The sequence below is a fragment of the Acipenser ruthenus genome, chromosome 36, assembly GCF_902713425.1.
Source record: "Acipenser ruthenus chromosome 36, fAciRut3.2 maternal haplotype, whole genome shotgun sequence".
Classification (NCBI taxonomy): Eukaryota; Metazoa; Chordata; class Actinopteri; order Acipenseriformes; family Acipenseridae; genus Acipenser; species Acipenser ruthenus.
The window spans coordinates 2,150,900-2,295,078 of NC_081224.1; the positions used below are offsets into that span (position 1 = coordinate 2,150,900).

At 40.6% G+C, this 144,179-nt stretch overlaps 5 protein-coding genes across 11 annotated transcripts in view; 3 read left to right on the forward strand and 2 right to left on the reverse strand.

Annotated features, from left to right (window-relative positions):
* Positions 1 to 34,358: 34,358 nt before the first annotated feature.
* On the reverse strand, positions 34,359 to 43,795 carry LOC117965631 (peptidyl-prolyl cis-trans isomerase NIMA-interacting 1-like). Its single transcript, XM_034910495.2, has 4 exons — positions 43,637 to 43,795; positions 40,887 to 41,084; positions 38,427 to 38,537; positions 34,359 to 36,246 (listed from the first exon to the last, which is right to left on the reverse strand). Exons 1-4 carry the CDS (start codon positions 43,707 to 43,709, stop codon positions 36,137 to 36,139), a joined length of 492 nt encoding a protein of 163 aa, XP_034766386.1. The 5' UTR covers positions 43,710 to 43,795; the 3' UTR covers positions 34,359 to 36,136.
* Positions 43,796 to 44,996: 1,201 nt separating this feature from the next.
* LOC117401999 (ubiquitin-like protein 5) lies at positions 44,997 to 50,735 on the forward strand. Its single transcript, XM_034002788.3, has 5 exons — positions 44,997 to 45,136; positions 45,630 to 45,696; positions 47,989 to 48,072; positions 48,944 to 48,981; positions 50,481 to 50,735. Exons 2-5 carry the CDS (start codon positions 45,641 to 45,643, stop codon positions 50,522 to 50,524), a joined length of 222 nt encoding a protein of 73 aa, XP_033858679.1. The 5' UTR covers positions 44,997 to 45,136; positions 45,630 to 45,640; the 3' UTR covers positions 50,525 to 50,735.
* A 3,642-nt stretch (positions 50,736 to 54,377) lies between these two features.
* Positions 54,378 to 102,658, forward strand: LOC117402079 (cdc42-interacting protein 4 homolog). 5 transcript variants are annotated; one of them, XM_034910503.2, is made up of 15 exons: positions 54,379 to 54,700; positions 82,698 to 82,813; positions 84,173 to 84,229; positions 87,208 to 87,355; positions 87,453 to 87,515; positions 89,095 to 89,199; positions 89,395 to 89,523; positions 90,085 to 90,231; positions 90,869 to 91,060; positions 94,164 to 94,322; positions 97,218 to 97,327; positions 97,720 to 97,852; positions 97,979 to 98,097; positions 99,258 to 99,394; positions 100,980 to 102,658. In XM_034910503.2, exons 1-15 carry the CDS (start codon positions 54,677 to 54,679, stop codon positions 101,132 to 101,134), a joined length of 1,794 nt encoding a protein of 597 aa, XP_034766394.1. In that variant the 5' UTR covers positions 54,379 to 54,676; the 3' UTR covers positions 101,135 to 102,658. The 5 variants fall into 5 exon arrangements, with proteins under 5 accessions (XP_058864215.1, XP_034766394.1, XP_034766395.1 ...); XM_059008233.1 differs by lacking the exon at positions 54,379 to 54,700 and adding an exon at positions 66,757 to 66,806; XM_059008232.1 differs by lacking the exon at positions 84,173 to 84,229 and having other exon boundaries at positions 54,378 to 54,700.
* A 2,211-nt stretch (positions 102,659 to 104,869) lies between these two features.
* Positions 104,870 to 119,401, reverse strand: LOC117402078 (breast cancer anti-estrogen resistance protein 3 homolog). 3 transcript variants are annotated; one of them, XM_034002931.3, is made up of 11 exons: positions 119,296 to 119,401; positions 116,237 to 116,276; positions 116,003 to 116,131; positions 112,505 to 112,932; positions 111,357 to 111,454; positions 110,030 to 110,658; positions 109,249 to 109,364; positions 108,441 to 108,612; positions 107,670 to 107,781; positions 106,842 to 107,027; positions 104,870 to 106,070 (listed from the first exon to the last, which is right to left on the reverse strand). In XM_034002931.3, exons 3-11 carry the CDS (start codon positions 116,108 to 116,110, stop codon positions 105,898 to 105,900), a joined length of 2,022 nt encoding a protein of 673 aa, XP_033858822.3. In that variant the 5' UTR covers positions 116,111 to 116,131; positions 116,237 to 116,276; positions 119,296 to 119,401; the 3' UTR covers positions 104,870 to 105,897. The 3 variants fall into 3 exon arrangements, with proteins under 3 accessions (XP_033858822.3, XP_058864212.1, XP_058864213.1); XM_059008229.1 differs by lacking the exon at positions 119,296 to 119,401 and adding an exon at positions 118,922 to 118,995; XM_059008230.1 differs by lacking the exon at positions 119,296 to 119,401 and adding an exon at positions 118,860 to 118,904.
* A 13,576-nt stretch (positions 119,402 to 132,977) lies between these two features.
* Positions 132,978 to 144,179, forward strand: part of LOC117965657 (proto-oncogene vav-like) — a 47,846-nt gene continuing 36,644 nt past the window's right edge. The window contains exon 1 of the mRNA XM_059008086.1: positions 132,978 to 133,345. Within this exon, the coding sequence (XP_058864069.1) occupies positions 133,142 to 133,345 (204 nt within the window). The 5' untranslated portion in view covers positions 132,978 to 133,141. The remainder of the gene's footprint in view (positions 133,346 to 144,179) is intronic.

Sequence of the window (144,179 nt, forward strand, 5' to 3'; positions counted from 1 at the left end):
GAGAGAGAAATGAAATCACAGGCCCTGGCAAACGCTAGCCCCACATTGTTCACGAGGGCGCACAAGCCCTCCAGATCATTCTGCTGTTGTGTTCCTACATCGTCGGTAGGCTGTTTGATGTCACAGCTGATACAGTGACCACCTATTGTTGGGGCAGATAGCACGGACCTTTCGTATGTCCTTCCTGTAGGACTTTGGATGGGGCACAGCAAGACTGATAGCCCAGACTCCTGTTTGGACGCAGCAAGTGTGGCAATAGCCAAAACGAGGCAATAGCCAAAACGCTCGACTTAGTTTTGTCTTTTCCAGCACGACTTAAAAATGATTGTCCAATATGCTGTCTTGTTAGTACTGGCACGTTTTATTAAGGGATCAAGGGTACTGTATTTCTCTTTTTATTCTGTGCTGTATTTAAATTGCAGTCTAAGAACCAAATCTGCTTATATGTGTCTTGTATGTGAAAGTCATCCATTCACAAATCTAATGTAATTCTTTCAGAAAAAAAAACCCACTGAGCTTTTAATTTATTTCTGGAGATTCAAGTTAAGGGGATCATTAAAAAAAAACATTCAGTAACACTTTACATTAGTATCACTAATGACAGTGTATTTATATAGTAGTTACTTAGTAAATACATGTGTACTTACACTGCTCATAACTAGAATGTTATTATGCATAGTTACATTTTCTTTCTACACAGCTGAAGAAGGGATTTTGTCAGAAACATCCTGAAATAAATGATATTTTTCATCATTTAAACCTTTTGTGTACATCCAAATAAAACTTTGTATTTTTCTTTCTTTTTTATACACTGAAGTTAAACCTCCTTTCAAATACATCACTACACACTGGGGTGCTGTGTGCCTGTCACTCCATGATTAATGCTAGAGACGGCCGTTTTGACAAAAAAAAAAAAAAACAGACTTAATGTGATGTGAGAGGTACCTTATAACGGTGTTCAGTGTGCCTCAAGCACTTCATTAGCACCCACTCGCCCACAAGTTTCACAGCAGTGTATCCCCACTTTTCAAGCTCTTTATGCAGGTAGCTTTTCAAGCCTTTCAGTGCCACCCCAGCCTGTTTCAGGTGGCATCTCAGCACTACACAGTAGATTCATAAACTGAACACTAACACTTTCCATTAAGTGTATTTACATAGTAGTTACTTAGTAAATACATGTGTACTGTGTGCATGATATAACACTAATCTTAACCTTAACCTTAACCCTAACCCTATCTCTAACTCTAAACCTAACCCTAACCCCCTAACCCTAAAGCTAACCCTCCCCTTATCTGATACAATTGTGTACTTACACATGTATTGTGTAACAAGATTTACACGTTAAGCACATTGTATCTATGCATAATAACATTGTAATTTCCAACTGATCCAGATCCAGGTCTCTGTGCTGTGTTTAAAGTATTAAAGGGGTTAACCTCCTCAACTCCTTTCAAAAACCTTGGAGCCTCCCTAATCCTTCTGTAGATTCAGCTCCCTCAACCTTCCTTCATAGCTCATTCCTTTAAGTCCTGGGATTAGTCTGGTTTGACTCTCTCCAAAGCTGCAAAGTCCTTATAGTTGTGTTTAAAGTCTATAATAATCTAGACATAACAGTTGGACATTCCTCATTGTAGGAGAACCAGGCCACAGGGAACAAGGCAGGGCCAGATCGTGAGCACCATTGGTTTTATTACGAAGAAATACATCAAGATGAGGGGTAGTATCAATGCAGTGGAGCCACATCTTTCTTACCCTTGACATTCAGGAATGCGCTCTCGAGAGCCGGAGCTGCCGCTGAGTGCTCCCTTGTGCTTCTCTATCATTTTTAGTACACCCCCACCCCCTTTCCCAGGGCTCCGGAAATATGATCTGTCAGGAATAAAACACTTTCTTTTTTTATATAAATGCAGCAGTCGAGTGTTGACGTTTGGGAGTGTTGACGTTTGAGAGAATCTTAAATCACTTTCCTTCAGGCTATTTCATGCTCAGGTGCGGAACTGTGTTCTGAAAAGTTAACAACTAGCAGTGTGCTGCTGTTAAAACAAACTGCAGTTACATCACATTATCTCCAGGTGGCGCTCTTTACTCTGTGCCAATCCAATAACAAACTAACTACACCATTCAGATTGGTGACAGAGATGGCAGGATATCTCTCTCTCTCTCTCTCTCTCTCTCTCTCTCTCTCTCTCTCTCTCTCTCTCTCTCTCAGACTGTGCCTTACTCCCTCTTTACTAAATTCACAAGCATTTAACAGTACCATTTAGAATACTGAGATGCCATTCGCAGAGTTTATTATTGAACAGCCTCCTTTGTGTTTTACGTGGGAGCGTTTTCACCCAAAGGGTTACAAATATCATGAATCACCAGAGCACTGAAACGTGAAGGGAAGAGTGGATAAATAATGGCTTTCCCACTTTGACAGGGAAGAAAATGAAGGGGCGGAAATATCAATAACTGGTATGGCTTTGAGTGGAGAGTACACAGATAGGGCTGTCGCATACTACAGCAGGGAGGCACTGCAGAAAGACTGTCAGGCAGTCTGTGACCAGTTAACAGCAGTGCCTGACTCACAGCAGACAGATTCCCAGGTGAATGTGTTGAAATGCAAATGATCGTAGCGTATATTCTAAGACCGGAGGTATTGGTTTGTACCTGCTGAGTTTCTATTCCAGCCCATTTATTATGATTCAATTTATCCTGGCACCACACTGTGTAAGATCATGCACCATCTAGTGGTTTTGCCACTTTGGAATACGTTTGTGTTTGGCAATACACTGCTGTGCACTAGATGGCGCTGGCACTAAAATAAAAGCACATGTCTATGGCAGACAACTAGAACTGAAGAGCAGCTCCTGAACTAATAGTCAAAGCGCCTTCACACAGATTTAAACATTATTTGAGTACTTGCAAAAAGAATCATCTAAATGATTGCATACATCAAAATAAGGGAAGGAAATAGTTAAAAAAGAAAACAGAACAGGTCATTTAATAGCTGTATAATTATGACTACCCTTATTGCAGCTTTTTAAAAAAAACACTATCTGACACTATAAAATAACTGAGGAATAATTGCACACAGGTTTTGCCATTTATATAACAGCGGTGTCATATAATTTAATCTTAGGGCTGGTATCAAAGTGTAAGGAAAGGTATTTATTGCCTGGTATGGACAGCATCTGAGTTTGAGGAAGAGGATTTATCGTGTGGTGTCCAGATAAACGGTCTCTAAAATAAAAGTCTGGCAAACTTTATCAATATGATTAGACACTTGCGAGATTGCAATTCTGTTAACAGGAGATAAGGAAATGGGTTTTAAAGCTCCTGTTATTTCTCACTTAATCCCCGAATCCCTGATTGGTACCTTGCTCACGTTTCACAATAAGCAACAGGATGTGCACCCTGTAATCAAATAAGAAACCCTGCCTTTTGAATAATGCATGGAGCGCAGGCTGGCCTCGGAAAAGGATGAGATTCTATATTGTTTTAGCAGACGCTGCCAATCAGCAGATCGGCTAGCGGTTAAAACTCCTCGTCTCGTCAATCTTTAATGACCCTCGCAGAATACTGGGTGGTTGTGGTGGTGGTGTTATTTTCATTTTCTTTTTATTTTTCATTATGAAGTAAACACTTGGAGTGCTGCACGTCCTCCTGGCTTTTCCTCCTGTATCCTAAATAGGCTTATTTGTATTACTGTGTATTGCAGGGTACAACAACACCTGCAATATGTAGCACACACTTGTTCGTATATGTGTATATATATATATATATAGTTTGTTACTTTCCCCAATGTACAGTGTGTTGCATTTCTTGCAGATAATGAAGTATACTCTTCCTTTAGAGGTGCATGGATGTTGTTAGCATGGGAACTAAAATGGGACCATCTCATATGCCTGTGTTTTTGTGGGCCCAGCTGATTTTTACAGCAGTACAATGGAGACGCACTGAAGCTATAGCTCAGACACTGTACCCTGACCACATCTTTGGAATTTCATCTAACTCTTGTGCAGTTCTCCACCCAGCTCTGGGATACACAGGGAGCATCTCAGAAACGCGTACCAGTATATCATTGTGAGATATCTCCATCACAGCTTTGAGTTCCACCATTAACACCACTACTGCCTACTACAAACCAGCCGATGCTCATTCAAGTTTTTGTTCAAAAGAGCCAACTTCCCAGTGTTTCGGTATGTTTAACATACCTTTGAAAACAAACAGTGGAGAGTTACTTATAGGCTTTTGATGCCATGGTAACTACACTCACTTATTTCTATTGAAATTGATTAATTTGTCATGTATTACATAATTAATGATCTACTATTTATTTTCTATTTAAACCTTCAGGCACCATGGCATTGAGTCTTTATATAATATATATAGTGGTATGTGGGTCTGCTTGTCACTACCTGACTTTGAGATTGCCTGGAGAATCCTAAATGCCAGCACTCAAGTCTTCTTCCATTTAAATCATGTGACAATGTGACCTTTCCACCATGCCAGCCCCATCCACTTCTATAGACTTGTAAAATTAGGTGGGTCAGTCCTGTTATAGTGACTGGGGTAACACTTGTGGGGGATATAGTATATATAGACCACCTGTCTCTGATGCTAGTAGTTAGCTTGCCTGTAGACACGATGCCATTTATGGTATATGCTTTTGTAACTAGGGCAGTTAGAACTTGCTTCCAGTGGGCTATGGCAGACTTCTCTGACCAGGCAATTATATTAACAGTGGCCTGGCACAGGGATGCAGAGACCAGGGGAATGAGCTGGGAGAGACCCAGGTTGCACAGAAGAATTCTTGGCTGAATGCGCCCTCTGCTGGACTTGAATGTAATTTTGTTTTACCAGCTGTTGTACAGACAGGAAGACATGCAGTAGATGGTTTACTTCAGGTGTTGTTGTTAGTTTTTTTTTAACTAAGTTAGAAAATTATTGTTCAGGGCAAATAAATTGTGGGAAAGGCACAGAGGAGCAGGGTACGGAACAGTGGAGCAGGGTACAGCACAGGGGAGCAAGGTACAGCACAGGGGAGCAGGGTACAGCACAGGGGAGCAGGGTACAGCACAGGGGAGCAGTGTACGGAACAGTGGAGCAGGGTACTGCACAGGGGAGCAGGGTACAGCACAGGGGTGCAGGGTACTGCACAGGGGAGCAGGGTACAGCACAGGGGAGCAGGGTACAGCACAGAGGAGCAGGGTACTGCACAGAGGAGCAGGGTACAGCACAGGGGAGCAGGGTACAGCACAGGGGTGCAGGGTACTGCACAATGGAGCAGGGTACTGCACAATGGAGCAGGGTACAGCACAGGGGAACAGGGTACGGCACAGACGGTCATAGAGTTGTATGGTGGTATGAATGTTGACAAAATTTAAAACTAGCTAGATTCTTAGCACAATAAAAGTGCAGGCGGAGAGGGGAGTATTAAGTGACCTACCAAGAGGAAAGAAATTGGATCATGTATGATTCAGTTCAGGAAGAAGTCATAAAGAAAAGTCTGAAAAAGCTGTCCTCGTGTTGTTCCCAAATATTAAGTTTTAATATAGAAAACAAAATTGCTTTCAAACTACGGCCTGTTCGACCTACACAAAGAGCGCACAAAAAGTTTGAAAGAAGGTTTTTTTCATTAGCTTTGTGGACTTTTGTAATCAGTGCGGTCTTCTGTGTTCACATTGCAACGCTGTGCTCGGGTCTAGACAAGCTGCAAATTGCTTTTTCAATCGGCAGTGCGCTGGCGGCTTTGCTTTACGAATACGGGAAACAGGTGTTGTTGCTCTGCGGTGAAGTCAATACTTGGAAAGATTTAGAGAAAGAAATAATGAAAATGCATGTATTTACTTTACAACTCCGCCGCGTCAGGCCTTTCAACAGATACGTCTGAATGCGTTTCATTTCTCCGCGGAGAAATATAGGCTAGTATTAGTATGCAAGGTGTAAACTAACCTGGCATCAATTGTCACCTAATCCATCGTACAATGGCATTACAAGAACACTCGTCACACTTTGGGGACAAGCATTATTCTCCCTGAGATAGCAGATCAAAACAGCTTAATCTATCTGCAACACAGTGATGAAATAAGCTTAAAATCTCTGCCCAGGCCATTACACATTTTAATATCTCTTTTTAATCGACTTTGTTCTTTTCGCGTTCTCCCCTTGGGGTTTCATATCTGCCGTCTCATTACAGCTTTAAAAACATCGCTTAATGTTACTAAGTTTTTTTTTTTGTTTGTTTGTTTTTTAAGCCCGTTCTTTGTACCGGAACTTTCTTTCATTTAAGTTGATTGTACTTTTCAGCGCGTGCTATTTTTTTTTCTCAGCAGGAAAAAAAAAAATCATTATGGACCTCTAGACGTTTGTCATACCATTTTTGTATATCCCTTTTAATATTACTACATATACTACAGTGCGTTTTATAATTACAGCTAAAAAATAAATAAATAAATAAATAAAACTTTCCTCCTGCAAAAGTACGAGCGCTAACTTCATGAAGATTCACTACAGAAGGTCCAATACAGGTAAATATAACACTGTAACTATAACAGCAGGACAGGTTGGAGTTTACCAAGGTTATAAAATGAGCTTACATTCAGTACGCTAGGAAAACCATTACAATACACACGCGCTACACAGAACCTTTCCATACAAACAACTTTGCCATCGGTGGCAGTACTGAGGTTTCCCGTGGTCATGCAACCAATGCAAAGTTTAACCTGTGTGTTTTTGGTTCAACCCATTAGTATGTCAAAATTGTTACCATTATGGTACCATTCTACAGGGAGCCTGTTCAGAGATTATAAAAGCCTTCCTTTTTCTTTCTCTGCTCCACCAGCACAGAGCAGAGGGAGGCTGTTCAGAGAGTATAAGAGCATCCCTTTCTCTTTCTCTGCTCCACCAGCACAGAGCAGAGGGAGGCTGTTCAGAGAGTATAAGAGCCTCCCTTTCTCTTTATCTGCTCCACCAGCACAGAGCAGAGGGAGGCTGTTCAGAGAGTATAAAAGCCTTCATTTTTCTTTCTCTGCTCCACCAGCACAGTGCAGAGGGAGGCTGTTCAGAGAGTATAAGAGCCTCCCTTTCTCTTTATCTGCTCCACCAGCACAGAGCAGAGGGAGGCTGTTCAGAGAGTATAAAAGCCTTCATTTTTCTTTCTCTGCTCCACCAGCACAGTGCAGAGGGAGGCTGTTCAGAGAGTATAAGAGCCTCCCTTTCTCTTTATCTGCTCCACCAGCACAGAGCAGAGGGTGGCTGTTCAGAGAGTATAACAGCCCTACTTTCTTATTATTATTATTATTATTATTATTATTTATTTCTTAGCAGACGCCCTTATCCAGGGCGACTTACAATCGCAAGCAAATACAAATACATTCAAGTGTTACAATATAAGTCATACAATAAGAACATTCTCTGATCCACCAGCACAGAGGAACAAATAACAGTTAGTTTGACCAGAATCCGATTTTTCAAAAGCCTAGAGCAACACATTCCAAAATGAAAACTTCATTTTGGAACACGCTCTTGGCCAAGGAGTTACAACTGGCGTGAAGATTTTTAAATTAAAATTTCAATTAGGCCGTGATGGTGAGCGATGTGAGCGGTCCTGCCTGCTGTGCCCTTGTTTGCAGATGTGACGCACAGTCTTTCTTCATTGCTGAAGCCCTTCTCAATCAGCCTGACAGAACCCTGTGCTGCTTCGGAACGTCACACGTTAATTCTGATCTTCAGAACTGCTGTGTGAGTATTAGCTTCCACCCCTACCGAGATTCTGATTAAAACAGTCTCTCTCCAGACCCTGATTTATGAACGTTTCTGTTTTGTGACAGAACGCGTCATTAAGTCTCTGCTTTCCATTGATTAACACATCACCGTGTTCGTTGTGTTTTATATCAATTTCCTTTCCGCTTATGAAGCTTAATTGACTTACCTGCGTTTAACTACTGCAAAACGGCGTTTTAATATACTGCACTGTCTCTGGTTTGAATGCCTCCTAAAGAAGGGATGGAAATAAGACTCCTATTGCATAGCAGTTTTACCCATTCCAGGTTTTAATACAAGCTTGATTAGCCACAGCGTGTCTAGGTAATAAACTCAGGTGTGTCTTTGCACACAACGCTCCATACAACTGAAGCTGTGAGGCAAAACCTAAAAACGTATCTGACTCTGCACTAACCTGGCTGAATGTAACTTGCTTTGGAAACCATCTGGGTCAGTATAAAACTACCACATAAATAAATATCATTTTAATCTGTGTCACCCTGCTTTCAGCATAAACTGACAAGAGACCAAGCTGCTTGCAATATCCAGGGAAACTGGCCATCGCCTGGTGAAGAACTGGATTGAAGACTGTCACTGTTGAAAGTAATGAATCGACGAGACTAGAATAAAATATATGTTTTTATCTGTACAGCTCTGGCCAAAAGTTCACCTGGAATTTTAGGCTTGAGACATAGGGATATCGCGAAAGTCTACCGGAAGCCATAATAGGAGAACAGTATTTTATGTTAGATTGCACATTTTTCCATTTTTTTCCACAAATATGACAGTCAGAGAGACACGCAATACTTGTTCAATACAAATAAAGAAAGCAGCACATACTCTGCAGTGTGAACGCTCACTCGCTCTCCTGTCTCATCCACCACCCACAGCCAGACACCAAGCCTTGTACCCTATCCGCTACTTAAGTGGAGATAGGGAGATCAGCTTAAATCAAGTACAGAATACATTTTTCTTTGAACACAAGCTGTACGTATTTAATTTGATAGATTACATTTAGACTTAACATTTGCGGTTAACAAAATGAATCATAACAATATAGTTAAACAGAAAATTTAAATAACAGGTATATGCTCCAAAAAAAATTACAAAGTCTGTCCTCAAATGAGGACAACAACACTTAATGGGTTAATGTTAAAGATTATTCTTAAATGGGGAGGACGATGCAATAGATAGAGTTTCATTACACCCTCTTGTTGTACATGCCTAGCCTTTTAGATACAGAGCGTTTAGGCACACAATGTTGAAGCTGTGTTTAGAGATAAGAGAATTCAATAAAGCCTTTTTTTCCTTCTTTTTGTCCCCTGTGTCTTTTTTCAATTCCAGCATTATCAGCCGTGCAGCTGGAACTAATACGGCTTAAAGCAATCAGAGATTGCAAATGTGAGAAAAAAAAACCTGCAGAACAATCGGGTGCAATGAATGCATTTTCATTTGTAACCTCGGAGGTGTGCTGCATGTAAAATCTAATAGAATAATTACATTAGTCTTATCTTAAGGTGATTGGAGCGTTATGAAATATACATTTTCCAGCTAATGCTAATCCTCTCTATAGGGGTCTCCGATGTGCAGTTTTGAAAGAAACACATGTTTTAACAAATATTTTGATGTTAATATCTACATTAGGGCAGGGTTTCCCTGTGTCTGCTGGTTTTCATTCCAACTGAGTTGTGACTTACTTAATTGAACCCTTAATTGACTATTCGTGTGCTTAATGAGACCTTTTTAATTGTTTTCAGCTTTTTAACAGTTGGAGGTTTCAAGTTAACTTTACAATTGTATAAGTAACTTGAAATCGGCAGCTTTTTTGGGAACTGAGAACAATTAAAAATGTCTAATTAAGCACGTTAGTTCAATTAAGGGTTTGATTAAGTAATTGAGAGCTCAGTTGGAATGAAAACCAGCAGACACAGGGGGTCCCACAGGAGCAGAATTGGGAAACCCTGTACTAGGGTAAATAAATCTGTTTGCAGGACATGCTTTAAGATGGCCTTACACTTTCATAGTCATTTTGTCACCCCCTCAGAGCTTTATCAGCTTCTTCTGCTAACAACTGACATGTTTTAACCCATTAAGTACCCAATAATGTTTTCTTTGACAAAAAATTTGAACACAAGCTGTATTTATGTAATTGGATGCATTTAGACTTAACCTTTGTGGTTCACAAAATTAGAGTAAGTTATCATGATAATATAAAGAGAAAAATGAAATAACAGGTAGATTCCAGTTAAAAACGCTGCACACAAATGGCACTTAATCGGTTAAGACAGGGGTGGCTAATGTCAGCCCTTCCACTCCTGGTCTTTGTTCCAACCCTGTTCTAAATTGTTTAATTGAACCCGTGAAACCTCCATGCAGACCCTGAAGTAGTTCATGATCTCACTTTACCTGTTAAACCTGGAGTCGAATAGCCCTCCAGGACTGGGATCGGACACCCCTGCTTTAAGATAAATGACCCTGAAGAAGCTCATTTCTTTTAATTATATTAATATGCTTGTGATGTTGTTTACTACATAGTCAATATTGCAATATATGCTATTTCCATAGTAGGAAAAACACAGGCCTACTACCATGACGGATGTTCAGTATATTTCAGCCATCCTAATATTACAAATGCAGGTTCAAGGGAAATGAGCATTATAGGGGAAATCGGCACCTCAGTCATACCAACTTATAACTGGTTCCCCTAGATAAAGGGGCTATAAGGAACAAGCACTGCGGATGGGAAAATGGATCGATGATATAGGAGACCAGCATCCCTTCTTGTTGTTATATTTTGAACATCCCTGGTTCATTTGACTGACATTTCCTCTCTTTTTCCGACCGATCCCCGTTTTCACTTGACTGCTTCAGCGGTTTCTCTTGGAAATCAATCATATTTCAATTTGATCCGCGTTTAATGAGGTGTCAGTTCGCTTAACCTTACACAAGCACATAAAATCACTTATCTTTCTTTCTTTCTTGCTTTCCTTCTTCCTTCTTTCCTTTGTTGCTTCCTTCTTTCTTTCCTTCTCCTTTCTTTCTTTCCTTCTCCTTTCTTTCTTCCTTTCCTTCTTTCTTTCTTTCTTCCTTTCCTTCTTCCTTCCTTCTTTCTTACCTTATTCCTTCTTTCTTACCTTCTTCCTTCTTTCTTTCCTTCGTAGCGTCTTTCTTTCCTTCTTTCTCTTTTTCTTTCTTTCCTTCTTTCTTTTTCTTTCCTTCATTCCTTCTTCCTTCTTTCTTGCCTTCATTCCATCTTTCTTTCTTTTTCCTTCTTTCATGCTTATATACCTTTTAATATTTCCATTTTTAAGCATTCACCAAAGTCACAGTGCTAGAAATCAAATTAAAAATAAAAAAACAACTGGGAGCCAAACCAGAACAGTGGAATCTCTTTTCTGCTCAAAGTCCACCCTCCAGAACCATGGCTGTGCTTTTTTTTATTGGCCCTTGCAGTACAAGTGTGTCAGAATAAAGAAACCAGTCATCACAGCTGGAGGATTCCCTTCTGGTACTGTGCTGAATTATTTACAATATGAGCAGGGCCCCAATTAAATCAAAGTGATGGCGTCCCCATAGCGATACTTCCAATGGTTTGAACAGCATACAACCAACTAGAAACTTCTCAAAGCAACGTTTTTGTTTCTGTATTATAAGAACATAAGAACATAAGAAAGTTTACAAACGAAAGGAGGCCATTCAGCCCATCTTGCTCGGTTGGTTGTTAGTAGCTTATTGATCCCAGAATCTCATCAAGCAGTTTCTTGAAGGTTCCCAGGGTGTCAGCTTCACAACATTACTGGGGAGTTGGTTCCAGACCCTCACAAATCTCTGTGTTAAAAAGTCCCTCCTATTTTCTGTTCTGAATGCCCCTTTATCTAATCTCCATTTGTGACCCCTGGTCCTTGTTTCTTTTTTCAGGTCAAAAAAGTCCCCTGGGTTGACATTGTCTATACCTTTTAGGATTTTGAATGCTTGAATCAGATCACTGCGTAGTCTTCTTTGTTCAGGACTGAATAGATTAAATTATTTTAGCCTGTCTGCATACGACATGCCTTTTAAACTTGGGATAATTCTGGTTGCTCTTCTTTGCACTCTTTCTAGAGCAGTAATATCCTTTTTGTAACGAGGTGACCAGAACTGAACACAATATTCTAGGAGAGGTCTTACTAATGCATTGTAAAGTTTTAACATTACTTCCCTTGATTTAAATATACAGTAAAACTGATGCCACAACCACCATGCATGCCAGCATTCCTACCTGAAACGAGCCCATGCAGAAAGCAACACTACTAGGAGCTCTGCAACTACGGCAGGTTCTGAGAATATTGCATCACCTAGAATTTCAGGATTGAAAAACTATATGAACATCATTTAGATATTTGATTTAACATTGTGTAATCAAAGAAAGTACAAAATGATATGGCAAAAGTCTAGCCATAATAGTAGTACCGTATTTCATGGTAGATGGAAATGCCACATTTTTCAATTGTCAGTTTTCCGTTAAGTATATAAAGTGCTGTGTAATTCAATATGTTAACATAACATTATTCAGCAGGTTTCATTTGACTTTATGAAGCAAAATTAGTTCATTCTATAGGGGGATGCAAAACATTTGGCCATAGCTTTATACATTTACTATAGTTTACCAAGGTTTGCTATGTTTTACCATACTATTATTATTTGTTTATTTAGCAGACGCCTTTATCCAAGGTGACTTACAGAGACTAGGGTGTGTGAACTATGCATCAGCTGCAGAGTCACTTACAACTATGTCTACCCGAAAGACGGAGTACAAGTGACTTGCTCAAGGTCACACAATGAGTCAGTGGCTGAGGTGGGATTTGAACCGGGAACCTCCTGGTTACAAGCCCTTTTCTTTAACCACTGGACCACACAGCCTCCATACCTCTCTGTGCTGTATAATTCTTACCTATGTTTTTTTTTTTTTTTTTTAATAAACTATAAGGGAGCACACTGGTGGTGGGAGGCTTTGAATTTGTCAGAGACAAAGTCTATTAAGACTGCACATTGATCAGTACTCCCCTCAAGCTCTCTTCCTCCCTCCCTTTTCAAAGCTGCTGTCGTTGAGGATGAATCTCAGGCTCTTAAAGGTTAATGTAGAACAACAAAAAATGGAATCATTTTATTTATTTATTTATTTATTTTGCAAACAAATGCCACGGAGGTGAGATGGCCAGGATGCATGCCTCAGACTTCTCCAGCGTGACTGCTTCTCAGTACCAGCTTCATAAATCATTTACCTTCTTTCTTTCTTTCTTTCTTTCTTTCTTTCTTTCTTTTGCAGGAGACAGTGCTGCTGGTAACTTCAAAAGTAACTTTTGCTCTGTGTGCTCAGGCATTATTATGCACCTGCAGTCCTGCAGCTCTCTCTACAGCTGTCTGGAGTTGATTGCTTTCTTCTCCTGTCCTCAGTGAGAGGCAGGAATGGAGATTTTTTTTAAAAATTATTTCTAGCATGTTTTGAAGTGCATACCAGCTTGGGCTGTGAAATTGATCTCTAAAATAACATTATTTATGTAAAGCGTGTTCTTCTTTACTGTTAATTGTGTACTAAGTATGCTACAGTAAAAATAAAAAATAAAATCACATACTGGTAGTTCTAATTAAACACACACGCACGGACGCACGCACGCACGCACGCACACACACACACACACACACACACACACACACACACACACAATAGTATATATACTATTTTCACACTGTACAGTAATGTGTAAAATGCTGCAGCATGATTTATTATGTGTTACAGGTAGGCTAAAGTAAAGATTTGTGTATAGGCCTACTGTACAGATTTATTATTATTATTATTATTATTATTATTATTATTATTATTATTATTATTATTATTATTATTATTATTATTATTATTTTAAATCAGACAACTCGTCTCTAGACATGTCCTGTTTAGCGAGGGACTACTGATTATGAAAAACTTTTTTATATAAAAAAAAAATTACTTGGGGGTGAAGGTGGGGGGCTCTGGAGGTCCATTATTTCCTTCTCGTCACCAGCTGATCAAATGCAGCCAAGCTAATGAAAATCACAGCAAATGAAACAGGCACAATCGTTTCTTTCGATTTTACTTTGGATACTAGCATCTCCGCCCTACTCAGCTGGTCAGAAACAATCTCAACTTGAAAGTGTCGAAACTTGTGTAATTAACACGTTTCACAGTGCGAGTGCTGTATTACAGTATGATGTGCGCTACTGAAATATAAACGACGAAAAAAGAGCCAGCCTAGGGCTAGTATGTGTAACATTACAAAAATACATAATTAAAATAAATAAATAAACTAAACGCATTCAAATAAAGAACTCACAGAACCGCAGCATCTGTACTGTAATTATGAATCGGGGGGGGGGAGGGGGGAGCAGAAAGACAGTTACATATGGTGTACAATAAATAAGTGGACTCTCTCCAAAGCAGATTCTCATTGAAGGAAAAAGAACAAGCTGTAGGATTATTCTTGGCAGCTCCGGACCCCTCAGTCTTGCAGGGCTAATAATATTTAAACACGGGGTTGCTTTCGACAGCAGCAGCTGCGCTGCAAGGAGAAGGCAGGGCGGCGCAGGCATGAAGCGCCCTCATTAGGGACCCAATATGCCTTTGTTTTGAGCAGTGCATTAGTAGAATCCTCATTCATGCAAAACAATGACTCTCGCCAGTCTCCATGTCTATTTATAATCAGTATGGGTGTATGCATGCTTCTGAATAACGCTGTGATTAAAGTGCCAATTATCTCAGGACGATTGTTTTTAACAACCCGTATTGATTTACGCCTTTTATTCGCTCAATGAAAGCGTGAAAGTAAGTGGAGTGACGTCACAAAACTCTTTGGCCGGGAATGTTTCATCTTAGGTTCCAAACTTTTTTTTTTTTTTTGTTGGAATTTCGAAGGCTTTTTTTTGTTTTGAAAAATTGGCGGACTCAATTTGATAAAATAAATAAAATAAAAAATACGCAATTCTCCATAATTGGTGGTCTGCTCGAGAGAGGCCTAGGACTAGCGGTTACCAGATTTTCGGCGTGAAATTTTTTTTTTCTTCAGTTCTGTGATGCTGTAGCAACTCTGAAGCAGTTACACACCTGCCAAGTCTCCCTATTATACAAATAAGCACAGAATACAAAAGCCGTAAGAAACCCCTGAGAGATAATGACAAAGTTAGAATACAGCGTGCCTGGTCTGGAATAATACGAGAAAGAGAGGTGAAGGGAACCTGTATCAACGCTGTGCGGAGGTGTCAGCGTTTTACAATTAGATGTTATAATTTGAACAGTTCTTATTTTTAGACCCATATATCAGAAATCAAGTAGATAAAATAAGCTAATAAGTGTTACGCATAGTATTAATAATAATAATAATAATAATAATAATAATAATAATAATAATAATGTCCAGATGTAATCCTTATTTTTGTGTTTAAGTTAATAAGCTGTATGAAGGTCGTGTATAATTGTATAAATGAAGTGTTATTTTGCTTCGTAGTCCCCCATTCAAACAGCGCGATATTACTGTACATTTCTTAATATAGCTAACGCTGTAACCCGTTATACATTCCCCTTTGCAACGTGCGACTTTCTTTAACTACTGTCGACTGTTAAACTGCGGTTCTGTTGAGTGTGTGGAGAAACAGGGACGGCAGGGGGCGTGGTAGGGTTGAGCAGGAGGGGGGTGGTGGTGAGGGTAGATGATAGCGACCCCTCACTTCTAAATATAGAACTACACCCCTGGAGTACTACATCCCGGTGAGACTCAGGAAACTCCCGATAATTGTAATGCATTGTTAAGTACATTTACTCTAACGTACCCCGGTGGTGTTCAGTTCAGGAGGATGATTGAGGTGCACCCTCTGTCACACACACAGTGACATATCTTGAAGGCATTTCTCCAAATCAATATCCTATCAAATCCAATGCTGCTTAACCAGCTGTGATTAAACCTGGTATTAACATTCTATAACACAAGTTATTCAAAATGTTGCATTCTGGGAATATGGTGGAGGTGTCTGTCTGTTTGTCTGTCTGTCACACGTAATCTGTTACACTTAGATATAGATATTGGGAACAGTATTGTAAATCAGTCATTTTAATATACAGGGTGATTTGTGAGTTTGCCATGTCAATGATATGGTGCGTTAATGTAGTAAACATACTTTCTAATCACCCTGTGCTTTAGTATGATACTAACACCACATTGCTTATATATGAAAAAGACCTAGGAGTTTATGTTGACTAGGAAATGTCTTCATCTAGACAATGTCGGGAAGCTATAAAAAAGGCCAACAAGATGCTCGGATATATTGTGAGAAGTGTCGAATTTAAATCAAGGTAAGTAATGTTAAAACTTTACAATGCATTAGTAAGACCTCATCTAGAATATTGTATTCAGTTCTGGTCACCTTGTTACAAAAAGGACATTGCTGCTCTAGAAAGAGTGCAAAGAAGAGCGACCAGAATTATCCCGGGTTTAAAAGGCATGTCGTATGCAGACCGGCTAAAAGAATTGAATCTATTCAGTCTTGAACAAAGAAGACTACGCGGTGATCTGATTCAAACATTCAAAATTCTAAAAGGTATTGACAATGACCCAGGGGACTTTTTCGACCTGAAAAAAGAAACAAGGACCAGGGGCATTCAGAACAGAAAATAGGAGGCACTTTTTTACACAGAGAATTGTGAGGGTCTGGAACCAACTTCCCAGTAATGTTGTTGAAGCTGACACCCTGGGATCCTTCAAGAAGCTGCTTGATTAGATTCAATAAGCTACTAACAACCAAACGAGCAAGATGGGCCGAATGGCCTCCTCTCGTTTATAAACTTTCTTATGTTCTTATGACATTGTGGTCCTAAATACCACTTATCCAATGTTAAACTAGTCTTTGCCGTTTCCTATTCAATATGCTATTTTATTATTAGCCTCCCTATGCTCTGGGCTGGTTGAAATACCCGTACCCCAACGACCTCTTGTGTCTACTAATACACAACACAGCAGATAAGCTTTCAAACATTTCAAAACACTGATCTCACGTTTAAAAAAAACGAATTCCCTGAGTAGGAGAGCGCATCAAGTTATTAAAACACACAGGCTTAATATATCAGTTTGGGGGGCTGTGTACTGAGGAAGGCCTGTGGTCACAGCGATTAGCTTTGACCTGGAGCTGTCTCTTGTTTTTATTTTGCATTTAGCTCTTGTTTTGAATCTTCCAGCCAAATTCATTGTTGTAAATAAAACACGAAACCATGATTGCGAGTGCTTGGTGAGTGCTTTTTTTATTACTTTTTTTATTGATATCTTGTGCCTTTAGCACCCCCCCTGTAAAAAACCTTCTACATAACATTATACTTCCGAAGCGGCTCGCTGCGGTAGGTCTTGGCTGGGATGCCCTGTGAGCAGACATGAGGGCGGGGGTGGCTGTGCTGTGGAATTCAGGAACCGGAACACATGGAGGGCAGCAAGACGAGGCGGAAACAGACCGACGGGGGAGCGAGCCTTTCCATCTGCCAGAGACACTGCTGCGGGTGCGTTCTGTTGAGCATCGCAGTGCTTTGCAGAAGTGATTTATGTCTGGGAGTGCAAGTCTTACTGGTTCAGGTTTATTATGGTCTCAGGAGTCTGTCGTTGTGCCAAGCCAGCTCTGGGTCCCTGCTTCATACCAGATGTCATTTTGTATTGAGGAGTTTCTTGTACGTTTAGTGGTATACAGCTGTGGACAAAAGTTTTGCATCACCTAGAATTTTAGGATTGAGACATAATAAAAATAAAAATAAAGTAGATGAACATAATTTAGATATTTTATTTAACATTGTGTAATCAAAGAAACTGAAAAATGATATCTCAGAAGTCTACTGGAAGCCAGAATAGTACAGTATTTCATGTTAGATTCAAAAATGTCACATTTTTTCCATTTGTGTTAGTTATGAAATCTCTTCAAGGAGCGATCACTTGATTTTGTTCGTTGAATAGCTTTGTCAAAAAAAAAAAAAAAAAAAAGGCATTCAAATTAAAATACGCTTACGTGTGAGGGATGGAAATAAGACTCCCGTTGCATAGCAGTTTGATCCATTCCTAGTTTTACTAAGAGTTGACAAGGTGTGAACTGTAACAGGATCAAGTGGACCTGATTGTGGGGCCCTATCTCTTTAACAGAGGGCTCTCTTTCCTTTACCTGTGTGACCCCATGTCTTTAACAGAGGGCTCTCTTTCCTTTACCTGTGTGACCCCATGTCTTTAACAGAGGGCTCTCTTTCCTTTACCTGTGTGACCCCATGTCTTTAACAGAGGGCTCTCTTTCCTTTACCTGTGTGACCCCATTGCTAATCATCGATATAGCTTGTTTTTTTTATCTTGTGGTAAAGCATGCATGATACCACCTGGCAGCATCAAAATATATTAACAAGCTGCTGCTGGATCAAAGAAGTCTGGTTAACTTTCCTGCATGACTTTAATGAAATACCTGCTAATGGAGCTTTTACTTAGGCTGGGTTCGTACAGTATTCTGATTGATGAAACAAACAGGATCCCTCCGGCTTTACAGCTGCATTTTAATGATCCGAGGAGGGCCTGTCTAGGTACACAGCATCTGGTTCATGCTTATAATAAAGTGAGGGATGTTCTGGAGCCATAAGGCACAGCTTGATGGATAACGCAGTGTGCAGTAACAAGACAAATCTAAAAAGGTTTTCATCCATTTATAAAAAAAATTTGGAGAAACTTTTTTTTTTTTAATATAAATTTAGTCGTCTCCAATGGTTTTTACCCTGGTTTTCTCCCTAATTTGGAATGCCCAATTATTGTTTTTATCCCAGTTCACCGCTGCAACCCCCCGGCGACTTGGGAAACGGAGGCTGAAACACACGTCCTTCGAAGCGTGTTCCTGCCAATCCGTCATTATCCACACTGCGGATCCACAGATCTGAATGGCTCCACTGCAGACCCGCAGGCGCCCTGTCAGCCACAGGTGTCGCTGGTGTGCGGTGAACCGTGGATTCCCCTGCCGACCTAATCCCTCCCTACCCGGGTGGCACTCGGCCAATTGTGTCCGCCCCCTGGGAACTCCAGTCCACGGCTGGCAGTGGAATAGCCTGGACCTGAACCGGCGATCTCCAGGCTATAGGGTGCATCCTGCATTCCATGCAAAGTGTCTTCACTGGATGCACCACTCGGGAGCCATAAGAGGAAGTTTTGATTTAGTGCACATGCATGGTGTTGTAAACCAACCCACCCTCCCCTCAAAAAGACAAACAAACTACAGCTGTGGTCAAAAGTTTAGCATCACCCTATAGAATGAACTCATCTTGCTTCATAAAGCCGAATGAAACCTGCTGAATAATGTTACGCTAAAATATTGAATTAGATACCGCTTTGCAGTTTTCCATATAACGGAAAACGGACTATTATGGCTTTCCGGGACACTTTTGCAATGTCATTTTGCAGTTTGTACACAATGTTAAATAAAAGATCAAAATTATGTCTCGATCCTAAAATTCTAGGTAGGTGATGCAAAACTTTGGGCCATAGCTGTACAATGAGTTAGGGGCTATAAGGAGGCTGGCTGTCTGCCTTTCTATCACACTGTGATTTTCTTTAGTACAGGTTATTGAGTTTCCATTTTTTCATGTAACTGATGGCTCTAATTTTTGCATGCATTCTTGTTTTTAACTTGTTTGTGTATTCCGTGCTTGTAAATCAGTAATCACACTTATAACAGTGTGTTCCAAAGGCCTGTGCAAAGGCAAAAGCACATTTAAATCATTTTTAAAGCCGAGAAACAACTCGGTTGCAGATTGGAGATTTACTTTTGAAATTACTTCATTGTGGGTGAGTCATACAGTCAGGGGAGCGCAGGTTTGTGTCTTCGCTGGGGATTCCAGACGGAGCGTCGCATTGGCTCTGGTGCTCACACGCGTTAGGGAGGCAAAATTGGTAGGGACTGTTCCTCCTCACCACACGGCAGCGAATCCTACACTGGCCAGGCGCCCAGAGAGCTGCAGGCCTTTGTCCTCCAGGGGCTGATAACTCGTCGACATCCGCTCTCGAGCTCCTGGGTGTTAAGAAGCAATTGGCTTGGTTGTGGGATCAGAGGACGCCCACTGACCTTCAGTCCTCCTGCGCCTGCTGCGGAGGATAAGGGTCCTAGAAGTTATGCTGTCTCCAATGGAATCCTATTTTTATTTTTGCACAGTTTGTATTTTCTACCCTACTTTCAATTCTCTCTCTTTAGCTAAAAAAATAAATAATTATAATCTGAATCTCAACTAGTATCGAGCTGTTCCAGAAATAGCCAATTTGAACAAGCTTGCAAGCCCTCAAGTGCATTGTAATATCCCCTTCTTTGCACAGCTTCAGATTCTACAAATCCTTTAGTCCCATAAGTACTGTAGCCGTGACGAATGCTAGAGAAATAACAAAACCCTTATCTGGAGTTCTGAAGGGTATTCACAGTCATCCCTGAACTGCTTTAGATGCACAGCTAGGGCCAAAAGTTTTGCATCACCCGATAGAATGAACTCATTTTGCTTCATGAAGTCGAATGAAACCTGCTGAATAATGTCACATTGACATATTTAATTACATACCGCTTCGTAGTTGTCCATATACGGACAAAAATGTGACATTTCAAAATCTAACATGAAATACGTGAAATGCCATTATGGCTTCCGGTTTTGCGATAGCATTGTGTAGTATCTTTGATTGCGCAATGTTAAATAAAATATCTAAATTATGTTCATATAGTTTTGTTTGTTTTATTTATGTCTCAATCCTAAAACGTTTGGCCCTAGCTATAGTATCGCAGCTAGAAAACATGTCAGAATCTCCCCTGGAATGACAGTGAGCTGTTCCTCATACAGCCCCTCTTGCTCTGCATGCTCCAGTGCTTCGAGCTCAAGGGATTAGACTTGGCAGCGATCCAGCGTTTGAGAGGTAGCGTCTTCTCCACTCTGACATTTAATCCATGCTTATAAATTGCTTTTGTGGCGTATTACATTAGGAACATTCAGTGGCAAGAGTAATGAAAAGCATTATGGAAAGCCTCAAGTGGGCCTTATTCTCTCCACGGCGCTGATAGAAACCAGGGCAGCCGTGAATGGCAATAAGCTTTCGGAGTGCCGCAGAGCAGCCTGGAGCGCTGGGATCCGCCAGTCGGATTGTTATGCGCTCCGAGCGGCTAGCAGACAGGGTGCATTAGGAGGTGATCATGAAGAGAAGAATATGGTAAAAACATGATCACTGTTGAAACACGCTGACTCTCGCACACTGTTGTGTTCACCTCCCCTTTAGGGTGTAGTTATTTACCTTTGATTCTTCCATAGAACTATAACATGGTAGTATATGTGTAGTAATACTAAAAGAAACTACAATTAGTACTACTATACCTTTCATTCAACTTTATATGGCCAGGGTGTGTTTGCAGAAATGAACTTGTCTATTGATGCTATTGTCTATTCTTCATGTGTATCAAAACCATGGAAGGTGAAACAACTACCACAGTAAATATTTCATTTTTGTCTGTCACTTGTAGGGAAAATAGTCCTTGTGTTGTTACTATAATTTTAGGATTGTGTTGCACAAGACTGAGCAGCTTCATTTACATGTACACTATACCATACACCTTACGTATACCACCCTAGCATAGTTTACTATAGAACAGAATAGAATAGCATAGAATAGAATAAAATGGAATGCAATGGAATGGAATGAAATAGAATAGAATAGAATAGAATGGAACGGAATGGAATGGAATAGAATAGAATAGAATAGAATGGAATGGAATGAAATAGAATGGAATGGAATGACATAGAATAGAATAGAATAGAATGGAATTGAATTAAATAGCACTACTATGCACTAAATTTATTAAGATTAGCTGAATATGTATATTAACCCTGTAATGCCCAAGCATATTTGAAATTTGAAAAGCTACTTTATGTAGCTAGAGTCTGTTTCTTGTTCAAAACTTTTTTTTTTTCTGCATATGAAACATTCTGGCTTGTGAGGTGGATTTCAAAAATAATAATATACAGGGGTGACTAAGCATTGCATCATATGTGGTACAGGAATGGGCATTACAGGGTTAAAGACACTAGCTGCTTCTCTCAGTGGGAAGAGAAAAGTGAGGTAAAGAAAGTTCCTCTGGCCAAAAGAGGAGACTTTTATGGAACGCTAAAGTATTCTATATACACACTGATCTGATCCGATGAAGAGGTTATACTTCAAAAATGTATCACAGTGTGCTGATGTAAGCTTTGTGTCAGTTTATGTGGATCTAGCAAAATGTTTCATCAGGTATGCAGATAGATTTGGTTAATGCAGTAGCCTTTATCAACCTGAGCAGGAAACTTTGAAACTGCAAATGCTGGGCATCCTGGTCAAATAACCTGTTGCTTCCCATTTCGGAAGGCTGATATGCAAAATAAAATGTGCATCCATAAATATTAATAGAGATCTGTAGGTGACAATGTCACTTAGCAGAGACCCACCACAAGCGTCACTGCCCGTTGTGCCTTCAGCGTGCACTCACATTAGCATACAGTGGAGACCAGTGCAGCGTGGATAAGGAAGGAAGGAAGGGAAGAAAGAAAGAACAAACGAACTAACTTACTAACTAAATTGTGAAAATGCATGCTTACTTGTGTAGTTTACTGGAGCACTCTTCTGCATTCTACAACTCAAAGAGTAAGTAGCGGGGTTCCGAAAAAATCTAGCGTTCCACGTCACCCCACGTGTTGCTACAACTGTTTAAATAACGGACCTGTCGTTTTTCTTTTCATTCTTAACATCCTGACAACTTTTTACACTTAGAACTTTAAAGTCTGTTTCAAAGCTCTTTTTCAAAAATGTCTGCTTTTAAGCCTCTTTGGGTAAGGAGTGGAAACCAAAGGACAGTAAAGAAAGGGCCTCTTCCATCTAAGTTTAGACTGTTAAAAAAAAAAAAAAAACTGCCGGCCTTTCTGCTTTAGATTTCCAGCAATCTTGAAGGTCCACATAATCACCTAACAGTATCTATAAAGTGAAAACTATTTGTATAAAATCGAGATTACAGCCAAACTAATCTGAAATGTCTATAGGAGGCAGCGATGGAAATAAGACTCCCATTGCATAGCAGTTTGATCCATTCCTGATTTTACTATGAGTTTAATAAGACAAACACCCGGGCTCGTTAGCTATACACTGTGGTTCATCAAGATCATAGTAAAAACGGGAATGGATCAAACTGCTATGCAATGGGGGTCTTATTGCCATCTCTGATATGAGGCTTTCAGTGTATGATAAAAAGTTTGGTGAACACAAGTCAGTTATGGTGCTCACCGTGTAAAGACAGGGGAGCGTATGTAAAAATGTAAATTTGAAATGCTTTATACTGTTATAAAACCATTTTGAGTCACGCGTTTAAGTTGCTGCATGTGTTGAAAATATCACCTCGATAGGAACTTCAAGTTTTATCAATGGAAGAAAAACATGAAACACAATGTTCCCTCTTTATTTGGAAGAAAAACATGAAACACAGTGTTCCCTCGTTTAAATTTTTTTTGGCTTATTGCATCCAAGAGGCGCAGCAGTTTCCCGAACCCCCCCCCCCCCTTTTTAACAGCCCAATCTGTTTATCTGGGAAAGAGGGGGTGGGAGGGTAGGAGATAGTGTGATCCTCCGTGCTGTTTCCCCTCCGTGCACTGACGCAATCCATCACAGAAATCCTGGCTCCACCGCACCTACTCCGGCCAAGTCGTCAATTATCTGTCAGCTCTGCATTAACAAAGAGGCTGGAGTGGGACAGGGGGAGAGGGAGCGGGGCTTGACAGACTCAGACACAGCAGCACACAGCGAGGGGAGAGAAGATTGTGTTCTTGGTTCGCCCCCCTCCAGATTAGTTTTCTTTTGGACGCTGTGTAGTTTAAGATAGCGGTCCTAACTGGAGACTTTGACTGTCGCAGGACATGTGAAATCTGTGTTGACCGGGGCATATAGAGTTTCTACTGCAGCTAGTATACTGCTAGTAAAAAACAATCAGGTGTGTTTTTCAAATTCTGCATGCAATCCTTCATAAAAGTTTATTACGTTATTGTTGCATGGTATTGTTTGGCAGTTTTGTCGTGCTTTTCCCATGGTTATACAATGCATTTACCATAGTTTACCCTGGTTTGCCATGTTAATTAATATGCTTTACCATACCTTGCTATTCTTCAGAATCCTTACCTGTGCTTTGCCATGCAATCAATGTGGTGCTGTATTACTTTATTTACTGCGGTAAACTTTTATAAGGGCTGGTGGAGTTTGTACTGATATTTTTGGTCTGAAGCTGGTCAAAAGAAAAATCCTTAAAATGACAAGCCGGTCCCTACGCTGGAATGAATGAGGGCAAATAAAATGCAAAGCCACTTATCATCATTGTAACACTGAGTCTGCAGTCTCTTCAGGGCCAGTGCTTTGAAATTCAATGGCCTCATCTCTCATGCATGTCTATCTGTGCAGACCCTGAGCATGCTTTACCATGCTTTCACTGTGCTTTATTACACTTTGCTATGCTTTTACTATGGGGAAGCTTTTATAAGGGTTAGTTTACCCTGTTTTCTTTAATATGCTTTACCATACCTCTCTGTGCTTTACAATGCTTGCCCATGCCTTACCATGCTTTCAGTGCTATTACACTTTGTTGTGTTTTTACTATGGAGAAATTTGTATAAGGGGATGCACATTTATGTACGTCACATAATCATCAATAAAACATTTTTTTTGTAAAATATTCAGTGTGATGGGGGTTAGTCCTGATCTACTGAACCAGGGCTAGTTTCTGACTCTGGAAAGATGAAGCTGTGAGAGGCGTTGGGCTATCAGATGCTCACAAGGAATTTGAGGGGGTGGGGGGGGGTGTTGAAACTCAAAGACCAGAAACACAGCTCTGAACATCCTTTTCAAGTTGCTGGCAGGAGGTTTGTGCATCTGCCTTATTTAACAGGGCTTCTTGTTTCTCTTCAGCACAGAGGCTGAATGAAACCATGATAGGAAACGATGAGGCTGCCAACTTACACGAGAGGGCCATTCGCTTTCAAATGAATCAGAGGCTATTTAAGACGAGCACAATGAAAACGAGAAAGGCTGGAAATTGCGAATTTTCGAAACCTGTTTGCCTTTTGTCTTCCGGGGCTGAGCACTTGAAAACGCGCGTCTCTTGCCCAATATCGTGCACAGCAAACGACGGTCTCGTTTTGGGCTATTCAGCTCCTTTTAAGTTTGCAGACGTCAAAGCCCAACTACATATCAAATGGGAGATAGTGAAATTGAAGAAGGGAACTATGAAAAAGACCTAGGAGTTTATGTTGACTCAGAAATGTCTTCATCTAGACAATGTGGGAAAGCTATAAAAAAAGGCCAACAAGATGCTCGGATATATTGTGAGAAGTGTCGAATTTAAATCAAGGGAAGTAATGTTAAAACTTTACAATGCATTAGTAAGACCTCACCTAGAATATTGTGTTCAGTTCTGGTCACCTCGTTACAAAAAAGGATATTGCTGCTCTAGAAAGAGCGCAAAGAAGAGCAACCAGAATTATCCCAGGTTTAAAAGGCATGTCGTATGCAGACCGGCTAAAAGAATTGAATCTATTCAGTCTTGAACAAAGAAGACTACGCGGTGATCTGATTCAAACATTCAAAATCCTAAAAGGTATAGACAATGTCGACCCAGGGGACTTTTTTGACCTGAAAAAAAGAAACAAGGACCAGGGGTCACAAATGGAGATTAGATAAAGGGGCATTCAGAACAGAAAATAGGAGGCACTTTTTTACACAGAGAATTGTGAGGGTCTGGAACCAGCTCCCCAGTAATGTTGTTGAAGCTGACACCCTGGGATCCTTCAAGAAGCTGCTTGATGAGATTCTGGGATCAATAAGCTACTAACAACCAAACAAGCAAGATGGGCTGAATGGCCTCCTCTCGTTTGTAAACTTTCTTATGTTCTTATGTTCTTCTTGTTTTCCCTCAGAGTTGTTGCAATCACACAGCGCCGCAGTAATGTTTTGTGGCTTTCTTTTCGCCCCTTTTTTACAAGCTTGTCTCTGTTTTCCATGAACTACCAGAAGCTCTCTTTAACTTCTAAACAAGGCATCCTTGGTATTCATTAAAAATAATTGCTTCCTTTGTTGTGCTACCTGAAAAAGAAATTGGAATTATGCACCAGTCTTTTGTGAGAGGATCACAATTATCCTGGAGCTGGGCAGAGGCAATTACTGATGTAAAATCAAAGTAATTATGAGTGCGTTCTTGTGAACAAATGCTCGTAATTACCAGGCACATGGATCTTATTTGCACCTATTTATGATTAAATATCACCTGCAGGCTTTGGAGAAGATGTTCTGGGTGGTTTACATGCTAAGCACGTCGCCTGCTCAAAGTTATCTTATCTGAGAAGGACGTTTTTCTCTATGGCTTTTTAAAACGCCTCAGGGAAGGCTTACAGGCTTTTTAAGTGCGTCTTGTGATTTCCTTGTTTCTAGGTTGAAGCCTTAATCTTAGTACGGACCAAAGGAGACTAAAACATCACATGACTAGAGTGTGGCAGCCTTATTAGCCCGCAGGTCTGAAACAGTAAATCTGAGGTCCGTACCTCAAGAAGAGATGCAGAAGTCACTTTTTTGTGCAAGCTGTAGGTGAATGTCAAATCAAATTACAGTCTCCAGATACAAGTATTATTACAAAATGTTATAGACAGCAGGCTAGTGTGAGTTTCATTCAGTGGAGGCAGTGCTGAGCTTTAAAGTAATGCCTGTATCATGTTGGATTTATCACAGGAGCTTATGTACTGAGTTGGTATATTGTAGAATATTCTGATATAAAGTCCTATAGAAGTAAGTGAAGCAGTTCCACTGTTCTTTAATGTACAGTGTATGTCACATTTATACTAGGGGTGGGATGGACTCCTATTGCATAGCAGTTTAATCCATTCCAGGTTTTTTTTTTTTTTTTTTAGCAGACACCCTTATCCAGGGCGACTTACAATTGTTACAAGATATCACATTATTTTTACATACAATTTACCATTTATACAGTTGGGTTTTTACTGGAGCAATCCACTGTAGGTAAAGTATCTTGCTGAAGGGTACAGCAGCAGTGTCCCCCCACGTCGGATTGAACCCACAACCCTTAAAGCTACTTAAAATTGTACAGTCAGTTTGCTGACTGGAGATACTGTGTTTTTTTTTTTTTACATTTTTGTACATATTTGTTGCCAACAGTATCAATTTAATTCCAAGACTTATTTTTCTTGGTTGATGAAGTTGTTGGGAAAGTTTTGCCACAGCAACCCCAAACTCCTTACCCATTCAACCCGAGTCATCAGGTTTCTATACCCTCAATTAAGTGGCTTCCTTATCTTTCCCCCACCATTATAATCTCAAATACATGTTCTGTACTGATTATGAAATGCACAGCCGATGTATTATTGTTTATTAGTATAGATATGCTCAGTCTGTTTTATTATTATTATTATTATTATTATTATTATTATTATATAAATTAAATCATTTATGAATATTAATTAAACTATTCTAGACGGTCGTCTGGTTTTTTTTTTTTTGGTTTTTTTTTAAACAACATAATTGCTAATATAAATAAATGGTTTTAGTAAGGTGACCATTTGGTTTCGTGTTCAGCCGGACAGTTTCGGATAGTTCCGGATTTTCAATTCGCAACCCAGTGCATTCTGGTAAGTGTAGTCCTGCTTCTCTTAAAGGTAAGAATGGTACCTGAGACAGGTCAAACGTGCCAGAATGCATTGGATTGCGAGTCGAGAAGCCAGAACTATCCCAAACTGTCCCGCTGAACACGGAGCCATATGGTCACCTGTCAACAGAATGGGTTATTTATAGGGTTCACCTGGCATTCGTTCTCTGGTCGGTTCCTTCGAGACCGCCCACGGCGCTATCGACCACCTGTCGCCCGCTGACAGTTCCTGACACGCCGCAGCAAAGGAACATGTCACCCGGCGCTGCTCGCGGATCAGACTGCGAAGTGTGCGTCACCTATCCACAGCAATAAAGTTTGCAAAGCGGCTGTCTGCCAGCTTGACTGCATACAGAATGCCATCTGTGTTGTGAACACGGGAAGGTAAACATCAAAGCGAGATAGCTGCGGTGCTGAATCTGAATCTGCAATAGATAATAATGTAATACATTCATTTTTTTTTTACTTAGTTGGTGGATTCTGAGTGAAGTGTCTTTCCATAAAGTGAGAATTTTATTTATGTATTTATTTATTTATTTACATACTGGCGGCCTTACATTCAGTATTTACTTTGGAAGCTGTTTGATCTGTAATGAACTATTGTCTGTATATTTTCATTTTACATGTCAAAATATTGCACACAAAAATACAGTTAATACACACTTACAATGTATTTAAACACGATCAAGCGCATGTTTAGATATAGTTGGACCATGTCATGCCTTCTACCGTAATGAATTTACTAATGTGCTTAAAAGTACCAGCCATTTATTACAGAACTGTACCCACGGTGTAACTTTAGCAAAGCAGCACCCTCTAGTGGAGAGGATGGTGAAGTGCACCCTCTGGTTCTGAGATGGAGTTCGTTAATGGATACCAGCACGGTGTGTTAATACTAGGGTCACGAAACAGTATACCGTTGACTTAGGTGACCATGGCTACATCTTCGCTGCTGCCAAAAAAGATTTCGGCCAGTTATAAGCCCGTCTTGGCTAATTACATGGGCATAAAAAAACCCTGGGATATTAAATATTGATATGGACCCAGGCTTCCCCAGTAATCAGTTTGACCTTCATGCATTCTTTGATACAGTAACTCTTGCTGCACTTAAACAGTGCCAAGGAATCCTTGCGGATTTAGCATGGCAACAAAACTGTCATGTTCAGCATAACAACAGAGGCAAGACAACTGGAGTCTCTCCATGTCTTTTTGAAGAGTTGTAACTGTCTGTGCCAGGGTCAAGAAGTGAGGACAGAGAAACATCAGGGGGTTTCAACCACAGCTTTATTGGCTTGTCAAAGCTGTTACCACTGTCTGGTGCCAAGCAGTGTTTCCATTAAACCCACAGGCAATGACCATTTATTTCCACCTGCAGCAAGAAGATTCAGAGCCAGTATTTAATTGCTGTGCTCAACCGGGGACATTAAACTCAAAACCTGGACTCGGTTGTTTTTAATTGAGAAGCTGGTGATTTATAGTGTGTGTTACATGCTAAGGGGGAACGGCACTTGCAATAGCCAGTGAGAATTATTGTACAGTCATGTCCCTATTGTAACCTATTAGCAGATACACTTATACTGTCACTGAGAGTGTACAGCTTGGCCGAATGTTATTATTATTATTATTATTATTATTATTATTATTATTATTATTATTATTATTATTATTTATTTCTTAGCAGATGCCTTTATCCATGGCGACTTACAGTTGTATACAAAAAATACAATCAAGAATTACAGTACAATTAAGAGCAAGATACAAAATACAATGACTTCAGTCCTAATAAGAGCAAATACAAAACACAGTACGATTTGATATTATATTGTCCAGAAGGAGAGAGTTGAGTTTTACAGGTGTTGTCTGAAGAGGTGTGTCTTGAGGAGGCACCGGAAGGTGGTCAGGGACTGGGCAGTCCTGACATCCGTAGGAAGGTCATTCCACCACTGCGGGGCGAGGGTAGAGAAGGATATAGTCGAGTTCATCGAGAAAGTGAGTGAGAGGTCCAGGGGGGGCGGTACAGTACAATTAAGTACAAATTCAAAGGTGTTAACAGACAGTGAGGAGAGGTCAGAGGGGACAGAAAAGAGTAAGGAAGGAGAGAGGAGAAGACCAGTCCCACCTCCCCGTCCAGTGAGACGGGGAGTATGGGACAGGACGTAGAGAGAGGACAGGGCAGCAGGAGTTACAGTGTTATCAGGAGAGAGCCAGGTTTCAGTGAGAGCAAGGAAATCGAGAGAGAGGTGGGAGGTAAAGGCAGAGATGAAATCAGCTTTGTTAGCAGAAGAGTGACACTTCCAGAGGGCACCAGAGAGAGTGCTAGGGGGGAGAGGGTGGGAGGTTAGAGGGGTTAGGGGAGCAGCAGCGGAGAGAGGACAGAGGACAGGAGTGAGAGGACAGAATAACAAGGATGTGAGAGACAGTCACAGCAGGACAGGTGACACAGATAGGTACAGTAGTAGTGGGAGCAGGAGCGATGAGGGGAGGGTACAGACCTGTCTAGTAGTTGGCGTCTTCCAGAGCGCTGCTACGTTCGGATTTTCTCCAACAGCCTCTCCTCACAGGACTCTCACAGCTAGACTCCCAGCTCTTTTGTAGAGAGGCTGTACGATTGGCTGGCGCACAAATAGGCTAGCTGTCTATTATACTAAACTGCGCTAAAGACAATACTTAAGCAATACAATAGTTTCAATGCACTTCAATGAGAGCACACAACTACAAAACGCTGTGTGGAAACCAGTCAAATTGCAAATCAGCCTCTATTCAATTTAACCACACTCACCTGGTACTAATCACAAACAGTAGATCACCTCATTAAAACAACCCCACCTTTATACTTAAATACAGCTAATGTTAAGAGTTGGAATGAGGCCTCTAATAGCCACTGGGAGAGATTTGGAAAAAGTCCTCGCTCGGACTGCCACAGCTCAGACTGCCCTTGGATGTGTGGCCCTTAGACTGCCACAGCTCAGACTGAGGAGGCTGTATGGTCCAGTGGTTAAAGAAATGGGCTTGTAACCAGGAGGTCCCCGGTTCAAATCCCACCTCAGCCACTGACTCATTGTGTGACCCTGAGCAAGTCAGTTAACCTCCTTGTGCTCCGTCTTTCGGGTGAGACGTAATTGTAAGTGACTCTGCAGCTGATGCATAGTTCACACCCCCTAGTCCCTTCGACGGCTGGCATTCTAAGACACTGTCAATTTATACTGTCCTGCAGGTCTAGAGCTGGTCCAGTTTACACACTATCTAAATTCACTTCAATCAACCACAGCTCTGAACACTTTAGAAAATTAACTCCTTCAACCAGCTAATGTAGTTACATCAGCAACAAGCATTCAATTGTACTTACCAAAACCGCTAGTTTCTTCCTTCTGAGTGCAAACAGCAAAACACAATCCAAGCAGGTCGGTCGCTAGAACAACCGATTAGCCAAGGGAAAAAAACAGCGTTGATTTTAACACTACAGCCAGGGAAGAGACACGTCCAAACAGCTGACTTGAAAATCGCTGACCAGTTTACACTCTGTTCTTTTTTTTAATACAATCTGAAAAGTACTGCCTAAAAGCAGAGTTGTGAAGCTGTGATATGCTGAGGCAGCCTCAGAATCAGTGCGTGCTGTACCTCCATTACAACATAATACAGTCGACGGGCCCGTGAACCAGGGGATGCATGAACACGGAATAAGGCGCTGTCTCCTGTATTAATACAATAGTAGAATAATCACCTGTTTCGCATTTTGTTTTGGGGGTGCTTTTTTGTTGGTTAATACTTAATATTAGCAATGTATATTACTCCCCCTGCCTATAACATTTTAACAGTTCATTCACAGGGACGGAAATAAGACTCCTACTGCACAGCAGTTTCACCCATTCCAGGTTTTACTACAAGCTTGATTAGCCAGTGTATAGGTAACAGTGTCTTATTAGACCAGGGGTCTCAAACCCTGGTCCTGGAGAGCCCCGATCCTGCAGGTTTTCTAGGTGTCTTTACATCATCAGTGGCTAAAGATCTGCAATACCTGTTAATCTTGACTAATTAAGCTAATAATTGGTTCAATTAAGTAACTGAGAGATTGGTTGAAATGAAAACCAGCAGCCCCAGTAGCTCTCCAGGACCAGGGTTGGAGACCCCTGTATTAGAAACTCATAGTAAAACCAGGAATGGATCAAACTGCTGTGCAACGGGAGTCTTATTTCGAGCCCTGCTTTCTTGGGGAGTAGTTGAAATGGACTCCATACTGCACCTTAGTTTTTTGTTTTGTTTTTGGTGTGCAATGCGCTATGGGATCCTTGTAATGAAAGGCACTACAGCAGGGGTGCCCAATCCTGGTCCTGGAGGGCCGATGCCCTCCTGGTTTTTGTTCCAACTGTACACTAAATTGCTTAATTGGACCAATTAAACTTCTAATAAGTGCTTGATTGGTCCAATTAAGTAATTTAGGGGACAGTTGGAACAAAAGCCAGGAGGACACCGGCCCTCCAGGACCAGGACTGGGCACCCCTGCACTACAGCAATGTGAACTGTATTGTTATGAAAACACCACTGCATAGAAAGTGGCCCCTCCAGAGAGAGGCGGGCTGTTCACAGTGGTTTCCCACTGTAGTGTTGGAAACTCTCTACACCCGCGGAAAAGGACCCGCGTACAAGCCTACGGGGAATCAAACTGCAATAACACACAGCCGTGCGATCCCGCTGGGTGTATTGAAGTAGCTGCATTAGTGCTGTTATCGAGCAGTGTGACGGAGTGTCCCAGTGCCTCAGAGAAATGGCTGGGTACATTACTGCACTGAGCAGGTCAGCCCTCTAACACAGGGGATCAGTGGCCTGTCTATAAACTCCACAGACGCAGCTGCTCAGGGTCTGCACAGATAGACAGGCATGAGAGATGAGGGCATTGAATTTCAAAGCACTGGCCCTGAAGAGACTGCAGACTCAGTGTTACAATGATGATAAGTGATGCACTTGCTGAGGCTGAGAGTAAATAGCTTTCCATACTGTTTAGATGTGGCTTTGCATTTTATTTGCTCTCATTCATTCCCAGCTTGGCATTTTAGAGACCAAAAATATCAGTAATACAAACTCCACCAACTCTTATAAAAGTTTACTGTAGGAAAAGCACAGCAAAGTGTAATAAAGCACAGGGATTGCATGGGAAAGCATAGGTAGGCACTGTAAAGAATAGTGAGGTATGGTAAAGCATATAAATTAACATGGCAAACCAGGGTCAAATATGGTAGACGCATTGTATAACCATGGGAAAAGAGCAAAAATACCATACAGAAATACAGTGGTAAACTTCTATAAGGGCATATCTGTAAATATTGAGAAATATATATATATATATATATATATATATATATATATATATATATATATATATATATATATATATATTATTTGTGCACAATTCCTATTGTAATTACAAACAGTAGAATATGCGTATATGTATGGTCTCACTGAAGAATATGTAATAATTGCGAAAGATTAATAACTGTGAGGAGATACAGATTGTGTTTTGCTGCTGTGCTGTTTTGCCTGTCCAGTTGCAGATTGATGCCGTCGTATTATTGTGGAGATATTTCAGGGTCTGCTGCAGGTGAGGGATGACTGTTTCTAAGTGGTTCTGCTCCAACACTAATCATTTTTCACCCATACTGGCGTCCAGCTAAATTCAATAGTGCCTGGAATACGAATTTGCCCATAGTTTAGTACAGTACAGCATAGAGCATTGGGGCCAATTAAAGACAACAGGGCTGCAAGCTGGCATTCCAGTCAGAACCAAATTCAGGTTAATTTCCCTATTGGAGCTACATCATGATTGAAATATACAGCAGCAATAGGGGGGCGTATTACAGAAACAGCCTAACTGCCAATCCTATCTTATCTTAGCGTTAGGACGTCCGAAGTGTCAGTTTAGGGGAATTCGGATTACAGAAGAAGAATTCCTAACTCATTTTCCGATCTCAAGTTTAGTATAGGAAAGAGTGTGTTACAGAAAGTTGCTAACTCGTTCTTTTTTTTTCCTTAACATTTAGGGCAAGGTGGCACTTGTTCTATCTTAGATTTGAAAAAAAAGAAAATCCATAGCTTGTAATGGTAATTCTGCATTTATTTTGAGTAAAATGAGACAAAGAATACATAGTAACAAGTATAATTCTGTAAATTACAGATCCAAGCGCTGTAATTACTGGACATATTTGTACATGCAAGGTAGCCTAATTAAAAAAATATTGCCTGCCAAAACACATGATCAGACACTTTGAAATACAACATAGGTTTACAAACACATGCTAACTAGCTTTAGGCTACAGTGCGCTTGATAATTGAGAAGCAAGCAATATCTGCTTAAAATGTATTCATTTATTTGTGTAGCTATGTATTTATTTATTAATTTTATTTTTATTATACACCCTAAGATGTGATTGAAGCTTCATCCACTTTGCTATCGGTACATGTTCTCACCTGGGAAAGCACAGCTAAAACGACGTCATGACAAACTCCCTGGAAATGTATTTTGTGCACCCCCCCTGCCCCCAGACCTATAGTGCTGGAGGTCAACACAGATCTGAATGGCTCCACTGCAGAACCGCAGGCGCCCTATCGGCCACAGGAGTCGCTGGTTCACGGTGAACCGTGGATTGCCCTGCAGACCCAATCCCTCCCTACCCGGGCGGCGCTCGGCCAATTGTGCGCTGCCCCCTAGGAACTCCCGGTCACGGTCGGTAATGACATAGCCTGGATTCGAACCTGCGATCTCCAGGCTATAGTGCGCATCCTGCGCTCCACCATGTTTCTGCTTTTTGACAGTTTATAAACGATATCATCAGTAGTCTGTATAGCAGAAGCCCTGAATAGATTCAATTAGACACTTGACAGTAAACAGCTTTAATTTCCAAAGACAAAAAAAGTAGAAAAAGTATTCTTATTTTATTATTAATGTTTGTTGTGGTAGTTTCAGTACCCAAGTGAAGAGGAACCAATCACAAAATATATTATTTTTCTCTTTGGTGACGATGTAAAACTAGATGTAGCGCGAGCTGTGACCGTTGTCCCCTTAATTCAGACTTGATCAGTTGAAAACAGACATGATTTAATGTGAGATAGGATTCCCTAATTCAAGTTAAGATAGGATAGAGCACTCAGGAAATTATAGCTACCTGTGACTTAGAAAGTGCTTCTGTAATACCAAGTTAGGAAAAATCCTATCCTAGCAACGAAAGATAAGATAGGAAAGCAATTTGGTAAGTTATTCTGTAATATGCCCCCAGGGGTGCAGATTTGGCGCTAGATTCTCGCACCAGGGTACCTCATATAGTACCAGCATCATTACATTTATGTTTTATTCCTTAGCAACCATAAATGATAAGTTTCTAATTTGATTTGGACTACTCACATGACCCACCCACATACACAGGAAAGACGGTTCATATATATAATACATCATTTTTTTTTTTTTTTATTAAAAAGGAAAACTCCAAAACCACCTGCGATTAAAAACTCCTTTAATGGTCTTATCGGACAACCTCACGGAGCGCTTGGCGAACCCACGTTACACCACGACCGACCCAACAGAACCGAACCGGCCCGCTTCTGCCCAGCTGTCATCATAAAACCAGTAAGAGAACAGTAACACAGCAACACGTTATTATGTTTTATAAAGAACTGGACGGGGGTGGTCAGGCTGCAGCAATAGATCTTGAACACAATGCGAAATATTTACTGTATTATAAAGAGATAACTGTAAGGCAGAACCGTTTCTCTTAAACGTGCCAAGCATTTCCGAGACAGCTTGTATCACTTCAGAAACGTATTCAATTATTCTTTCCACTTTTCTAAGTTGGTTGCCCATGCATTTACATGATAAATACAGTGGTGAGGGATGTGTGTGTGTTCGTGAACAAGTTTAGGAATCCTGTAAACCAGTGGATCTCAACCCCGGTCCTCGGGACCCAGTATCTTCCAGTTAGCGTTGCAACAGAGCTCTCAATTACTTAACTAAACCCTTAATTGAGGCTGCGTGGGCCAGTGGTTAAAGAAAGGGGCTTGTAACCAGGAGGTCCCCGGTTCAAATCCCACCTGACTCATTGTGTGACCCTGAGCAAGTCACTTAACCTCCTTGTGCTCCCTCTTTCGGATGAGATGTAATTGTAACTCTGCAGCTGATGCATAGTTCACACACCCTAGTCTCTGTAAGTCGCCTTGGATAAAGGTGTCTGCTAAATAAACAAATAATAATATTAGGCATTTTTAATTGTTTGCAGCTCTTAAACAGTTGGAAATATCAAGTTAACTCTAAAATCGTTTATGTAACTTGAAATCTGCAACTTTTTAGGTGCTTGGAACAATTAAAAAAAGGTCTAATTAAGCACATTATTAGTTTAATTAAGGGTTTAGTTAAGTAATTGAGAGCTCAGTTGGAATGAAAACCAGAAGGCACACTGGTCCCCAGGACTGGGTTTGAGAGCCACTGCTGTGAAGGGCTGGGATCGGGTATTTTCTCCCCTACTCAATTGGTGTTCTATTTTTTATTTATGTATTTTTTTTTAATTTAATTTCTTTAGGGAAACCCGATGTACTCAGTTCGATGAGGGATGGGGGTGGAGGATTGGGAATCAGGGAATGGGGAGTAAAGGGGGAGGTGGTGGTTTCATCCGGTGCGTAGGATGATGTGCACCCCGGAATCCGTGAACACGGGTCCGCTCATGTCCCCCACTTTCAGCGCGAACGAGGCGTCTTCAAACGGCTTCTGCATCTGCCCTGCAGAGTGGGACAGAATCACAGAATCAGACACACAGTGTGAGAAACCCTGCATCAGAACAGCAGGACTGATGCAGGGCTCCTGCAGCTTAACTCTGTGAACCGCCTAGATTAACGATACAGCCATACAAATACATGATGAACAGGAATGAGGTTTTGACTCATTCCTTATAAATGTTTCCTGTAGAAAAAGCATAGCAAAGTGTAATAAATCAGCGACAGCACGGTGAAGCATTGCAAAGACCAGCAAGGTATGGAAAAGCATGTGAAATGTCATAGCAATGATTTGTGTATAATATAATGGATTTACTTTCTGTATAAACATTCCTTTTCAAAAACAATAACATTATTCACCAAAAAAAATTATATATATAATCCGAGCTGGGACATTTACATTAGTTACCGAGGATGTTTTGGTGCTGTGGCCTTGACTGCTTCATGCTTTTGACTTCATGGTTTTGAGGTGGGCGTGGCTAATGTTATTCAATAGGCTTAACTTGAAATGTGAAATTGTACAGTTTTTTAAAAAGCGCTCTAGCACCACCTTGTGGCCCTTAAGCGTTGGTTCCTAGATTACAGCTGAGCAGCTCCTGGGATGGAAAATCAAGACAAATACCAGCTTGGTTAGCCACAGTGTATAGGTAACAAGCTCAAGTGTGTCTTATTATTTAACTCCTAGTAAAACCAGGAATGGATTGAACTGCTATGCAGTGTGAGTCTTATTTCCATCTCTGCAGCTCATGCAAATCAATAGGATGCGAAAGGTGGACACTATTGGAGAAAGCGAGTGCGTAACCGTCTGTGGTCTGAGAGTAGTGGGTCACTTTTTTTTTTTTAAATTTAGTCGTTGACAATTATTTTTATTATTTTCTCCCAATTTGGAATGGCCAATTATTTATTATTACGGTCGGCTCACCGCTACCACCCCTGCGCTGGCTCGGGAGGGCGAAGATGAACACGCTGTCCTCCGAAGCGTGTGCCTTCAAGCCGACCGCTTTTTTTCACACTGCAATTCACCATTGCAGCCACCCAAGAGCTACAGCGTCGGAGGACAACGCAGCTCTCGGGCAGCTACAGGCAAGCCCGCAGGCGCCCGGCCAGACTACAGGAGTCGCTGGTGCGCGGTGAGCCGAGGACACCCTGACCGACCTAACCCTCCCTCCCCCCGGGCGACGCTCGGCCAATTGTGTGCCGCCCCTTGGGAGCTCCCGTCCTCGATCGGCAAAGGAATAGCCTGGATTCGAACTCGCGACTTGCAGGCTATAGAGCGCATCCTGCACTCACGTGGAGCGCCTTTACTGGATGCGCCACTCGGGAGCCCCCCAGTGGGTCACATTTTACTGGAGACCCAGAACCTCATGTAGTTATAACAGCAAAGTCACTCTGCAGCATAACAGAGTTGCAGAATGAAATGGTGTTCAGAGAGCAAGACAGTTATTGCTAGATCTTCGTTAAAAATGAGTCCACTACATTGTATTTTAAATCATGGGTCTATGGCGTTATTCATCTTCAATAAGGAAATACTTACTCCGAACAGTACTACCTACAGCTATTGCCAAATGTTTTGCATCACCCTAACAAATTTTGCTTCATAAAGTCGAATGAAACCTGCTGAATAATGTTATATTAACATGCTGAATTATATACCGATTTCTAGTTTTCCATATACTTAACAAAAAACGGACAAATTGAAAAATGTGGCATTTCGAAATCTAACATGAAATACTGTACTACTGTTATGGCTTCCGGCAGCGATAACGTTTTGTAGTTTCTTTCATTATATGATGTTAAATAAAATATCTAAATAATGTTATCATTTAAAATAATAATAATAATAATAATAATAATAATAATAATAATAATAATAATAATAATAATAATAATACTCAATAATAAAATTCTAGGTGATGCAAAAGTTTTGGCCAGAACTGTACATGTATATTCAGTGTCTTTTGTAAAAGAATAAATAAAAAAAGATATAATAAAAACCATGATGTTGCTTCCAGAAGGGATCACGTCTATCTTTCCATGGTAAACTGAGCCTGGCTATCTTCACATGGTACACATATGAAAGCTGGTGAGGCTTGTAACTCCTGAACACCTTGTTGGCTTGATCTGAAAATGTGAAACGGCTTCATACTGGTGGGAGACTCGACGAAGCACAGTTCGTTTTCTCGTACCTCTGCCAAAGGACCCCAGATCGCCACCATTGCGAGCGGAGCTGCAGTCACTGAACTGAGAGGCCAGCGTCTCAAACTCCTCGTCTCCAGACTTGATCTTCTCGATGTACTCTGCAAAGAGGAACAGGCACAACCTCGCTTTAAACACACAATTCCATTTCCAGTTCCTTTTTTAAAACCAATTCCTTGGAAGGAACTGAAGTTTATATTTTGGAGATGTAACTGTCTCCTTACAATTCCACACGTTAAAAGTAAAGGAGATAAATTACATTTATTATAGATAGATAGATAGATAGATAGATAGATAGAGGTAGTGGACAAAAAAAATGGAAACACCTGGGTAAATGAGGGACACCAAGTATATTGAAAGCAAGGGCTTCCACACAGGTGTGGCTCATGCATTAATTAAGCAAATAACATCCCGGCATGCTTAGGGTCACGTATAAAAATGCTGGACAGGCCTGGTTGCCTATAATTATGGCTAGCATGGCTGCAAGAGGAGACCTCAGTGACTTTGAAAGAGGGGTGATTGTTGGGGCGCGTTTGGCAGGAGCTTCAGTGACCAAGACAGCTCAACTTGCTGATGTTTCACGAGCAACGGTGTCTAAGGTGATGTCGGCATGGAACTCCGAGGGAAAGACATCATCAGCAAAGGGCAACAGCGGGCAGAAGCGCATACTCCAGGATCGTGATATCTGTGCATTAATTTGAAGTGCAAGGCAAAAAGGACGAGCAACTGCAGATCAATCGACTGCAAATTTCAACCTGGGGCGCGAGCAGCCAGTTTAATCAAAAACGGTCCGCCCAGAACTCCACAGAGCGGGATACACTTTACATTGGTGTTTCCATTTTTTTGTCCACTACCTACCTCATATATCGAGAGAGAGAGAGAGAGAGAGAGAGAGAGAGAGAGATTTTTGTTATCTCAGACGAGTGGAATAACATGCACTAGTTCTGAATGTGTCTTTGATTATATTCCAGTCCAGTGGTGTGCTGCTGAAATTGAGGACGGAGCTGCGTGTCGGTAGTTCAAATAATACTGCCACCTAACGTGCTTTATAACAACTTCAAAATTGTCTGAAATCATTTCAAAGTTCTATCGTTTTGATTTGTAGCCCTTTCATTAATACTGCCAGAAATGCCAGTTTCTGATCTGACTGCGTCTGACTTATCTGAGCAGCCTGCAGCCCTTTCATTAAAACCGCTAAAGGTAGGAAACAACACAGGATGTAAACTGACTGACTGAGCTCAAGGGTCTAACGAAAGACGGTTTGCAAAGAGGTCATAAACAGAGCTTGAAATGAATCTGCGTCGAAGCATATGCTGGCAATGAAAGTAAAGATCTGCCAGGGAAAAGAATCCCTGAATTCACTGATTCAATATATATATAAAAAAAACAGGCACACATTTTACTGCTGTTTATTTTAAACATATACTTGCGGTATAAACAGAACACTGAATGATCGTTGGTGGTATACAGTTTTTATTCCCCTTGGGAGCATGTCCTTACATAGAGCTGCTGGGGCTTATGATTCACTGGGACATTCTGCAGTGGATAAAAACCGTCTGCCACCAACGATCAGTCATTATCATACATATGTGTTTGCTCAAAAGAGCCAACGTTTCGGTGTGTTTAACACCTTTGTCAAGGGAAAGCGTGATTGAAAACAAACAGTGGAGGTACTTGCAGGCTTTTGATGCCATGGTAACTACACTCACTTATTTTTATTTAAATCTATTTAATGTGTTTGTGATGTCATTTACTACATATTTAATGATGTAACAATCTACTATTCCTTTCTATTTAAACCTTCAGGCATCGTGGTTTTGAGTCTATTTATCCATTTATTTTCCTTTATTCTTCTACATTGTGCATGAACTAATCTTATTCTTGTGAAAGTACAAATTGTAGGTATCTATCTATAGATTCACATACCTGATGTGTTTGAAATACAGTCATCTTCGGCTAAGAGAACACCCCTCGGGAAGCAAGCGAAGTGTTCTCTTAGCCGAAGTCCTCTCCAAGACGGACTTGACCGCCAGACACAATATGAATCAACAAATAAATCAATATGTACCACCTGTCATGACACACATGCATCAACATATGAAACGAACAGAATAAGAGAAAACAAACAGGCAAGTGTATGTTAATAAACTATAATAAAGTAACAAACCAACGTTAATAAACTGTCAACCTAAACACAGCACCCCTACACATGTTAAATGCAGCAGCAGCAGCTCTAGATTCAATATGAATTAAGACTGAATAAACCATTTGAATTTAAGTTTGAGGATGACGAGTTATCAGGTTGCAAAAGAGTACTGTATCAGTTGTGAACGAATCGCTAGCGGTGCCAAACAGGTGTTCTTTTAAGCGAAGTTCCTGTTCTTTTAACCGGAGCATTTGTATTTGGAAAGAAAAGGCTGCTGGGCCACGGTCCGAGGCTCTCTACTCACCGTGTATCAGTTCCAGGGCCTCCTCTTTGGAACGCGTGATGTTCTCCTCTCGCCAGGACGACGGGCGTCGGGACTGGCTGTGTTTGACCAGCAGGTGGGAGCAGCGCACCTTGTCGGGCTCCCCCTTCCCATCCGCCGCCCCGGACGGACGCTCCCATTGGCTGGCATTTGTGATGTGGTTGAAGTAGTACACACGGCCTGAAAGGAGGGATGGAGGACGGGTGGGGAGGATTGGAGGGGTGAGGAGGGATGGGACAGATAGATGAGTGAGGGGAGAAGAGGATGGAGGAGAAAAAGGCGGCAAATAAAACTCTGGTTAGATTTCATTTGATGCAGTGGTTCCTGCAGTCAATGTTGTGAATCTGTAATACTGCAACAATGAAACTCCGTTGCAATACAGCAGCAAGGGAGCATGGCATTAAAATCTACTGCTGTCGCTGTCCACTGTTTTCGTGCCATCTGATAAATCTGTATTTCAATAATGTCGTTTCTGTCTTCTTTTGAGCATGTAGTTTATTATTAATAGTCCAGATGCCCTAGACCCTAAGAAAGTTATTTAAAGGGTACATAAGGACCTTTTCATTTTATTGTGTTACATGTTCCCATGTGTTGCTACGACTGTTTACGTAAGGTGTGTGTATTGTTTTAATTATTTTAATTTATTTTCTTTTTACATTTTGACCACTTTTTTAAACTTTTAAATTGCATTCCACTGCCTCAAGATGGCTTCCCATGTACCGGCATGGACCTCTCAGAACTACATTTCCCATCATCCTCCTGCTCAAATATGTAACAGAGATGGATTTTCGCTTTTAAATCCGGCCCTCCGTCCATCTCTCCTCTCCGTCCCCTGCTCTCTAGATTTCTATTTTAAAAACCTGGACTCGAAGCATACTGCATGAAGCATGAAGTCAGATCTCATTAGCGAGAACCTATCTATATCTGTAGTGTTCACTCAGATTCTAGCTAGTGTAACAGGCAGTGTTGAGTGATGCACTGCCGTTATGGACGCAGTTCCGTCAGTAAAATGAGATGAGGTTAAAAGCTCTAGAACCACGAATGCAGACGAGCCCGGACCTTTTGCATTGTGGTTAAGGCGCTCGCTTGCAGTGCGTGGTGTCACCGCCCTGTTACACCAGTATCAAATCAAGTAGTATACGGTTTTGGATTACATAGATAGATAGATAGATAGATAGATAGACAGATAATTGGGGTCATTTCCCAACTGCTATCAAAATTGTAATTCGCAGTATTAGTAAAATAAGCTTCTCGCAGTGGCAACACATTACTTAAATTGTGAAGTCACAGTTTTAGTTAATTATATTGGCTTCAAATGTAAGCAAATATATCAGAAATGTGGCAGCAGTGTGGAGTAGTGGTTAGGGCTCTGGACTCCTGACCGGAGGGTTGTGGGTTCAATCCCCAGTGGGGGACACTGCTGTTGTACCCTTGAGCAAGGTACTTTACCTAGATTGCTCCAGTAAAAACCCAACTGTATAAATGGGTAATTGTATGTAAAAATAATGTGATATCTGTATAAAGTATAATCTTGTAACAATTGTAAGTCTCCCTGGATAAGGGCGTCTGCTAAGAAATAAATAATAATAATAATAATAATAATAATAATAATAATAATAATAATAATAATAAATGGATTTTAATAAGGAATTGAAAAACAGGAATTGACCACAACCCTGCAGGCATGCATGTATATATTTAGGAAGTCGTGCGTTACTTTGTTCTACGGATCAAAAAGAGGATTCCTTCTCACGGTCAGCAATTAACACCATGTGTTGCAAAAAAAAATTCTAAATACACACGAAATCAAGTATATACTGCATGCAATACTGCTTGGATAACATAGTATTCTACAGCTAAAACTAAAAAACGAGTATGGGGAAACCTGAAAAGAATGCATCATGAATTAAACAGATGCCAAGTATTCTATCCAAGTTACACGCCACCGTGCTGCGTTCTTAAAGAACCGGACCTCGTTGGCTTACCAGTTAGTTTACATCGCCTTGAGGTGAGCTGCGGAAACACACGTCACCTCCCTTTTTAAAGCATTTCAGAAACTTCTCGGGCAGCGTGCCTTAGCTGAATGTGTGCGTGGTTGTGTCAAAGCCAAGGCCTGCATTGCGATGGAGTGGGCGTCGAGATTTTGTTTTCATGCCCATTCAGTTCAGAAGCTGTCAGCACGCCCCTTTATGAACGTATTTATAATATTTGAAAAGAAAGAATAAGAAAAAAGCAGTCTCGTTTTCAAGCAACATGCATTATATAATATATATATATTATATATATATATATATATATATATATATATATATATATATATATATATATATATATATAAACACACCTATTAATATAGACCAAAATGGTGGGTGCATATTATAATTTCTAAAAACGAAAACAGCATACATCGTACAATAATAAAAAAAAGAAATGCGTACCATATCAATTCTGACATGGTTTCAGAGAAAAACGTGCAAAGTCTTGAAGGAGTAAACGCGTTGCATCGTGTACAGCACAAATTCAAATTTGCATTTCCAAAGTGATTCAATGCGTGTGACGAGACTGCGAGAGATGTATGCACCGCACGCCCTCGCTTTTCCTGCATTGAAATGGAAGCGACGCGGGATAATTTTACAAATAAATACTGACTTTTTTTTTTTTTGCATCGAGGAGTATTTGTATTCACGGCATCCCCGCTGTAAATCACAGTTTTTTTTGTTTTAATATTTTACCTGAACTCCGGCTCTGGCGTTTCTCCCAGCCTGAAGGTAAACTTTCATCATCTGCCATTTTTTCTGCATTCATTTACAAAGACAACCCCATTCACCGCCGGAACTGTGTTTATAACTCGACGCTTGCAAAGTGACTGACGTGCCTTTCTCCAACCCCCTTTCTGCTCCAGCAACACATTTATCCAGTATAGTTCAACGCCCACCAAAATACAACGAATGCAAAACACACCAGACTGAAAATCGTAAACAAACCACGCCTCTATATAAATTGTCGCAGTGTTTATTATTGCCCTGAATAATTTATAGTTAAGCATTATTTAGAATTTAGATTACAAGAATATAGTGGATGAACATTAATAGTATGCTAAATTTTAATCGCACAGTGGTTAGTAGTGGTGCGGGCTCTGGACTCTTGACCGGAGGGTCGTGGGTTCAATCCCAGGTGGGGGACACTGCTGTTGTACCCTTGAGCAAGGTACTTTACTTAGATTGCTCCAGTAAAAACCCAACTGTATAAATGGGTAATTGTATGTAAATAATAATAATAATAATAATAATAATAATAATAATAATAATAATAATAATAGCAGACACCCTTATCCAGGGCGACTTACAATTGTTACAACATATCACATTATACATTATTTCACATTATACAAATATCACATTATTTTTACATACAATTACCCATTTATACAGTTGGGTTTTTACTGGAGCAATCTAGGTAAAGTACCTTGCTCAAGGGTACAACAGCAGTGTCCCAACTGGGGATTGAACCCACAACCCTCCAGGCAAGAGTCCAGAGCCAAGGCCTAAATAATGTGATATCTTTATAATGTGAAATAATGTATAATGTGTATTATGTGAAATAATGTGATATCTTGTAACAATTGTAAGTCGCCCTGGATAAGGGCGTCTGCTAAGAAATTATATATATATATATATATATATATATATATATATATATATATATATATATATATATATATATATAACGTTTTGTTGAATTGTTATTTTTTTAAGATAAGTCTTTGTTGTAGTTATTAGGTTATCAAACTTAAAAATGTTCAAGTCAGAAAAACAAAAAACAAAAAACAATGTTCTTACACTAATTCCGATTTAGCAAAGTATGCGGAGTTGCGAAGTATGAAACTGCATCTCAGGGTTCGCCATATTGGCTCCAAATGCCCTATAGTTTACCTTAAGGTTCGGCTCACTGTTAATCCAAAATGGCGCCAGTTCTTTAACCGAAGAAACTGGAGCCATTCCACAAGCTTTGGGGTCTCGGGAACTTCTTACGTCATTGTCATTCACAAGCCCCACTGTGATTGGCTGGCGAAACCGTCATTCCATCGATAAAAGCATCTTAGTGGTGGTTACCGAAGTTAGTAATAATTTGAGGCGGCATCTTCCGGTCAGTGCGGTATTGGAGTGGAAGCGTGTGTGTTTATAATTTTACAGACTATTTAGTTTAGCGTAGGTGTTATAAAGAAAATATCGGTAAGTATATGGGGTAATATAAAGCGTGCGTGTTTATTTAAATCTTAAAAGGGTACATTGTAGAATTGTATCATATACGGAGCGGGTTCGTAGAAATGACAACGTACGTGTAGGCTATATATATTATATAATATATTTTTTTTTACTGTTAAATACTGTGTGTCATATGTTATATGTTATGCAATATAATATAATAGTACTATATTTCACTTACAGAAACGTGTTTCCACCACGGTATCCGTCCCTTTCTTCTTTAAATATGTTTCAAGTTGATGGCGCAAAAACGTCCAAAAATATAAAACTGTTTGAGCGAGTACTGTACTATTATTTATTAACAATTATTCAGCAATTTTAATAGTACATTGGTCACTTTTTGTGTAAGTAAATAACCTCGCAGAGAGAGAGGAAAAAAAAAGACGTTTCGGACAAATTCTCTTCAGCTGTGGAAAGAGCGAAGTAAACGTGTTCTGTATTTCCTCCCTCTTCACTGCAGGTTATTTCAGAATGATTGAGGTTGTGTGCAATGATCGCCTGGGAAAGAAAGTCCGGGTCAAGTGCAAGTATCCTTTGTGAACTGAAAGAGAATCGTGGGGATGACTTTATACCAACCAAATACTTAGAAACAAGTCTTATGCTTAAGATTTATGGAGTCCCATTTAACTTTGTTGTGTGTGTGTGTGTGTGTGTGTGTGTGTATATATATATATATATATGTGTGTGTGTGTGTGTATATATATATATATATATATATATATATATATATAATACACACACATACTGTACATATGTATTGTTATATGTGTGGGATGGAAAAAAATCCACTACAGTAACTGCAGTTGCAATGGAATTCCAGTACATTCTATAGTCTAATGAACTACATTGCAGTTATAATTCAGGGATGGAAATGAGACTCCCATTGCATAGCAGTTTGACCCAATCCGGGTTTTGCTATGAGTTTAATAAGACACACCTGAGCTTGTTACGTATACACTGTGACTAATCAAGCTCCTAGTAATCCTGGAATGGGTGAAACTGCTGTCTTATAGATTCTTAAGCTAGGGGAACACAAAGCCACTGTGGCTTGAAACTTGATTTCAGGAGTCTCGGTTTCAGGCCATTGCATGGCTCACCAGGGAGACTTGAGCTTTGATACAGCAATCGTGCCTCAACCTAGGTCTCCTGGAACCAGGGGCTGTATTACAGAACAATTTCCTAACTTGCTTTCCTATCTTATCTTTCATGGCTAGGATAGGATTTTTCCTAACTTTGTATTTCAAAAGAATTTCCTAAGTCAGCAGTGTCTACAATTTCCTAAGTGTTTCCCCCTATCCTAACATTAGTTAGGAAATCCTCTCTAACGCCAATCTTATCCGTAAACGACTGATCGAGTCTGAATAGAGCAGGTTACAGCTCGAGCTTCAGGTAACTGTCACCAGAATATACCTGTTTTTAAATTATAGCGTCTAAACTCGATTCAGTTGTGACAAAGAAACACAGGGCTATAAATTTTACTCTGGAAGAAAATAAGGATTTGATCACAGAAAAAATACAATAAAATCTAGTTAACAACAATACATAAATACCGCTATTTAAAAAAAAAAAAAGCCATACTTAATCAATTTCAGTCATGAACACAATTTTAATTAGGAATGCCAACACACAACAATTTATCACAGGCTAAAATAAAGCTACAAATAACATTATTTTGATATGTTCGTGCCTCCGGTGTGAAAGCGTGTATAGATCATTTTGTACATTAGAGGCCAAACTTGTATTTTTCATATATATATAAATGTATAGTTACATTTATAAGCCGCTGATTTATAGTTCAATGGAGCGTCTCACTGTGTAATACAATAACACGACAGAATCAACACAGGATACTTCATATCTTATTACTCAGTAAAGTTTCAAATATCTATTAATCATAATCACAGACAGTAACTTATGAGTGCGTCAAACTCCAACTCCACGAACCACCACCTCGGGAGGTGAGGCTAGATCTAGACGTTACACGTAGCTCAGATATACTAATGGATCATTATGGTTCACTATAGAATGTGCTGTATATAATAAGACCTAAATGCCCAGAAATATTTGTGCAATACAAAACTTAATCGAAAGCACAACAACAATAATAAATGTGCATCATTTTTTCTTTTTGTTTTTTTGCAGGGTTTGTTCAGATCTTGCAAACTAACCATTTTCTTTTTCTAAACGACAGATAGGAAAGGTTCCCTCCCGAGTCCTAAATGTTAGGAAAGAAACTAGGGAAATGACCAAGTTAGGAACGTTCTGTAATATGCAATCTGAAATTAAGATAGGAAAATAAGTTAGGAGAGCATTTTCTGTAATATCAACTCTCCTAAACTTGTAGTTAGGACATTCTGTCTCTTAAGATAAGATTAGAATGTCAGTTATGGTGCTTTTGTAATATGGCCCCAGGTTTCAAACCTCTGTGAAAAAGTGGCGTGATGTTCCCTCAGCTTTATATCCATCCCTTGATGCGTTAATGATTCAGAAATGCTTTAGAACAATTTGTATGTAACACTTTAATATCTTGACTTTAACTCTTTTGGTACCATTTACAGTTTTAATTTCCAGGGCCCTGCAAACAGTATGAACTGTAATAAAAACAAACAGCGAGAGAGCAGCTGGGAACCCTTGATTTTGGGGTGTGGGAGGGTGACCGTGGTAAACTGAAAACCACCTGCTTGTCTTCTCAGTTGATATACTTGCAATTGCATAACCAGAGCTCTGTGATGGCTCTCCACTGGAGGAGTTAGTCTCTTTTTTAATTGAATGTCATGACTAGTCTTTCGGGGCGTCTCTTCCTTGACCCAACCAAACAGTTCGGAGGACACCATCGGTGACCTGAAGAAGCTCATATCTGCACAGACTGGAACCAGATGGGACAAGATTGTCCTGAAGAAATGGTGAGGCCCCTTTCATATAGACTGCATCTCTTACAGCTACCAGAGGTGACACAGGCATGCTGTGCCATCCAGCTTTCTGTACTGAAAATGTGCACAGACTTAACTACTAGTAATGTACTCTGTCCAGCACAGGGAACATTTGGGGGGAATCTAGTGTTTACAGACTGACATGGGAGGAGAGGGACACTGTACTATCTAAAGAAAAAAGTTATTTGAAGCCATTATTTTGACCAAAACAGACAATAAACTTAGAGTAAGTAGCGGGGTTCCAAAATAGTTATACACCCCCACGTGTTGCTACAACTGTTTAAATAACGTACCTGTCATTGCTTTTTATTAACAACTCAACAACTTTTTACACTTAAGCTGGTTCAAAGCTCTTTTCAAAATGTCTGCTCTAGTGCACTGGGGTGTGAGATCTGTCCTCTAAATCACTGCAGGAAAAGTGACTTCCAAAAAAAACACATAGTAAATGTCTTTTCTGTTCCGTACCACATCGTGGCTCGTTGTTGCTGTGTTGCCTGTTTGACAGTGTAGGTAATAATCTTTATGCTATCAGTGCACTAGAGCGGACATTTTGAAAATAGCTTTGAAACAGAACTTTAGTGTAAGTGTAAAAAGTACAGGTACATTATTTAAACACTTATAGAAACACATGGGGATGTGTAACGCTATATTTTTTGGAACCCCGCTACTTACTCTTTTTTTAAATGTACAGAATTAAAAAAAAAAAAAAAAAAAAAAAAAAAAAAAAGTTTAAGCTTGTATTTTGTTTTTTGTTCATTCTCACATGTGGCTTTTTTGTGTACCAAGCTGAAAATCTTACAGTTAAAAATGACTTTTGTAATATTTCATATTTTTATCATTGCAGGTATACGATATTTAAGGACCACGTGTCATTAGGGGACTGTATCCTTTTTTGTGTGTGTGTGTGTGTGGCTGAATTTATGTTGTCTGTGTTCCTAACAGGTAGGCTCTGTTCCTTTTAGTGAAGATTAACTGGATCTCAATGAATGCTGCATATGGGGAAATCGGTGGTTCAGTGTGCATTAGCCTCTCAGCTCTGTAGGCCTGGGTTTGAATCTGGCTCTGGTCACAAGCTGAAGGAGTTTGGTAGTTTTCAGCCTTGCCCAGGGTGGATGCATGCCCACAGCATAAAACTACAGCTGTGGCCAAACGTTTTGGTTCACCTACTCGGACATAATAAAAATAAACTATATGAACATAATTTCAATCTTTTATTTAACATCATGTAGTTAAAGAAACTACAAAATGATATTGCAAAAGCCTACCGGAAGCCATAATAGTAGTGCAGTATTTCACGTTAGATTTTGAAATGTCACATGTTTCTATTTTTGTCAGTTTTACATTTAAATGTATGGGAAAACTACAAAGCGGTATGTACAATGTTAATGTAACATTATTCAGCAGCTTCATTGGACCTTTTATAAAGCAAAATGAGTTAATTCTGTAGGGTGATGCAAAACGTTTGTCCATAGCTGTACCGTGCAGTAACCAGACTCTGTCTGAGAGAGTCCCTGTGCTGTATGGCAGAGTTGCTCAGGTAAGAACTGAGGGGGTGTTGCTTGCAGAGCTGTGAGGGGAAGCTCCAGTGCTGCTGTTACCTTACTTTTCAATGTTGGAACTATATATATAAAATTCACTTCGGTGGAATAAAAACCCTGTGCCCAATACTGTTGTTGGTTCCTATTTCATTTTCCAAAAGTTTCAACGTTCGGATTAATCACGTTGGAACCCTGAATTGGCATGTTTGTAACCAATCAGCAAAGCTGTAAAGTCCTTCATCGTCTTTTTTTTTTTTTTTTTTACATTTGTTTTTTTATTCCTGCAACATGTATCTCTGTATGAAACTATATGTGTACAACATTTCACTCCTTGAGGTGCACAAGGAATTGAGCGCTTGTTCAAACGGTTTCTTCCTAAAATACATTTGAGAGCGACTCGAGTATCACGAGGAGGAAACTGACCATTTTGATGACCAGATCCAATCTGTCGGTTAAACCGTGTTTCGTGCAAAAATAAGAACGTTGGCATCGTTTGTATTTGTGGGGACACATACGTCCCTTGTACCGTAAAGGATTAATGCATATTTAAAATACTGTGAACAAGTACTGAATGTGAAATAAACTAGCCTGTACTTCTCCTGCATAATTTTGACAATGCTTAAACATTTAGGAAAAATGCTAAACGTTAACACTTGGCTATCATTTAAATCTAAACTCTCCACTCCCCTCTTGTATCCAATTGGTGCCAGATGTTTAAAAAGTAGGTCATTGTTTGTGATGGATCTTGAAACGTGCACGTAGCAGTGTTTTTCACATCCTATTTTTTCAGTCGCAGCCTGGTGTTGTGGAAATGTATTATTCCTTAACTTTCCTTTCACACAGATGAAATCCACGATGGGATGAACTTGGAGTTATATTACCAGTAGACCTACAGAACCACTGCTGTGTATCGCTTTCCTTTCACCAACCGTACAAACTGGACAAGCTGAAATCCGAGTGTATCGCTTTATATTTGATAATACCGAAACAATATTGTAAATTGGGCAGCTTTTTTCCTCCATTTTTTTTAATTAATATGTTGTAGCCTAGCAACACTCTTGGTTTTGATTTTGTTTTCAAATAAAATCTGATAAATAATTTGCGTACTATTTGTGTGTGTGTGTGTGCGCGCGTGCATGTGTGTTTAAAATGACCACTGTTTTAATTCAGTCCTTCAGGACATGTTACAACAGACCATCAGTGTCACTGGAAAACTTCACACAATACAAGTGGAAGGTAAATTATTCAATTCATGTATTTATTCAAAAGCCCTTGAGCATTTTATAACATCATAAATCCTGGCGTTGCCATGTGAAATACTGAAACATAGTTTTCTTTGAATTTGAATTTTATTTTGAGTTAGATTTAATGATTTTTTTTTTATTGGTAACATTAGCATTCTGCTTTCATAAAATTGTGGGGGAGACTTTTTTTTTTTTTTAAATACAGTAACTGGTCAAATTAGCTCTTGCATTAACATTAGTTGGTAGTTAATTTAACTATTTTACTTTTAAATCTATCTTCCTATTTACAGTTGATCAAATGAATTTGGCCCACTAGTCTTAAATGTTTTCACTTGTGTGCAATGTTGGCTAAGTGGGGTTACAAAAATAGAAAGAAAAACAAGGTTGACTTAAAGGCTCTGAATTCTACCAAAAGAATGTGTGGAACTAGTTTTGTAACATTACTGTGTTTTCCTTTGCATATCCCCTGCAGTTAACCGCTTCATTAAATAGGGTCACGCTGTTGAAAGCTCTGCCCGTTGAGTGCAGGCGCCACTGTCAGTCCCTAGAGGGCGCTGTCCACCTTGGAAATGCAGCAAGAGGCCATTATACCATACAAAAATAGTTTCTGTAAAAAAAAAAAAAATAATAATAATAATGAATAGTAATCCATCTTCTGGCCCTACATACCTGACAAATATAAACGACTTGTTGTCACAGTAACACAATTAACAGCTAGCTTGCATGAAAGTCGTTATATCAGTGGGCAGCCTTCTGTCAATTGCAGTCTACAAATCAATCGACAGTTCCACTTTAAATATATATATATATATTTTTTTTTTACTGCTTTTCAAAGATTTATAAACTTTCTGGTGGTTTATTTTTCTAGCAGATATTTATTGTTGCAAATTATTTGTATGGTGTATTAACTTACTGTGTGCATTTCCCCCCCCCCCCCCCCCCCCCCCCAAGTGATTTATAGTGTTATAAAACAAGTATAAAAGACTTAACAAAGGGACGTTTCAATGAATTGAGTATACTTCCCAAAAAAATTACAGAAACTGACTGCTGAAAAAAAATGGAGGAAACAAAATTATATATATCTCTATCTATCTATCTATCTATCTATCTATAGAACACCATTACATCATGTAAGAATAAATCATGAATTTGAATGTAAACAATAACAAGTAGTTGTCATGCCGTCAAAAACCTATAAATACCTCCAATGTTTTGATTCAAACACAGGCTCCCTTGAGAAAGATATGTACAACATATCGAAACGTTGGGCAGCTGGCTCTTTTTGAGTTATATAGTGTGTGTGTGTATGTATGTAATGGCAACTTTTATTACTCCAAAGCAAATACAACACGAGTCAACAAAGGTAGGTCTTCAAACAGACAAGTATTGTTCTTGGGTATTGAATGATTTGGTGACGCTGACCTGGATTGAGGATAGATTGAACGCAATAACCAAAGCCTTTTTAACTGTGGAATTTGCACCATTTTTTTTGGGGGGGGGGGGGGTGAATGGGGAAAAATAATCATGTTACAAATAGTGTGGACACAGGCAACATGAAGACAGTTGAGAGAAGGACTAGATTGTATCTTACATTCGGTTGCAAATAAAGCAAGGAAAAATACAAATTAAAGGTTTTAAACAAGTAAGTAACATTTTTTTTAAAAAATATTCTAATGCAAACACTAATGTTAGGTTTTTCTAAATCTGATTTTCTGTAGTCAGCACTGTCTTAAAAAGCATACCCCCCATGTAAAATAAAATTGCACCGAAGTTTAACTAAACTTTTAAATAAAAAAAAAAAACCTTTTTCCTGCAACCATTTTTTTTTATAATCTTAAAGGGCTGTTTTTCACAGATCAAGACTAGCACAAATCTTGGACTGGTTAATGTTATTTTAGGTAAAGTAATCTAAGACTAGTGCTAATAGGGGCCTGTGAAACCAGTCAAAAAAGTATACACTGTAAAAACGTATACGTAGTTTGATATACAATACACAGTGCAGAATACACGAATGCATACAATATGTTATGTACTCAAGAGTTTAAGAAAACACATGATCTGAATAACTCACGCACTGAAGCTTTGTGCATGGATCTCACTGTCTACCAATAGGCACAGCTGCCTTGTTAGTGCTGTCAGAATACATATGCTAAAAATAATGATTGCATGCCTTTAGAAAAGATGGATCCACATACAGAAATAAAGCAGTTACAATGATCAATCGGCAGCAATTTCTCCATAGCTGAAAAGTTTAGCATAAGATGAATGTATTCTGAGAAGGATATGAAAGTGACCCCTTTCGAATGTTTAAGAACTCGTTTCTTGAGAAGTACTTATAAATAAATACATTATTATCTTTAACTCGTTTTTAGAAGTCATCTCCATATGCCATTGTGAGTTTGGGAAATATAATTATGTTTAAATATAATATTGTGTTATTATATTTTTAAATAGCATATATATATATATATATATATATATATATATATATATATATATATATATATATATATATATATATATGCAATCTTATTATTATTAGTTTATTTAGCAGACACCTTTATCCAAGGCGACTTACAGAGACTAGGGTGTGTGAGCTATGTATCAGCTGCAGAGTCACTTACAACTACGTCTCACCCGAAAGACGGAGCACAAGGAGGTTAAGTGACTTGCTCAGGGTCACACATTGAATCAGTGGCTGAGGTGGGATTTGAACCGGGGGCTTCCTGATTATAAGCCCTTTTCTTTAACCACTGGACCACACAGCCTCCTTATAATACAAACATATTGTCAAATATATAACTAACATTCATACATGTATACATCTAGACCCAGACCAAGACATTTAGTGAGAATTATCACATAATAATAGGAATAGTGTGATAACAAATGTTACAACATTTTTTTTTAAGTTTATAATTGTAGATATGCAGATTAGTCCTTATTTATCATAACTAAAACAAAGTTAACCACACAGTTAAAACACCCAGCCTTCGGAATATTGTCTTTCTCCAGCACTGTCAGAATGCATCGCTGTGTAGTGTAGGCGTGGTCAAAGCTGTTTTGGGGGTTCGAATAAATCAATAAAAATACAAAAAATAAACGTTATCTTTTATTTTATTAAACACTAAATTGAGTTTGTGTATTTATTTCTTTGTTTGTTTGTCATATAAAACATTTTAACTAATGTAAAGTTTGTACGGATCAATTTTATTCTAAAAAAAACCCCAAAACCTGTCTATATACCATTCAATTCAAATTAGTTGAATTATTTAAGAGAGAGAGAAAAAAAAAAAAAAACTGGTCCAGTAGCGTGTAAAACCATGTAAAATGTCGCCTCATACTGCTGTATTCCAAATCTACATGTCGTATTTCTGAGCGAAACGATGTAAACTTAAAGGAGTCAGACCGTCTATTTGTTGCGATTCTGCACAATTGATTTTAGCGCTCCGGACCAAGTAGGGGAAAAAAAGAGACACTGTGCCTTTAAATATTTAAGGATTCGTGACGCGAAGCTTGAGGAGGATCCCACGGTGCTGTGAGTCTGGAATTGATCACTGAGTCAGAAAGAGACGGAGCTAGTTTGAAACAAGGAATGCTAAATATAAGATGTTCGCTTGAAACTTATTGCATCAAGGACGTGCAGTAAATGTATCGAGCTCGGCCGCTTCTCATGTACTAGCGCCAGCAGGACTTGTGGGGACAATCGGAATATCCTTGAAGTTTTTGTGTGTGTGTGGATATAATAATAATTAAAAAAACAAACATATTAACAGCAGTCCTATCGGGATAATCATGGATTGGGGTACGGAACTCTGGGTAAGTTTTAAGTTGTGTTGTAGTGTTTTTTAAATATATCTTCTCCAGATGCTGTTTGCAATTCAATATACGGTACAAAATCTGTATATATATATATATATTTTTATTATTATTATTTAACAAAAGCGCCGAGGCAGAGACAATACACAGCAATGTCGAGAGAGCGGTCACAACCGGAGCGACGTTTTCCTTCGGCAAAGTTTCGGATTGTCTGGAAAATTACAGTTGTTTTTTTTCACCATCCATAGCTGATAGTTTTTCGTGCAAAAAAAAAAATTGAGAGACCATTTGTAAAAGCGTACTCTAGTATTATGAATGCTGTATAGACAGTAGTTTTGTTGTATGCAAAAACGTATTATGAAGTCCTGCTAATACCACCTCAATTTAGGTCAAGTTAGCCATAACACAAACTACAACCCTACCAAACCCAGGGCAATTACATGTTGCTTGTAAACCATTGTGTGTATGCAAAAACATGATGTCATTTTTAACGTTTGCCAGCGACCTTCATTTAAATAGTTACTTAATTATCGTCATTTGTGTTCATTTATCTTGTGACTGTTTGATATGCAAAGTTTGACGGGAATCAAAATATCGCACAGTATAATCTTGATAAGATTTAGCAGGTGTGATTTATATATTAGCACATCACAATTGCATAGTCTATGTGTCTCCAAGTCATCCCGAGTTTTCTGGTATTGAGCTATTGTATGGTATTTTATTGTAATTTTATATGGTGAGTGGGGATTTTTTGGTAAGAGGCAGTTTTGCAGTAGTAGCCCATAACCTTTTTTGGCTAACGTTTTTGTTTGTTTGTTTGTTTTAGGTCAAGCCGATGTATTTTGATAGTAGTGCGTCTATAGCCGGAGCACCATGTAGGGTTTTTATATAAACGTTCTGTACATTGTTACGCGCGTGGGATCACCACACCACACCACACCACACCACACCACACCACACCACACAATACAATAACGTAATAACTTATTGATGACGCTCTGACACTAGGCCATGGATTTTTTTTTTTTTTTTTTTTTAAAGTACAAACCTAATGTCGTTTATTTATCTATGGTGTTTTCGTTTGTATGCTATAACAGGTTTTGGTGCAGAATTAAGCTCAGGAGGACAGCAGTGAGGTCTGATTATTTGAAGTCCTGAGCTGAGGACATCACCTCATTCTTGTCCGGAAATAGTGACTTTTTACTACCTAAACTTGTACTGACCGCACAGTACAGAAGTGTAGAGAAAAAGTTATCCTTTAAGTGGACCACCTTACCTAGGCCATTTAAACCAGTGGTTTTCAGCCCTGGTCCTGTGTCTGCTGGTTTTAATTCCAACAGAGCTCTCAATTACTCAACTAGACTCTCTATTATTATTATTATTATTATTATTATTATTATTATTATTATTATTATTATTATTATTATTATTTATTTCTTAGGAGACGCCCTTATCCAGGGCGACTTACAACTGTTACAAGATATCACATCATTTTTACATACAATTATCCATTTATACAGTTGGGTTTTTACTGGAGCAATCTAGGTAAAATACCTTGCTCAAGGGTACAACAGCAGTATCCCCCACCTGGGATTGAACCCACATCCCTCCAGTCAAGAGTCCAGAGCCCTAACCACTACTCCACACTGCTGCCCTGAAATGATTGAAATTATAATTTGCTTAATTAGGCCTTTTTAATTGTTTTTCGTTCTTAAAAAGTTGCAGATTTCAAGTTACTTTTAGAATGTTACAGCTAACTTGAAAGCTGCAACTGTTAATAGCTGAAAATAAATTAAAAAGGTCTAATTAAGCAACTGATCAGTTCAATTAAGGACCTAGTTAAGTAATTGAGAGCTCAGTTGAAATGAAAACCAGCAGACACGGGGTCCCAGGACCAGGGTTGAAAACCACTGATTTAAACCAATTGCATTATATTATGGCCTTTTATATATATTTACATTCCAAACACAGCGATCTTATCGGAGTAAGACAAGAAGAGAGAATGCATTTGGTTTAGTCAACTTGTAGCGTGATTATCGTGGCTTCACGTGGAAACTGACTGCAAGGCGCTAGTGGAAGACTTGTACAAAGACTTTCCTTTAGTTTGCAAAGAAAAAATGACCCTCCTCATACTTATACAACTCCAGCAGAACGCGAGAGACGTGTTTTTTTTTGTTTGTTTTTTTTTTTTTTCAGATATTGTTAACATTCCTCACGTAATCAATTTAACGCATTTCCGGAGGGAACGTTCTAAATAAATTCTGTGTCAAAAGGCATCTTGTCCTTTTTTTTCTTTTTTTTTCTCTTCAATCAATCCAACGTCACGCACAATTCATTACAGAGATGCAACTCAACACCCGTGGTTTAAATCGGTGGTATTATATTTAGTGCATGTACTGTAATGCGTATTTAATAGGTTTTTAATTTATTATGACTATTGTTGTTATCATTTCCTGTAAAGTTGTAGGAGGGAGCAGCATCTCATCTCTGCATTCCTGGGTGTGAAGATAATTGGTGCAGTGACTTTAGTGATAGACTACAGTACAGTGACACTTCAACCACAATTGAGCACCTTTACAAAAAAATGTAGTCGTTGCCAATGGTTTTTACTACGGTTTTCTCTCCAGTTTGAAATGCCTGATTTATTGTTTTTTTTCCGGAGGCTGAAATCCTCCGAAACGTGTTCCTGCCAATCCGTCATTTTTCACACTGCGGATCCACAGCGAAGCCACCAGACCTGTAGTGCCGGAGGACAACACAGCTCTGAATGGCTCCACTGCAGATCTGCAGGCACCCTGTCAGCCACAGGGGTCGCTGGTTCATGGTGAACCGTGGATTCCCCTGCCGACTTAAGCCCTCCCTACCCGGGCGGCGCTCGGCCAATTGTGCGCCGCCCCCTAGGAACCCCCGGTCACGGTCGGCAATGACATAGCCTGGATTCGAACCTGCGATCTCCAGGCTGTAGGGCGCATCCTGCACTCCACACAGACCGTCATTCCAGCCTTTTTTCACGAATACATACCACACTGCACAGTTACTTCCTTTATTCTGTGAAATAATACTGCAGCGTATCTTATTTTGTAAGGCACAGATACACATACACAAAAAAAATTCAAACCGTCTCCCCGTTACTCAAAGACATTGTCAGTCTCTTGTCAGTTTTGTCAGTTTACTGTCTGAGGAAGGGTGGGTTAGACCGTTTCAAGCAGGAGATCCTGATCATTCATAGCCAGTGTGGCAGTGGACTGTGTTTACTGGAAGACTAGTTTCCTGGTCAGTGCTGGGGAATTTAGGAATTTGAATCTTTGCAATGTTTTACGTCTAGGGTTACACCCTCTGGGGTGTCGCTGTGCTGCAGTGCAGGCGGAGCCGCTAGCAGTCACATGACGGCTTCACAGCACAGATCTGATGTGGTGCACTGGGGGTCAGTGTACATGGTAGGGGTAGAACAACAGCTAATTTGATAGAGTCGAATAGTTGAGGTCAAACTAGTATGTCGACTGGTCGCCACTTTTGAACGCACTGTTTCTTGACGCTGTTTGTGCACTCTGTTCAAAACTTTAAAATTACTTATACATGTTCTAAAACTGAAATGTCGTGGTAACTGATTGCAACCACGACTGAACTCCCATCCTTCGTGGGTGCAAAGTGAATCAACTAAACTAATCCCTTAAGTAGCCTTTGGATAACCCCCCCCCCCCCCCCCCCCCTACTGTAGAGTAAACAAATGCTCGCGGTCCGAGTTAAACCTGCCACGCTAACTGAGCAAATGTAAATGGATGAAGACTCGCAAGTCTTTGCATCTTTGCTGTCTGTAAGCAGACACCTTTGCAGATGTTTCTGGCAGTGTGTGCAGACTTCAGCCCATGGCAGCTGTTTCAGCATTGACTGGTATTTGGATGGTGGAGGGTCAAGCGCTGACCCTCGCACGCTTCCAGCTAGCCCAGTGTTTTCCAGTCCCGGGAAATCTTAATTACATCAGCTGTGGTGTTCCATTTTCCTTGTGCAGACTTTCACCGCTTCCCTGATCATCGTGCTGTTGAACTTTTCATACCGTGAAGCAGCTTTTGGAACACGACCATTCTTTCTTTATCCCCGATGTCCACTTAGTTTAACACAAGCTGTGCCGTTCGCCTTCTTTAATTTATATATACCTAAAAACAAACTAACCGGTACATTGCGCTCAGATTTACTTGTCCTTTTAGGAGGCACCAAAGCCGTTCCCATTTGCAAACTTGTGTGGCTTGCAAGACAAATTGTGACAGCAGACCATTGCAGGGGTGGAAGTAATCCTCCCATCGCATAGCAGTTTGATCCCTTCCTGGTTTTGCTAGGAGTTTATTAAGACACACCTGATCCTGTTACCTATACACTGGGGCTAATCAACTGGTAGTAAAACCTGGAATGAGTGAAACTGGTATGCAGCAGGAACCTTCTTTCTATCCCTGCATTGAAAGGAATACTGCTAGTCCATTAACAACAGTGGGCACTGGTGATATATTCTGTGTGGGTACTTTTTTATTTTTACCATTGAGAATGGGCCGGCTGCAGGGTACAGCTCATGCACCAGGCCCTGCACTAGTTCTGTATTTACTGTAAAGGACGTCCACCTGTTTCTTATTTGATGGCAAACAGCTTAGTTCTGTATTTTTTATATCTTGCCCCAGGCACTACAGTAGGCAGATTAATTAAAAAAGCAGATTAGGCTATACAGAGAGTCGTTTTGAAAGACATCTAGTTATTGGCGCTGCTTTAGTTGTCCATGCTGGTGTGCTGTGTGATGTAACCACTGTTTGACTTGCCTGCAGGAGCATTCCTTCATCTCCTTCGCTCGCAACCAGACTAAAGGACCGGTGCATGGAAATGGGAGTGATTAGGAGGATTCCTGAGTCGTTTGTCAGCCTGTATCCTGATTTTAGAGGTTGTAGCCCTAGACCTAAAACATTGCAAGGGTTAAAATTCTTACATTCCGAAATCTTCAGGCACTGGTATGCGTTTCCTGCTTCCAACCCCTTTTTTTCCCCCCCTGACCTTTGACCTCCACGCCGCGGATGCGTTATGCTTCAGGATTGCGCTGTGGAAACGGACAGGTTTGACGGCTTTTTTCGTGAACCAGCTCTTCAGCAAAACTGGTTTCAGCTGATGTCTGTTTGAGCAGGGAGTTCTCCCACTCTTCTTGAGCAGCCTAAGCACAGTAACAATAGTGTGTTTTCCAGCTTGGCTAATTTTGTGTATGGCTCTACCCTCCTACTTTACAGCAGTGTGTGCGTTTTGCACCGGTAAACTTAAAATTTGAAGTGCAGCAAGGCTTTGTAAGTAGAAAACCAGACTGCATTAAAAGGTATTAGCCCTACATTGTACAGCACAAACACGAAGGCTAGCACCTTTAGTTGACCTGCTTATCTTTTTTCACTACAGTATGTTTAGCAAAATTCTAACATGTTGACACATTCCTGTTTCCTTCTTAAGGTTAAAGGCAGGATCATTTTAAACGCTTACTTTAAAATGTGAAATGGCATTCAAATGCAGGTTTATCAAGTGACACAAAAGCATTGATTAACCCATTAAGTGCCATTGCCCTCATTTGAGGACAGGCCGCTTTGTAATTTTTTGGAGCGTTTTTAACTGGCATCTACCCGTTTTAATTTTCTGTTTAACTGCATTGTTAGGATAACTTACTCCTAATTGTTAACCGCAAAAGTTACGTCTAAATGTAACTGTTAATTCCGCAGATATAGACCTTTCGGAAGCTTTTATGATGCCCTCAATATAAAACAAGAAACTGAAACTAAACTGATGCTAAAGCTCCATTTTCTATGTGTTGAGCTTCATAGCCGGTGTGAAATTTCACTGCTCTGATTACAGGAACACGTCTAACTTGACTGTCCTCAAAACAGGACAAAGCAGTTTGCAGCCAAAACAAAGGTTTTTTTTTTTTTCTGAAGAAATGTTGATTTAGAATGGATCAGATAACAGAAATACAGCCTGTGTTCCGATTTTTTCTTTGAAAAGAAAAAACGATTTGGTACTTAATGGGCTACAGAGTTGTAATGGCTTTCGTTTCACTACTGCTGCAACACCCGTATTGTATTCCAGATGCTATCAGCTGCATGAAATGAAGCCTCTGCTGCTATGTAAATGCAGTACAGGACAGATGACATGATAGAATTGTGTAGCTAGGAAGACTTTGCAAATTAAATAGGGAAGTGAAGAGCAAAGTTTGCATCTCTCCACATCTGTGTCTTTTTTACGGGGTGAAAAAATAACAAGCTGCAGGCTTGGGACTCGTTTGAAGTTCATATTAATGCTCCCCTAAGCAGAAAACCCGTGTTTCCTAATGAATCTCGGCTCTGCTGCGTTTCCTGGAAAGATCCCTACAAGGAGCTGATCGCTCTCAGATGGAAGTTTCAAATTCAAATCCCTGTAAAGTTTAAAAATACATACAAAAAAATCGGATCTAACAGTCCACCAAAGCCACGCGTTCTTATTTGATCTAACAAAAGGTAACGTGTGTGTGTTTTGATTTGGTTTTTGAACATTGGTATTGGGTGTGGTGTTGCACGGGATGACATCTGTACACAGGAGCAGAGGTACTGGAATTCTGGCAAATACTTCCGTGTGATTGGTTGAATTCTGGTATGTGATTTCTAATGTTTTGAAAAGAGTCAGGGTTCGATATCGTTTTCCAGAAACTCAGTGGCACACAACCCAGAAGGCATTCTTCACCTGTTCGGTCACTGGGGTATGACTAACATGCTCAGTATCTTCCCATCAGAAACCTGAAGCAAAACCTCAGCCCTTAAACATTTAAGGAATCTTCCTGCCTGTCGTTGATGAATGCTGAGTGTCGCTTTACCGTTGGGGGGTTTGGCCAGAGGTGACAGAACTGCTTTTATCCTTGGAGAAGCTCATTGTTTGGTTGTGCCACCTTCACTCGCAAGCTCACAAAGCACGGACAGAATTAACAGTATTGGTCTCTCTGTAGTGTGGCTTGACACCCTATAGAACACCCTTCATAAAGTCGAATGATGCCGAACAATGTTGCGTTAACATATTGAGTTGCCTACCGCTTTTGTATTTTTCCATTTACTTAACAAAAAACTGACAAATTGAAAAATGTGGCATTTTGAAATCCAATATGAAATACTACTGTACTGCTATTATGGCTTCCAGTAGACTTTTTTTTGCGATAACATTTTGTAGTTTCTTTTGATTTCCATGATAAATAATATATCTAAATTAAGTTCATGTGGTTTTATTTTACATTTTTATTATGTCTCAATCCTAAAATTCTAGGTGATGCAAAACTTTTGGTCAGAGCTGTTCAGTCAAGGAAGAATGTAGTCAGAAGTGCAGCACAGAATGCGTTCTTTAAACTAAACTAAATGTGCAACGTATATAAACCATACGATACAATACAGCAATTTTTTACATTATTCCTTTCATCCAAAGACATTCCAAAGGTTAAAAGGACTACAGCTGTGGGGTGGACACAAAAAATATCTATAGAGGAACTTAAACATTTAAAAAAACTAGGCACAGATAAGTCTTCTCTTATGACTTGAGATTAATTTGCAAGCGTATGATTTTGAACTGCTGTGTTTTTTGTAAGGTGTCTATGTTGCAACAGGGAATGTCAGGCAGGCTATTGGCTTTATAAACACTACTCACCCCCTCTCTCCCCCACGCCCTCTCGCCCACGCAGCGAGGAGAGACGGATGATTGGGTTAGTCTCTGGGCTCATTTTATCAGTGGTTAGCTTGGAAACACTGGGACCTTGGCAGGATAGGATAATTATAGCCGTTGCTCTGCTATATATAGTCATGCAGAACCCAGCCTTCAAGCAAATGCTTTGAGACTGAATATGCACCATCAGCCGCTCGAAACTTGCGTGTTACACCCAGAATAAACGAATAGGTTGCTCTGCAGCTCCGAGTTGTTTGTCCCAGCCTGTGTGGCTGTACCATTTTTTAAAATACCAGGTGTGCCAAAGAGCTGTAAGAATCCTGTAGGACTTGTTCAGACTGCAAGACTCCTCTGTAGCTTCAAACACGCGATCGTAAATTCCTAGGTGGAACTGTAAAAGGGTTGATGCTCAATTTAATGATCTAGCGGTCTATATAAATACTGCTGGCTTTTATCTTTGCTGGTGTTTATTGATCACCCAGGCACAATCCCTACTCAATAAAAAAATACAGTGGAAAGAAGTTAGCAAAATATCAGGCTTATACATTTTAGGGTATGAAAATACTTCATTGATTTAGATTAAGCTACACCCCAAACGTCAAGCACACCAACGTTTTTGGCAAATGCCTGTTAATCTGATTGACTTTTGCATAGTTTTTGTGTAGTTCAGCTAACTTTTTGTATTCATTTTCACAGTGGTTGAAGTAAAGAGGGGGAGGGGGCAATATTATTATTATTATTATTATTATTATTTATTTCTTAGCAGACGCCTTTACCCAGGGTGACTTACAGTTGTATACAAAAAATACATATCAAGAATTACAATACAATTGAGAGCAAGATACAAAATACAATGACTTCATATCCTAATAAGAGCAAATACAAAACGCAGTATGATTTGATATCGGGACAGCTCAAGAGCAGATAACAGTGTTGATGGTTACATCAGGGTTAGATACAAGTGTAAGTGAAATACAAAATACTACAGATTGGGTTAAGTGCAGGATTAAATACAGTAAAATAGGGAGCAGATACGTGCTGCAAAATACTGCACAAGATAAAACCGCGGAAGTATCAAAGTTGTGGATCTTTGTTTTTGTAGGCCTAGAATTCCTACAAGGTTGCACTTTTTTTTAAAAGTTTAATCTTTTATTATTTGTATACTTATTGTCGGCTATAATCAAGTCCGCACTAAACCAGAAGGTGTTTTATCTAGATAACGAACCTGTGCGTTGCTTCCATTTCTGTTAATTAATAACTAAAGAAATAAAAAACCAATGAGCAATATATCGCATTGTTGGGTTGGCTTCCTGCTGCATTGGTCCGAGACCCAAAAAAGGATGCCTTACCATAGGACCCCTGATTGTTAAATCTCAAGTCAATTTTTATCCCTGAACCCTAAAGAGAAGACCATTAAACAGAGGACTGCATTTGATGCTATGGCTTATATTGTTGTCCCTATGGGCAAAGCACAGCGAAGTTGTCCCCTCAGAGGTAAATACATGAGATGTAATTTTTATTATTATTATTATTATTATTATTATTATTATTTATTTCTTAGCAGACGCCCTTATCCAGGGCGACTTACAATCGCAAGCAAATTTGTTGTGACATGAGCTTTGGACTTTATTTACTGTGTTTCTCTTCTCTACAAATGTGGTTTGGTCCATCATAAGTAGGGAACAGTAAAAATGCTCTCTCTGTCTCTCTCTCCCTCTCTCTCCTCTCGCTCTCTCTCTCCCTCGCTCCTTTCACACAGTGCAAGGGGCAGGATCTACAGGCCCCACGTAACGAAGTAAACACAGACAGGAAACGCAAATACAGAGCAGATGTGGTACTCTAGACATTCCTGTCGTAGGAGCAGAGTGGTTTTTTTTTTGTGTTTTTTTTCTCTCCTTTTCCTTGTTTGTTCCTTGATACTGTAGTTGAGCCTTGTATTCTCCCATTAGCAAACCAACAGATTTTAAGAAATGCATGCACTTTAAAGTGGCTTGATCTTCCCCCCCCTTTCTCTTTCTCTTCTCCACCAGAGCAGAGGGGAAGCTGTTCTGACAGTACAAGAGCCTCCCTTCCTCTTTCTCTGCTCCACCAGCACAGAATGAGTCTTGGAGAAAACCAAATTTAAAAGTAATATTAAAAGGGAAGGTACACCAATACAATATGGTATTGGGTGCTATTTCTGTTTCCTCTGGTCTGTGTTGCATGAGGAAGGAAGTGTGGTCATGCTTTATATCTACTATTTCCAAGGATGGCTCCCCTACTGAATGGCTTGTGCTGCTCTCATGTTCAGCCGTGGAGGTTCCACATCAGCAGTATTAATGCTGTCTAAGCAGTAAGTGTGATGCGTGCGTCACCCCTGCCATGGGAGAGGAGAAAGCAGTGTCGTCAAACTGTATCTTTAAATACAAAGTAATGTACAGTAATGCTCTATATTTACTTTAAGACGTACTGCGAGTCTTTGATTAGATTATTACAAATATCTGGAAGGGCAGCATCCTGAGTTGTTTTGAGATGTTCTTCGCTTTACATTCTGCAGGACGTACAGAGGGTCCACGTCATTGCGTAGTCGTTGCTCAACCTGAAAGGTTGTATAGAGTATTTCAGATTACAGACCAATGCAATCCCAAACATCTGTAAGAGACTAGGAGTGTATTATAAAGGGTTCAACATGGAGACCAGCCCGTGTTGTGAATCAGGACTAGGGCTATCCATTACTTTAGTATTTTGTGCATCTTCAACTGCACAGGGCTGTATTATTTTCACAGTAAAGAACTGCTTATTTCAAGGTCTGAAAATGTGTCTTGTATTTCAGGATTTAAACATAATATTTTTTAAAGCAGAAAAAATAGCTTTGTCATTTTCTCTAGAGTCATTGTACAACAAATGTTCCTAACTATTTAATTGCTTACCGGGAAAAAACAGTAAATGCTAAATTTGTCTTTTTTTTTTGTAGAAGACATTCCAAAGAAATTGTGCAGCTCTCTGCAGTATCCTTTAATCATTTACCGGAAGCAAACTCAACCGGCTGCCAGGTTCCTAGGTGTAAGAGGTAGTGTGTTAATGAGGCAAAGGGCTGCGATTTGACGAAGGGCTGCGATTTGCAGTCGTTGACCTCCGTGCATTCGCTGTCTTTTTAGATGAGTCCGAGGGGAATTCGAATGGGAACAGCAGGGGGTGGATCAGAGCCTTTGTTGCATTAGGACATAAACGAGTTACTGTACGCAGCTGGGCTCCACATACACAAAGGCAGAGTTTGTAAAAGGTCAGATCCGATCAGATATCTTAATGCCATTTGGATGGTGTATTCCAGCTTCGGAAAAACCCTGGGGATTAAAAACACTTACTGATGGGCAAACACACTCACCTTGCTGTGGCGGAATGGCCAGCTGCTGTATATGTGTGTGTGTGTAGACATTTTAATGAAGACTATATATTGGGTATAGTTGGTTTGATGTATGTTTTGACCAAGCTGATGAACATTTAAAGGTTAGTACTGACCTGAAACACTGGTATTTGTGAATCTACCGAACCTTAATTGGGGAAACGCCTGCTTCCTTGCGTAGTTTACTGGAGCACTCTTCTGCATGCTACAACTTAAGAGCCAGTCATTTTATTAAACTGCTTGTTCCCATGCAGGGTAGCGACAGTTTTTGGTCGTCGCTCATTTCAGTTTGCAGCACTAATTGCTTAATATTCACCTTCACAGCTGCAGTACGTTTCAGTTCTGGTGTGGTTATCCTAGCTGGCAACAAACACGGCGCAGTGAGCAGAAAATTTCTAACCAGAGTCTGGAAAACCCTCAAGAGTCCCGTCCGTCGCAGACCGGTCTAGCCCTTCTCTGCAACGTTTTAAAACACAAAGCGAGTTGCTGATCTCCTCTCCCTGGCCCCTGTCTCGTTTTATGCACTGGCTGGGAAAGGCCAGTCCACCAGCTGTACTTATTTACCCGCATCCTGGAAGCTCAGCTGTTGCTGATTCGACGCTCTCAGTCTGTAGACTGCTAACCTGCTGTGTCGCTCCTGGTTTGCGCTGAGGCACAGTGAAGCTGCTGAGATGGAGCGGGAAGCAGCCATCGTCTTTTAAGAACTGACATCGCTCTCAACAAAGCATGCATTTAAAAGATAAAAGTTGATATATATATATATATATATATATATATATATATATATATATATATATATATAAACAAACAAACAAACAAACTGGTGGCAGAGTAGGAAAAGTTGTAGTCCAATGGGTAGCTACAGGACTACAACTCCCAGAATGCCCTGGGACTGCAGGAATAGGAAGCACCTGAGGCCAATTAAGCCCTGCATAAAGGCAGGAGAAGCCCTGCAGTCAGGGCTTTTGTTGATGAAGGAGAAGCAGACAGGCTGACAGAGTACAAGCCCTCTGCTGAAGAGAACTTTAAGACAACGAGGTACTGTCTTTGTGTAATACGTGTTTTGTGTTGTGTTGCCGTCCAGCTTTAGTTAGTGGATGGAGAAAGTTTAGTTAGTTGTAAATAATAAAAGTGCACAGAAGTGCTTAAACTGCAAGTGCTGTGTCTGTGTCGGTGGCGTGTAAGGGTGAAAAATAAGCCTCAGCCGTAAGGCTACGGTTTACAATATCTATCTGTCTCTCTGTCTATCTATCATAAGTGACCATTTTGGAGAGCATTTCTCAGCATGTCTTTTTATTTTTATTTTTTTAAAGATCTTATGCCACAAATTCTGTCTGCATCATGAAAACCAGTCTGTACAACTCAATCTCATCTTGTTCCCAGTATCAAACTGGGTCTGAATCCAGTTCCATCTGCAATCAACATTCCAGTTAGAAACCGGGTATTGCACAAAAGCCCAGGATCATCTGTGAACTTCGGTTTCTTTACACTCTCATTCCGTGCTGCGTGTAGGAAACTGGGAAGTCATTTGGGGTTCCTGTTTCCTGTAACACAGGAAGTGAATGGGAGAAGCAACAAAAATGCCAACTTGGGGACAGGTTTCAATTAGGTCAGGGGCCAAAGTTAGCCTTTCCAGTCCTGGTCTTTGTTCCAACCCTGTTCTAAATTTGTTCAACTGAACCAATTAAACCTGCACCCAGGCCATAGTTCATGATCTCCTTTTACCTGTTGAGCCTGGAATGGATTGGCTCTCCAGGGCTGGGATTGGACACCCCTGAATTAAGTAGGGTTACCAGGTTTTCAGAGTGCAAAACTGGGACGTTTTTGTTTTTCTTCAATTCGTTGATGCCGTAGCGACTCTGAAGCTGTTAAAATAACAGTATCCAAACACAATCATCGGGTGTGTTTTATTGTATGTTTATAAGTGTTCGGTGGCTACCTCTAATCAAGCTTAGAGTGTGTTTCTCGCGCACAATCAACTTGATTAGAGGGAGCCATGGAGCACTTGCAAACATACAATAAACCATTCATTGTTTTCTTTCTATTGTCAATTGACCAAAACATGTTAAATGTACAAAAAGACCTGTTTGAAAACATATATCAGCTATCACCATACAAGAAGAACTGGGACGATTTTACTTTTTCTGAGTGGGACAAAAAAAATGACAGTTTTCCAGAGACGACTGGTAACCCTAGAATTAAGTGAGAAGGTAAGCAGCCTTGGCTAGCTCACCATTGAGGTGAAGCCTCCATTTAAGATCAAACGCAGAGTGACACTATCAGCAGTCGCATCGTTACGGTTTCATATCCTTCTCGGAGCCGATTTGATCTTTTTTTTCCTTTTGGACGGCTGCCAGCGTCTGAGCTGCGCTGTGATTTTAAACAAATGTTTTGTTTTTTCCCTGTGTGTGTTGTTGCTTAGTGCAGCAGTAACCCTATATAAACATAAAGCCTGCTATTGCATCCCGACCACCCCCGTGTGCAGTGGACAGGCCAGTCACACTTGTTGGCAGTACTGTAATTGGCCTCCAAGGTGGTAAATGCAGTAGGCGTTGCTGAGAACAATGGCGTTTCATCTTTCCCTATTCAGCTGACTCGTCTTCTTTTGTGTGTGTGTGTGTGATCAGTGGTTTTGCTCCCCAGAGGGAGTCTTACAGTGGGGATGTAATGGAGGTGTGTGATATGTACCTCTCTGCTTGGGTTAGATTTTTAACCCTGTTTTGAGAATGACACTGTGATGAAATGCAAGACCTAGATGTCCATGAGATGAGGTCATGGTGACCTTTTATTGAATTCTGGCTTCTGATTGGTTGAGGATCTATCTTGGGGACCTCTTCCCCACATTTAATGAAAAAAAAAAATTATTCTACTTGCTTCGAGTGTGCTGTTATGAATCCTGAAGGTTTTCATGTTTTGATGAAACAGTGCTTTAGTTAAGAGATGTTGTTCTGTGCAATTGTGAATGGTTCTGTCACATGGGATGCCACTGTGTCTGTTATTACCAGGAGGTGAGTGTGCAGTGGTAGTTAAATGGACCGGACCCAAAATGGCTTGTGTCTCAGATATGTATTTGTTAGGCAGGGGAGTTCAAAGAAGGTTAACCGGTGTCAGTTTTCTGTGGCTCGTCTCGTTTGAAGCACAGTACTGTTTTGAATACTGTCATCTGATTTTTAATGGAAATATTTAGCTTGGAGGGGTTCGGAAAACAAATGGCTATTGATGAGCACGAGCACTGGGTATAAACAGTTTGAAGGCCTCAGGCAGAGGGAGTTTGCGGTCACACTGGGAGAGGGGGGAGGTCTCTAGACTCGGGGTGGGGAGGGTGTGGCGATGGCTCCATACTTCTTGGATCTTACCCTGGTGTTTTGATTTTGATAGTGTGCTCCTGCTGCTGTTTTGAAATAAACACATTTGCTGAAATGTTTCAGAGAAGTCTTGCTGGATGCATGTAGCTTATTTTATTTTATTTTTTTTAAATAGTTATTTATTTTAAATGGTCTCTACAGTACACAGTCACGCACAGACCACGAAGTGACTTGAGCACATCCTGTAGTTATTTTTATTACAGAGCTACAGCGATCTTAAGTTTCTGTACAGAATGCAGTTACGCAAATAACCCCTTAGATCACCGCATGTATATTTGTACCATTTTGTTTCCTATGCAATCTATACTGTACTTTTTAAAGTCTTTTGCTGGACAACTTCATGTACCCCATATAAACAGTTAAGAAAAAAAGTAGGTATAGATTTCAAACCAATACAGGAGTGGAAATGACACCTACTGCTTAGCAGTATCACCCATTCCAGGTTTTACTTGGAGCTTAATCAGCGACAATGTATTTAACTCATAGTAAAATCAGGAATGGATTAAACTGCTATGCAACGGGAGTCATGTTGCCATCCCTGCAATACATAATATAAAGGGATTAAAGGGGTCTGTCTGGGTTTACAGGTAATCGGTTGTGTGTGAAGGTGATATTTGCACTTCATATTAATGAGGTTGCTTTTACCAAGGCACATGGAACGGTTCGATCACTCCAGTGATTCATTCGGGGAATCCTGCTAAACACTAACTGGAGATTAGCCCTGTTAATCCATCTCGCTCACACTCCGAAGCACAGCCGTGCTGGTTTGAATATTCAAACAAGAGTTTCTGGAAATGCATTTGAGATGCACAACTGACTGACCTGTGCTTCGTCTGAATTGTGCAGCTTATAGACCTTGGTGTATACAATTATACATCTTTTAAATGATGTTATGTGTTGTATAAGATGTCTTGCATCACGCTATAAAATTAACTAATTTTGCTTTGTAAAGTCGATTGGAAAATGTGATGTTTTGAAATCTAACATGAAATACTGTACTGTTATTATGGCTTCCGGTAGACTTTTGCGATTATAATTTAGTAGTTTATTTGATTACATGATGTTAAATAAAAGATGTAAACATTTTTTTAAATGTCTCAATCCTAAAATTCTAGGTGATGCAAAACCTTTGTCCATAGCTGTATATCTTTGCACTATAGTATGTAAAAAGAACGCCTGATTGGACAGTCTTCTTTCCAGTACATTCCGGAATGTTGATTAGCCACACCCCTCAACCACAGTCTGACTGGACCATTGTGAAATTCTGCAGACTTAAGGTTGCATCAAACCTACCCATAAATCAGCCATTCTATGGATAGAAAGTTACAAAGTGTGCGAGATCCTCATGCACGTTCTTCTGGTGTTCTAGTAGTCTTGAACTTGACCTGAAGTTCGCTCCCATTGCACAGCATCACAGGAGTTTCCAAGTTTCACCAAGAGCTTGATTGGGCCTGTCTGAACTTTCAGATCCATGGTTTCCATAACGAAGCTCACAGTTAAACAAGCTGAAACCACTGCAGACTCCTCTTTTGCCATCCCTGCATCGATGAAGGCATCAGCCAAGACCTTTTGTGAAGTTTGACTTTATTCAAAAACTCCACAATCTCAAAGTTGTGTCTGAAAGAAATTCTTCTGAATTTAATGTTCTTGTCCACTTCCGTCAAGCATTCGACTGATAAATAAGTACATTTTACTGCCTCTTGTCTAGCACAAGCTACCATGCGTTTACCATAGTTTACTCCTGGTTAGCCATGTTTTTTTTTTATTTTGATAGACTTGACCAAACCTTGTTGTTCTTTACCATGCTTTCACTGTGCTTTATTGCACTTTGCTGTACTTTTACTAGTGGAAACTATTATAAGGGACACAACAAAGGCCATAAACACACACTTTCAACAGCATATTCCAGGGAAGCCTTCCAGTAAATATAACAGAACACTCGCTGGTAAGTTCAGTCTTAATTGCTTTATGTATATAGGTGTATATGGTTCTGGTGCCCCCAGGGCTGCTTGTGTGTGAGGCTTACCCCTTATCCACAATATGACACTGCTGTTATTTTTGGGTTAAAATATTGTATGTTTGCTGTGTCAGGCTGTTATACAAAGAGTGCAAGAGAAAATATGCTCTCAATTTGATTAGAGGCAGCCACCAAACACTTTGAAACCATTACAAGTCATTAAATCGAATAAGACGAAACCCCGATTTTATTAACACACTTAATCTGTTTTTACAGAACCTTTTACAGTTGTGGTTTAAACATTTCAAAAACTTTGCCATTGACGTTCAGAGTGCGAGATCTACACTCTCTCTTTATACACTTCATGCTAATAGGCTGCACTGGGAACCTGACTTCTAATAATCTGTTTTCAAACTACGTTTCTACAAGCCGTGATTGCTTTTCAGAGAACACTGTGTCACTGTGCACGCTGCCAGAGACCGACGCGTTACAAATAAGCATGTATAGGCTTTGAGAGGGCAATGTAAAAATGCATAGCAGGCACTATTGGATAAATGGATTGAGGTCATGATGCAGATATGATTCAAGAGCGTTGGGCTAGGGAATGGAATGTGAGAAGCAGAGTGATACACAGCAAACAGAAAATCAGTAGCACTTCATTCATTCAATCAATCAATCAATCAGTATTTTTATTTATATAGCTCTTTTCATACAAAAAAAAACAACTTAGGATGTAAATCTATTGTTTAGTACGAGTCCAAACTGATGTGTTATGTTTTGGCAGGCTAAACCTTGCCCTCTCTCTGGGGACCAGGGATTACTGTGCAACCATATGTCACGTTCATGACCTGCGTTAACACGGATTCTGTAAGCCGCCCTGTCTAATTCAGTTAAGTAAAGACCTCACGTCATTGAACATTAGACCACTTAACCAGCACCACCCCCTCGTACCCCCCCTCCGCTATCTCCTCTCTACAGCTGAGGAACAAAAAAGCTCTCCATTTAACTTAATTACTGTAACAACAAAAAATACCTTAATTTATTCACGCCTACCCTTTACTCTTTACCATTGAGCATCCTGTTTCCACTGATAAAAAGGTCATTTTTTTTGTTCAGATTCTTGCAAATATTGTTAGTCACATCCCATTATTTAGTAATCATGGAAATAAGACTCCCTCTATAATTGCAATAAGAGTGGTTTCAGTTTTTCCTGCAAGATTACCTATACTGTACACACATGCGCCTGTGAATTCTGTGAAGGAGTGTCCTGAATCAAGATTAAACAGCCTGGAATTAAAGGTACCAGTAGGTTTTCAATATATTAAAACTGGATCAATGTAACGTTTCTTCAGTTGTATTCCAAAGTGCGCTGAGAGAGAATGGAAGTCTGCAAGGATTTTTAAAATTTGCAAACAAGAGAATTATCAGATGGTGAGATTCAATCGATTTTGTTAATTAGGTCATTGGATTTGGTTTTTTGTTCTTGTTACGCTTCGTTCAAACAGTTACAGTGTTTGTCTCTCAGGTCCTGCCAGGACTGGAAGGGTTCATTCAGTATTTAGGCTACAGAGTTTAATAAAATCAAGTACCTGGGGGTCGATCCCTGTAATTCAATTCCAATTCATTTTTGAAGGAATTGGATTTTTGACATTTTTAGCCACGTAATAATTGTTGCGATCGTTCCAACTGCTTTCATTTTAATTGACTAGCAAACAGTGACTTCATTTGAACTAATTTGTTACCACTGTGAGAAGCTTGTTTTTTACAATTTGCTAATTGCAATTTTGATTGGAATCGATTCAAAAGGAAAAACAGTTAATCCCGTTACAAGAAGATTTTCCAGCCTGAAACAGAGCCCTAACATCCCTGACATTGGCAGCCATTGACCTGAAGGCAACCCTAGCCTGGGGAGATGTCCGGCACGGTGTAATTCATATGAATCCCACCCTACATGTTTGCTTGTATCCTCTGTGTCTTGATGTTCAGTTAAGCGGGCCGCAGTTTCTATTAATATAACTCGCATTCTGCACATTCCAGGACAGGACACAAGCTCAAGAACAGAACAGCGATCCTCCCACAGCATGCCTCTGCCTCTTCCGTACACCATCCCTCTACTGATAAGCAGTGGATTGGGCTGGAAAACCACAGAGGCTGTTGTTTGATTCACTTACCTGTACAGAGGAATAGCAGTTATGCTTATGTAGTGAGGGAAAAAACCCAGAAGTTTTTAGTATTGGTTACTCCTGTACAAGACACACAAGACTTAAATCTTTATTTCTGAAACTAAAGGACCACAAAGCCACTTTTTCAGGAACAGTCACTTGGAATCTGATTCCAGGAGACCTAGTTTGAGGCACGTCTGCTGTATCAAACCCCATCTCCCGTGGTGTGCAGTAGCCCGAAACCTAGTCTTCTGAAACCAAGTTCCAAGCCACAAAGTGACTTCATGTTCCCTCCCTCCCTTTAAAATTGTTTTGCATATTATGGGTTTGTGTTCACTCAGTTTAAGATTTATTGATTTAAACTCCCTGGCGGTCAGTTGCACATGCTTGTCAAAATCTACAGCCATGCCATTGCTTTTTAATAATAGAATTAACAGTCAGAATAGATTTTTCAGTGCTTTTATTCCAATAAATGCACAGACATGTTTCAGTAGTATCTGAAGGCTTTTGGGACAAGTCTACAGCATAACATAGACATTTCGCTTCCTTGCTGTTGAATACCAAAGCGTTCTCAATGCATTGATTTATTGTTACCTGTCTGATATACGGTTAGCAAATTGGTTGCTGATTGCACATCTACTGGCTAGAGTTTTATAACATGAGATGACTGAGGGCTCTAATGCAGTAACCGGGACTACTGTAATCACCCTGGTGCACACCATCAGAGCCCTGTCCCCTGCACTCCCACTACAGACTCCAACTCTCTCAATAAACCACAGTGACTTAAAACAAATACCTCGCTCAATGACACTCTGTTTACGGAGCTCTTGTAAACAGAGGGTCGTTGTTTTCCTGTGTTTCTGTTGCCATGGCACTGCGTTAAGTTTGTAAACTGGTTTTGCACTTTGACCTGTTTACAAGTCAAATGTAAGCCAGCTGTCCGGTTTTCACACGTGAACAAATGCAAGCACGGATAAATATTGCAGTAATCAATGTCTGAGGTGGATTATGTTGTTTTAAAGCTTGTCGAGGGATATAACAGAGGACGGACGTTACAATAATGTTAATATTTTGAATTATTACACGGCAATCGCAGAGCCAAAATCAGACACTTGAAGTACATATTTTATGAATGTATTGAAGACAGACTTCTACTGAGTGCATTGCTGTGGGTGAAATACCGATAAAATACAAAATTAGCATGCCTTTTATATTTCAGTAAAGCTTTTCTGAAAGTCTCCCATAGTATGGTTGCAAAAAACATGACACGTGTGTGAGAGAGAGGGAGTGTGACAGTGAACCACATTGGACAGATATTATAGTTTATTAGTAGGCAAGGGATTCAAATAGCACCAATATGCTTCTGCCACAGGAATTTGTGGGACAAAATATTACATTACGATTGTAATTGAAGTCTCCCGCTACATAATTGAAGATTCCCGTTGCATAGCAGCTAGAGCCATTCCAGTTCCTTCCTACTGGACTTAATTGTAAGTTTGAAAAGCTGTGTGGTGAGACTCAGTTGTATTGTCATAGTAAAAGCTGGAACGCTAGCAAGATCAGAGTGTCTAATCCCTAACTCCTAATTTGTGTGGTGTCTTTAAGTCTGTTGTCTTCCCAACAGCGTGAATTTCTCAGCGTTTCAGGCAGTAGACCTGCAGATGCACTGAGCCTGGGTTCGACTATAGTTCGGTTTCCACAGCTTGGTTGATGTGTTCTTGGTCAGCACAGTACGACTTCAGAGTTACAAAACACCAAACTTATGAACCGACTGGTCAACCAAACACCCCACTTTCAGCCAGAAGCATGCAATCACTCAACCATGCGTGCAATGCAACCAGATAGGTGCTCCTGTAAGCACCATGCTGGTCAGGAAGAAGGAAAAATTACTGTACCAACAAATGGTTCCAGGCAAAGGTGAGGCAGATTTCAAAGCACGTACAGGCAGTTTTACTAGGAACATTTTGATTTTAAACAAAGCACAGTGTTTTTTTTTTTCAAGCCAAAGGAAACGGAGTGACAGCTGCACAAATGCGTTGTGTTTTAAAATAAAATAAAAGCAAGCGCAATGTTAACCCAGGTTTTCCTGGACGTTTAAATCTGTTACAATCTGAATAGTAAGTTCAATTTTAGCGTGTTCCGTTTTTATAGTACTGTTTTTAAACCATATGAGTATTGCAGTACTGTGCTGTATCCTTATATTCTCCAGATTGAGGCTGCAGATAGCAGGTGAACACACTTATTAAGTTAGACATTTCAGACTTACGAACAACCTCCATTCACAAGGTTTTACTGTATTTAAAAAATAACAAAAATCACTAGAATCCTGTCTCGACGTGCGACGTGTGGATGCAGGTAAACCAGACCCGCTCTGCTAACATCACACAAGACCAAACTTGATTGCAGTGCTCAAAGCCATGAAGAAGCACTTGTAATATGATCATAGTTAGTCGCTTTTCTCCCAGATCTGATAATCCAGGCTTGTTTACATTCCTGTGCTAGGTTTTAGTTTTTCATGCCACTTTCCCATCCAAGAGAGACGGGACACAACAGCGGTGTTTGCTGTGACAGAAGATTGTCAGCATTCACGCAAGTCAGTGGGCTGTCTGACACAGTTGGTTAATGCAGTGGTTCCAATTTTGATGTTTTAAAGACATAATTGTTGTGAGTGTTCAGCTGCTTTCACTTGAAGCCAATTTAATTGACTAACAAACAGTGACTTCAGTTGAAGTCGTTTGTTTGCCGTTGTGAGAAGCTGATTTTAACAGAATACTGCAAATTGCAATTTTGATCAGTGATGTGTTGGAATTGATTAAAGGGGAATGGGAATTGGAATTTGAACTGGGATATTAATTTCAAAAAGGAATGGAAGAACAGGAATTGACCCCGACCCTGTTTTAGTACACAATGTTTCACTGGTGGGTGGACTTCAGTGCACAGCTCAACACTAATATGCTTCCCTACATCCCATCAACGATCCACCTTGAGGAGTCTTATCAGAAGCATGTTTTGCTGGAATAGTTAGCAATCCTGGGAAAATAAAGCATAGCAGTTTCACCCGTTCCAGGTTTTACTACGAACTTGATTAGCCTCTGTGTGTAGGTAACAAGCTCAGGTGTGTCTTATTAAACCCAGACCGGATCAGACTGCTATGCAATGGGAGTCTCATTTGGTTTGGTTTCTCTTGGCTCAGTAACCTGTCAAGGTCTTAAACCCTGAATATGAACATACTGGGAGATCTGTATCTGACGGGTCAATGCAGAGATTATTTGAACCCCATGACTGTACTTGCATTGCAGCAGAATGTTGTTTTGAAATAGCTGCTGCTGCAACTCTCTGTTTTTAGTATAGTATGAGCTTTAAGGTTGCTGTGCCGTTTTGAGGTGATTTGAAAAACTCTATCGCTCTAAATGTGAATTATATATAATTTATATAATTACATTTAATTCCTTTTAAAATCAATTCCCATTCCCCTTTTAATCAATTCTGACACATCATTGATCAAAATTGCAACGAGCAGTGTCCTGTTAAAATGAGCTTCTCGCAAATGAAATTGAAGATGCAGACATACACACACACATACTGTACACACAGACAGGTGGAATGCATTCATATTCCAGCCTTTCCTCAAACCTAGAAGAAATGTTGCTGCTTTAATCTGGTAAAACATAGAATTTATTTTGCGGGGAGGGTAAGAGTTAATGAAACTCAAAGGCAGCAGCTTCTACTCCTATGAAAAACAGGATTGGCAGTGTGCGAGAGTTCTGGGCTGTGTGTCTGGAGTTCTGTACTGTGTGTCTATGAGAGTTCTGGAATGTGTGTGAGTTCTGTACTGTTCTGAACTGCATGTCCTGTCCTGCTGCAGTGGCACAGGAAGTGACCCCCTCAGATTCTCAGACTGCTGACATCACCGCTGCTGATTAATCGACTGGCACGTCCAGGGAATCCCACACGAGGAAAGTTTTAGAAATACGTCTGGGATTTTTTTTAAAAAACACATTTGATTGTGTCCTGAACAGTTGAGTTAATTGGTGGTGTTTTTTGATTCTAACCAAGGCTTTAAAACCATACCTCCTGTTAGCAGTCTTTTTCTGTAACCCTTTCAGTCCTGAATTTTTTGTCGCGGCGAAGGAGGAGCTCCTTTATTGAGTGTACATGAGAACAGGGCAAAAACATTCTTTACATATATTTCTACACAACCTCAGACTGGGACCTAGGAGTCCCATGAGATTCCAATGGCATGTGTTAACATACGTTGCTAAGATAAGGAGGGACCTTGAGGACAAAGGGTTAATTCAGGCTACATAGTTTAAGTAGAAGCAAGTACCCTCCAGGGTTGGGGTCAATTACTGTATCAGTTTCCACCTCATGTTGTGATGAACATATAAAGAGAGTCGGCAGGCCCAGCCGTGCATCAGGGGTTCTGTGATCTAAAGGGTTTATGAAATGCACCAGATTCCCACAAACGCTAACATTGGGAAAGAACAACCACTGCCCTCCCCCGTCCCTTACATTCCACAGCAGCTCCTCTGTGTATAACCCTGGCCCCTGCTTCTCCCCCTGTGATCCTCGCTCCACAATTTCCTGTCAAACTTTAAACATGGACAAAGTTTTCATTAAGAAAAACAAAACAAAAAAAAAAAACCTAACTTTCCTGAATAACAGGATTTACAAACCGTTGGTGCTGTCCAACGGTATTGGATCAAATTATATGTTTGTTTGGTTTTTTTTGTTTGTTTTTAACACGTTGTCGCCTTCACAATGACCCCCCTTCTCCTGCTTCGCTGGCGCTGAATAACCTCAGGAAACCCGAACTCGTTTGATTGAATTAGAATCCTCAGGGGGGCGCCCCATGAAACCCCCTGCATGCTTACCAAAGTTCAAAGGTCATGAACTGCTCACGGTGGAGGCCCATTGGAGGCCGGATGTCAGTGTTGCATTAAAGGTGTTACTCGTCTGTCCCCCGTACCGTTTCAAAAGGCTTCATGCCTGTTGAGGGAGTGTGTTGCTTTTAAAGGCACATGTTGAAAATATCAGCACTCTGGGTGAATATCCTGTTGAAATGGTTTTATTTTAAGAGCCTGCCCTTTTAAAGTAGACCCTCTCATCTGACCGTGTTGAGATTAGGGCTTTAGACCTGTACTATTCGTTGTTTTATGTATTTAATTCACTCCTCAGTAATAAAACTTATACAAATGTGTTAATCACATCAGCACAATACCTGCTTACATGTTTGCACCAATCCCTCAATAAATCTTTATCATATGCGCCTAGCCTCTTTTTCATTTTATACACATATATTTAAGCATTCAGGTACTGTACAGTTCTTGGGACCCTCTCTGTATGTATGCACTGGTTTCAAAGTTACTATCAAAAAAGGACAGGCATTGTACGATACAGGTGCAGGTCACTGTAGGAATACCGGGGTGGAAATAAGACTCACAGGATTGGATCCATTCCTGGTTTTACAATTGCTTTTAATAAGACACACTACCTGAGCTTTGTACCTATACACTGGGGCTAATCAAGCTTGTATTAAAACCTGGAGTGGGTGATATGCAATAGGAGTCTTGTTTCCATCCCTGTAGTATTATAACAGACCTGGGTGGCAGTATCTGCAGCTGCTGTTGACTTGCCATCATAAAGAAATGCATGATTTTGGATTACAAGTCTGTATGGATTAGCAAACTGTATTTAATTAAAACTGTAACCGGATCCTTTGCTTGTACCGTCTGCCGTGGCGCAGGGCTGAGGTGCTCCTGCACTCGGTGAGTTTCAAATGCTAGCCGACGATGATTTGGGAGACAAATGAATAATTGAGCTGCTTTCATGTCGCAGAGTTTAATGTAAACTGTAAACCACACGCTGCCTGTTCCAGGAAAAGAGAGGGGTTTGTATGACCATATCTCCTGAAACAGAGATCAGGGTGAATATCTGGCTGCATCACCCAACTACAGTATGCGATTGGGTGTTTTATGTATCATACAAATGTACATGCCATCTTTTTACAGTAGGTTGTTTTACAGCTTTATCAAATAGATGAATAGAAAAGTTGTCCGATTTTTGTTTAATTTCTTTTTCATTTAATTGATCAAGCAGCCCATGTTCACAAACACAAAGGATTTCCCAGTGCCCAAGTTTAATTTGTAATTCAATACTAAACAAAATGTTACAGAACTTACAAGAAACAGCTAAGGTGCATATACAGTATCCTGATTTAACCTGTGTTTTATTTTAATTATCTTAACGCCAACTGTTTTCAAATTCCTTTTTGCTGTTAACTTGGCCCTACCCAAGTGTGATTAGTCATATTTCTTCCCAATAGCTGCTGTGGTAGTACCTGTCTCTTTAAAACGCCTGTTTTTAGCACCGTGGAGACCGTGAAACCGTTGTCATGGATTCAGGTTCCAGAACCACCTGGATATTCTAGGGGATTCTGCTGCTGTGTTTTTGGAATTTCCCACTGTTGCTTTTGTGCTGCACAGGGCTGCTATAAGGAAGTTGCCCGTTCTTGGTCTCTAAACATGTTTCATACGGTCGCTACCAGATAACTGGTTTTCATTGTTTTAAAGGTTCTGTTTTCAGTGTTGTGCAATGCGACAGCCCCAAGCTAAATCCCCACACAGGCTTTACCTGTCGTCCCTTGCTGTAGCCGGGTAAGGCGGACTATTCCAGGTATGGAAATAAGACTTCCATTGCATAGCGGCTTGATCCATTCCTGGTTTTACCATGAGTTTAATAAGACACACATGAGTTTGTTACCTGTACACTGTGGCTAATCAAGCTTGTAATAAAACCAGGAATGGGTGAAACTGGTATGGAATAGGAGTCTTTCCATCCCTGCAATGGAATTCCAGTACAGTCTATAGTCTAATGATATTACATTTCAGTTGTAATGCAGGGATGGAAATAAGACTCCCATTCCATAGCGGCTTGATCCATTCCTGGTTTTACCATAAGACATAAGACACACATGAACTTGTTACCTGTACAGTGTGGTTAAATACAAATAAATATGAAAATGGTCATTTTTACCAAGCAGCGTTGGTTTGAATATTGAAACATTTATCCCAGCACTATTTTACAAGTTAAAGACTGCTTTGGGGGGAATTGGGGCCTATCGGTTTTAATCCTTGCCTTTCCCGTGCATGCAAGGCCCTTGGATAAACTTCTGGTAGTGTGGAAAGGATGTTTGGGTGCAACTTAAGCAGCGAGAAGAGGAGGTGTTGTTGTGCTGTGTGTTTGCAGTGTGGGAGCGCTTGGCATTGGAAAGAGTGACTGTTTATCTCCCATATATAAAACGGACAGCAGTGATCTCACTTAGGGGCTGTGGGAAGAGTAGCTGTTCACTTGGTGTGTAGGAATCTTCTCCAGTGCCATCAGTTTGGGAGTGTCGTTTGGTACGCGAAAGAGAGAAGACGACAAAGCCAGTCGGCCTGCGTTTTGTGTTTTCTCTCCTCTCTGAATCACTTGAGCTCTTTCCAAACCATGTGACTGAAATCCAAGCTGCTTTCAGTGCTCTCCCACCAGTGAGTCATAAAACTCCCATACAGAGGCTGTGCTGAGGTCTCCAGTGGAGATGTTATAAATGAGACGGCATGCTGGCTTTGATGTAGCCTGCATCCTGTTGTATATTACAGAGCAGACTTGGCGGAGATAGTTTCCTTCTCTTTTCAACATCTTTAACCTTGTATCTCTGTTAGATTGCATGGAGGTTTCTAAAGCTGTGGGAAACACAAAGACACTTTGTGGCTTGGGACTTGGTTTCAGGAGACTAGGTTTCAGACCACTGCATGGCACACCAGGGCAGACTTGAGGTTTGATACAGTAGTTGCCTCAGACTTGGTCTCCTGGAACCAGGTTTCAAGCCACTGTTCCTGAAAAAGTGTCTTTGCCTTCTTTCTGCTTTCAGTATAAGATATGTAATATCGTGCAGTTTGGGCGAGAGGACCGAAAAGCTAAGCTGAGCGTTTCAAACTGGCATTGCCTTATCCCCTCACTCAAACTTGTGTTTGCTCTAGAAAGGAGGGAAGCAGTAGGAATAAGACTCCTCTTGCAGAGCAGTTTCACCCATTCCAGGTTTTACTACAAGCTTGATTAGCCACAGTGTATAGTTAACAAGCTTGAGTGTGTGTGTGATATTAAACTCCTAGTAAAACCAGGAATGAATCAAACTGCTGTGCAATGGGGGTCCTATTTCCATCCCTGCTGTGCTGTGCAGGATGTTTCCGTTTTCATTGTTTCGGTTCAGTAATGTTTGATTCATGACTTCCTGTTTTTGTGACTCGCCGTTGAGCTGCGGTCTCCTTTTTTGCTTGTTTGCGATTTTTTTTATTTTACAGTAGCAGAGCCCCCTCCTGTTTTTTTATATGTTCTGTACAGTAGCTGCAGATGTATTGACGCATCAGTAAGCAAAAAAAAATAATTCATAAATCTGAGCTGTTCATTTCCATTAGCTACTGCGGTCGCAAATGTACCACCTGTTGTAGCCAGCTGTTTTCATTTCAAAGCATGGTATCTGGCACTTCTTTACAGTAAAGTGTGTTCTGATTTTCTGTGCCTTCTGAGGAAATATGTTACTATATTACTTTATTATGTTGCACTTCCTGGGTCAATTCAAGTCAGCAGTGCCTTATTTTGAAAGAGTTCTTAGAAAGGTTTCTTAAGAAAATGAAACTGTTGACACGATTCCCTGGATGCTTCTTCATGTAGGTGCAAGCCTCAGAATGTGAAAAATGCATCTACACACACACATGCATGCACACACACGCATGCACACACTCAAAGAAAACAGAGCGCCTTGAATAAGAGACGATTGTAATTCGAATGCATTTGGGTTTGGCTTTCACAGCTGTTGCTGCAGCTACCCAGTACTGCAGGTGATCACAGCTGGAAGGTGGTGAGTGTACAGTAAATAGATTAAGGTATACAGGTACAGAGAGGGTTGATCCCAGGATTTAATGGAGAACAATCAAGATAGTTTAAAAGAATTACAATCACTTCAGCCAGAAGAGACACACGTGAGAGGGGGAATCAATAGAAATACCATCCTAAATTGTCCAAAGTGAACCCAAGTCACTACTTCAAACTTCGCACAGAGAGTGTAGGATGAGAGAGAGAGAGGGGACATGAATGGAAGTTAAAGGTTAAAGTTCAAAACACGTTTTTCCAAAGATAAATCCTGCCGACTAGGGGAGAAATAATGAATTGCTCAGTGGAAATAGTATAGATGATTGCTAAAGGCAGTGCTGTATTTAGTAAGAGTATGATGGCGTCAGATGTTGGGGGTACTTCTAAGGGTCGTAGGGGGACGCAGCACGACTAGATATAGGAGTGTTTGTTTGTTTATCATGTTGATAATGTCAGCTTTATTTCTTTAACAAGTGTTACTTGTCGTTCTATTTTAATAAACCCTGGAGTACTCATTCTTCTCCCTTTCTTCCAGGACCAGTATGAGATCATCGATAAGCACACGCAGTGGGGTCTGGATCTGGTCGAGAAGTACGTCAAGTTTGTGAAGGAACGGACGGAGATCGAGCAGAACTACGCCAAACAGCTCAGGTAATTGGAGTATCCCAAACCACAGCAGCCTTCCCTAATGAAATCGTCAAGTTAAGCCAGCAAGTACGTCGGCAACATACAGTATGCCATGGCTTTAAATTCACAATTGGAGAAGTCGATGACTGACGTATATCAACAGTACGCACAGCATAGCGCAGTCCGATGATCTCAATAACGTAGATATTGTTCTTGCCAAGTGTCATTGCAATTTAATAAGTGATAGCTACAGCTGGATAAATGTACAGGACAGACAAACCTATATATTCCCAGAAACCAATACTCTCAATAACGTAAATAATGTTGATACCTTTGTCTCCGTTGAATAAGAATCGGGTGTAAAGGCTGCATGGGGGAATCGAAAAGAAACGCAAGCCTTCAGTTCCTCATTCAGTCCATGCCTGAGAGGATTAAGAAAGTCAACACAATGGAATGCGCTCTCATTACCAAATACTACTATTATGGCTTCCGGTAGACTTTTTTTGCATTTTTTTTTTTTTTTTGTCATATAATTTTGTAGCTTCTTTTGATTTGCATGATGTTAAATAAAAGCTGAAAGTTATGTTCATCTAATTTTATTAAATCTGAATCCTGAAATTCTAGGGTGATGCAAATATATATAGCTGTATATGTATATGTGTTATTTCCGGATGTATAGTGATTGTTTGGAATTATTGTATTGTTATTTTATTGAGTGTGGTCTACTTACTGTAGGTTTCTCTTTGTATTGGTGCTGCACTATTGAGGTGTACCTGTGCTGGCCCTGTGGGCACAAAGTGATTTAAACTAGACTCCTAGTTTCAGAAGAACCCAGACTTTATCAGCTATCTAAACTGATACCAGGAAGAATTGGAACCAGAAGGGCACATGACTGGGGGCTTGTGGAAACGAGGGCATTGTGGGCCTGTGGTTCACGTGGTGGGCCAGGCGGTTCTGGGTTTTGAATTCCTCGCATAAAACACTTTTTTTTTTTTTTCTCTCCTGTGGTGGTGAAACACCTGAATTAAATAAAACAGCCATTATTTCCTTCTCCAGACTGGAGATAATCTTTAAAAGCATTTAGCATGTGACTGGGATCATTTATTTTCCAAACGTTAATTCAGAAGAGATTTGAAAGTAGGTTGTTACAATATTAAGCTGATAAGGCTGAAGGTTTAAAGGGTGTTTTTGTAGGACATTTCATTTTGGATACAAAGTTTTTTTTTTTTTTTAAGTTGATGCTTTGAATACTTGTGGAACAGAACCCCCCTTTCTCTCAGTTAATTTATCAGAAGAATGCCGTGAGTTTCCTGGCTAACGGAAAGCCAGTGTTGGAGTTTTGCACGAGCAGCTAAAACCCCCTTTCATCCTTTGTTGTTCCAGGGGTCTGGTGAAGAAGTACAGTCCGAAACGTGGCACCAAAGAAGACCAGGAATGCAAGTACGTGAAACGGTCCCCTTCCAGAACCTCCTGGAATTCCTTCACCATGCAGAGCGGTGGTTCTCAAACTTTCTGCACCGCGCCTCCCTTTCCTCTTGTCTCCGCACACATGTACTTACACCGGCAAAAAAAGAAATCCAACATGCCACTGGCTTCTCTGCCACTGCTGTTGTGTGTTTTATTTTTTCTTCTTTTGCACTAACCAGCCACTGATCCCTCATAATAAGAGCAAACTTAACTTAAAACTGCAAGTAATAGTTTACCAATTTGTGTCCAATGCTTACTAATGTGCGCACCGCGCAGCAAGCCGATAGCAGACTTTGTCCAATAATATGCAAGCTTTGAAAGGCACCAGTCAGATGCACAGCGCCATCTAGAAACTTTGCCTAGAGATGTCAGTAATAAGATTTGCTTTAGATTCATATATATATTTTAAGATGTGCACAGTAATTTCTTTCTTTTTCCAGAACCTTATCATCCCCCCCCCCCCCCCCCCCCCCAGAATAATTGTATGTGTTTATTGCGGTCCGTGGCGCTTGGTTTTGCAAATGATCAAATTGTACATGATCTCAGATGTTCTAGTCTCCAGCATTTACTGTTGTAATTTCATTCATGAATTAGATACCCAGTAGATACTGTACACATGGTATTAAGCACTGTACTTGGTTCTTATGGCTCATGAGAACAGTTGCTGCTAGGATACTAGCTGAAGAGACCCATGCACTGCAGCGCTCAATGTGTCCTCTCTGCTCCCTTATAAAGGTTAATCATACATGGGGGGGTGGGGGCATATGTAAGCATTGTAAAGCATAGAGAGGGACGATAAAGCGCACAAACACTGCAAACTATGGTAAATGCGTAGTACAACCATTTCCAAAACTCTGCTTTAGTTGTACAAAAAGCTATTGTGTTCTCGTTTTTTGGGGTTTCTCATGCATTCTTCTACGACAGGCTTTTTATTTTTGAGTTTCGTCAGATGTGTCACTTTGAGTGCCGTCCCTGGCTACGCCAGAAATAGGTATCCAGGCTTGGGAGGAGTTTGGAGAATGCAGTTCAGCAGGATTCTCCGACATCTCTTCTCTCGGCACTGCTCAGGGCTTGTAAAGCGACAGGCTGGGTGATGTGCTGCACCAGGGTGCTGTGAAGTGCAAATGCACTTGCTTGTCATCTCTGGGAGACTGGGTTTTGAATTCAGCCTCGAGTTTCTAGTCCTGTAATCCACGGCATGTGATTTGGTACAGTTTTGCACTGGCCTCCTCCAAAACCAAGAACTGGACCTTCAAAAGACTGGAAGGGTATCCACCTGGCGAAGTAACTTGTGTGAAAATAGACACCAGTAGAGGCATTTCATATCTAGCTGATATACATTTGTTTTACCTATACAGCTATGGCCAAAAGTTTTGCAGCACCTAGGATTTAGGATTGAGACATCATTTAAATATTTTATTTAACATCATGTAGTCAAAGAAACTACAAAAATGATATTGTAAAAAGTCTACCGGAAGCCATAATAGTAGTACAGTAGTATTTCAAGTTAGATTTTTGATGTATGTGGAAAACGACAAAGCAGTATGTCATTCAATATGTTAACATGACATTATTCAGCAGGTTTCATTCAACGTTATGAAGCAAACAATTAATTCTATAGGGTGTTTTGGCCAGGCTTGTAGTTTGTACAAAATGACAACCATATATTGATGCTTTTAAAATGAAAGCAATATTTAATTGTCTTTTCATGAAGATACTTGGCAAAAAAAACTTACTACAAATAAAAGAACACAATTGAAATTACACAGGAATGAAGGATATGTTCTCCAGCCCCTCCCCGGAGTCTCCGATGATAAAGCGTTCATCTCCTTGTCAAACCACTGCTGGCTCTGACTTGATTTATGAGTCTGAAGCTTGTCGGCTGGGTGTGGATGAAGTTGGGGGTGACGTTGCGATGCAGGGAATGTTGTCAAGCACTTGAAATATTTTGATAATCCCTCAACCGTGGCAGCTGTAGGTCGTCTCAGAAGTGGCAGGGCTGTTTGACACATTGACCCTTGGCATTCTTCCAGGCAGTCCCGAGAGTCTCAAAAGCTAAAGAACTCCATCTTTTCCCCCTTGTCATTGTTTACGGTATTATATAATCTCTAATCTCCTACACATAAATATTTCATTTTTGTTTAGCAGCTCAAAGGTTACAGTCTGACTATTGTTTCAAAATGATCATCCACCTGTACGCCTGAGTGATTTCCATTGAGCGTGTTTCCACTCTGTTAGGTGCGGCTGCATTAGTTTCAGCAATAGCGGCTGGTTGAATTTGTTTTCGGTGTTTTGACAGAGTACATCCCAGATTATCCTGTGCATTGTTTCTCGAGTCAAAAATGTATTTCTTGCTTGCAAAAGAAAAACGAAGGAAGAAAACACAAGTCTAAGTGCAAAGTGACAAAGTTATACAGAGTCCCTTTTGGATCATTTTTATGTTGGCTTCAATAAAAAGTTCATCATTGTTAGTTATTGTAGTTTTATCTTGAGGTTAATGATGTCGTAAACCATTTTAAATGGCACACAATTCTGCTGAGATGCTAAGTGGTAAGTAAATGGTATTTTGGGTTATTTATAAGAACTGCCGAAAATAGAAAGCGAATGCACGTGTTTCCAAAGGGATTCCCAAATGCTGTCTTTTGATTCTGTGCTTGTAATTCAGTGTTTTAAAAATTACTGTTTGGTACTCTGTCCTAAACCAACAGTTTGTCAGTTCAAACTGTTGACAAACTTATATATATTTAGTTTTTCAAATTATTCTGCCTTTTATTGCAACCAGGGCTCCCATTCAGTAGAGGGAAAATGATAAAGGGGTACTTGAGCTGAAACCTCCAGACAGAAGGGATACAGGTTTAAACAGAAGGGTGGTAAACACTACGGTGGCTACGGTGGGACATAAGAGCTCTGGAGGCGATGCGCTTGAGAGTCTTCCTTTGTTCTCTTCGTAGGTTCAGTCAATCCCAGTCCTTCGTGGACATCCTGAATGAGATGAACGACTACGCCGGCCAGAGGGAGGTCGTAGCTGAGAATATGATGATGAACATCTGCATTGAGCTCACCAAGTACTCTCAGGATATCAAACAGGAGCGCAAGATGGTGAGAGGGAGGATAGAGAGAGGGAGGGACATGAAGCTGCTTCTCAAAGGCATCCCAAATGCAGAACTGACCTTATTCCTCTCCCTTTTTCTTTCAGTTTCTTTTGGAAGGGAGGAAAGCCCAGCAGTATTTGGAGTGCAGTTTTAAACAGCTGGACAGCGTGAGTGACCTTTCTAATCAGCTGGATGTACAGTAATTATCTCTTGCTTACATACGTATGCCGCAGTGTAACTTTTTTTATATATCTGGCGTACTGCTCATCTAGCAGTGGCGAAACTTGGTAAGGACATTCCCTCTGGATCAAAATTTAGCTATGTAGTTGGGCTCATAAAACCTGTATGATCATCAGAACAACACACCCCAATTTGATGAAACTTTGCTTGTTAACACGATCCCCCATATGTTGGTGCTTTGTTAACAGTACGTGACACCTGATTGGCTGAGAAATTGAAGGGTGTATCTTGGAAGCGCTTGCCGGGTTTTGATGCAGCTCTGCTCATGTTGTGTGAAAAAGTATGCCGTTGATATATCGGGTGCCTTCTTTTCATAGCACTTCCACATGTAATGAATTGCAGTAGCTTTGGCTGGGAAGTGTGGGATGCTTGCACACACAATGTTGAGATTACTCTCCAGCCAGGAGTAGAATACTAGCCTGCCAAGTAAACATGCTGGGGAAGCAGCTTTGTCCCATGGCCAGAGGTAATTTCATAACAAACTCTGCAGCAGATGGGTGCTGTTTGTGTTTGGCTGTGGAGGCTGGAGCAAAGTATTTAAAAATGAAAAGTAAACGCTTTCATCTACAGTAGTGTGCAAATGTATAAGAACACCAAGATTTGTCGTTTTTATATCACTGATGTAGAAACATATGAAAATATTAGAAACATGTAAGAAACAACTTTTAAAAAGTCACATGCATTTTACCATGTGTGTCCGTGTGTTCCTTTTCTTATTATTTTAAATTAATTGCATGTATGGTCTATTAAAGTCATTTAAACGAGACAATCACAAATGTTCCTATTGACAATTTTCCAAGATTTTCAGTTCCAGTGGTTTGATTTCATACGCACAACAAATCAAAACTACAGAAGCAATGTGATGTTCAAATACATTTGCACACTACTGTATATAGCCCTTACTTTGTTTGCAAGAAACCCCCCCCACAGATTTACATAATGGCCCATGCCTTGACAAAGGTTTCTTCTCACAAATTATTTGGCTGCATTTTCATTCTCCTAACGAGATCCAGAGACCAAGTGGAGATACAAGATGAATGTTACTGCAATGTGAGAGAACACTTCAAAATACAGACACAAAATTGCATGTAGCTGTTTTGTAATGGTCACTGTGTGCACTGTTCACACAATGGTGCTATAAATGAGTCATGGAAGCAACAAGATGTGTTTAATGTTCTCATGACAGTGTTGTGATGCAATCATGTAACGAGCAAGACCTTTTAATATAGTAAGTATTATACCTGCACGCTAGTTACCTGTATCTCAAAGAACCGTACTGTTTGGTAAGTTCAGGGATGGAAATAAGACTCCCATTGCACAGCAGTTTGATCCATTCCTGGTTTCACCATGAGTTTAATAGGACACACTTGAGCTCGTTTGTGGCTAATCAAGCTTGCAGTAAAACCCGGAATGGGGGGGGGGAAACTGCTATACAATGGGAGTTACATTTGATCCCAGCAGTTGAGAGGTGTTTCAAAGCTGCTGAAACGCTACCCTCCTTTCCAGAGCAAGCGCAAGTTTGAGCGAGAGTGGAGAGAAGCCGAGAAGGCCGCCCTGAATGCAGAGAGGCTCGACCAGGACATCAATGCAACAAAGGCAGACGTGGAGAAGGTACTGCAGCCCCTCGGTCAGACTGGATGGTCTTTAGCCACGAGGATTAGTGCAGATTACTGCAGATTCTACTCCTGAACTGCTCATCCAATTGTGATGCTGGGTTACATTTGTCGTTTTTTCACCTGCTGCGCTGTGAGTGTTGGTTATGGCACAGCGCTGGACCCTCAACGCGTGCGTGTTTTATTTTCTCAGGCAAAACAGCAAGCCCACCTGCGGACTCACGTTGCAGAAGAATGCAAGAACGAATACGCGGCACAGCTCCAGAAATACAACAAGGATCAGAACTCCTTCTACTTCACCGACATGCCTCAGGTTTACAATGTAAGAGACAGATTTCCAATGCTCCGAACCGGGACACTGATTCCAAACCGTTTTAAAGCTATACAGTGTGTTTTTTTTTTAAGCATGCTGCTTGTTTTAATGTAGTGCTTTTAGCACTTATTTTCACATTAGCCGCTGCACAACCACTTCACCTTCCCTTTCCAATTCCTGGCCATGTTTAACTGTGTTATAACCACATGTGTTTCTACCCTTCATTTACAGCATTTTGCATCCTTTAAATTTAGTATAGGGTGCTTCTCCTGTTAATTTGACATGCTTTGCATCCAGTGCATTTAACCTGAAGACACTTTTGTCTGTGTAAGAGTGGGATTTCAAACTCAAACTCATGACAACATTCCCACAATGTGAGAGACAAACATTTTAACTGTTTGAACAAAGCGTAACAGAAGAGCAAAAACCAAGTTAACAATCAACTGTATCTCGTTATCAAACCATGAAGAACTCCAAGGTGTTGAATCGGTAAGAAAAGAATCGTGCCCAACGGCCCTCGAAGCAGCGAATTCCTTTTAGTGATTGTCCCGTCTCGTTTGTCCCGTACAGAAGCTGCAGGACATGGACGAGCGGCGTGTGAAGAAGCTCAGGGAGGGGTATCACACCTTCGCTGAGACGGAGCGACGGGTCATGCCAATCATCGGGAAGTGCCTGGACGGCATCACCAAGGCTGCCGACAACGCCAACGAGAAGAAAGTGAGTCCCGCAGTCTCATTTCTACATCGCTTTGAGTAATTCTGCGGTCTTGTAAGAGAACTGCAAAATCCAGAGAAATGCCAAAGAAAAGAATATATAGCCTTGTGACAAATCTGTGATACATAAAATGTAGTTTTTACTGTAAATCAATGATCTTTTCCAAAAAATACCAAGTGAGTTTCTAACATTTTCAATTCTGATTGTCTAGTAAAATATTCTGCTGAAGTCCGTAAATAACTTAATTATTTAGATCTACCCTTCTAAAAGTTAACAGTATTTTTGCAGTTCTATACTTTGCTATGCTTTTACTGTGGGAATCTTTTACAAGGCTTGATTTACCACGATTTGCACTGTTATTTAATATGCTTTGTCATGCCGCATTATTCTTTTACAGTGCTTGCCTATGCTTTATTATATTTTGCTATGCTTTTACTATGGGGATAGTTTACCCTAATTTTTAATATGCTTTACCATACCACCTTATTCTTTTACAATGCTTGCTTATGCTTTCCCATGCTTTCACAGTGTTTTATCACACTTTGCTATGCTTTTGCTATGGTACATTGTTCTAAGGGATATCTTCATGTATGTTGACCGGTGAGGAGAGTGGAGGTAATGCAGGGTGATGTGTTTGCAGGACGCCCTGACCTTGATTGAGCTGCACAAGTCCGGGTTCCAGCGGCCGGAGGACGTGGAGTTCGAGGACTACAGCCAGGCCATCAACCGGGCGACCTCCGAGAGCAGCCTGGGTACCCCCAAAGCCCCCTCGGACCTGCGCCCCATCGGCAAGAACAAGTCCAAGCTGTGGCCTTTCAGCAAGAACAAAAAGGTAGAGAGGCACTGGGGTGGAGTGGGTCATCATGTCAGAATCACAATATCAGCCTGTTGGTCAATCCCTTTTTAAATTGATTGCTTTTGTTTTTATATAGCTCAGTGGCTCCCCTTGGAGGCTGCATATTGTAATAGTCTCTGAAGTTAAGACCAAACATTCCAGCATTCCAATTGTCTACCTAAAGTTCCGGAAGACTTATGGAAGGCCTAGCATTGGGTGTGCTGTTCCGTTCTGTCGTGGACAGCTTAGCAACACAGTGCCAGATATGCAACACAACAGAATAGCCTGGTCTATTGGAGGTGTTGAATGTTTATAAAGCAAGCAAAAATCAGATTCGACCCTTTCAGGACACAAAATAGGGGGCAAAGTGGTTTCAGAATGTGGTCTTTGGTTTACCGGGAGCCAATCCAAACCTCCAGAGTTGGCAGTGCATGACTGTCCCACTGGCTTAGTTTTAATAAGACCATCATTAGCCTCTCAACTTTCTAACCCACCAGCGCATATATGACGGAACACTCTGGTTCCTTTAAGTTTTTTTTTTATCTGGTTCTTTAGTGTAGTATTTTCAACTGTATTAGTTGTTATATTAGGTTACTTAAACATAATTTAATTTTAACTGATGTTAAAATAATTCTAAATGGTCCCACTGTCTTGAAACGGTGTGTAGGAATCTAATGAGTTCTTACCTGTCTCGTGTGCATTTCCATTCACCTTTATCGCAGTGGTGTTCCAAACCTATATATTTTCATTTTTAAAACGTGATCATTTTTTTGGTACCACACTGCTGGGATCAAATGATCTCGGAAGCAAAACTGTAACGCGCTTCCAGAAAGACCAGTAAACCCGAGAAATTTCTTTAACCTAATATAGTACCAGACTTTAAAACCGTTTTAAAACGGGGAGGAAAAAAAGGTTTTATGTGTCTCTTTCAAAACTTCACATTCGAGACCTGCTTAGGAAGTGCACCGTCTAGGAAATTATTTTTGTCAGCTACAGTTACTTAAAGGACACTCTGAGCTGGGGTTTGGGAGTTGAGAGGTCTTTACTTGAGCTTCAACATCATCATCATCCATCGTACTGACATCCCCCCTGGCAGATTGATGCATGCTGAGCTCCAGTAGGACGGTAGAGGCACTGTGCTTGGTGGGTCGCTCTCCACTGCATGATACGCTGCAGGCATGGCAACAAGACTCCCATTGCAGAGAAGTTTGAGCCATTACAGGTTGACTGTAATAAGGTCCCGCTGATACTTCCCTTTGGTAGTCTCACTCCAAAACATCTGCTGAAATCTTCTTGACATTTCTGCAACCCTTATTTATTCATGTTCGACAGTGGATCCCGGTCTCTACATTTACTTGCTGTACATTTCCTCTCCATTGCAACCTAAATTGGATCCAGACTCATTAGCACGCTGGTAAATGTATTGCTTCCCTTTCATAAACATATGCTGGCTAATGCTTGCTGTGTTCCCAAAGACCATTGGCTGCCACGTTCCTTTTCCAGCATGGCAACTAGACTTCCCTTTTAATACCTCTGTCTTTCTGCATGTCCTAACACCCGCCTTCCCTGTCCCGTTCCAGTGCTTGTGATTGGTCTAACGTGGTCTCGTCCTATGTTGCGATTTGGCTCTGTGGAATGTCATTTTTCCTGCCCCATCCACTGATAGTGCCTCCATGCTATTGCAATAGTGGTGGCCAGCAAATGCTCTTAATCTGTTTTTATAATACACTATGCTGACTAGCTGTGTTTTGGTTCTGGTTAAAGAGTATAGCGGTGTTTTAATTGTTTGTTAAAATACAGATTGGGTAATACAAAACATCCGCCCCATAATCTAGTAGTATTCTAGTTAGTGTCTTGCAGGACTAACTAAATAAAACAGCAGGTCAGGTATGTTAAGATGCATTGCATTTATGAGAGAGTGTGCACAGTACAGTACAGAGCCTGTTGCACCCAGCCTGACTAGTTATCACACCCTTTCCATTGAATACTAAATCAAAAGACTAGGAGAATTCAGCAGTACAGAAGTCGTGCATAAAACCCATTTGAAATGTGTAGTCACACAAACATGTGAAAGCATTCTGGAGGATTGAGAAAATCGCAATTGTTTGTTTTGTGTGTTGCCAGTTTTTGTTTCCTTGTCCCGCTCTGAAAAGCCGCAACCAAGCCAGGGTGTTTAATTATTTCTGTGCAAAGTTTGCATCATTTGCGTTCATCCTTAAAAATAAAAAAAATATTCCCCTTCAGTTGCTGTGTGTGTTACTGTACCATGTTACGTTTCCTATCTATCTACTTATATAATGCATGTCCTTTTTTATATATATATATATAGTTATGACAACTTCTCAAACTCCATAGAGTTCACACAAACCTGTTTTAAAACTACTAAAAATGAAATAAAAAAAATCAGGACCGAAGGATATATATATATATATATAGCAAAAACCTACATGCATCTCAGTTTAATCAATTTTGATATATATCAATTATTCACATTTTTGTGTATTGATACATTTTCTTTTTGATTTTGGTACGCAGACGTTTTTATCCTTTCAGATTTATAAAATCGCGTGGGTAGGAACCCCTGAATAAACATACTGATCTTGATTCGGTTTTATCAGAAAACTCGTCAATGGCACAGACACCCAGTAAATGTGTCCCATTGTGTTCTAGCAGCAACCATTACCCTACGCTGTGTTGGAGCTCCTATAGCTTTACAGCAGGTCTTGCAGCAGGAAACGCCAAAACTAACTTTGTACAGTTAAATGAAATGGCATTGCTAGGAAATGCACAGGACCACGCCGGAAACCCAATGTGCTCTCAGTTGCGTATCCTGGATGTAAATGCATTTTCATGAATACAAAAATAAAATAAGCAAATCCTTTCTCTTCAAGGGAATGCCCATTCTGGGACCCTGGCTTGGTTCTTGGCTGGAGAGCAGCCTTGCTGTTTTGGTGGTGGTGGTGTTGGTGTTTATTTTTCTGTTCCTGTGGTTGATCTAATAGCTTTTCCCTTTTTCACTTTGTGATTGTCGCTGTTGTCTTGTATCCCATGTTGTTGTTTGTTTGTTTGTCTCCTCCCTCCTACCCCCCCCCCCCCTTAGCTCCCTCCCCCTCCACTGTTGCCCCTCACCCCTCACTCCTTGGCCGCTAACGGACCCCCCTCCCCCAAGTTCAGCCGGGATCCGCTGTCTTACTGTCTCAACGAGATCAATAAGACGGTCAAACCCCGCATCTCGTCCTTTCGCAGCCTCAAGAGAGCGGTAAGTCCGCTGTTTCCATGGGCAACGACTGTTCCAGCATGCCTAAGGATTTATCAGCAACTAATCGTACACCATGGCTGGGGATCGATAACGACAATGTCACTATCTAGATCGATATCCAAGCTTTTTTATTTTTTAGGGGGCTCATAAAATAAATAGCTCACCTTTTATAGACTGGGGTTCTTCATTGGAAAACCGTGGAACCTGTTTGTTCTGCAACAGGTTTCGCCACTTTCAGTTTGTGACCAGCCGTGCGGAGTGATTGAGTAGAGTGGAGATCCGGGTACACAGAATCTGCAATAGGAAAGCATCCGGTATCCCTGACAACCGTTTCACTTGCAAGGATTTTTATTTAGCTTGGAATTCTCCTCACCAGCCGCATTCAATCAGCTGCTGGTCACCAATAACGAATAAATAGAAAATGATCGCATTAAATGATCGCCTCTCCTCTCTCTCTCTCTCTCTCTCTCTCTCTCTCTCTCTTTCTCTTTCTCTCTCTCTCTCTCTCTCTCTCTCATATAAGGTGAGCTATTTATTTTATAGCTTATGTATAAAATATTATTATTTTAATTGTTTAGCAGACGCTTTTAAAAATACAATTTTTTTTTTTTTTTAATTTAAAAAATGTTTCTTATAAGAAGGAAAATTAAAATAGAAAGAAAAATAAGGATACGGAGAGACATGACAGATGAAAAGACACATCAGACATATAGAAGCACATGAAGAATTATGAATATTTAAAATACACAACTAACAAAATAACACAACACACAAGCACCCCTTTCCCGATGTGCTTCCACGATTGCCGCACGCGCTGCCGCTCACTCCGGCAGGGAAGATGAATCCGTAGCAATCCTGAATCGGAGGCAGTAGAAACAGCTGTGTGATGAACGCAGGTGAAAACAGCAAAGTCCAGCGATGCGCGATGAGGCGCAGAGAACGCTTGCAATGATGATGTTATTGTTTGAATGAGAATAGAAAACAAAATAATAACAACAACAAATATATCTATTTTAGAAAAAAAAATGTGTTAAGGACGTGTCGGACAGAAGCTGAAGTAAACACAGTGCAGTACATTTATTTTTCAAGAATTCTGTGGATGATGTCATGATTGTCAGAATATAATGTTCATTCCAAGAGGTTCCAAAGTTTGAACATCACGTGTCCTTTGTTTCCGACCAGCATTTGTTCCATAGACGTGTGTGTGTGTGTATATACTTATCTCATTCTTCATATTATGCTGTTATTATATGACCAGTGGAATTTACTAAAGGACATTTGCGATACACAGTGATGTCACAAAGACTCCCATTGACAGCACAGCACAGCAGTCAGACTCGGTGGGGAAGCGGAAACACTACTGACCTTAAAACCCTCAAAGCCCTTGTCCTGTCATAGCTGTAACTGGAGAATGCAGACTAGATGTACAAGCTCAAAATATTAAACACAATATGTAATGTTTTGTTTAACACTTAACAACGGCGTGCTTAAATGAGCAAAATCTAACAGCAAGACAATCGCGCAGGATACTGTGAGCACCATGCCGAGTTAACTCGGGATTCTCTGTCACACACACAGGACTGCAAACCACTGCAGACCATTTCTGATGTTCTCTCGGTTTTTAAGAAAAGGGAAGTAGGGTTTGGTTTTCGTTTCCCAAATGCAGTTTCAGCTGTCAGGGTACAAACTGCTGTTGCCTAATTTGATGGCAAGCTCTTAGGAAGCGAAACAGAAATAAAGGGGTCAGCTGTCTGCTTTATGACTTTAAAGCTACTAATGGATTATTTATTTCCTCTTTTTTTTTTTTTTGTCCCCGTATGCTTTGTTCATTTCTCCACTAGTTAACCCCTTCAGGTACGCAAGGAATTGCAAACAGTTTCTTCTTAAAATACATGTGAGAGCGACTCAAGTATCACGAGGAGGAAACTGACCATCTGGCTGACCAGATCCAACTTCAGTACATTTTAAATCCTTTTTGGTACACCTTGTCGCAAAAATAAGAAAGTTAGCATCATTTTATTTGTGAGACACGTACCTCAAAGGGTTAAAGGGGAAGTCTCATGTAGATCGTAATGATCTTACCTGAATTTTGATCCCCAGATAAATATTAAACCTTTTTTTTCTCTGTCTTGTCACGCTCCTCATGTTCGCATGCAAAAACATACAAAAAATCTGATTAATAAAAATGCTAAATTCATGAGAAGGGAACTAAACTTGATGAAACTAGTTGGTTTAAGAGTTCAAGCGCTCGCGTGGATTTGCAGAGCGACAGTCTAGCAGTTGGTTTTTCCATGGAGCCTTCTGAGTGTTTAAAACACTGCAACATCATTTTGCAACATGAACTCCATGACACAGCAAGCCAGAGACCTGAAAATACAGACAGCTGCAACAGGGCAAACACGCACTTCAGATATTTCACTTGCTGTATGTTTTAACAGGGGCGTTCTGTTACTGTGTGGGTATCCGCGGAGAGACACGGAGGGTTTGACGTTGAAATGCCGCTCAAGCGTCCAGCTTTTATTTACACAGGGGGTTGCAGGCAGGTGCAGTGGTTGGTGGCCGCCACTAGGGTACCAGCAATGTTAGCCCTAGTGCAGAAGGATATACACCAACACAGTGTACATAATACAAAACACATTGAGGAAAAGACAAAAAGGTGGCCAAGCTCGGGCCGTGAGCTGCTCCCGCTGAAAGGGAGCTGCAATTTTATTTACAATCAAAACAAAACCATATTTAGAAACCCAACCAAAAGTACACTATTTACAAGGGCAGTCCTCAGTCCTGCCACTGTTCTGCATTTCAAATTATTATTATTATTATTATTGTTTTTATTTTATTTTATTGTGAGTTGTTTTTATTAATTTCAAAGACCAATAAAGTAATGATATATTTCAGACTGCGTTTACAGAGGATTTCAGTCACCTGCCCCCAGAGCAGAGGAGGAAGAAACTGCAGCAGAAGATTGAGGAATTAAACAAGGAGAGGCAGAAAGAAGTGGATCAGAGGTAAAGACCGAGCTCAGCTCTGACCATGTGTCCGGAACACTGCTTTATTTCCTGTAGAAAAGCAAAACGAAGCATTGGTTTAATTCGGACTTCTACAATTATTTTTAAATTTGATATTGTTAAAGTTTTAAGTAGTTACCTCTTTAAGACATATTGCCAGCTTTAGCGAAGGCCTGAAGCCTCTTGAACAACAGTGGCGCTGTTACAATTAAGCCACCAGGTGGGGCTAAAGGCTTAGTAAAATTCAATTAAAAAAAATATCATTAGAAAAGGTTAATTAACACTATAGAGGTCTTTTAATAAATATGTAATTACAGTCCATTGTGATGGGAAAATAGGATCACTGTCCATTTGTGACGAGCTGTGTCTTGTGCTCCTTTCTTGACTGGCAGAGAGGCTCTGGATAAAATGAAAGACGTCTATCAGAAGAACCCTCAGATGGGAGACCCCAACAGCCTGGAACCCCAGATCAGCCAGACTTCCAACAACATCGAGAGACTGCAAGCGGAGCGGCAGAAATACGAGGTGCGGTGCACTCTGGGAGCATGCAGCAGTCATTTGAATTTGTCTTGCTTTATTTATTTATTATTTTTTGTAACTCTCTTTCTTTTGAGATTTCTCAGTTGGGTTAATTGTTTTTTTCTCCCGTAGTCGTGGCTAGCGGACGCAGAGGGGCGCCTGGTGCATCGCAGCGAGACGATGAGGTACACAGTGCACCGAGAGAGTGCACCGTCCCTCAACAACAACAATGGATCACACAGCAAGGACAGGTAACTGCAGAGCAACAGGCAGTTTCATGATTCCACCTGTGTTGTACTGTTTGGGTCTGGATTTGTATCTGTGTTGTACTGTTCGGGTCTGGATCTGGATCTGTTTTGTACCGTTCAGGTCTGGATCTGGATCTGTGTTGTACCGTTCGGATCTGGATGTTTTGAAACCCAACATCTTTTGTTATTGAGAACCACTAGAGAAGTGGTTTGTAAACTGGGGGCCCCGGAAAGGTTACTGTGGGGTCACAAAACGACCACATCATGAGGAGACCTTCTATACATGCCATAATTAGGCACCTTAGACAATATGGTATAACAGTTATGGTCTTCTGTGTTAAATTAAGCGGCCACACATCAAAATGATCTCAATTCGTTCCTGTTTAAAGCGATTTCACCACCTGGAAGAAATAGAGGGACAGAAAATCTTCTGCCTTCGATATCTGAATTCCTGGCTACAGCCTATTGCAGCAGGTCTCTCTAGATATTTTGAAACCCTGGTCAAATTGATTTATTTATTGTTTATTTACATTTTTCAGTCCAGGATAGACCCTTGAGATCATTTCAAGGGTGTCCCAGTGGACTACAGGCAGGTTACAGTTCATTCGTACAGTAAACATACGCTACAGTCGTACACCATGAGCTGAATACAGTTCAAAACAGTTGCAGGATTTTTTTTTTTTTTTTTTTTTTTTTAAAGTGTTGCAATAACAGATCCTTAGAAACCGGGAGAGTGACACTTGCCCTTATTTCAGCATGAACTACAGTGTGTCTTTTTGCTTTATTATTCATCTAATTCCTGTTTGATCCTGTTTATTACATCCAAATTCAGATGTTTTTTTAACATTTATTAATAAGAAAGCATTTCAAAAGGTGGATCTCACCAGGCTGAAATATCTTTAAAGTGGCACCCAACTAGACTATTTGTTTTTACAAACATTAAAGCTTTTTTTTGCTGCTGTTATGTATTTTTTATTTTTTTATTTAAAATAATTGTATCAATTTCTTGTGTAAGAAATAAACTATTTTAAATGTAAAATAGTTCTAGTTTGCCCTGTGTCCTGGTTATCCTGTCTGGAGAAGCACAGAGGGGGAAAAACTGATCTAGTTTCAGTAGAGCCTTGAATTCAGTTGCTGACTGAACCCTGTCTGTCTGTCTGCAGCCCTGACTCCGCCCACTCTGACGACAGTAATCAAGACAGCTCCTCCCAGCCCATCTACGCGGAGTTCGAGGATGACTTTGAGGATGAAGACTCTGTCCTGCCTATCGGGCAGTGCACAGCGGTCTTCCACTTTGACGGTATGGACACACGCTGTCGTGCTGTAATTGGGACTCATTGTGCTAGATCCTGTGGTTTGTGGTTTGCGATTTGCATGCGGTGATTTGTAGCCAGCAAAATATTACTATACATTTTCCATGCCACACACATCCTTTCATGTACAGCTATAGTCAAAAGTGTTTTATATATATTTTATATAACATCATGTAATCAAAGAAACTACAAAATGATATCGCAAAAGTCTACCGGAAGCCATAATAGCAGTACAGTATTTCATGTTTAGATTTAAAAATGTCACATTTTTTCAGTTTGATAATTATACGGAAAACTACAGAGGTATGTAATTCAATATGTTAATGTAACATTATTCAGCAGGTTTTATTCGACTTTTTATGAAGCAAATTTTGTTCATTCTATAGGGTGATGCAAAACTTTTAGCCAGAGCTGTGTATCGCCTTCAGTCACAGAGTTTGTAGAAGTTTTAAAACAGTTTGTTTGAACTCTATGAAGTTCGAGAAACTGCCCTGATGAAATTTTGGAAAAAAGCATCTATGCATTATAAAATAGATACATAGATAGGAAAGTAATCGCGGTACAATTGTGCACACAGTGACTGAATGGGATATACTGGGCCGCAGATATGTAGTTCTGAAATAAGTTTAAGTGTCAGCTTGATATCTGGTCAAAGAAAGCTCTGTTTGCACGGCTTGCCTTCAGATAATCTTACACTTCCTTGGTCACCTGGAGAGTGCAATTGTCCTTGTCCCTAACCAACCAAATGTTTTCCCCTAATGACTGACATGCTTTGCAGCCAGTAAGATGCTTTGACCCTGAAGACACTGCTGAGGAAGTGCCACATATTTCCTGACAGGCAGGGCATACAAACTGTGAACTTTCCTTAACATAGTGTAGTAGCAGATACCATGTTTTAAAATTAAAATACCTGTTCTATAATATGTGTATCTTTCAAAACTACACATTTGAGACCTATATAATGAATGGGAATGCTGCACAGGTAAGATCAAATCCTTACAAACAGGTAGGGTTGAACTATGTAGCATAAGCAGACCTGTAATTACAATTACAGCAGCAATTACAGTTACAATTATGCTGCAGTAATTCGAATTACAATTATGCTCAAAGGTAACAAACTACACACACAATAACATGTTTACTGTAGTTATTTGAAATAACCCAAGCAATAATCGCAGGTACAAATACAGGAACAGACTATGACTTCAATCTTTTCAAACAAATGTGGTGGTAGTTTTTTGGGTTTTTTTTATTTTGCTAAATGCAATTAGATTATCTACTGTAGCTAATGTCAAGCTACCCACACTGCTGTGATTTATGCAGCAAAATTATCCTGCTATGCAGTGGATCGCGTGTTTTATCAAGTTATGAATTTCTGAAAAAAATATAAGTGTGACAATGTGGAATTGGTCAGTGATCTGGTATAGTTACAATTGCAGTGGCACAGGGTTCAACCTCAGTGACATTGTTTTTGCAATTCATTAGGAATTACACAATGACAGTTGTAAGCGACGCCAGGTAAAATCACAACCATTGGCCACTTGGAAATCGTTTGGTTCGTTTTCTTTACAGGCGCCAGTGAAGGTACAATCTCGATGCGGGAAGGAGAGGTCTTTAGTGTCGTTGAGGAGGACAAAGGGGACGGCTGGACCCGGGTGCGGAGAGTCAACGGGGACGAGGGCTACGTCCCCACATCCTACGTCAAAATCGCCCTGCACAGGAAGTGACCCGCTCGCTGACAGATGCAGCCTAGGCACTAACAGGAAGTGAGGCCACACCCCAGCTTACATCCAGGAAGTAAACCCTTTTTATTCTGCTGCCAAATATTTTTTTTATTACATTTTTTTTTTTTTTTTTTTTTTTTACATGACCAAACGGATTTGGCTGAAGAGAAAAATAGGATTATTATTAATGTCATTTTTAAAACAATTGCTGAGGTGGTAACCAGTAAAGTAAAGACAACTTCGCTGTCTTTGCAGCCAAAGGATTTAACAAGAAAGTTCTGGAACTTCGTTGTTTGGACGTGGCCACAAGGACGTTTTTAGATTTAAAAAAAAATAATTTGAAGAATTTCAAATGCAAGTTTAATATCTAAAGGTTTCGTTTTTTCGGACGTTGGCTTTTAAAATAAACTCGGTTGCTAAGATGGAAGGCAGAATATTAGGATGGGGGTCCTGCCGCAAAGGACAAGAGATATAGGGGTCTGTTTGACGTTCAAACGTTGTTGTGTTTGTCTTAAAGAAAAGCTTGAAGCAGGTGTTTCCTTCAGCTGAGAGAGACGGCAGAAGTCACTTTGAGGCTGTGGTAAGCTGCCGTTAACAAGGTCACAATTAAGAGTCTGTTCCCTCTTCTCAGTGGTGTCGCAGCCACCCTGAAGAGTTCAACACCACGAATAGAAAAATATCTAGAAGGTCACAGAAGCATTCGCAAGGAGCAATGCATAAGACCTGGGGTGGCCAACGTTGTTCCTTCCACTCCTGGTCTTTGTTCCAACCCTGTTCTGAATTGTTTGAACCAATTAAACCTCCATCCTGATCCTGACGTAGTTAACGATGTTAAACCTGGAGTGGAGTGGCCCTCCAGGACCATGATTGGACACCCCTGCATTAAGACAATCGATCTGAACATGTTAGCAGTACCACCGTGAACCACCAGAGGGCACTATATTGCAAAAGACGTTCAATCCTTTATATATATTTTATTCTTACAGCAAACACTTAAAAGCGTACATTTTTATATTTTATTGAACGAAACCTGTCCTGTAAAGGGTTAAAATAAAATCTCACTTTTTTTTTTAACCACGGAACTGACCAGCGCTGTACAAACGCCACTTGACAAAATGAGGAGAGAAGACTTTTTTTTTTTTTGGGGGGGCTATCGTATTTATATGTAAGAAATAATATATTTTAGCTGACTCTTTACCACTGTTATCTCTTAGCTTATTACCTGTATAAATATACTTTTTTAAGAAAGAGGAGAGAGGAGACCTCTTTTTAACAAATGTCATTTTATATTTAATATGTTTTGTGTGTGTTTTGTTTTCCCCCCCCCCGAGGGTTACGACATAACTTTTTGTTTTTGCTTGAGCTGAGCCTGTCCTATTATACAAAATGTTTTAATCATGTATGTAGGTCTCTCTATATCTGGTGCCTTGATTAGTGTGCTGTAAATAGGTTCAACAAGATTTGCCTACCGTTTCCTATGTGTGTGTTGTTTTTTTAAGGGATATAAATGATCACATTTTAAAAATACCATGCATCTGGATTTTCTTTGGGTCATGAGCACACTACACAACCCCCATTTTAAATAAATACTTTGCGATGTCGTAGCTGTGCATAAACTTATTTATCGGCAGGTATTAAACTAACCCATTCATTGTGTTGATTTCAAAACGAGAAAAAAAGTCCTTCCCTCGCCTTTACAATTAAACACCTCTCTATGTCAATTAACTTCTGCATTTTAAAAGCCAAACATTTCATTCAGTTAACTGCTTCAGTACAGCAGTACAAACATTAGCGCCCTGGATTGGAGGAAACATTTGCAAGTTCATTGCCATTGATTAGTGCTTAATTGCAAAGGTGAGGGAAGGACACATTTTGTGCTAATGAATGGATTTATTTAATACCTGATGGGGTAGCAAAACACTTTGAGGACAGCTGGCACAAGAGCGATTGTATCTACAGAGACTGTAACTGCTGACAACTTGCACAAAAATATTCAGGGTTATATTTTTACGCCAGTCTTTAATTAAATCCTATTTCTTTTTTAAAGAGAACATTCCATGTTTTGTGAGTGACACAAAACGTGGAAGCAATCTGTTTGAATGCTTGAAGGACCATGAATGGTAGTACTTGCATTTTTTGTTCTTGTTTTAAAAAAAAAAAAAAAAAATTCTCTCCTTTTAAAAATTAGGAGTAAATTATTAAAGACTGGAGTAAATGCTTTGAAAATACAGCCCATCATTCTTAGTTGAAAAAGAAAACATGGCAGTATTTATGGACCAGCATTGAAAACCACTAATCCAAGATATATAGCGACACCACAATTACTCCGCCAGTTCCCCATATGTTTTAATATGTGATGGTTTATACAGTATATCATAATTGGGTTCAATCACATTAACAAAACAACATTTCCACTCTCCAGAATTAGACTTCTGTGTTCTCTTCTAATACTTCTGTCCTTCTTGCTGCTCTATATTGTTTAGCCTTGTAATATAAGGATAATATAATGGAATCATAAGGAGTTTATTTAATATTGTGATTATTTTTGTCCAGAACTTAAGCACCTTTTTGGTATAGTTTTACCTAACGAATCATTTGTAACTGTTGGCATCAGAATTTAAAGTAACTGTTTGACTGTTTTTTGGTTTAGATCCAGTAGGTTGGAAGCAGTGTCAGTTCTGCCTGCAACAACGTCATGTTTGGAAAACACACAAATGAGATGCTCTGAAATGTTTTATTGTACAAAAACGGACAAGTGGACCCTTTTAGCAAAGCGCACGCCTGCAAATTCGTTTAGTCTTATTTTTTTTAGATAATGATTTGAATAGTTCTCAAGATTTGCACTTGCGTCCCCTTTTAGAATTACAGGTCATTTCAACTTTTTGAATTGCACCCAGCAATGTATATATACATGCACATTTAAACACTATTAAACATTAAAAAATTCATTCATTCATTCATTCATTCATGTACAAAATATATGACCTCTGATCAATTTGTAATAAAATGTGCTGGTTTGCCTCTAGGCACCTATTTCCCAATGGGTACAGCCGCAGAGAAAATGTTTTTCATATTAAAAAAAGTTCTGCTGCACAATGATGAGGTGAGCAGTAAAAAACAATACAAAAATAAAAAAAAATGGATTTAAAAACTTGTAATATTGCAAACCGGACAGAAGGGTCTGCAGCAGCACTCCTGTGGCTGCAGAAACACAGGCTTTGCGATCCCCCAAAATAACTGTATATGTATAAAATATCTTTATGTATAAAAAGCATCTGAAGACCACAGCAATATCCATCCTGCACCACAGTCCAGTGTTGGTCAGTACAGCCTGAATGAAAACCATGTAAAAGTGCAGAACATACATATATACATACATACATTCATACATGTCAATACTGTACACAATAAGCTATCTAGTATAGGTCTATTCTAATATTTACCACCCCTTATAAAGTTTACTACAGTAATTTTGCATGCTATGTGTGCGGTTTCCCCATGGTTATGTATGTTTTTGCCATAGTTTACCATGGTTTCCCATGATTTCTAATGATATACCTCTCTGGGCTTCACAATGCTTCCACTATGCTTTATTACACTTTACTATGGGGGAACTTTCAAAACATGCAAACTATAAACACAGCAGAATAGAAACCTGTTTTGTTTCTACGGGATAGTGAGATGAATTAGTGTATCTTTAAAATAAAATATATATATATAAATTAAAGACTTAAAGTGTTATTGTTAACCTTTTCTAGTAAGATTTTTTTTATTTATTTTTTATTTTACTAGCCTTTAGCCCCACCTGGTGGCTTAGTTGTAACAGTGCTGCTGTGGTACGAGAGACTTCAGGCTTTTGTTAAAGTTGGCAATATTTCTTAGAGGTAACTGCTGAAACTTTAACAATGTAACTTTAAAAAGAAAAATGAAAAAAGTCTGCATTAAACCAATGCAACACTTAGATATATATATATATATCTTTTTTTAAAATAAAAATATCAACCCTTGTAACCCTTGCAGTGAAACTGACTCCAAATCTATCTGGTTTCTAAGAATAGAAAGGTTACTTGCATCACAGTTTTCTGTATTCATTACAACACACTACAGTACAGTACAAGTGCTCAACCATGCCCCTGTCAGTATTATTTGAGGTTTCCTTGCTGAAGTGATGCCGTCTCAGCATGGCGTTTAGTCACTCCTGAGAGGAGGTAGAGGTAATCCAGACTCCTTGTGACCTTTCCACAGTCACCCTTTATCACAGAAAAGAAAATCCATGGAAACTGTTTCTCCTCTGCATCTCTTTGACAAAGCTCAGATCTCTGCTGATGCAGTAGCTGTTCCTCAGGTTCGATCGCTACGATCGGCCACCTTCGCAGAACAGTGGTTCCCAACCCCGGTCCTCAGGACCCCTGTGTCTGCTGGTTTTCATTCCAACTGAGCTCTCAATTACTTCATTAAACCCTTAAACTAATAATGTGCTTAATTCAACATTTTTAATTTTTCTAAGCTCCTAAGAGGTTCTCAAGTTATTTAAACGATTTTACAGTTAACTTGAAATCTCCAGCTGTTTGAGAGCTGAAAACAATTAAAAAGGCCCAACTAAGCAAATTATTAGTTCATTTAGTTAAGTAATTTGAGAGCTCAGTTAGAACGGAAACCAGCAGACACAGTGGGTCCTGTGGACTGGGGTTGAGGACCAGTGTTCTACAGTGAAACACACTTCTGAGTGTCCTCTGCCAAGCCAGGGGGTGGTCCTGGGGGGTTTATCAGAGCTCGGACGCTGCCCCAGTTTCCAGCTTCCCGGCCAGCACGCTGAGGATTTTGTCGAATTTCTGGTACCGTTCCTCCTGCTTTGCCTCTGCGCCTTTGGACCCCCAGAACAGTCGCAGTGCAAACTCCGTCTTGAACACCTCCAGCAGCTCCTCTTTAGGCTTGAAGTCTGGGGGCAGAAAATAATTAGAATCTGGGATGGGAATAAGACTCCCGTTGCACAGCAGTTGACGCCATTCCAGGTTTTGCTACAAGCTTGATGAGGTAACAAGCTCAGGTCTTTTTAAACTCATTGTAAAACTGGATCAAAATGCTAGGCGGGGATGGAAATAAGACTCCCATTGCATAGCAGTTTCACCCATTCCAGGTTTTACCACGTGCTTGATGAGCTACAGTGCATAGGTAACAGGTGTGTCTTATTAAACTCCTAGTAAAACCAGGAGTGGATCTAACTGCTCTGCAATGGGAGTCTGATTTCCATCCCTGCTGTACTGTGCAGTACGTTTCCCTTTACATTTTTGTGGTTTCATTGTGAGTTTAATAAAACACACCTGAGCTTGTTACCTAGACACTGTGGCTGATTGAGCTTGTACTAAAATCTGGGATGGCCAAAAGTGAAATAGGAGTCTTATTTCCATCCCTGATAATGGTGATGCAGAATCAATATGCAATCATGTTCCTTATTTATGGACTTGCCCTAGTAAATATCTCAATGCAATGGGAAGTAAGTTCTGTTGTTACTGGGCAGTGCCCAGCGTTTCAGTCTCCTCTATATTGTACCCAGTGTCTGTGTGTGGGCCTGGATGATCATCATTATACCACACTAACAAGAAACCAACATTGAAACCATTTGCTTTCTTTTTTCATTAAACCACGAATGCACCCAGCCTCCACCCTCCACACATGTGTGTGTGTGTGTGTGTGTGAGTGAGTGCCTCACCTTTGAGCAGGGAGCTGGCGTAGGAGCTGTACAGCCCAGCATTGAGGGTGATGGCCCGGGCAGCGCCCAGTGTCTTCAGCAGCTGCTCACAGCCTTCCTCGGTGTCCTCGCCCAGCCCCACCCCCTCCATGAGCTTCACCAGCGGGAGGATGTGAGGCACAGCCGTACGGCTCAGCGGAGTCTCATCTGCAGAGGGGGACCCCGAGTAAGAGGGAAGACCGAGAGAAACAATAGTGAACAATACTGACCCAGAGACTCTGTGGCTTGTTAATACAGCATATACTGAAATCTGAAATGTACCACGATGCTGCCTTTGATAATTGGTAGGGATCAGTGTAGACTAGGGATGGCCAACCCACGGTCCTAGAGAGCCACAATCCTGCAGGTTTTCTGGGTATCTTTAAATCGCCAATGGCTAAAGATCTGGAAATGGTTTTAGTGTTGACCAATTAAGAAAATAATTGGTTCAATTAAGTAATTGAGAACTACTAGTGTAGATCTTAAGACCTGTGATGGTGAGGGTGGGGGTCATTGCTTCAGTTTTTAAATCCTGTTTTAAAATCAAGTTCTAGAAAGTGATCATTACTGTTCCACCTCACTCATCAAATACACCCATCCGTACTTACTGTAAAGTTGCATGCAGTCCAAAATAAAAACTGGAAAAGCATTTCAGAACGTCTGTCTCATGCTTGGAGTTTCTCACTGTGCAGATCAGCATTTGCTTTTTCTGCTTCACAGTCTTGGCATGCCACAGGACCTCTTTTGAAGCTTTGCATGTATGTTTTGCATGTGTTCTTCTCTCCGTCACCCTGATCATCTCCTGCTTACCTTTCCCCTGGTTCAGGGCTTTGTAAAAGGGCTTCAGCTGCTTCTCGAAGGCGATGGCGCTCTCTGTGTGGTTCCTCCGCAGAGCTCTCCACGTCATCTCCAGACTGGCAATCTGAAAAGACAGCACCATGACTGTCCGTTAACACCAGCAACAGGGCCCCAGGCAGGACGAGGAGGATCCCAGGACACGTGTGCTTTCAGATAGCGTTGCACTTTCTTGGTCATCGTGCCTGGATTGTGAAACTATCCAACTTCTTTATTCCAGTCATTCACCAAACCAGCCGCTTGCTTTATTGACTTGACACTGCTGAGGTGAAATGACCCAGGAAGTGTAACAGATTTCCTGAGATCAAGGCATGGAAACTGAAAAGTTTCTTTAACCCATTACAAGTGCTGTTGACCTCATTTTTTTATTTCTCTTTTTAACTATATTGTTAGGAAAACTTACTCTAGTTTCATTAATTGCAAAAGTTAAGTCTAAATGTAATCTATCAAATTACATTAATAAATACAGCTTGTGTTCAGATTTATTTATTTATGTATCTGGTACTTCATGGGTTAAAGCTGAGGCGATGACATTTTGACATTGTTCCATTATTCGCATTGAGCTCTCCACAGAAAGCAGGTGCTGACAATCAGGTGAGAGCCACTGGTGTCGATTGGGCTAATGTTTCATGTTTTAAGTCCAGTTGGCTGTTTTAAAAAGCATGCACCGATGGGAACAACCGTAAACACGCGTCGCTGGACAACCCTGAATCTCGCTCCCCTTACCTGCGGCATCTCCAGCGCCTTCATGACTGCGGAGAACGCGTAGAGGTCCCCCGCCGTGTTCTTCAGCTCCGCGGAGAGCTGGATGACCTTGTTTAACACGGAGGCTCGCTGGCTCACTGTGCCCGTGCAGCCCAGCACGTCCACAGCAATGCCCAGCGCGATCAGGTGATGCCTGCCAAGGTAACGGCGCAGCATCAGGATACCACAACACCCCCACAATAACAACAAACACCATTTTAGGATTGAGACATCAATCATGAACTGTAAAAGACCTTGGAAAAAATATTAAACATGTCCAATTGAACAAATAACTAGACCAACTAAGAAGCGGAACTCGAGGACTGGAGTTTGACGCTCCTGATGCAGGGCCTTGTGGGTCAGTACACTGCATAGCAGTCTGGAACCACCGCTGCTTGCTTGTGAGCAACCATGGAACTTCCAGTTCCGGTCTTTGTTCCAACCGTGAGTCTTAATTATTAACACTATAACCAGAAAACGTTCGCACCTTATTGATACGACTTTTAAAATGAAATGACTGCAGCTCTGAAAACAGATTGAAATACTGCGATCATTTAGGGTGTCGGAGAATAATTGTGTTCCTGTATGAGGATTCAGGAAAAAACCTCTTTAACGGGGCTTATCTGAAGCAAGCAGAGCAAACTAAATAATTCCAGCACAGAAGGTTGCAGTCGACACTGAAAAGATAAAAGGCCAGGATGGGTTCTGTTTTATTATTTAAATGTCTGTTCGGATGAGCTGAGCAGCAGATCCTAAGGCAGTGTGATTGTCCCAGCACTGTTGCTCCTACCTCTCCAGCAGGTCCAGTCTCAGCTGGTGTCCGTGTGGCAGTGTGAGCAGCTCCAAACCCGACCCGACTCCCATCAGCTGCCTCTGCTCCTTCGTCACCTCCATCATCCTCGCCACCTATCGGAGGCGCACAGAGAAACAGTGAGTGACAGACCCCCCTGTTTCAAATTAAGAACAAGTGCCGTACAGCTGTGGCCAAATGTTTTGCATCACCTAGAATTCTAGGATGGAGACATCATTTTAAAAATAACCACAATGTATAAGAACATAATTTAGAATTTTCTATTTAACATCATGTATTCAAAGAAACTACAAAATGATATTGCAAAAGTCTACCGGAAGCCATAATAGCAGTACAGTATTTCATGTTAGATTTCGAAATGTCACATTTTTCAATTTTTGTTAACCCTTTAAGGTACATTTTTGCAAAGAGTTACTTCCAAATGGTCAGTTTCCTCCTTGTGATACTTGAGTCGCTCTCAAATGTATTTTAGGAAGAAACCATTTGAACAACCGCTTAATTCATTGTGTACCTTAAGGGGTTAAAGCACGGGTATGTATTGTAAAAAATAGCGAGGTTAAAAATGGCAAACCAGGGTCAACCGTGGGAAAAACATGGGAAAACTGCAAAAATGGCATGCAAAAACTTTCATAAGGGCCAAACCAGTTTTGAATTATTTAAAAAGGCCAGTCAAGAGGAATCATCTCGTTTGCAAGGGTGTCTGGGGGAGATCTCCGGGGACCCTGTTTTGTTTCGTTCGTCGTGGTTGTTGCCTGTTTACCTGGCAGTCCACTTTGAGGATGTGCAGTGCTGTTGTCCTGGCGTCGCTGCCTGCGAACACTTCCTTCAGCCTCTTGAGCACGCTCGGCTCCAGGGGTTTGTTGTTCTCCGGCAGCAGGAGAGACTGGAAGCAGGAGGGCTGGAAAGAGGAGACCGTTTCTATCTGAGGCCTCACAAAGTGGGGGCCCTCTCCACCCTCCTCTCCTCCCTCCTCTCCCCCCTCCTCCTGCTCGCAAAAAGCAGAGAGAGTGGGCGACACGGCGTCCAGAAACTGGAAACTGGTGTCTGTCATCCGAGCCCTGCTCTGCCAGCGCTCCTCCACGGCCAGCCTGTCCACGTGACCCTTCCCTGCAAGGGGTGCTCTGGGTACCAGCTCCCCATAGTAGTCCTCAGGGTTCTGCCGGTGGAGTTCAGGGTGAGGGCTGGTGAAGATGACCGAGGGAATGCGCAGCGGTTTGGGGGGCGCTCGGGAGTGCAGCTGCCCATCGGAGCCCCTCAGTACAGGACCTCCCTGAGGCTGCACGGAGGCACGGGTGAGATTGGGGCTCAGGAGGGGCTCGCTGCCTGTCCGGAACACTGGCGAGGGGGGCGGGGGCTCCGCCCTGTTTGAATGGGACGTCTGCGTGGCGCCTGCACAAGGGTGAGAGAAGACGGAGGTGATGAGAAATCCCATTTAACTTCTATATTGTCCAGTGCGCTGGACTATTATGATAATCTAGATAGGCGTGCTGATACTCACTCGTGATTGCATTTAAGAAGTATTTATCGGCAGGTATTCAATAAAGCCATTCGTTAACATGTTGATTTCAAAACAAGAAAAGCTGTCCTTCCCTCACCTTTACAACTGAATAACAATCAATGGCAAGTTAAAAGCTGATTGGAAGCAAATTTTTACTGCCGTACCGAGGCCATAAACACTCAATGAAGACGTTAATCATTATTGATTTGTACACAATTACAAAGGTGAGGGAAGGACAGGTTTTCTTGTTCTGAAATCAGCATTAAAAAATGGATTTAATACCTGCTGATAAATACTTCTGAAAGGCAGTTACGATAATGAGAATCAGCACACACCTACCAGATAGCATGTATGTTTATGATGTGCTTATAATCAGGTGTACACATTGTACAGAGTTTCTATACAGTCTACAAGAGACCTGCCTGGACATAGCGAGTAAAGAGGAGAGAGACAGGGAGACAATATAGAAGAACACACACACACACACACACACACACACACACACACACTCACAGACACTGGACACAGTGGCAAGGGGAGTAAAGAGGAGCGAGACGGAGAGAGTGTATGAACACACACCGTCACTTACCCGATCTCAGGTTACTGTCGGACTGGGCAGACTGCAAGGAGGGTCTCCTTCCCAGATCCTCCAGATTCCCAGGGTGACTGCCACTCTTGTCCTTATTCCTGAAACGCACAGTGCAAGAACAGCGATTGGAACAGGCACTGTGAACATTACACATCTGGATCTTACCAAGCCCAGAAGTTATTGTTAAAAAACTGAAGCACTGCTCACAATAAACAGAGATTGACGTTTGCAAACTTTTTTGTTTTTTGCATGCCAGTCTCCAAAACAAGGAGGATAGTAGCAATTGTAGGGGTAGGTTTGGTTCATTTAAGCCGTTTCTTCTGTCATCTTGTTGGCTCTTAAATCACAGTTTCCCTAGCACATGTCAGAAATGCACTTTAACTGACAGTAAAGTGAGATTTAAACTTTTAAAGGAAAATACCCCCAAGAAAGTCTATAGCATCTCTTGAATTAGGATTGGGGAAAAATAGGGACAAAAAATGTAAGAGAAAGGCTTCCCAGCGAGAGTAAAAATGGTAGCAGAAAAGTAAAAATGTTCTGTATAGATTTGTTCAAGACCCTCCCCCCATACAGAACAATGTCAAATCCCCCCCTCTCCTGGGAGACGTGGGAGGACAGGGTGGAAAGGTGTCAGCTCTACCCTGGGAAGGCGCCTCGGTGGTGCTCTGCGGTTACAGCGCTTGGGAAAACAAACTTGCTTCAACGCGCTCGCTGTGATAGCCAAACCCCCCCTTCTGACTGGGCAACTCCTGCTGCCAAAAGCACCGGAGATTGAGTCACATGTCTTTCCCACTCCCATTCAAAGCCCAAATATTACTGTCCCGGGGCAGCACAGGGATAAGAAGACTCTTTAAGTTGTATATCAACAATAATGCAGTATATAACGTTGGCCATCCTATACCCCTATATTATTATGGCTTATTTTCTTCCTAGTTTACTGCGCCGTACTAAGAAAACTGTGAATTACCTGTGCTTCTGTATTACTGCTTTTATTATTGTTTCAGCTTTTTTTGTCCTCTTTGAATGATGTCTGTTTTTGCCATTGAATTTGTTACAGTACTTCTTGCAGCCTTCTCTTGCCAGGACACCCTTGTAAAAGGAGATGTGTTGTATCCTGCTTTAAATAAATACATTCATTTGAAATCTACCTGAGCAGGTTGCCGTTCATTATGATATCCTGCTGGCCTCCATTCAGACTGAGTCTTTTGGGTTTTTTGTCACTGGGGTGCTGTTCCTCCGAGTTCCCCTGGGGGGCACCGCTGCCCTGCTGCTCCTCGATGACCCTGAGCGGCACGCTGCGGGTGATGGGCTGGGAGATGATGGCTCCGGACTTGTCGGAGATGGGCTTGCGGTTGCCCACGTGACAGCGCACCAGGGCGGGCACGTTGTCAAACTGGTCCTGCTCGAACTGGAACAGCATGCGCGAGTATCCTTTCTTGGGACGCAGCACCACGCGGATGATCCGGAAGTGCATGGGCTGGTCCTGCCACTGGCAGGTCAGGACGTAGTCCCCCGGGCTGGACTGAGAGTCTCGGATCAAGAACTCCCCGTCTGTCTCCAGCAAGGCTTCTGCTGCCTGGGGGTCAGGAAGGAAGCACAAAAAGGGTCACGTTGATAAACGTATTTCAGAAGCAGAATTGGTTATCAGTGTGCTATGTGATATTAATAATAATCCATGGTCTTTTCTAGGGGTGGGCTGATACACTTGCTCATACCTGTGATCGCCTTTAAGAAGCATTTATTGGCAGGGATTTAATAAATCCATTCATTAATGTGTTGATTTCAAAACGAGAAAAGCTGTCCTTCCCTCACCTTTACAATTATTTGCATTGTCAGTTCACGGCCTCCGTGCGGCGGTGAAAATGTCAGCGCCCCGGTTGAGAGGAAAATCCGCTTCCAATCGGCTTCTAAAACACTCGGCACGCAAGTTAATTGCCATTGATTGGTACTCAATTGTAAAGGTGAGGGAAGGACGGCTTTTCTTGTTTTGAAATCCACACATTAATGAATGGGTGTGTTTTGATTTATTTAATACCAGCTGATGAATACTTCTTAAAGGCAATTACGAGTATGAGTATCAGCACCCCTCTAACAAACACCCTAACAGCCAATACGAGTTATGCACCAGTTGAGAGATCTAGCATGGAATAACTTCTTCCTGTTTTGTTTTTTTCTTTCACATTTTGGAATTTATTTTGCATTTATTCAAATCTAACGAAAGAAAGACCAGGCTGTCCCGCACTGTTCCCAATTACGTTGCCAAGCAGATGCAGAGTTTGATCTAAATTCAGCTGTTTTAATTGAAGTACTCGCTCCTGGAGTGTGACACCCTGGCTGGACATCTACACAGAGGATACAGTATTGAACAAAGAGTACTGCTGTTATTACTATAGTTAGATTTAAGTTACCATTGAAATTGTAACTGCAGCAAAAACACAGATTTAAACATCCAGGAAAGGGTTAATGCAGTGCTTGTTTTTAAACACAATGCATTCATGCAGTGCGCAGTCATTCAGATTCTTTTGGCTTACAAAAAAAAAAAACCAAAAAACAGTGCTTTGTTTAAAACTAAAATGTTCCTAGTAAAATTGCCTGTACTTGCTTTGAAATCTGCCTCTCCTTTGTCTGGATACATTTGTTGGTACAGTAATTTTGACTTCTCCGTGACCAGCATGGTGCTTATAGGAGCGCCTGTCTGGTTGCATTGCACGCATGGTTGAGTGATTGCATGCTTCCGTCTGAAAGTGGAGTGTTCAGAAGTCCGGTCAGTTCTTAATTAGGGTGTTCGTAACTCTGAGGTTCTACTGTACTTGGTTATATAAACAGAACGGAGCACTGTTTTTATATTTCGCTCATGAGGATAATTCAACAAACCTCATTCTTGGTTCACTGTGTACCTTGAACGTTAGTGTCCATTAGGCTTGTGATGCAGTGTCTGGGATGTGATCCCTAATGCCAGCCCTGGTTTCAGCCATGCTAGCCCATAGCAGCCACAATGAAGGTCTGTTCTGGATTGTGATCTGATGCCTAATGATATCCTGAGCTCCTTATGCACTTGTGAGGTTGTTAATTTAGTTATATGTAAGGTGGAGGCTTTCATTTTATTTTTTTATTGTTGTACACATATTCATCAAACGGAACATGCAAACATACAGCACTGTACATTTTCCACATTTATGGTCCCCCCCTCCCCTTCATCAACCCCACAGCAATAAAAGAAAGCATGACATACCTTCACCCTCCCACCCCCAGAGCAATGGTATCATTATATCTCTCTCTTACGTTTACCAGCAGCGAGTCCTATCTTGTATTTGAACTAGTTGGAGTGGTACAAGAAAATGAGTACTTCGTGATCTAACCTATACCGCTTCTAGTCTCTGTTTGTGATTTCTGTACCCTGTGCAACCCGACTAAATAGGGATAACACACCTCTTCAAACACCTGCATTCTGTTTTGTATTTTGTATATCAGTCTTTCACAGGATGCTGTCTCAGCTAAGGTATTGCACCATTCCTCATATATGGGATTGGGGGTTTGATCTTTCCAGTGGCGCAGAATAACTCTTTTAGCTGTTGGAACTGCCAGCGTAATCCAATTCAATATTTTACTTCGTTCCTTCAAAATGATCTTTGTGTAAAAGACACAGTGCTGGGTCAGCGTTAACTTTGATCCTAGAGCTGATCGTCTCGAGAACCTTCCTCCAAAAGACTCAGCAATCCCACAGCACATGTACACCTGTGTACATCTCCAACATGTTGGCGAGCCCCTCGGTCCCCCTCTATACATTATTTATGGAGTCCAGTACAACCTATGTAGTATTTTAAAATGTATTCATTTAAGATGTGCTTCTTTCATGGGTCTAGTCATATTAGCAAGGAGATTATCCCAGTCCTCCTGTAATACCCAGCTCCCACTCCCATGCTATTGTGACTCCAGTCAGGTTGGGGTTTGTATTATCTATTAAAAAGGAATATACACCAGATGCATCGTGGGATTTATGCATCCACTGAGGCTTTCATTTCTTACATTTATAATATTGACTCATTATTGCATGATCAGTTTATAAGTAATAAAGTACAATTAAGTTGAGAATTACTCATGATTGAACTTAAACAGCATTTATTGAGTCTCAGAGAACCCACGCATAAGAGATTAGACATGATAAAATGGTCACTAGGTTTTAAACAGTAGTTAGGTAGTCAGCCATATTACCTTCCCATTGGGGGTCACATTGGGCATACCTCAGCACTATGTCCAGGGAAGAGAATGGGAGCTCTTTGAGTGTCTCAAAAAGTGTCTCTCCTGTCTATATTGATAAGCCTTTATGAAGCTATAAGCTTGGTGTGTTGCCAACTGGTCATTGCTAACTTGGTAATTGTAGTCAACAGCAGTAGTTCCTCTAGCAAGCAGTGTGTGCTTTTGAGTTCAACTGAAGTGCACCCTCTTCAGACAAACATCACTGCAACTTGGTTCTTTTCATGAACCCCCTAGTCTGCCGCCTTAATAGTTATTTGCTACTCACTTTTCCTATGAAGACAACTCATGTCTGGTAAATTCAGTTTCCATTAATGATATGACCCCTTTTCTTAGTTCATCTCTAACCCTACACGCTCTCCAAACTGCCTGTTCCACGGAAACAGCAGTACCTCTCGCCTGATCTTTCCGTGGTACCAGGCGTGGCTCCTCAGGTCCTCTGAGCTCAGTTTCAGCTCCTCCTCCAGCTCCTTCTTCAGTTTCTCTTTCGTGGAATCCATCCCACGCTTCTGAAAGGCCGCCTAGAGAAGAATCACATTGTGAAACCTTTAGCTGCTGTTTCATACCCGGGGTACGCTGACTGAAAAATCATTTCAAAGCAGAGCTTTGAGGCGAGTCTCTCTTACCTTTACGGGACTTGGATGTGCATCTACGCTCTTGCGTCTGCTGAAAAAGAAGCAGATGAGAAGCAAATCAGCACGGGGTGTAATGAAAGAAAAGAAAAGGATGGCTTTTCACGAACAGCACTCGATTACAGTTTGCAATGCTTCAAAGCAATACTGTAACTTTTTGAAATCAACACGTCATGCTCCTAAAACATTTTCTGCGGGATGCTTCACAAAATACAATTTCATTTTCGTTAGTCGTCTAAACTCATTAAACCATGCATAGCTTCAATGTGTGTGAAGCTATGGTGGACATCAGCGAGCCCACATCCCAAACTGCCACCAAATTCTCGCTGCGGCACCACCGGGGGTGTTTGTCAGGGACGTGTGTGCCTCTTTCTCTCACAGTTGCGTGATTAATACTGTGCCTAACGGAAACACAGGAATGGAAAGCAGCACGGGTGAGATTTGTCGTTATGGTCTGGTCTTGACACCACAGTGTCAAGCACAGCAGCTACAGGTGTTGTTCCTCCTTTTTATGACATCCGACCTCATAAAACATGAATCTACTTCCTTTGTTATGCTCTGTGCTGTAAAGGGATTGAGAAGGGGGTACAAGTCTTGAAGCACAGCACTCAGTCAATACAATGGAAGCACCGGGCTCCTTCTGTCATTTCTATGACGTTCTCACGACTCACTGTGGCTTCCTTCTATTTTTAAACACAACTGGTATTGTTTTGATATAATGAGTATCAGCGCACCCCGTCATTATTAAGAGTCGGGTTATCTGGTCCTTGAATCTTACATATAATTACAATGGTATTATGCAATGTACTTAACATATCAATCTTTTTGCATGATATATGGAAGTACACAATTGTATCAGATAAGGGTTAGGTTTAGAGTTAGGCTCGGAGCTTGGGTTAGAGTTAGGATTAGGGTTATATCATACAAAAAAAGTGCATTGTAACTATGCATAATAACAGTGTAATTAACATGTATTTAACACATTTTACACAGTATTTAGAGGCATTTAATGGAAAGTGGTACCCTGCATTCTACAATCTATAGAACTCCTGCGTTGCAGCGTGTGTGCAAATTGTAAGGTAGCTACATGCAGTAGGAGTGGACTGTGTAACTGAGGCAGCATACAGCTCTGTGTTCTGGAAAGCCAAGGACACACACAGGATACAGTGCCTGCCAATGACACCAGAAAATCAGGACATGGAATTATTTTGACTTTTTGTGTGTGTGTGTGTGTGTATAGCTTGGTGGCGTTTCTCTAGTTTCCTTCCTGAATCTTACATTAATAACAGGATGATTCAATGGAAAATCGTAACAACACAACGCCACTGAAACTTGCACGTGAGCTTTTAAATCGCAGATGAATCGCGAAAAAAAATAAGTCTTTCAAACTTCCCTTTCTTTTGTTTTTCTCGAATGTATTTGTAATGAGTGCTTTAAAGTGGTTGATGAATAGACTAATACCAGTAATAGCAACAATGCACAGGGTTTGTATCATCTTTAAAACCCCAGTCTCTTGCATCCACCAAAGACGATGTGTATAAAACACTTCTACTGCGCGGCGCTGGCCCCAATTCAGGGAGCTCACCAAAAACCTCCTACCGAACACACACTGCACAGCAACAGCATTGTGCTAGGACAAGGGAGAAGGATAAAAACAAAGACACACACACACATATAGAACAACTATTAGCTAACTATACATGTAGTGTTTACTCATATTTTAAATGGGGGTTGTTATTTTAATGTTATAGAAACTAAAAACACAATTAAATTATTATTATTATTATTATTATTATTATTATTATTATTATTATTATGTGGACATAGTAGTAGTAGTAGTAATAACAATAATAATAATAATAATAATAATAATAATAATAATAATAATAATAATATAGCACTCTGCCTTTAATGCACTTGCACGTATCTGCTCCCTATTTTACGGTATTTAATCCTGCACTTAACCCAATCTGTAGTATTTTGTATTTCACTTACACTCGTATCTAACCCTGATGTCACTATCAACGCTGTTATCTGCTCTTGAACTGCCCTGATATAGAAATCGTACTGTGTTTTGTATTTGCTTTTATTAGGACTGAAGTCATTGTATTTTGTATCTTGCTCTTAATTGTATTGTAATTCTTGAAATGTATTTTTTGTATACAACTGTAAGTCGCCCTGGATAAGGGCGTCTGCTAAGAAATTAATAATAATAATAATAATAATAATAATAATAATAATAATAATAATAATAATAATAGTTTCTTGTAATTAAAAAAAAAGTTAAAAAGTTAAAAATATGTATTTTGATTTTCCGTGAGTTACATTATTTTTGTGACAGTAAACTTTGTCTCCAAAAAGATACAAACTCAAAGTCGTATACCTTCCCCAACTGACAAGAGTACGCCTGTAGTATTTATGTGAACTACAATAGGTAAAAATAAACATGTACAGTATTACAAATACTTACTATACAGTATTAATCAATCAGGTATGAACTCGATTTCTCCATTGCTATTTTTAAAGTTCAGCTAGAAATGACTAGATTTTTGGATAAAGCTCTCTTTTTCTTTCCCTCTTTCTTTTCATTCCCTAGCGTATATATATTGTTTCATACCTTTTAAATTCCCGATGACAAACACAGCCGTTCTGTACGTTGACTCCAGTTTGACCTCTTACCTGTTCGACCCACCTTGTTTTGTTTCGTTTATATTTTATGCGGCCCTCACTCTCATCTGACGTGACCCGCACGACTTATTGAAAAGTAATTAAAAAAAAAATACAACTTTAGTGAAACTTTGTTTCCCGTTTAAAAAAAAACAAAACATGCCCGAATACTCTTTCAACGTACAGCGAGTACAACGAGTCTTTACAAGTCCTGCAAAATTAAGTTTCAAAGGAGGTATCGCTCTCCGCAACATTCCTTGAATTCCGCTCCCGTTTAAATTGCCAGCCTTTTCACAACGACGACAGCACAGGGGTTGCAAGACAACGCATTGATTTATTTAATCGCAACAGCAATACAAGGCATACAAGTTAGTAATCTAGTTTACCTTTATACACCATTACCGGTTCCAGGTTTGCGTTCACACGTTTAAAAGAACCAGCAATCCTCCACATACCCCCACACAACAGCTAGTACTGGATAATGCAAGCTCGACTTTTTATCTCTAGGATTGCTCAAGAGATGTAGACTGCACCTTTTTTTTTTTTTCTTGGGCTGAACCATTTGTGTGTAAACAAATAGGGAGGAGGGGGGAGCAAATAAAGTTTATTGTACTTTTAATTTGGCAAAAGACTCAAGCAAAGCTTTTAGGAAATTCTCGCAGAATATATATATATATATATATATATATATATATATATATATATATATATATATATATATATATATATATATATATATAAATATATAATGTGTGTGTGTGTGTACACGTGTGTATATGTGTATATATACAGTATATATGATATAGACAGATAGATATAAGAGCAGGCTGTGTGCTTTACCTGTTGTGCAGGAGCTCAGTGAGTAGCTGGGTCTCTTCTGTGTCTGCTACCCTGGTGCTGGGGTGTCTCAGTGTTGAGGTGGCTGTGCTCTGTCTCTCCTGCAGGGTGCTGGGGTGTCTCAGTATTGAGGTGGCTGTGCTCTGTCTCTCCTGCAGGGTGCTGGGGTGTCTCAGTGTTGAGGTGGCTGTGCTCTGTCTCTCCTGCACGGTGCTGGGGTGTCTCAGTGTTGAGGGGGCTGTGCTCTGTCTCTCCTGCAGGGTGCTGGGGTGTCTCAGTGTTGAGGTGGCTGTGCTCTGTCTCTCCTGCAGGGTGCTGGGGTGTCTCAGTGTTGAGGTGGCTGTGCTCTGTCTCTCCTGCAGGGTGCTGGGGTGTCTCAGTGTTGAGGTGGCTGTGCTCTGTCTCTCCTGCAGGGTGCTGGGGTGTCTCAGTGTTGAGGTGGCTGTGCTCTGTCTCTCCTGCAGGGTGCTGGGTGTCTCAGTGTTGAGGTGGCTGTGCTGCAGGGTGCTGGGGTTTCTCAGTGTTGAGGTGGCTGTGCTCTGTCTCTCCTGCAGGGTGCTGGGGTTTCTCAGTGTTGAGGTGGCTGTGCTCTGTCTCTCCTGCAGGGTGCTGGGGTGTCTCAGTGTTGAGGTGGCTGTGCTCTGTCTCTCCTGCAGGGTGCTGGGGTGTCTCAGTGTTGAGGTGGCTGTGCTCTGTCTCTCCTGCAGGGTGCTGGGGTGTCTCAGTGTTGAGGTGGCTGTGCTCTGTCTCTCCTGCAGGGTGCTGGGTGTCTCAGTGTTGAGGTGGCTGTGCTGCAGGGTGCTGGGGTGTCTCAGTGTTGAGGTGGCTGTGCTCTGTCTCTCCTGCAGGGTGCTGGGGTGTCTCAGTGTTGAGGTGGCTGTGCTCTGTCTCTCCTGCAGGGTGCTGGGGTGTCTCAGTGTTGAGGTGGCTGTGCTCTGTCTCTCCTGCAGGGTGCTGGGGTGTCTCAGTGTTGAGGTGGCTGTGCTCTGTCTCTCCTGCAGGGTGCTGGGGTGTCTCAGTGTTGAGGTGGCTGTGCTCTGTCTCTCCTGCAGGGTGCTGGGGTGTCTCAGTGTTGAGGTGGCTGTGCTCTGTCTCTCCTGCAGGGTGCTGGGGTGTCTCAGTGTTGAGGTGGCTGTGCTCTGTCTCTCCTGCAGGGTGCTGGGGTGTCTCAGTGTTGAGGTGGCTGTGCTCTGTCTCTCCTGCAGGGTGCTAGGGTGGCTCAGTGTTGAGGTGGCTGTGCTCTGTCTCTCCTGCAGGGTGCTGGGGTGTCTCAGTGTTGAGGTAGCTGTGCTCTGTCTCTCCTGCAGGGTGCTAGGGTGTCTCAGTGTTGAGGTGGCTGTGCTTATTCATGCCCAGTTTGTACATTTTAAAATGCATACAAATGCAGTTAAAGTGTTTGGGGGAAAAATCAGGATGTGGCCAACAGCCAACTGCTCAAGGACTTATACACTGCACAGCCGGTTATCATTATCATATACACGCGTATCTTAAACAACGACGACTTGACCTTATATTGCCCTTTATCAAGTTAAAATATCAAGATGCTATACAGCATAGATTTACAGTACATGTGGCTGAAACGTCTCCAAATCACATAACGAAAATGTATCGTTGCCGCTCACTACAATTTTGTTTACAGTTGGATTCTAAGTTTTATGCTTACAAAACAAACAAAAAAACAGCAGTGTATTCCAGTAGGTAAACTAACATGAAAATTAAGCGAATCCACCCCCAAAAAAGTCCTTGTAGAACTGAAGCTGACAGAATACAGAACACGTGTTTGTTTAAGACCGCTAAACGTGAAACACTGCACAGTGCAATGCAACTGAAAGCCATCCTTGCTTATCATTTCACGCACTGTAATCGACGCTGCACAATGCACGCATCGCCCGGATGTTGCACTACTAACGTGACAGTTGCATGTCACAATATCTGTCCGTCGTATTTCTCCCATGCCTCAACATCCATGCGTTCTCTGTTGCGCAATGTCGGAGGCAGGGCTCTTTGTCATGTCTTTAAGTATTTTTTTTTTATGTATCTTCTGCATAGCTCAAGCGGTCTGGCTGTGATGTCATGAACCGCTTCACACAAGCTGAATGCAGTACAGTACAGTGTTAAGCAGTGAAAGATTGGTTAGTCACTGGTAAGTACTGTAATGTATGGTACAGTAGCCTAAATAGCCTCAACACAGCCCATGTAGTAAAATATAACTGAGTACTTGCATTCACTGTACAGTATGTGGAATAACACACACACACACACACACACACACACACACACACACATGCATACACACACGTATATTTAAAATGAAAAGCAGCATACTCTATAAATATGTCAACCATTTACAAATAGAGGACCCTCCCTATTGTAAGGCTTGGGCAAATGTTAAGTGGCCAGAACAGTATCATACACGCACGGTACACCCCTTTCCCTGGAGTAATGGGTCATTCCATTCCACCCCACCCTGGTCTTGCTCCAGGGACTGTCAGTAGGACTGTATCATTAACAAGGTCGAAGGGTAAAGCTGCAGTCTGCTAGTGCAATAAACACTGGGACCCAGGCCAGGGCTCCACACCTTTCCGGCACAGAACCAGTGATGTCAGACCTCCACAGTCACACAGTGTGCCCTTTCCTCATGTGCTTTGCTTAGGAAACTCCCAGGGCTTAAAGCAATGGATTCCATTTGCATAGGAAGCTGAAACAGCTGTATGTGAAACACTACCATAAATGTGCCAGGCAGTTTTGCAGTTTGCTTTTCCCAGGCTCCTGTAATGTGCACATTATGCACAGGGTTTAATTTTTAAATGCACCTCCAGCATTGCTTGCCGAAGGAGTGCCTGTGTCCGTGGAGCTGACATCACAGCAGCTTATCCTTTCTCCAGTCTCCCACCTCTGCCTTGCTTTGCTGTGGTCAGATGGATCTCACATGATAGTGTGACTCAAAGGGTGGCAGTGTGTTAATAGCTGGCCTGGGGGACTAGGAGTTGCACAAGACTAATGCCTGCAGCTGTTTGACTGGGCAAACAAGGACACATGTTGACACAGTGTGTAAAGGTTGTGGTTATAGTGTCTGAAAGTACTGTTCCAGATGTAATGCATACTGTAAATACTTTTGCAGAGTATTCTGTTGCATTCAAACATGCAGTCGTAGAATGCAGCTCATATCGGCTAGCTTAACTGAAGTTCAATACACATTCAGCAATCACAGTGAGGGGTTGTTGAGTACAGCGTGTCTATGGTGATTCATTTAACCCCTGCAGGGGGGTGATTAAAGCAGTTTCCTGCCTTGTAATTATTCTCAGTGGGATGTTGTCTTTTTTGCATTGGGCAGATCTGAGAGATTGCTTTAATAATCGACTCTTTCTCATGCACACTAACATGCCCTCTGGACACGGTAAGCTGTAACACACGTCATATAGTCTACCACATGTGTAGTTTTGCCATGCTTAGACTATGCATTTACCACAGATCTCCATGGTTTTTAATATGCTTTACCAGACCTCTTGGTGCTATATTGCGCTTGTATATAATTTAACATGCTTGCAATGTGCTTTACTACTTCACCATGTTGGTATGCTTTAACATTTTAAAATGTCATAATCAATACAACGGATATCTATCAATCTATCTATCTATTATCAATCTAGCTATCACCATTTTTTATTTTCATTTTCGAAATTTAAAATAATTTGTGTGAACTCTATGGATTTTGAGAAGTTTATATATATATATATATATATATATATATATATATATATATATATATATATATATATATATATATATATATATACTGCTCCGTTATTGAATCGTATTTTGTCATGTACTTGCTAGAACTGAAGTCATTGTATTTTATCTTGCTCTTAATTGTACTGTGATTCTTGAAATGTATTTTTGTTTACGACTGTAAGTCGCCCAAGATAAGGGCGTCTGCTAAGAAATAAATAATAATAATAATAATTATTATTTATATATATATAGGCCTATATATTACAATTCTGATGTAGTGTACTTGGATTTTGTGTTTGATAGATTTTTATTTTTATATGCGATCTCTGATAATCAGAATTATTTTACTTACGGAATCAAAGATATAAAAAAAAGTCAGTGGTGTTATCCCTTACAGAACGAGAATATATTTTAAGATATTGAGAAATAGAATGTAATATATTGATTAATATATTTCAATATATTGAAGATTACAAAAGGTATTATAGAATATATGCCCATATATTTTCATTATATTGTACAATATATAAATCATACACTAATATTAGTTTTTTTGACATGTGAATACTTTTAAAGTAATTATCGAAATGCAAAAAACAAATAAACATTCAAGAATATTAAAGACTAAAATGGCAATATACTGCATGTCAATATATTTACAAAATATATTTTCCTTCCATAAGGGTTTGCACACTTCGCATGAGCGCGCACACACCTCACACAGTGTCCCGTGGGAAAGCGCTCGGGCTTGAGGCTCCCATGGAATTCTCCCTCCCTCCGTCCCACTCTCTTTCATCACCTGAGGAAGTCTCAAAGAGCGCAGCTGCTTGTAAGTCAGTAGTCTCCTCAGCTCACCCTATACTTGCCTCCAACTGATAATTACACAATACAGCACTTTATATGGAGCTGGAAATGCATGTGGTTGCGTGCAATACCTGAGCAATGAGATCACTGGGGATCGGAAGGATGCTGTTGTGGTGGAAGTGAACGATCTCTGTACGACGACAACAACATAGCCTTGTAGTTGCGTAGCGTGGTTGCACCCCCTTACACAACTCAGAAATCCAAAAGTAATCAACGCATAATGTGAAAAAAAAATAACAGAACTATTTGCATTGCAATTGAAGACAGCAGCTAGTGTAGATTTGGAAAGTCATTGTGAACAGCGGTGTGCACATGTACTAGAGCACCCCATTGCTTCTGTTTTGATTTGCTGTGCACATCACACCACTGTAACTGAAAATCATGGGAAACAGGCACTTTTGTGATTGTCTGATTTAATGGATGATTTTAATAGGCCACACATGCAATTAATTAAAAATAGTCAGAGGAAAGGAACACACAGCCACACATGGTAAAATGCATGAGACTTTTTAGAAGTTGTTTAAGATGCCTAATTAAAGCACAACATGGTCTAACATGCTGCCTATTGTTTCTATATCACTAATTACTGACCAAAAACTTAAATTTGCATGTTGCATTTTTCTACTCTGGTGCATTGTGAGCATCAACAATTTACTCAAAGCCTCCACTAGTGTTTTCTACTATTATAACAACCTTGACTTGCATAAAGAAGGAAAAACATTGAGTTTAATTGCTCACATCACTCGATTTTCAAGGTGTGGTATCCGAAGCATAATCAACAAGTACAGAGAAATGTCATCTGTAATTGACAAACCCAGGACTGGAAGACCCAAAAAGCTGTCCAACAAGGATGAGCAATACTTGAAGATAATATCCTTAAGGAATAGAAAGAAGTATTGCTCATCCTTGACAGCTTTTTGGGTCTTCCAGTATATTTTGCGATTTCATTTTCGGTAACGTCAAAAAATCACTATCCAGCAAGATGCAGGTTTGCCCACTGTTTTGCTTTGTTGTGTTCTGCATGATGACATAATTTGAGGGAGTTTGGAAAAAAAACTATTGACCAAAAACAGCGTCACAAGGGCAATAGCTGGATCTATTTTTAACCAATCACATGCCAGAATTTCTAAAGACAGATTTATATATATATAAATAACCAAGGATAACTACCAAAGAGATACAAGCTGAACTCCAAGGTGAAGGTACGTCAGTTTCTGATCGCACCATCCGTCGCTTTTTGAGCGAAAGTGGGCTCCATGGAAGAAGACCCAGGAGGACTCCACTTTTGAAAGAAAAACATAAAAAAGCCAGACTGGAATTTGCTAAAATGCATATTGACAAGCCACAATCCTTCTGGGAGAATGTCCTTTGGACAGATGAGTCAAAACTGGAGCTTTTTGGCAAGTCACATCAGCTCTATGTTCACAGACGAAAAAATGAAGCTTTCAAAGAAAAGAACACCATACCTACAGTGAAACATGGAGGAGGCTCGGTTATGTTTTGGGGCTGCTTTGCTGCGCCTGGCACAGGGTGCCTTGAATCTGTGCAGGGAACAATGAAATCTCAAGACTATCAAGGCATTCTGGAGCGAAACGTACTGCCCAGTGTCAGAAAGCTCTGTCTCCTCCCACAGAATAATGACCCAAAACACACAGCTAAAAGCACCCAAGAATGGATAAGAACAAAACATTGGACTATTCTGAGTGGCCTTCTATGAGTCCTGATCTGAATCCTATCGAACATCTATGGAAAGAGCTGAAACTTGCAGTCTGGAGAAGGCACCCATCAAACCTGAGACAGCTGGAGCAGTTTGCTCAGGAAGAGTGGGCCAAACTACCTGCTAACAGGTGCAGAAGTCTCATTGAGAGCTACAGAAAACATTTGATTGCAGTGATTGCCTCTAAAGGTTGTGCAACAAAATATTAGGTTAGCGGTCCCATCATTTTTGTCCATGCCATTTTCATTTGTTTTATTATTTAAAAAATCAAAAGCAAAGTCTGATTTCTATTAAATATGGAATAAACAATGGTGGATGCCAATTACTTTTGTCAGTTTCAAGTTATTTCAGAGAAAATTGTGCATTCTTCGTTTTTTGTGGAGGGGTACCAACAAATTTGAGCACGTCTGTATGTGTATATATATATATATATATATATATATATATATATATATATATATATATATATATATATATATATAATGTGTGTGTGTATATATACAGTATATATGATATAGATAGATATAAGAGCAGGCTGTGTGCTTTACCTGTTGTGCAGGAGCTCAGTGAGTAGCTGGGTCTCTTCTGTGTCTGCTACCCTGGTGCTGGGGTGTCTCAGTGTTGAGGTGGCTGTGCTCTGTCTCTCCTGCAGGGTGCTGGGGTGTCTCAGTGTTGAGGTGGCTGTGCTCTGTCTCTCCTGCAGGGTGCTGGGGTGTCTCAGTGTTGAGGTGGCTGTGCTCTGTCTCTCCTGCAGGGTGCTGGGGTGTCTCAGTGTTGAGGTGGCTGTGCTCTGTCTCTCCTGCAGGGTGCTGGGGTTTCTCAGTGTTGAGGTGGCTGTGCTCTGTCTCTCCTGCAGGGTGCTGGGGTGTCTCAGTGTTGAGGTGGCTGTGCTCTGTCTCTCCTGCACGGTGCTGGGGTGTCTCAGTGTTGAGGTGGCTGTGCTCTTTCTCTCCTGCAGGGTGCTGGGGTGTCTCAGTGTTGAGGTGGCTGTGCTCTGTCTCTCCTGCACGGTGCTGGGGTGTCTCAGTGTTGAGGTGGCTGTGCTCTGTCTCTCCTGCAGGGTGGGGAGCTGGATGCAGGACGAGGTCTTGTCTTTCTTGCGCAGTCGGGGCAGGATGCTCTGACGAAACAGGCTGAAGCCGTGACCGGAGAAACGTTTGGGAGAGCGCAGCAGGTCCAGGGAGGAGCCGAGGGAGTGTTTCCGAGTTACTCTCCTCGGGGCTGGAGAACAGTGGGGGCCAGGGGAGCCTCCTCCTGAGAGCAGCACAAGAGAATAAAGGCAATTACACGTGAAGCCCCTTAGAAACTACTTGATGGGCCATATTCCCCCAAATAATTTGAAGGAATGTTTTTAAATGAGCGTATAAACATAACATTCTCTTATGTTGAATATTGCTTTGAGAAGAGACTGCTAACCTTTTCTAAAACAGTCCTGAAAGTTTGGTGAATAGGTCCTGATATTGATTGGTCAGGGCAGACCAACAGATGGCTCTTGGGCTCTACAGTACAGTATATCGTTCATTGAGATCAATGATACTTGTCTTCAACTGATAATCACAGAAACATAAATATATGTGGATGTATTGCTTTGTTTCTAAAGTAGACTAAAGTGTCTGCCATTGTTACCTCTGTGTTGGCTCTCATTGTGATGATGCTGTTTGATATGGGAGAGGATGAGCTCCCTGTCAGTCTGATTCTCAACCCCGGCCTCTCTGAGATCAGCATCCGTCACACACAGGAGACCCTGAAACACACAGCGAGACCCTGAAACACACAGCGAGACCCTGAAACACAGCGAGACCCTGAAACACACAGCGAGACCCTGAAACACACAGCGAGACCCTGAAACACACAGAGAGACTCTGAAACATACAGCGAGACCTTGAAACACACAGAGAGACCCTGAAACACACAGTGAGACTCACAAACACACACACACACACACACACACAGCGAGACTTGCAAACCAGCCAAACACACACATACACAGACTCACACTGACACACACACACAGACACTGACACTGACACACACAAGCACTGAGCCTAAATACATATGTATGCTTTGCATGCTTTTATACCAAGACAACCACTCATCCGATTTGTAAAGAAACTTGCAAAGGATATTCTTTAACACAAATCATTGAGGGGGCATAGCGGTTCTGTGTCTGTCTGTTCGACTGTCTGTCTGTACAGCACACTTCTCTTTTTACACATATCTAGAGAATGGCTTGTCCAATGGTGAGCAAACTTGCTAAGTATCACAATCTGTCTGTACATACTATGGATGCAGACTTGTTTTTTAATGATACTGCTGGTGCTAATTGTGTGTTTCCTGCTGTGTTGCTGACACAGGGAAGCTGCACTTTATGTGTCAAATCACGCACAAGGAATGATGCATCTCCACTCCCAATCATTGCAAAGCAGAAGTTATAATTGAGGGGGTTTAAGTGGCAATGCTGATGCATTACAAGGTTTTGCCCACCCAACCATATCTTACCTCTAAGCCATAATACTCTCTCTCCAGCACCTTGCTGTACTGTGACAGCCCCAACTGGCCCAGCCACCAGGATATAGAGGAGCGATTGTTCATGACGTCTCACGGAATCAGAGCCCCGCACCTCCTAACTATGGAGACAGCAGAGGAAAGCCTGCGATGACGATGACACAGTCAGGAACTTGTTTTGCAACGTCATGGAACTGCAGCCTAGAAAATTATGCACTTCTATTTGCTATGTACAGCAGGTCTTAAGTGTGCAGTTTTGAAAGAACCACATGATTATCTTTCTTCATTTTAGTAAGTGAGCACTCTCTTCTGGTTCAAAGCATGTTACTAGTCAATCAATATGGGAAGCAGATGGTTGGTTAATAACAGAAAATACACTGTTGATGGGGAAGTGGCCAATGCAGTGCAATGCTCTCTGAAAGCAGGTCTTGTAAACAGAGATGTCATTAAGCTAGTGTAGTACACGATACCACGTTTTAAAATAAAAATGCATGTTTACTATAACATGTGTTTCTTTCAAAACTGCACATTTAAGACCTATATAGGAATGTGAACAACAGGTAAGATTTATGATATTATTTTGTTATGCAATAAAACAATAAAACGTGCTTTTGTATAGCGTTGTTCATGCAGAGAATCCCAGGGCACTTGACAATAAAAACTCAAAAAAGATCAAAGTGTTTTCTTTTAGTTTTACCTCGGAATCTATGAATCACAGTTTGGCGTTTCTAAATAAACAATAAAAATGTGCGTTAAGCTTTAATCCAAATGGACCTGCAGCAAAAATGAACACAAGATGGAATGCATGCTAAAATTCCTGCTAAACAGAGTAAGATTCTTTAAGTACTCCCTTTTGCTATAGACAACTCAGCCATTTCTTCCCCTATTTTTTAGAAGTTACTAATGCTTTGGAAATCAATATTTTATATGCACTTACCAAAACAGAGGAAGATGGAAGCTGTCACAATAAGTAGATGCCGTTTTGCGATGGCCCAGCGATAAAACAACAAATCTTCCCAAATAGTTTACTGTTTCTGTACTCGCCATAACCCCAGAAAGACAAAAAAGCAATGTGAGTTTGTCAAACTCGTGATTGGTTGAGCCCCAAGGGCACACAGAACCGTCGGGTTATTTCTTGGAAATTTACAGTGACTGATAAAGTGCGTGTTCTGACAGCTTTGCATATCTTTAATTCCTGCCCTCGAGTCAAGGCTGTGTCCTTGCACGAAGACTACACTAAAGAAAAGGCTTTAAAACCACCACACTGGGTCATCTTTATTAAGCTTTTGCATCTCATTTTACTTCTTTGAGGAAAAATCAGCGGTTGTTGAAAATCAACAACTTCTAGGTGCAGGCCTTGCTGTCTGGGCTGACCCTTCTAAAAGTTTCCAGTAGTAAAAGCATAGCAAAGTGTAATAAAGCACAGCGAAAGCATGGTAAAGCACAGGTCATTTCACAAGTAGAATGCCACCCCAAAATGTTCTCCTTTTTCTAAGAAAACATTACAACTGGGGATGGAGAGTTTGCAACTTCACTCAGACTCCTTGCTAACTAAATATCTTGGGATCCCTGAATAGATAATTGACTCATCTTTAAAAATATGCTAAGGATTTTAATGAGCAATCCGTCTCACAAGTTCAGTGGTACCCTCAATATGATTCATTTACTAACACTGCTGAATGACTAGGTGAAGTATTTGTTCTCTGTTTTACTCAAAAAAGGATTTTCCTGAGTAAGCCATCAGGGCTTACTCATAAAAAAGTATCACATAGTAAAAGCATAGCAATGTGGAATAAAGCACAGTGAATTCATTAGTAATGCATTAGTAAGACCTCAACTAGAATATTGTGTTCAGTTCTGATCACCTCGTTACAAAAAGGATATTGCTGCTCTAGAAAGAGTGCAAAGAAGAGCAACCAGAATTATCCCGGGTTTAAAATGCATGTTGTATGCAGACAGGTTAAAAGAATTGAATCTGTTCAGTCTTGAACAAAGAAGACTACGCGGTGATCTGATTCAAGCATTCAGAATTCTAAAAGGTATTGACAATGTCGACCCAGGGGACTTTTTCGACCTGAAAAAGGACCAGGGGTCACAAATGGAGATTAGATAAAGGGGCATTCAGACAGAAAATAGGAGGCACTTTTTTACACAGAGAATTGTGAGGGTCTGGAACCAGCTCCCCAGTAATGTTGTTGAAGCTGACACCCTGGGATCCTTCAAGAAGCTGCTTGATGAGATTTGGGGATCAATAAGCTACTAACAACCAAACGAGCAAGATGGGCCGAATGGCGTTCTCTCGTTTGTACTTACATATATCCTGCAAAACAATTTATATATGAAGTACATTGTAACGATGCATAATGACATTGTAATGATGTGAAATCACACATTTATTTCCTATATAACTACGATGTAATTAGAGACAATGTATAAAGCGATACCCAATAAACACCACATGTTTATATCAAAGTCATGCCAACAGATGGCACTGTGGCACAATTTAAAATCCCTTTCTGACTTTAAGATGAGGAGAGATCTGACTTGTGTCTATCAGAGGAGTTTGTTGTGTGGAAGACCCTGCGTGTGTCTGGAGCAGTTCAACACACTGAAGTCAATAACCTATTCTTTGAGTGTGCTTAGTGTTTAATGCAACCGGATCCTTTTTTTGTACAAAATATCCTCTCAATAGTGACACGTCTAGTGGTACTCAAACGTACGGTTCAGATTTCCCATGTGATGAAACTGCTCTGGTGGGTTTAAAATCACTTGCAGGTTTGCCTGTGTTCATTCTGAATGTCAATAATTTGCTGTGTGTGTGGGTGTGAAGTAAAATGTCATCCTTTTAACTTATAGAGTGAAAAGGGGAAGTCATTAAGTCAGACGCAAGTTTGATATATTTTGTTTATTAAAGAGATGCATGTTTATATACATATATATATATATATATATATATATATATATATATATATATATATATATATATACATATATATATATATATATTTTAGCTCAAAGAGCCAGCTGCCCAACGTTTCGATATGTTGTACATATCTTTCTCAAGGGAGCCATATATATATATATATATATATATATATATATATATATATATATATATATTAGGGACATATTTTCAAAGTGTTTCCACCATTCTTTAATTAACTCCTTTTTTTTAAAAAAAAACATGTTAATGTCGACAATGAAAAACCAAACACACTGAGAGTGCTTGAGAGGTCTTGAAATATAGACCTTAGTTGTTCAGTTCTAGTCTTGTAAAATGAACAGACATTTTACATCTTTCAAAAAATACGAGTTAATTAAAGAGTAAAGCAGACTGTGATGACAGTCCAGTTTGTTCTCATTCCAAAAAGTCGGTTCCAGGTTTTATTATTATTATTATTATGATTATTATTATTATTATTATTATTATTATTATTATTCATTTTTTATGATTATTTACAGTGTTTGCAATTATTAATAAAAATGGAAGGAGACAAAAAAGAAAAAAAAATTGCTTGCATAAGATGCTGAATGTTATTATTTAGTTTTAATTGAGTGCAATTCTGAAACCTGGGACACTGCCAAGCTTGAAAAACAAACAAACAAAAAAATATATATATATTTTTAAATAAAAACACTCAGCATTACATGTGATTACAGAAACTATGGCAAAGCATGGATAATTTTAGTCTCAATGTCTTCAATAAAAATAGGAACCATTGAACCACTGGCAGGAACAACTTCCTACACCACCAAACGTGTTTCCCTAAAACGTGCTGACTCTCGTTTTTACAACACTTTTACGGACAGGGTAAAAATAACTGTGCTTTTTTACATTTGACAGTTTTGGGCAGGCCTTAGCATTTATCACTTACTGGAATTCGCAAAGTATTCCCGGGGTTATTTCAAGTCCTTTCTTAAAACAGTTTTTTTTCTTTCACAATAAAATAGTGTATTATAACTAGGATGCAACAGGAGTTGCATCCTATTTATTTGTATAAATGTCATGAACGACATGTGGGCGAGAGAATAATCCATTTAAAATACCAATAACTATGGGCCATATCTTTATTTAACTCCTAACCGCCTGTTACTTTAACACAACCTAGAACCCAACAACAAAGTGATAGCTTTCAAGTTCTTTAAGCGCTCTCAAGAAGATTTTCACTTTGTAACATTAATATGATTTGTTTGGTCTCCTTTTTCCAAAAAATAGGAGTTCATTCAGGAATGGAGGAAACGCTTTGAAAATAAGAGAAGATATGCACATGCCTCTTAACTCTACTGGTGTGTGTGTGATTGCAAGGCCTTCTGGGAGTTGCAGTCTTTATCTCTTGCCTCTCTTTAGAAAAATGACTAAAACTCTCGCGTGTTTGCCTTGTGGTTACTCAGTATATCAGATAAGAGGAAACTTACACAAAGACTCAGTTCTCTCTTGCCAGACTCCGAGGCAGTACAGCACAGCGGAACCTGCAAGAAGAAGTAAAAGGCATCCTGTAGTGTTTTATTTCTTTCTTTCTTTCTTTTCTGAAGTTGACTGTGTAGCTGCTTTGGGTCCCTGGCTGTGTGGAGCGGGTATGGAGCTATGGAGACAGTGTGCCCACTGGTTGATCCAGTGCCGAGTTTTGCCAGAGAATCACCGGGTGACTTGGGACAGCGCTACAGTCGGTGACCTGGCTCATGCTCTGAGAGATGGGGTGCTGCTGTGCCAGCTGCTCAATAACCTGCAGCCCCAGTCTATCAACCTCAAAGAGATCAATCTGCGGCCACAGATGTCTCAGGTAAGAAAGACATGCAGCCTTATAAGAATTTGCCCCTAGTAAAAGCATAGCAAAGTGTAATACAGGGCAGCAGTGTGGAGTAGTGGTTAGGGCTCTGGACTCTTGACCGGAGGGTCGTGGGTTCAATCCCAGGTGGGGGACACTGCTGCTGTACCCTTGAGCAAGGTATTTTACCTAGATTGCTCTAGTAAAAACCCAACTGTATAAATGGGTAATTGTATGTAAAAAAAAAATGTAATTGTATGTAAAAATAATGTGATATCTTGTAACAATTGTAAGTTGCCCTGGATGAGGGCATCTGCTAAGAAGTAAATAATAATAATAATAATAATAAAGCATAGTGAAAGCATGGTAAAGTGTATTAAAGCACTGTGAAAGCATAGCAGAGTGGATTAAGGCACAGTAAAAGCATAGTAAAGTGGAATAAACCACAGTGAAAGTATTGTAAAGCATAGGCAATCATTGTGAGAAATAGCGCGGTATGGTAAAGCATATTAATAAATATGGCAAACCAGGGTAAACTATGGTAAATGCATAGTATAGCTATGGGCAAACTTTTGTAAAAGGTTTGTGCTTTAATTTATTTATTATCTTGAAACGGAATGTAATATACTAAAAATAGAATGCAATCATAATGTTAAACAGAGAAAAAATGAAAACCTTTCTCTCATAATCCTCATTGCGTTGCTACGGGCATTATGTTAATGTTGACTTCCTTCTTTGACATCACAATGTATTGAATATTTCAAGTTTATCAGTGGAGGTAGTCGCTGTGCAGTTTATAATTATGAAGTACTTTAAACCAGAACGCATCTAACAGGAAAATTAAGAAGCTACCAAAACTACTTATATTCCTAACGCGTGAATGAAATCCACGTTTTTGGTGGCCATGCTACCACATGAAGTGTTCAGTTTGACCAGCTTTAAAGAAGCAGTAATCCAAAGTATTACTTCCATCCAAGGGACAGAGACAGAGACAATAAGACAGCGGTTACTTTAGGGTTATTTATTTATTTTTATTTTTTTGGCAGATGCTTTTTTTTATACAGTGGTAAGTCTGTTGGTGGTTTGATAGAAAACAAAAAAAAATATTAAAGTTTAGAAAAGTGGAACAGATTGCAAGCGACTTCCTAATGCAGTTGTGGTCAGTGACTTGTGAAGCAAGTGACCAATTACTCATGCAGATGTGTGTCATCATTAATCACCCAGCAAGACGGGGGAAACTAACTGATCCGAGTCATGCAGTATGACATACCGGCTACCTCACATGTTCACAGCATCGGAACACTCAGTTTGTGTTGGATCAGTCTCTATGTCGTAGTGTAATTCCACACCAATATCTACAGCGATGGCCAAAAGTTTTGCATCACCTAGAATTTTAGGATTGAGACATAATTAAAAAAGAAAACGATATGAATATAATTTAGATCTTTTATTTAACATCATGCAATCAGAGAAACTACAAAATGGTATTGCAAAAGTCTACCGGAAACCATAATAGTAGTACAGTATTTCATGTTACATTTCGAAATGTCACTTTTTAAATTGTTGTCAGTTTTTCGTTAAGAATATGGAAAACTACAAAGCGGTATATAATTCAATATGTTAGCGTGACACTATTCAGCAGGTTTAATTCAACTATATGAAGCAAAATTTGTTTATTCTATAGGATGATGCAAAACTTTTGGCCATAGCTGTAAACTGGACAGTCTGTAGCAAGTGGTCTTATTGGAAGTGAACAGCAGTCGTAACAGAACAAGGGACTAAGTGGCACTAGTCTCTGGAGCCCTGGATTTGCTTTGGTGATCTCAAGGATTTAATGAGCACAGAGGTGCTCCCTCCAGCATAGTGCAGACTTGAGGCATGGAGACTGAACTGCTCCCTCCCTCACCCCCTAAGAGAAAGGGTGCTCCCTCCAGTCCAGGGCATGCTTGAGGCATGAAGACTGAGAGCATGTCATATAATCTTTGTCCGTTTCCTGTGCATAGGACAACCTTCATAAAACTACTGGAATTGGAGAGTCTGTGCATTTTCATTGGCTGAGATAGATGAATGATTCACTGAATAGCAGCCACAATGGGAGAGAGACCAGTATCCCTTACTTTAAATTCAGTGCACAGTAACCATACTGTTTTGTCCTGCTTATTTCTGCTGTTACTTATGAATTTCTGCACTTCTCTTTGTTTGTGTCCTGTATTCTGTTGCACAGCATATTAAGTTTGGAGGAGATCCAGGGTAGTTTTGCATTTGCTCTGCCTTATCGTGATTGTATAATGATTTGCCATGCTTGCTAATGCTTTACCAGCAAATACTGAGGGTTTTGCGGAGACTGAAATGGGAAGTAGATGAGCAAAGGGGCCTCTCATTTCCGTATTCCGGAGATGCAGTCCAGCAGTATTGAGTTTCGCTGAGGTTGCACGAAAATCTCTCAGCATGGGTTACGTGGGGGAAAAATTTCAGGGGAGGTTTGAGGAAACTTGGGGAGCATCTCGGTGTACCTACATCCATTATAGAGGCGGTTTTAAAGCAGCATTATCAAATGCAAACTAAACCCTTAAACAGTGCTCCCTCTTCTGACTTACACATCAAGAAACTGTGCAGTATTGAAAAAGGACCTTAGACAATCTACTGACATTTAACCAAACTAGTGAGCTCTCGAATGGCGAAATAAAAGGGGACCACTGTAATTTCATTAGTGTCTCACCAAGATGTATGTGAGAATGTCACTAAACAAACCAAGTAATGAAGCCTGCTTTATTTCTTAACGGCGACAAATTGCACAGAAGACAAACCACAGCTGCAAGGTGTAAGCTAGCAGACTCCAAGAAACCACAGTGTGCAACTGAACACAAGTGCTTTGATGGCAAACAGGTAATATCCTTAAAGCATGGCAAAGCATGGTTGCTGCAAAATCACATGGGTAAAACATGCTGATTTTTACCACACACTCACTTTGATAACGGGGCTGCCTTGTAGCTTGTTTCTGATTTGGTGCAAGTGACCCATATACTCACAAGGGTGAGAGGTAGGGGGGAGCGATGACAACAGCGTCAGCAGTTCTTGATGTCTTTTTACATGTCGATAAAATTGCCTGGTAATACTTGGACGCAGCGCTACGGATAAGCTGCGTAAAGTGTGTTTTAAGCAAAGAATCTGCAGTTGTGCTGCACAGCTTGAGTCTTATCAAGCTTCTTGTACTTCGTTGGTTCCCAGCGTCTCAATGGTTACTTGTGAATACACTGCATGCTGTGGCTAGAGAATGCCAGGGCAACTTGTAGCCTCCCTGTGCCTGGGAATTGCCAGAAACACATGACCTTATCCGGAGCATTGCTTAGATGTAATACTTAGTAAGAACCAGGCTTGCTCAACGCTTATTTCAGGGGTTTACAAAATACCGTAGTAAATAATTTCCCTTTTAGAGTAATGCAATTTTTTTAGACAGCTCACATTCTTTATGGAGATATCCCGAAACTGCTAATCATGCAGGAGTTGCAGTGGCTTTGTTATGTAATGGGATAGTTGTCTATTTATTCTTTGCTTCTGATCAGCGCTTGACTAAATGTGTCTGGTGCGGGGATATCCAGAGGAAACTCATAACAAATGTATATATAGAACAAATAAATACAATACAATACAACAGCATATGAAGTGAGTTACTCAGGCTTTCGAAACTGTTGTTTGCGTTTGTAGGTGTAATGGGCCTCTTCTCGTGGCTGATGAGTCAATTACACATACTTACCTCCAAGACGTTAGCCCTTGCCTCTTCATTCAATTCAATGGGCTGAGATGCCAGGTTATTACAAACATATTCTGAACACAAGCATGCTGCCAGCACAGCCTAAATCAATACACAGACAAAGGCATTCGTCGTCTTTCTACCTTCGTTCTGCCTGAGAAGCCCTGGATAGATTTAAAAAGCGAATTCCAACTGTGCACAATACTGGATATGCAGATTGCTGCAGTGAAACCATTACTTGAATAAACAGGAAGTTTTTTTTTCAGTTTTTTCTTTTAGCTGACTATAAAGATTTATTGGGAATAACAGTTCTTTGTAGTGCATCAGAATAACAAAAACCTGGCACTTACTATGGGGAAGTAGATGTGACAAGCCACGGTTACAGTGGAATGTTGCCACAGCTTTATTTGAAAGAAACTGATTTACGAGTGCAAGATAACTACAGGGCTTTTTAAAGGCCCTATCTGCTTTAGTGAAACATTCTGAACTGAATGCGGTTATGAACCGCCTTCGATAACAAGTTACTTCAGAATCGTTTTCGTTTTAAGGGGGCTAACTACAGTTTAGTCAGAATGTTTGCCTGGCAGTTTTTTAAGTTCTCTATTTGATAGAGAAACCAAAATGAACGTGGTACACAGTTCCCATAACAGCAGTCCAAGGAAGTAGAAAGCGGTTACCATAGCGATAGACAGATGGTTCTATTCAGATAGTCTTATATTTTGTTTTAGTTAGATTCTCAACTTTTAAAGTCTCCTTTTTGTAAGGAGATCGATCTCTTTAATGGCTCACTACTGGGATTTAGCCTATTTGGTTAAAAGAGCCACACCAAATGACCAGGAAGTTGTTAAAGAGCCATACAACAACAACAAAAAAATACGTACTGTTAATGGGGAAAAAAATAAAGACTGTGATGTAAAAGAAGTTTCGTTTACTAAACCTAAATAGCTAACTGAATACTAGCCATTAAAAAAATAATAATACATTTTTAAAAAGAGATGGTTCCAGTATGTTTGTGCTCATTAAATATGCGTCACATTAAAACACAACACCAGTTGATTTGCCCTTGTCATCAAATCGTTTGAATAGGATACACCACTTCTAAATCAATACCACGGATGGAAACAGGACTCCTGTTGCACAGCAGTTCCACCCATTCCAGGTTGTAATACAAGCTTGATTAGCCACAGTGTGTATGCAGTGTGTAAACTCCTAATAAAACCAGGAATGGATCAAACTGCTATGCAGTGTGAGTCTTATTCCCAGCCCTGAAAAGAGCTGTACTGTAGAGCTCAGTGAGTCGTGCAGTATACAGCTTTGATAGTTTATTCTGTGTTTTTACAATTATGGGGAGTTATCTGAGTTATTGGTGGACCTTCAAGGTCCTTTTGCATGTGCAGTCTCTATATGATATGAGTTAGACAGAGAAAAACATACATTGTCCTCAAACTGTTTGGACAGAAATAGTGAAAAAGTGTACGGGCCAACCACCGATTCAGTATACGTATTAAGTATAAGACTTTTGGAATAAGGAATTAAGTCTTAATGCACACAAATGTGTTCTACAGAGGAAATGAAGAAGTGGAGTGAAGGACAACAGCCATCTTCAATTTACAGGTACAGTGCATTATCACTGTTTGAAGTATAGCAGCTGTTTTAGCTTCCAAATTAGGTTACTTTTGATGTGACGATACAGTTTTTTAGTGTGGCTAGTTGGTTTAATAAGGGAAAGTTAAGCATGCTTTGAATGTGCACCACACTTCACATAGGAGGAGATTTTCCTATGATAATGATATAAAAATGCATTATTTGAAAATACGTTCACATATAAGGGATGTATATCTTTTAATAAAGATGCAGAGCTTTACAATGCACACTCATCATTTGATCATTTCCTACGTGGTGTGAAGCCAGGGTCTTGCTCGTGTATTGGGAAGTGAGAGCAGTGCCGTTGTCGATGAGGGAAGCCATTGAAGAGGGATCCCGGGGGTTCTGCTTTTATTGTGCACGTTTAAACAAGCTGCAATCTGGGATGCGTTTATCAGCTGTGCTGAAAGCAGGCTGAACATATGAGCCTTTATATGACTAATAAAGGGTTATTAAACTGCCTGATCAGGTATTACAGTATGTTGATAAGACATCGCTGATATGCTAGCCAACTCGTTGGTAATCGGTCTGCTGTTTGTCACACACTGGCTTATTCCACAGTTACTCAAGAGCTGATGAAATCAAACTGGGTTGCAGGTTGTAATTCATTCCTAATGGTGCGTCGTTCAACCAAAAAAGTGCAGCTTCATTACTGCGTAGTTGCAGTATTTGTATACCTAAGAATTGCAGCCACTTAAAAGGAAGTCCAAGTCTTGTTGCTGTATCAGTTTCTCTTTACTTTTTCACAACATAGTCCAGGATAAGTGCAAGTCACAGTCTGTGCAACCAGACACTAATTCGGCTTAAGTACTGAATGACCATGGGCTACTTATCTACTGCCAATAAGTAAGATACGGCTTGGCCTACTGTAAATGCTGTAGTAATTGCAGGAGCAACTGGAAGCATATACTACTGTACTTCAAAAGCTTGGTGGTTCTAATCCAAAATGCAGCTTTCAGACCTGTGTTATATCCCTGTGTTATATCCCCATGTTATATCCCTGTGTTATATCCCTGTGTTATATCCCTGTGTTGTATCCCTGTGTTATATCCTGTTGTTATGCCTGTGATCTATCATTAAAGCAAGGGATGGATACAACATCAGAACCTAAGAACATAAGAAGATGTATGAAGGATAGGAGGCCATTTGGCCCAGCAATGATCATCATATTCCTAGTAGCTGATTGATTTCAGGCTGGGTCTTAAAGGATCCCAGTGATTCAGCATCAACAACATGAATAGGTAACCCATTTCATACCCTGACTATACCTACTCTGCCCCAAGTCTATCTCCACTGCTTCATCTCCAGCTGTGTCCGCTGGTCCTGGTTTCTGAACATAAAGTGTTGGTTCGGGTTATAACTTTGTGGACTTCTTTTAAGATTTTAAGGTTTTATTTTCTCAATTGACAGTGTGCGTTTGAAGTAAGTCCCCATTGGTGACGCCATACTGCGGAAGACCTTTCGAAGCCACTGGAGGGAGTTTCCCGTCATACCCCAGAGAGTGGTGTAACTACAGTAATAGGGTTGTGTAAAGAAGGACTATCCCAGCTGAGTTTCTTAGAAGCGAGGGAAGTGCGTGCAGAGGAAGAGACAGTCATTGGGTAATAGTGAGAATTCAAATTAGTAGTAAAGGCAGAAAAGTTTTGTGATTACGCGATCGAGAATAGCGAGGGGGGGGTGTGGTGTGTATATAACGTACAGACTGCAGTATACGTTATTGCTATCTTATCATTTGGAAGCAAATTATAAAAGCCAATGCAAGGGTGTCATAAAACTGGATATTTTAATTAAACATTTAGTAAATGCTATGCTGTTTAAATCATTTAAACATGACAGTATTTCTCGACTGCTTGAAAGCATTTTTTGAAACTATGGTGCTGCTTTTTGAAATATTTGACACAAGACACAAAAGTCTGTTGCAGTTTCCAAAACAGCATATGCATTTGCAAAATGTACTTTTTTATTCAAAACTTCAAATACATTCAACATAAGCGTATAATGCTTTCATAATAATTAATGCAAACAGAAATGTCTCTTGGTCAAGCAAACAAAATAAAAATTCTCTCTATCATTCAAATAATCTAATCAAACACACGCATTCATTTGCAGTCATTTAATCATAAAGATCAAAATAATAAATGAAACCAACAAAAGGTCTATTAGTCAATGTCTCTTCCTACATTTATGTCAGGCCACAAATTTTCATCTACGTCACACAAAATACTTTCTCTGGCCAGACAACGTGGAAAATAACACCTGGTATGTCGCATCCATGCTTGGCAGGCCCCAGCAGTGATGTCTTCACAGGCTGCATCCATGGCTTCAAGGAGTATGGCCTGGTCATAGGGATGCGATCATAAACTTTCCAACGCCAGGCTGAAAAAAATTCCTCAATAGCATTGAGGAAAGGAGAGTATGGTGGGAGGAACACCACGGACATACGTGGCTGGGCCTGGAACCATTCTTGAACGTGTGTGCCATGGTGGAACCTCACGTTGTCCCAGATGATGACAAAGTCACTAAGTTGTTGCCCCTCCACCTCATCCTATTCCCCCAAGAGCCTGTTAGCAAGTTCATCCAGGAAATTCATCAGTCGGTCCCCATTGTATGAGCCAATGACTGCATGATGATGTATCACCCCACTTTGTCCAATGGCTGCACACACAAGTGATGTTGCCACCTCTTTGTCCTGGGACCTCCACTGTTGCCCGTTGTCCTATTATGTTTCTCCCGCATCTTCTCGTCTTTGCCAGATTAAATCCGGCCTCATCCACAATTACATATTGGTGGGGAGTCACACTTGAGTCCAGCTCCATGATCCTCTGAAGAAAGCTAGAAAGTGCTGTATTACAGTAGTGCAATACACTATGAAAGTATACTGTATAAGGATGGAGGAAAGTTTTCATTACAATACATATAGTACGTAATGTGCTCAACACAATGAGGAAAAAATGCCTGTAAAGAAAATACCTCGCATTTGTATTTACATACCTGAGCATACTGACACCGAAGCTCCTTCACCCTGTCATTGTTCCTGTCATATGGCACCCTGTACACTTGTTTCATGCTTACTGCATTTCTGTGCAGTACTCTATCTATTGTGGCAATACTGACATTGTGACTATCAGCAAATATGTCATTATCAGCAATAATCCTCTCTCGGATTTCCCTCAGCCGGATAACATTATTTGCCCGCACCATATTTCCAATGGCAGTTTCCTGGTGTTCTGTGAACATGTGTCCACGGACCCCACTGTGTGGTCTTCTCTCAATCCTAGAGGAGAATGTCCATGAACAACAATGTCCATCACATTACAGGGATTGTACAGAACAGCATGCTGCAGTACAGGAAGTGCATACATGCATACGTGCACAATTACATTAATTACATTAGTGTTTGTGCTGTGCAGAGATACAGTACTTACCGGTTTTCTATCCTAAAGATTCTCATGATAGATGAAACTGTCGATCTGGATAGATTTGGTTGGACTCTTCGAGCAGCTTCAGCCATGCTCAGGCCATGGTTGATCACATGGTCCACAATTGTGGCTCTGAATTCATTTGTTGTTCTGGTATGACTTCTTTGACGACCTTGCACTCCTCTACCTCCCCTCACACGCACACCCCTTCCTCTCACTGTTTCTCTCTGAGCTTCCATTTTCTTCTGCCTTCCCTGAGGCTTTCCTATATCTCCTTATATAGATGACTTTGGGCTGATTGATCGATTAAGTATTTTGTGCTATTGTGTCTGCACAGTCGCTGAAACAATTAACACAAACGGAACTCATTTCCTTAAATTGCGAACAATGTGTGAACAATTTGTAGCCACAGCATACTCAAGTGAATCTTGTATTCACTGATGACATTTGTGTTAAGAGTTGTGCAAAACAGTGCTATTCATGTACAAAGAGTAGAAAGGGATTAGACGTTCAGAAATTGAAAACTGATGTCATGCGTTAATTATCTTTGACCATAGTTTCCAAAAAAGGGAGTTAGACGTTGAGAAATACTGTAAAACCGACACAGCCCTAAATTTTACTGCTGCTTTAACACTTATAAAAGTTTACCATGGTCAGTGTCCTCTTTTTTTCCCAAGGTTATATTGTTATACATAAATTTACTATAGTTTACCGTGGTTTGCAATGTTTTTTATATGCTTTACCATGCCTTTCTGGGTTTTACTGTGCTTACCTATGCATTACCTATATTGCTATGCTTTTACAAGGGGAAACTTTTTGATAAGGTTAGTTCTGCTATTACAATAATGTTTGTCCTTTAAGAAAATGTCTTAGCGCTTGCTTCAACAGAGCGGCGATAGATGTCAGTACATTGGATGTGAGTATACATCGATATACTTATATACTACCCGATGTGTGACTCTTCAAATGAGTCACTGACAGTCGTTGCACTCTGTCTCTGTGAAAAAAGCCCCTGGTTTCGGACAATGTAAAGCCAGTGCTAAGCAGTGAAGGGGGGCGGAGAGTCAGAGCATGGTGGTGCTGTTCAGTTCACACTTGTAGGGGAGCTGGGAGTCTCTGAGCATCAGTTCTTGCGGTGTGGTGTATTTTGCTTTTGGGAGGATGATGGTATTGTGATTATGTGCAGCATGTTTAAATGCGAGCTTGTGCTCACCCCTAACCGCAAGCTGTTTCTCACACTTCTTTACACGGGGCTGGCGTCTGTGTGTCACACTGTTTGTGAGAGTGTGTGTGTGTCTGAATGTGTGTGAGTGTGTGAGTGTGTGTGTGTGTGTGTGTATGTGTCTGAGTGTGTGAGTGTGTGTCTGACTGTGTGTCTGTGTGTGTGTGTGTGTGCGTGTGTGTGTCTGACTGTGTGTCTGTGTGTCTCTGTGTGTGACTGACTGTGTGTATGGCTGTGTGTCTGTGTGTCTGTGTCTGAATGTGTGTGAGTGTGTGAGTTTGTGTGTGTGTGTGTGTGTGTGTCTGAATGTGTGTGAGTGTGTGTTTGTCTGTGTGTGTGTGTGTATGTGTGTGTGGAGTTCAATTGGCTTATCACCAGTTGCATTTCATAACATTAACAACAACAAAAAAAAGCATAGTCCTACTACATTCATTTCCTGTTGAAATGCAGCCTTAAAACCACATCCATTAACCATCTATGCATATTGTCTAACACGGGAGACTGTTCTTCCAAAGGCTTGATATCAACACAAACAGGCAGCGTATTGTAGAGATCTACCAACTCTGTTAAGTGAATGGACTTCTGTTAAGTGGAGTGCTTTAAATCATCTGTTACTTTCCTAATATACATGTCCCTGCCTGTTTCATATCTTGTCATGTGTGTCCTGTACTGCAAGTCCTTGTTTCTGTTAAGATCAGCATACTGTCGTCACACAAGCTTCAGTGCGCAACAGTTAGTCTTTTCAGAAGTGAGGTTGCTGAAATAGTTAGTAAGCAGGGCAAATTATGCTGGATACAACAGTGGAGAATCACG

Coding starts and splice junctions, on each gene's coding strand:
- LOC117402079 (XM_034910503.2), top strand. CDS start 54,677: ATGGATTGGGGTACGGAACTCTGG. Junction 89,200..89,394: donor CAAAGGCAGACGTGGAGAAG/GTACTGCAGCCC, acceptor TTATTTTCTCAG/GCAAAACAGCAAGCCCACCT. Junction 90,232..90,868: donor ACAACGCCAACGAGAAGAAA/GTGAGTCCCGCA, acceptor ATGTGTTTGCAG/GACGCCCTGACCTTGATTGA.
- LOC117965631 (XM_034910495.2), bottom strand. CDS start 43,709: ATGAATGCAGAAAAAATGGCAGATGATGAAAGTTTACCTTCAGGCTGG. Junction 38,538..40,886: donor GGCCCTGGAACTGATACACG/GTGAGTAGAGAG, acceptor TCCTCTTTGCAG/AGTACATCGAGAAGATCAAG. Junction 36,247..38,426: donor TCTGGGGTCCTTTGGCAGAG/GTACGAGAAAAC, acceptor CCCACTCTGCAG/GGCAGATGCAGAAGCCGTTT.
- LOC117402078 (XM_034002931.3), bottom strand. CDS start 116,110: ATGGATTCCACGAAAGAGAAACTGAAGAAGGAGCTGGAGGAGGAGCTG. Junction 108,613..109,248: donor AGACTGGACCTGCTGGAGAG/GTAGGAGCAACA, acceptor TTACCTTGGCAG/GCATCACCTGATCGCGCTGG. Junction 107,782..108,440: donor AGGCGCTGGAGATGCCGCAG/GTAAGGGGAGCG, acceptor CTGTCTTTTCAG/ATTGCCAGTCTGGAGATGAC.
- LOC117401999 (XM_034002788.3), top strand. CDS start 45,641: ATGATTGAGGTTGTGTGCAATGATCGCCTGGGAAAGAAAGTCCGGGTC. Junction 45,697..47,988: donor AAAGTCCGGGTCAAGTGCAA/GTATCCTTTGTG, acceptor CCAACCAAACAG/TTCGGAGGACACCATCGGTG. Junction 48,982..50,480: donor CCACGTGTCATTAGGGGACT/GTATCCTTTTTT, acceptor CCTTTCACACAG/ATGAAATCCACGATGGGATG.